The sequence below is a fragment of the Hyaena hyaena genome, unplaced genomic scaffold (genome assembly GCF_003009895.1).
Source record: "Hyaena hyaena isolate Hyena2069 unplaced genomic scaffold, ASM300989v1 scaffold_654, whole genome shotgun sequence".
Taxonomy (NCBI): Eukaryota; Metazoa; Chordata; class Mammalia; order Carnivora; family Hyaenidae; genus Hyaena; species Hyaena hyaena.
This window is the reverse complement of record NW_024081285.1, coordinates 1-140,190: the sequence shown is the minus strand read 5'-3', so window position 1 is coordinate 140,190 and position 140,190 is coordinate 1. Positions and strand designations below refer to the sequence as shown.

The 140,190-nt window shown below is 35.1% G+C and overlaps 1 pseudogene; it reads left to right on the top strand.

The window, feature by feature from the left end:
* Positions 1 to 73,612: 73,612 nt before the first annotated feature.
* Positions 73,613 to 136,218, top strand: LOC120219848 (annotated as a pseudogene).
* Positions 136,219 to 140,190: the final 3,972 nt, after the last annotated feature.

The window sequence follows — 140,190 nt, the reverse complement described above, 5'->3', positions numbered from 1 at the left end:
AAAAAAAAAAAAAAAAAAAAAAAAAAAAAACATTGTTAAAGTGATGTAAAATATATTCTTTTGAAGGAAAGACCTATATACCAAAGGGTTTAATATTTTGGTAAGACTGCCATAAAGCAAACAGAGCAAAACAGAAACACATAATCATTGAGTGAGCCATCTGCTGATTAAAATAAGAATTCAGTAAACATTCCATTCTTAAACGTCTCTTTCATCACATTTAACTCTTAAACTATATTCCCCTCTGCCACCATCTAGTACATGTAAGCAGCATAATTCAGTGAGTAAGGAGATTTTTGCTACCCCAGGGCCAGAGAATAAATTGTGAGTTCCAAAACACTCTTTACTTATTTTTAAAAATTTTTTAAGTAGGCTCCATGCCCAACATGGAGTTTGAACTTATGCCTCTGAGATTGAGAGTTGTGTGCTTTACCAACTGAGCCAACTGGGTGCCCCCCAAAAACTTTTAAAACAGTATGTACATAGGGGTGCCCAGATAGCTCAGTGGGTTAAGCGTTTGACTCTGGATTTTGGCTGCAGTTATAACCTCACAATTAACGAGTTGAAACCCACATCTGGCTCTTCACTGACACTGTGGAGCCTGCTTGGGATTCTCTTTCTCCCTCTCTGTCTGCCCTTCCCTACTTGTACTCTCTCTCTCTCAAAATAAATAAGAAATAGACATTTACAAAATATATTTTATAAAACAGCTAAAACATAATGAGGACAAAAACACAAGACTATAAAACATGGGAGGGAGAAAGAGTCTAGAGTTGGGGAAGTTGTTCTGTTATGACCCTTCTGGAAAAAAAAAAAGAATTTATACCTCATTCAGACTAAGAATCTGTACCTTTGTCTATTCTATCATTCTATTGATCCATTTGTCAAAAGAAGGGAAGTATAATACTTTTTATACCATGGACATATTTGGGCAAGATTGAAATTTAGCGTCATTGATTTTACACAGATGGTGGTCACCTCATTCACCTGCAGTCACGTGTAGCTCTTTTTCTGCTCTTAGTTTTTATTTGTCTATATGACTTAGAGTTTGTGTCATTCAAGAAAAGGACAAAAGAACGTTATTTGTAGTCATTTTGAATATAGATATTAATGTATGTAAAAGATAAGAGAGGTAAAAATGGGTGAAATATTTTAGTTTGATTGTTCTGGGTACTTTTTGAGAGCTCATAATTTTGAAGAGTAATTAAAATTTTTTTAAGGTTTTTTTTTTGAAAGTGCAAGAGAGCATGCATGTGCAAGTGGGGAGGGGCAGAGACAGAGGGAGACAAAAGCAGAATCCAAAGCAGGCTTCAGGCTCTGAGCTGTCAGCACAGAGTGCGACAGAGGATGCAAATCCAACAACCACGAGATTATGACCCTAGCTGAAGTTGGATGCTTAACGAACTGAGCCACCCAGGTGCCCTTTGAAGAGTAAATGCTATTGAAGTGCAATGAAATCCATAACAAAATGACATATGATAAGCTGAACTATAGACTTTTTGATTCTTAATATTAAGAAAACTAATTGAATCATAACTTTAAACATACAATTTGCCATTTTGGAATGGAACAGTATTTCCATTATATATTTTGTATGTGAAAGCATAAATTATGAGGATACAGTGGAATATTTAATTTTATAACAAGATTACTGTTTAGGATATATTTTAAAGTGTTTAGTGTGCATATAGACTTCTCTCTTTTTCTTTCCCTCTACAAGAATCTCATTGAAAATCTTGTTGATGATCATTCAGTAAGTTGATACTTAAAAGATAATCATTTTTAGTTTACTCGTTCATACATTTCAACAAACTAAGAAGATTTTTATTGAAGTCCACAAATCTGACATAATGTCTTTCATATAAGTATATTAAAAGTCATATTAAAAGTCAGATTAATTTCTGTCTGACTGGATGTATATTTTGCCTGGTTTCTTCTAGTTACTTTCCCTCATAAATTACTAGTCAATGTATTATTTACCAATTCAGGAAGTGGCATGAACATAAATGCATCTCATTTTATTTTCCTGATAATTTGGTATAAGTAAGGTTATACACAGACACATATGCACAAAAACACACATTATGTAGAAGGTATTTAATTTAATATTATATTAAATAAAATATTTTATTAAAAATGGCATTCACATCATCATTTGAACAAAAATCTAATGTTTTTATAAATGCTCTTTAAACCTAATATGTTTTCCACAGACCAAAACACACACACACACACACACACACACACACACAAATGAAACACACACACACACACACATACGCAAACTTTGTCTAAATAAGCAATGAAAAATCAGACAATATTAAGTTGGTTTTACAATATAATCATAGGATAGGTCAGAGATAATGAGACTGTAGTACATTTTTACAACATTAACTAACTTTTAAAGGTAGATCATTATGTCCTAAATTATAAGAAACTTGATATTAAAATTTTAAGTCACCTTAGTATTTTCTAAATGACATGGTTTAATCTCTAGGAATGAAATTAAGGTAAATGTATTGCTATTATCTTATGTAATTCTTCTGTATGTTTTCTTGAAAAAAATCAAATATTTTTAGCCATTTCCTCTTTATATTAGAGGACATCAACATGAAATATGTAGACACATTTAAAAATAGATGCACTTACTCTCAAGCATGCTTTTCTTTCTTTCTATCATGCTTTCGGGGGTCCTTAAAACCTAGTTTTATGTCCTTCTCCTTTATCTTGCACTCTAAACACTCATTCAAACCACTTTCTATACTTATTTGCAAATCACTCGCAATGTGGAGTCTCCATTGACCTGAATACTTACATTCACCTCTCAAACTCAGCATACCTAAGAGCAAGCCATAGATCCCTCATCCATCTCTAACTGCACAAGGTGTACACCCCACCCCACCACACACACACACACACACACACACCAAACTCTTTTCACGTTTTTTTTTAAGTTTATTTTATTATTTATTTTTGAGAGAGAAAGAGCAAGAGAGCAGAAGTGAAAGAGGGGAAAAGAGAGAGAGAGATACAGAATCTGAAGGTATATATATATCTGAAGGTATATATATATATCTGAGAGATACAGATTCAGGCTCTGAAATGTTGAGTCAGAGCCCAACGCAGGTCTCATTCAACCATGAGATCATTACCTGAGCTGAAGTTAGACACTCAACTGACTGATCCACCCAGGTGCCCTTCTTTTCACATGTTTCTAATTTTATTTAAAGACATCAACCTCCATTCAGTTGATCATTCAGTAAAACAAAGAGTCATCTTAAATCACTCTCTCAGTGCCAAATAACAAAATCATTACTAAGTTTTATGAGTCATAGCTTTAGCTTTCTCTTGTAACTACTCCTTTCTCTCATTTCTTGTTTTCACAAAACAAGTCTCAGGAAATATCATCTTTCATCTAGATTCTAAGAATAGTAAATTCCTTCTTCCCACTCCTCTGGCTTTCTTCTAATTCTTCACACTGCTCCCAGAAATATTTTTTTCTTTCAAAATCAAATGTGGTCATGTTATACCATTAATTAGAATTCATCAGCAGCTTTCCATGGCTAAGAAAATTACGACCAAAATTCATGTGACCCCTAAGTTCTTTGTCTACCTTAACAACCTCATCAACCATTGCTTCTTTCCTATCAGCACACTGACTTTTTTGTCCCTTTTCCTTGCCATGTATGTTTTAATCTTTGCACACATATTCTGCATATTCTGTCTGGGATGGTCTTTTCTTCCAGCCACCCACCAGATATAAGTATAAATGTAATTTTTTTCCAAAGAAATTATTCTAGACCTCTTCACTTAAGTCTATCCCTGGATTATTGACTTTCATAGAATCATGTATATACCAGTTATTAGCATTTCTTATAGTTTTTCTACGTGTTTATGAATATTTTATTAATCTTTATTTTCCATCATATTATACATACTGTGAGGATTAGATTATTTATTTTTATTCACCATCTTAAATTTGATCAAATTAACAATAAGGATGTTGTCTGTCACATGGTACAGTCTTCAAAAAGTATTTTTTGACTGACTAAAAGAATCATTGCATGGGTGTTAGATAAATCACATGACATGTTATATCAATGAACTAGAAACAAAAAGTTTGTGTTGGTTATAATTACTAAGATGGCAAGAGCAAATTTCTAATAAATAGACCATAAGTGTCTACTATGAAACAGATACTATAGTGGGATATGTACCATAGTATATTCAGATTTGGAAAAAATCTTGTCATTGCTGTCATTGTCTTTTTAGAAATAAGTATTGAACAGTAATGAATGAATTCAAAACTCTCACATTTATTTTTTCTTATATATTAATCTGCTGCGTTAAAGTAAAAGCAATCAACCTAGCAACTCTCTCTCTGTCTTTTAGAAATGATTTGCTTGCTCTTCATAAATGTTAATTTTGTTAAATTGCTTTACATTTAAGTTTTGTATTTTTTAAAATGATCTGTAATGCACTATGTCACATTAGATTGTTATGAGAACTACATGAGATACATACAAAAGTGCTTAATGTAGAAAACATTTAAGGTCATAAGTATTAGTTTAATGATGAATGCTTATGTATATTATAGCGATGTAATACATACTGAGAGAGTTACACATACTGGGAGCTCAAATTAGTATCTTTTAGGCTTATGATATTTCACACAAGCTATCATGTATTTGTGTATGGTTTTCACTAATCAAAGAAAAATAGGAATATTATTATATGGTATGTTGAAAAGAGACTCAACCTCTTTGTGTTCCAATAAACACCCTTGTATATACTTCCTTTTTAGTTCCAAGTAACTCTATTATGGCCAGTCTTACAAACAAAGATTTTATTCTCAATATATCTCTAGACAATGAAAATATATTTCTTGGCTATCTTGTTAAATGATAGAACTCTTCAGTCAATGTCTTTGATAAGTTGGTTTAAGTAAGCACTTCTTTAATTTAAATAATGTTATGAAAAAATTATTTCTTTTGACAACTACTGTTATTTAGATATTAGAACCTGTGAATTTTAATGTAGTATGGAAGGAAAATAAATTAGCAAAAAAAGGCAATTTTTTAGGTCCAGAAGATATGAATCTCAAGGAAGTGTCTGTGAAACACTGGACAATTTTTATTAGAGCAAGTTCAAAATTCAACTTCAGTTTTGTTATCTACCTTCATTGTAATAACCACAGATAAATTTATGAATCTATTAAAGTGCTCATGAAAAAAGAAAAAGGAAATAGGATGATTTTAGTTAAATTATCTTAGTTCCTAAGCAATAGGACCAGTTCTTAAGTTTGTTTTTCCATATCTTAAAGATTTTAAGTAATCTTATACAACTTCATCTAATTTTTATTGATTTTGTCATTATGCTAAGTTTTTCAGAAAACTGTGGGTTTTTTTTTTCTGGACTGTTAGGAAGCAATAAATTAGATTGTCAGTATTAATTTGTCAAGTTATAGGGCAGATGAATTTGTTTAGCAACAGACCTTTGATGTACTTCCAAACCAAACTCTGTTTAAGGCTCCAAGATCAAGTATACTATGTCATCTCTCTCCTATATACAGATACTTTCCAACTGTTGCCTGGGGACAATGTACAGATCTTTGTTACTTAATGAAAATGTAAACCCCTGGGGTGCCTGGGTGGCTCAGCCGGTTAAGCGTCCGACTTCAGCTAAGGTCATGATCTCGTGGTTTGTGAGTTCGAGCCCTGCATTGGGCTCTGTGCTAATTGTTCAGAGTCTGGAGCCTGCTTCTGATGTTGTGTCTCCCTGTTTCTCTGCCTTTCCCCTGCTCTCACTCTTTCTATTTCTCTCAAAAAATAAGTAAATGTTTAAAAAAAGATTAAAAAAATAAAATGTAAACCCTTTGTGACTCCAGTCTCAACAATTCCAACAGCCTATATCATAGTGGGCTGTTTCTGTCTCCTCCAAATTTCATATACTGTCTTCAATAGAGCTCCACCTTCCAGAATGTCCTGGGTGTCAGCCTTCAGCAAGTCTTCTGAAAAAATACTGAAACAAAGATATTTCACTGTTTGGCCTCTTAATAGAGAAAGACCCAAGACTCAGAAATGGAGTATATTTAGGTTGGGAAAGGAAGCTGTTATTTTTCATTCTTGGTTAAAAACAGAATGCAAATTAATTTTTCAAGAAGTCATACTAATTACCCCTTTGAAGCTCCAGGTTTTTTTGTTTTGTTTTGGTTTGGTTTGATGTTGGTTTTGGATTTGGCTTCTTTTCCCCTGCAAACTGTAGGGGCCTCACTGCTCGCAGACTGTGAAGCAACACTGCATGTGAGAAGTGCATGATGGGGTCCTACCTACTAGACTCTAGTCTGGTTATTTTTGTCACACGATCAGTCTCAGCTGTCAGAGGTGAAAGATGAATCAGTTGAAAGCTGAATCTACACCTGTTAGTTCTAGTTCAGCATCTCATCTTTTCATTTTACTATTTATTTAGTTATTTTGTTGACATCTATGATGGAATTAATTTTCTTACAGAACTTTGAAGATACCGCTCTGGCATCTTCTTTAATGACGTTCATGATAATCAATCTTACTCTTTTGAAGTTCATCTATCTTTTCTCCAGCTCTTTTAGAGTGTTATGTTTGACTTTCAGTTTTGGCACTAAGGTTGTTGTATGTGTAGCTTTTTCATAGTTAGCATTGTTGGGACTTTTTGAGTTTCTTGAATCTTTCTAGCCACAATGCAAAGTGTTTATCAGGCACTTCCTTTATCTTTGTCCTTCATGTGACTTTTTACTGCCGCACTGATTAATTTTTAGAAAGGTTTATTTTTTATTTTTATTAGCTACAGATTTTGGAAGACCCATCCTGGATCTTGTCCATACCATTCTGCATTAGTACCAATTTTAAAATGTGGTCTCAATTATTCAACTGGTTATAAATGGGATGTAGTGCATGACTTGCTACTCCAAGATTGCTGGGAAGATGTATCTCTTATCATATAGTTACGGCATAACAGGATATTTAGGTTGTTTGGAAGTGATGGTTTAGTAAGAATGTCACAAAACATGTACCAGTTTATGTCAACAGCAACTGAGTAGAGAGAAATATTATTAATGATTTGATGAGGATCAGGAAAGACAACAAGCAGGGGAAAGCACTGTTGTAGAAGTGTACATAAGTGATGCCTTGCCGAACTCTAAGTCTTGATACCCAGCTGTGCAAACAACTTCATCTTGATATTCTTTTTTTAAGTATCATGACTGTACTTTGCCTGTTCCTCTCCCATTTGGCAGCCCTGAAAGCCCTTGCTACAGTTTCATTTGAATTACATTGAATGTAATAATAAACATGAGGATAATCAACATCTTTATATTAGGGCTTCCTCTTCCTAACCAAGAACATGAATTCTATTAATGATTACAGTTCATTGTATATAAGTGAATAAAGTTTTTTATAGAATAAATAATAAGAGAATCCTATTTACATGTATGCTTTATTTCTTTCTCAGTATTTTATGGTTTGGGTTGCTATTTCAAATGGCTTTCACTGAGTCATATATACACGTGCTCAGTGTGTATGGATGAATATCAGTGTGTGAAGATCTATCTATCTATCTAGGATATATTAAATATATTAAAATTCCTTCCTATAGGTATATAAAAATACAGTTGAATTTTCATTTATGTCATATTGCTACATTCACATATATATTCTTATGCTTTATCAGGAAATTATCTGGATTCCGTAAGTACGCACCATATACCATCAGAGACCAAGAATATTTTTTCTTTAATTCTACTTACTTTTTAAAGATTTCTTAAATCATCTGATTTGTTGTTGTTGTTGTTGTTGTTTCTTGCCTCTGTATTTGCAAAGTCTTTTAGTAATTGTGGAATAGAATTAGTGAAAACATACATCCTTATTACCCTTTACCATAAATTCTTTGCTTCATCAATTTTTCCAGTGATGTTATACAGACATACTTTATTTTATTGTGCTTCACAGATATGTCAATGTTACAAGTTGAAAGTTTGTGGGAATCCTGTATCAAGCAAGTTTATCAATATCATTTTTGCAACATTTGCTCACTTCAGATTTCTGTGCCATATTTTGATAATTCTTGCAATATTTCAAACTTTCTATTATTTTTTAAATGGTTGATTATTTATTTTGAGAGCTAGTGAGAGAGAGAGAGAGAGAGAGATAACAGGGGCAGAGAGAGAAAGAGAAAATCCCAAGGATGCTCTGCACTGTCAGTGTGGGGCCCAATGTCGGGCTCAATCCTAAGAACAATGAGATCATCACTTGAGCTGGATGAATCACTCGAAATCGAGTTGGACCCCTAGCTGACCGAGCCACTCAGGCATCCCAAAACTTTTCTATTAATATTATTTTATGATAATCTGTAATCAGTGATTTTTGATGTTACTATGGTAGTTGTGGATTCCACAAACTGCATCCATATAGTAGCAAACTTAATCAATAAATGTTTTATTGATTTATAAATCAATAAATTTATTAACCAATAAATGTCATGTGTGTTTTGACTGTTCCACTGACAAACCATCACCACTTCTCTCTCCATCTCCTCAGGTCTCCCAATTCTGTGAGACACAATAACTGAAATTAGGCCAATAAATAATCTTACAGTGGCTTCCAAGTGTTCAAGTGAAAAGAAGAGTTGCATGTTTCTCACTATAAATCAAGAACTAGTGAGAAAGACAGGTTGAAAGTCAAGATAGTCTGAAACTTGGGCTTCTTATGTCAAGTTAGCCAAACTGTGAATGTGAAGGAAAAGTTCTTGAAGCAAATTAAAAGTGTTATTCCAATGAATTCATGAATTATAAGAAAGCAATACAACCTTGTTGCTGGAGAAAGCTTTAGTGGTCTAGATATAAGTTAAAAACAGCCACAGTGTTCCTTAATCCAAAGGCTAATCCAAAGCAAGGCCCTACCTCTTTTCAATTCTGTGACAGCTGAGAGAGATGAGGAAGGTGTATTAGAAGAATCTGAAGCTAGCCGAGGTTGGTTCATGAGGTTTAAGGAGAATAGATCAAAATACCAATGTTACTAGGAGCCTTGAAGAAGTTGATTCAAACCCTCATATGACTTTAGAGTACTCAAGACTTCAGTATAAACAGTCACTGCAAATGTGATGAAAAGAGTAAAAGAACTAGAATTAGAAGCAGATCCTGATGATGGAATTAAATCACTGCAATCTCATGATAAAACATGAACAAATGAGCTTTCTCCTTCATATGGATGAGCAAAGAAAGTGATTTCTTGGGGTGCCTGGGTGGCTCAGTCGACACTGACTTTGGCTCAAGTCATGATCTCTCAGTTCGTGGGTTCGGGCCCAGTGTTGGGTTCTGTGATGACGTCTCAGAGCCTGGAGCCTGCTTCAGATTCTGTGTCTCCCTCTCTCTCTGCCCCTTCCCCTCTCACACTCTGTCTCTCTCTCTCAAAATAAATAAACAATAATTTTTTAAAAAGTGGTTTCTTGAGATTAAAGCTACTCCCAGTGAAGACACTGTTGAAATAACAACAAAGGATTCAGAATATTATATAAACTTAGTTGATAATGCAGGGAGCAGGGTTTAATGGTATTGACTCTAATTTTGGAAATCATTCTACTGTAAGTAAAATGCTATCAAATGACATCACATGCTGAGGAAAAATCACTTATGATTGAGTCACTTGACGTGACAAACTTCATTATTGTGTTATTTTTAAAAAATTATCATAGCAACACTATCCTTCAGCAACCACCAACCTAATCAATGAACAACCATCAACCGTGAGGCAAGACCCTCCACCAGTAAGATTACTACTCACAGAAAACCCAGTGATAGAAATTTTAGCAATAAAGTATTTTTAGTGAAAGTGTGTACACTGCTTTATTAGACATGATGCTCTTGCACACTTAATAGGCTGTAATATAGCAAACTGTAACCTTAGTATGCACTGGGGAAGCCAGAAAATTCCTTTTAACATGCTTTGTTTTGATATTTACTTTACTATAAGTTGTTACTTTACTATAAGTAAAGTAAAGTACATGCTTTACTGCGGTGATACACATTACATGATACATGCTTTACTGAGGTGATCTAGAACCAAACTCTCAATTCTTCCAAAGAATACCTGTTTTATGGAAGTGTTTTTTTTTTTTTCAATATGTTTCAGGTGTTAAATGACCCTTATTTCATCAGGTCATTGAAATTTTAATTCCAATTATTGTGTTTTAGATGTTTGCTATTCTACTTAATACTTGTTCATATTTGATCATTTTTATTCCTTGTTCATGTGTGCAATCCTCTCCTTTTTATTTTTACATATTAGATATTACTTTATATGCAACATTTTATGGATCTAGTATATTAAGTTCTTGTGGTTATGCTGTCTCATATGGTGTATTAAATTGTTAATTTTGAAATTATGGATTGTGTGTATTTCCTTATCTATCTGTATCTGTATCTTCTGTGTCTATATCATCTATATATTCCTGGCATCTTTCCTTTAATATTTATTTTTTATTTTATGCCAATCTGCTTTCATAACAATTTCAGTTAAAAGTGACCCCCTCTTCATGTAAAAATGTGATTTTACATTTATTTCCTTTATTTTGTTAATTCACTAAGAACTTACTGTAGCATTGACATTCTAACCTGGTGAAAGTTGAGGTAACATTATGTAGCCTCCATTAGCTAAGAGATGTCCTCTTAATATGAACCTTGCTTTTTCAAAATTAACATCCATGTGTATATTTCAAATAGAAATGAATTGCCATTATAAGCAATTCTTTAAAAATCAAACATAGATAAAGACCTAATTCACTCCTATTCTTTAGCTTCTTCATTATGACTGCAATTTAGAGCAGAATTGTATGTTCCCACATGCCTCAGAGCACTAAGTGTGGTTAGCGTGGGTAAAATTTAGCTACCTGAAAAAAATGTTTTATATAAAATCAAGGGCACTGGCTAAAAAGAGATCTTCATGGTCCTGGAAAAAAATCTCTCTAAAATGCCTCTAAGATAACCAACACTAAGCAGAGAGAGGCAAGGAGATGAAGGTGACATTTTGTTAAACTCAACATGGGCATCTATCCGAATCATACAATTAAATACATTATTTTCTAATAAAATCAATTTGGATTTGTCAAATGCTTTACCATTTCTGCCTCTAATTGAAAACATTTAAACATGTTGCATACACTTATGTGTTTGCATTTATTTTTGCATTTTTCTTTAGTAAATTATGAGTGCTTTTGAATATGCATATGTATGATGTATACATATATATGTTTATGTGTATACATAGACATGTGCTTATTATATTACATATGTATTCTAAAATTATATATATTTACTTTGAAGAATTGAAGTTGGTAGAGACTAAAACCAAAATTTGAACACAGACATATAGGTACATGTTGGTCTATATCTACATCTATATCTGACCTTGGTCCTTGCACGCACCGATTCCTATACTTGAAAATTTTGTTTTTTCATTTTGAATCTCACATTTTAGAACTTTAAATGAAAATAATGAAAAAACAGAGTATAATGATAAAAATATTTATTGGGCATGGTTGTTGGTAGGTTTAAGGAACACAATAAAATTAAATGTAGAAACATATGCAAACAGTAAAGAATTACCATAACACTATAAAGATATTACTTTTTATTCAAAGATTGATAGCTTGAGATGCTATACAACAAGAATCTGACATGTATAGCTTTTAAGGACTATTTCACAGTCCCACAATGAGGTACTGACAACATTGAAAAGCTTTGAATTTCCAGTCCCTTTTATATTACTGGCCTAGGATGACATTACTCAGACATGTTTCTTGATGATTGCCATTTAGAAAGATAGGCTGTGCTTATTGGATGAATAATTCCTCTCTGAAGCACTAATATGCACTTGAATGGGCAGTTAGTTAATATCAGTATGTGTTAGAGCACTAAGGTCTAGAAAAACACCCCACTGAAATCAAATAAAATCTACCTGATTTATGGGCCAGACAGTTAAATAGGACTCACAATGATTTTAGCAGCTTTACTGGTGCTCAGATTTACAGACAATTGAATTTCTACAGCAGAATCTTCCTGACAATAAAATTTAGTGATAAAGTAGGAAACATTGTTAGCACTAAGAAGGAAATTGTTAAGAAGAAGAGAAATTGATATTTGTTATGGCAGCAACAAAAAGACTCAGTGTGGGTAAAGTAAGGTTAGTTATCTAGGGAGATAGAAAAATGGACTTAAAATAAGTGTTTAGATTGACATTAATCTTACAGAAACAGAAGGTAGAAAATGACCTGGGGATATCACAGTAATTAATAGTCTGAAATTAAAAGTTCAGGGTCTAGCAGGTATAATAAAGGAAAGTAAAATCCCAAGGCACATATATTTTTTAAAAGGTAATTAAAAATCAAGTAGATAATAGACCTTGTTCACAGCGCATACCAGTACTAATCGCTATTTCAATATTAAACTGAATTGAAGTATTGTTCCTCTTTTCCTCCCCACAACACTAAAATCCTAAAAGTTAGTGTTAAATAATCATCAGAAATGTGTAGAATAAAAATGCAACACACACTGACCAGGAGTCATTAAGGACTATTTCTGAGAATACTATGCCATGCTAAGTGAAGGTTAACTTTTGCGTTCAGATTTAAATAAATAATAATAACGTTTATTTACTTTTAAGAGAGACAGACAGAGAGAGCACGAGTGGTGGAGATACATGGAGACACAGAATCTGAAGCAGGCTCCAGGCTCTGAGTTGTCACCATGGACCCCAAAACGGGGCTTGAACCCATGAAATGCTAGATCATGACCTGAGCCAAAGCTTAACCGACTAACCCACCCAGGCGCCCATCAGATCTATTTTTTTAAATGTGCATTATGAAAGCCTCCAATAAACATGTTATTATTCTAAAAGTATAGTGACCATGTTTGAAGATTCAGAAACATTTGTCAAAATTTACTTTATTTGAATATAAAATGGTTTTTTCTTGAGTTTTTGTCATGAAAATACCTTAACTAAGTAGTATGGTTTCTGCATTTAGACTTTATGGATATTTTTCTGATAAAGTGCTCTCCTATTTTAATTATGTTAAACACAAACAATTTCAAAGATACAAATTAGAGTTACCTTAAAATAATTATATACTTGTGATAGATATTAATTTGGGGCAGAAAATATTTCTTAAAAACACATATTCATCTGGGTGGCTCAGTCAGTTGAGCAACAGACTCTTGACTTTGGCTTGTGTCATGGTCTCATGGGTGTGGGATCAAGAGACACATCAGGCTCTGTGCTGACAATGCAGAACCTGCTTGGAATTGTCTCTTTCCTCGCTTCCTCTCCCCTGCTCACTCACTCTCTCTCTGTCCCTCAAAATAAATATATAAACATTTAAAAAACCCACACATTCACTTCATTAAATACTCACTGTATACGTACTATATCACAAAAACCAGGTAGCTTGACAGTGCAAAAGTTCTAGCTCTTTAAAAGACTTTTCAGGAGTCAATGAAGTGTACATTAGCACTTTCACTGTGAAGGAACCGCTAGTGGTAAAGATGGGAGGGCACTGTCTTTGATGCTGGCATAGTCTAACTTGTGAATTCTAGCTGAGCCCTTTGTGCAGTGGCAGATTTTGTTGATTACTTACAAACTCTGAGCTTCACTCTCTTCTTTTGTAAACTATGGTCCTGCCTCTGTAAGGATGTTAACATCTTTAAACTTGACATGTAGTAGGCATCCAATAAATGTGTTTCTGTTGTTTTTGTGGGGTATTTTTTTGGGGAGGTTAGGGTCTGACAGATGTAATTTCCATGACTTTTTTTCGTCACTTTTTATTATCAGAAGCTATTTTAAAATTAAAGCCACACAGTATAGTCTCCATTTAGTTTTCTTCCCAATTGCAGTATGACACAATCTTCCAGTCACTTATATTTATCTGGTATGAAATAGCTGTTATTAAATTAAAGGATATATATCAAATATTTGCCCAAGTCTATGTGGGCCTCCATACTACTTGTAATGTGTGGAATCAAAAATAATGCACAGAAGAAACACTTAGAGAAAAGTGCATATCCATATTGAAAGTAGCTTCAACATATGTATAAGGAAGAATAAATCTAAGAAAACCACAGGAAGAGATTATCAGAATCCATTTTAAAGCAAATATTTTATGATGTAAACTTTGAACTGAACTTCGAATAGCAAAAGAAATGTGGCTTCAGATGAAACAGTACAAAGATGAATATTATTATAAATGTTTCCCTTGCTTTTGAATTTGTAATGATCATATATTGATTATATGGCTTCTTTTTTGTATGATCGTTTTGAGGCACAAAATTATATTTCTTGCCAGACTGTGTTTGCATCTATGTTTTTACTATCTAGTAATTATATCTGAAGAGAAGTTACATTAAAAATGCCACTGTGATTATGGGTAAGGAGAGATTAAGTAAGATGACAGAATTACAACAAAATTTGGCTCTTTCTTGGGCTATAAATTCTATGTTTCCTTATATACCTTATATATTCCTTATATGCCAGGAGGTTTTATGAAATGCTGTGTCAAATGTATGTTGCCCAGCAAACTGTCAGTTTTCTTTGTTCTTCTATATCTTTTGAACTTTCAGGTCTCCCAATATTTTTACTGACCTGCACTTTGTATATTTGCTTTGTTTTTTCTTCTACTCTCCGAATGAAGTGATAAGTAGATGGGAATGTTCATAAAAATTGTGGTTACCCATAGTAACAAGTATTAGGAGCAATCATGAGCTGTTTTGAAAGGTGAAACTCATAATTCTCTCCTAAACAAGCAGATTTAATTGAAATTAAAAATGCTAAAACTGCAGATTTTCCCATGAAAAGAACACTTGATTTTTCATCTTTCAAAGAGTCAAGAATGTTTAAAGGCAATGGCAAGCAATGAAAACATAAGAAAAATATACACCTTGTAACCTCAGAAATAGTTGTGTAGGGATGCCACCTCAAGGCAGCAAAACAGTAATTTAGAGAATAGATACGAAGAACAAATAAATGTTTTATTTGCTGAAATTAGTATTTGATTTTTATCTTTAGGTTTAGTAATATGTATAAACTTACATGTTGTGTAGCATTAAACTAAATTGCATTTGTTTAATTAGCCATTTTCCATTTAAATTCCTGCTTTCCAAAAGAGCTGCCAACGAGCAACAAAAGAATAAACTCAAAGATTGTTTTGAACACGCAATTTAAAACAAAATTAAACAACTAAAATGGAAAGCACCTATCGATTTAGAAATATTTTTGTCCAAAATTTTGCAAATTAGTTTTATGTCAATTTATAGATAAAAGCAATACATTTGGGCTTGCTCTATTCCACAAAAAAGATTTTTGAGTTAATGCACATTATTAGAGTTCTTCATGATAAATGTTGTAGGTAATACCTGTATTTGACTATTTTGGTCTTTATTTATGTCACCTGTATTATGAACCCCTGAAAGGGAGAGCTAAATTCAAGAAAGAAAAAAACTGAATCCATTATAAAATTGATCAACTTTTTGCCATACTTCTTTAAATCAAAATTTCAATTTATAAAAAAAGTCATTATCCTGATACTTTAATTTTTCCAATTGTCCATCTTATTTTTTAATTTTTAAAATGTTTTTATTTATTTCTGAGAAAGAGAGAGAGAGAGAGAGAGACAGTGTGAGCAGGGGAGGGTCAGAGAGAGAGGGAGACACAAAATCCAAAACAGGTTCCAGGTTCTGAGCTGGTTGTCAGCGCAGAGCCCAATGCGGGGCTCAAACTCACAAACTGTGGGATCATGACCTGAGCCGAAGTCGAAGGCTTAACAGACTGAGCCACCCAGGCCCCCCTCCAATTGTCCATCCTAGTCACAGAAATACCAGCATCTTCCCCAGTGAAATTATTGCTTGATTAAAATTCACCGAGGAGAAATCTGTCTAGTCATATTAAAGTAACTGTGCACAGCTATTTGAAAAAAAAACATTCTATTGGAATGCAGATTATTAAACTGGTAGAGAAATATCTGTACTATTTTGAGTGTTTGTATATTTTTAAACCTTGATAAACATTAGTTAAAGGACAAGCATCCTTCCAACACATAAATTAAAAACAATCAATTGTGTTAGATATCAGAGAAATATTAAAAATATCTCTCCACTGTTTAAATATAGAACTTGACATTTATTCAACCAATTTATTTGACAAGATTGATTAAACATAATCTGACACCATTTAGGCATAAATTTATGACACATAAATCTGACTTTGTGTGTGTGTGTGTCTGTGTGGAGAGAGCACCAACTAGACATATAAATGAAGTGCATTTTTAAAGTCCATGCGTTTAACTATTTATGAAACAAAAAGTCCCTTATATATATTAATGAAATTGTTTTCTCCCTGTAATGAGGTGTAATAAAAAAATGAATGCAAAACAGTTTAGAAAGGAAGAACTATAACCCCTCTTACTTTTCTTTTTAGTTCTTTTGGTAAAGCTAGTTTGAGTCCAGTTAGGATCAGCATATTCTAAGATAACAATATAGCAACCGAGCATGAGATTTGCATCTCCACTTTAGATTTCTCATTCTTGAACCTCTTTTTGCCTTATCAGTACAGCTACCAAAGGGCTTAGCAAATACTGCTGGAGTGGAATCTTTCACTGCATTTCAGACTGAAAATTTAATTGTTCATGTCCATTTCCAGCAGCAAGCCATGTCTGCAGACTTGCGATAAATCCAAGCAAAGAACAGGACAGACTTGAGGATGTATGCAAATAAAATATTAACCTACATCTGCAACAGTTAGTGTAGGAAATTCTATTATAGATATTATGTACATAACTTATTTTCATTTATGCTTTACACTGAATGGCCTCATCAAACTGAAAAATATCGAACCTGCATTTCAAGTAATATAGGTCACTTTAAACATGCCTAATATTACTGAGCTATTGGCAAATTTATTTCTGTCATTTAGATCAAAGGCTACATTTCCATGTCTGCTTTGCAGATATACTGCTGCTCTTTCTTCCTTCTACAAATGTAAACTTAATGCTTGTAATCGTTCAGAATATAGAAAATAACAAACTAAATTGTATAAATGATCTTATTTTCCTATTTTCCCCAAAGTAATCTTTATATCTTTGTGAAATTGCATTTTATTTGCTTATCCACACTGTTCCTTAATTTATTTTAATACTTCATTATAAGAAAGCAACATCTTTATATTTATTATATTATGTTTATTATATTATATTATAAATATTATATTCCATTACATGGTATATATTATATGAAAATAATGGATAATAATTGAACAAAGAAAGAAAAAATTATATTTACCAGATTAAAACATATCATTTTTAAATGTAATGAGAAAAGTTTGATCTCTGAATAAAGGAAATAGAAACTATAATAAAAACTATTAGGATAAATATAGGGGAACTAGATATATCGTGACCAACTCCAGGGAATTATTCAATTTTGTGTATATGTTAAATTAATTAAAAACTTGATTCTTTTGATTATAAAGCAGAAAAAAAGAAGGAGGAGGAGGAGGAGGAGAAAGAGGAGGCAGAAGAAGGGGAGGAGGGGGAGGGGAAGAGGAAAGGAAGAAGAAAAAATGGAGAAAGAAGCAAGAAGACAATTGGATTCTCTCTAGAAAGGAAGTAGAGGTTGCAGTCAGGATAAAATGAAATAGCAAGTTTCATTTTAAATGTCTTAAATAACAATTGGAAGTGTCTTAAACACAAAGTTTCTATAGCTTCTTCTACATTATCAAATACTTGAACACATATAAGATTTTCCTCCCCTTTGGAAAGTTAGTGTTTTTTGATAATAGGAGATTAGCAAAACGTTTTTCTACTTACTTGTAAAAGATTGATGCTTCATGTCTTAGAAAGAAAATGCATTTGAACTAAGAGTATCATTATTAGTTTATTTACAACTGCTCATTTCATTGGCATTTTACTAAGATATTTTTTTCTAAACATCAGTTTCATCCAGATCAGTTGCAATTTTTCTTAGCTTTCTAAGGTTTTGTGTTAAGGCTATGTTCATTGTGCTTTTATCACCAACTACAGCCTATCTGATGTCACTGTTACTCTTTACACCTGTGAAGATTGCATAGTGTATAGAAAGAAACATTTCCTTTTATTTATCCCTTATGGATATTATTTGTGATGCTGTCTATGGATGAGGCTGTTTTACTAGTTAGAAAATTGTAAGATTACATCCCCACAAAGAGTAGCTCCTTTGGAATCATAAATTGGAAATAGCCACTTTTTCATTTGATGTATAATATTGATAAAAAGAGTGATAAAATAGTTTTATTGGAGATGGAGGATTCTCTGTATATTGTTGAGACACAAATATATTAGTTTGGTTTAATAGTGTAATCTTTCCTTTTTGAGAATTCTATATTGAACACATGGGGACAGAATTAGCAAAATGATCTGGAGTTCAAAAGAATTGGGTTTGCAGTCCATCTTCAAAATGTACTTTATGGCATTGGGTAAGTTAATCAGTCTCCCTGAGTATCAATTTCCTGAAACATAAGACTGATAAGATTTATGCTTTGAAAGTTTTAATGAGTTTTGGAGTGATGTAAATGGTACATGGTCCATATTCAACTAACATGACTCAAACAGCATTGAATTCACAAGTTCGATTAAATGGCTGACATGAACCCTACAAGACAATTCAATATTAATTAGATTTTTTTCTTCATTGAGACTTTCCCATTCTTTTAAGTAGTTGTACTGTTTCATATTTCCTGAAGTTAAAATAAATACTTCCAGTGTAGCAGACAGATAAAAATATGTAGGTTATGGTACTCTGTGCAAAGGACTGTTAATAAAAATCAAGATCAATGATTAATAAAGATTCCTGATAATAATTCTCAACAAACACATTTTTGTTGGGAACTCTTAGAGTTATCCCTTTCCTCCCTCCAAAGAGGAGAAACATAATTAAATACATAGAATATATTTTTTATATTTCCCATAATTTTTGTGTTGCAGAACTTGAGTAAAACACATGACAGGGGTATGAAAGCCACATTATGATTCAGCCCAAATATCCATCTCATATGTCTAACCTTATAGATGAGAGCAAAAATAATCAGGTAAAGATGCAGAGATCAATAATCCAGGTTGAGAGAACAGCATCTTCAGAGGATTGGAGACTAGCGAGGGCACTATAGTTCAGCATCTTCTGGATATAGACTATAAGGATATAGGATCCCTGGTAAAAGAGAGGATTATAGAAATAAGAAGCTATTGGAAGATTTGTATGTCATCCATTAAGGGAAGCAAACTGTAGGAGTTTTACTCCAGAAATATCAATCTGAACTTCAGTGTAGAAAATGGAATAAATTCAGATATGAGGATACCACTTTAGAAGCATCCTTAGTAATCTGCTTAAGAGATGATGAAGAAACCAAAACGTTGGATATTTAAGGGTGGAACTGACTAGACTTGATTGCTCTGATGAAAGAAAGGGACAGCCATTAGTCAGGACTAGTGTCATTCAGTAATTATGGTAGCCCAAGACAAGGGAGAGAAATCTTAGGTGGAGATGTCATATTCGAAATTAATAGCAATTTTAATGTTCAAATAAGAATTTAGTTTTGATTACATCAAACAATTTTTATGAAACACTTTGTAATATATAGGCCACTACCTTGTTCAGTTGCAATGATTATTCAGATTTGTTAATTAAATAATTTTAAATAGTTTGAAAACTATCAATAAAACATTACTCACTTCTATAATATTTATTTTTACAATGCCATCGCATCTTTAGTTCAATGCCGAATTAGCTTAGATTTCTTTAATCCTATCTTTTCTCTCCCCTTACACTTACCATGCAGGTCTAAAGTTGATACATTCTTATGTAAAAGGAAAGGTTTCCTAGGATCAGGATAACCATGGTTATTTTGACCACGGGAATACGGCAAATATGTGGATAGTGATACATTTTATGAAGTAACTAATTAATATTTCTAAGTTTTTAGGCCAACAGACAGTCATGACATTTTATTAAGCATTTTAGACTAGAGGCTGGGAGATTGTTTACCTACGCAGCTGCATGCATGTTGTTTTGGTTTATTATAGTCTATGATTAGATAATAGATTTACTACTGGACCAAATTTTCTGAAAAGGGTTACTTTATTAACAGTTGTGAGATGTGTTTTTTATTTTTAAGCCACATTTGGCAAATACCCCCTTTCTGAACTAGATTCCTGCAGCTCTGAATTCCATCAAAGAATACATTTGAAGCTTTCATAACTTTCTCTCCAGGGGATTATTAAATTGTGTTTATTTTCATTACCATAATACATATCAATTAGAAATCTATGCTTCTATAAAAAGCCATTGAGAAATCATAAACCTTTTATATAAAAAAGGAGCATATATTATGACATATTAGACTTTTGATGCATGGATAAGATTACACAGTAATTATAAAGGGATAATTTAAAACTGACCAGTGCACACATATACAGGACTACTAAGCAGTGTCTGAAAAACAAATTACACAGGATCTTTGTCCACTTATTTCTTTATTCAGTGTCTTTGTTTTATTCTTTTTAAAGAATTTTTTTTTACTAAAACCTATACATATCAGACAGAGAAGCCCTCGCTCTCATAATCTACATTTCTTGCAATAAGGCAGAAAATCCAATATTATTGGATCTAATTGGCCAAAATATTAAGCTCCCAAAGGGAATTTCTTTCCTTCATTATCTAATCCTGCAAGCCTTTTCTCTGCATTCAGTTCGTCATGTCTAATCCTTAGTGAGCACAACATCTGTGAACTTGATAAGTCTTCTTAATGATGCCAAATCTGTGGCAAATGACCCACACATTTCAAATAATACTCACATAAGCTAAGAATAAAAGTAATTTATCCTTTTGTCTGGAACAGGTGCTTCTGGAATGACTTTCAGTAAGTCATGCTTTGGTTTGATTCCCACAGCTGTGAGACTAGGTCTCAAGCAGGTGACAGATTGCTTATCCACTAAATTAACATTTGTAACTTTAAATAATGCAAACATGCTTCCAGTACCTCCATATCATTACCTTTATGTCATTTTGAGTGTTCATTATATAAATATGCCATCCTAGCTTTACCTTGAAAACTACCAAGCCACCCTTTGTAACTCGGAAACTACAAACAAACCTAAAGAACATTCCGTGTAATTCTCAAAGTGTGTTTCTGTTCCAGTAATGTAAAATGGCAGATGAGTAGTGATTTGTGCAATTTCTTGTTTGCTAACTTTGTACACTCACAAGGTCATATGTACTTGATTTGGGCTCTTTTTGGGACTCTAGAAACATCAGTGAGGTTTTCCATTTCCATTTCATTCCACTTTGAGCATCACATTCATTCCCTGCCTCCCTTCTCTGATTTCCTAGCAGAAACAAAACAAGACAGAAAAACTGACACTTAACGAGAGATTTATTACACATTTACAATAGATCAAGAATGTGTACTTCAATATACATTTACCAAACAATCCCAGTTTTTCTAGTATTGATGTACCTTAAAAGTCTCCGCATTCTATAGTTGTCCTCTGCAGGAGCCCTTGTCAATGTATTCTTGTATGTACTTAGCCCTCACTGTTCTCAGTGAGGTGGACAGACAGCCACTTACTTCAAGCAACTGTGATTCTCTGTCTGCTAAGTTTCACTAAACAGGCTGAAAAGTGCTAGAAGGCTGGAAGTGCTGAGGAATAAAATTCCCACTCCCTTGCCCTAACTCTTGCTCCCCAAATGTAGTCATCAAACTATGACTGATGGACATTGATAAGTAAATTATTCCAGCTCACAATAACAGGATGAATAAGAGGAATAACTAAAGTGTGTTCTTGCACACATCCCTGATGGGCCAAGTGTCCCTTTTACCCATGGGAATGAATAGCTCACTGATACCCCTAGATAACCCCCTTATCTTTGTTCTTTTTTTTTTTTTTTAACATTTTTATTTATTATTGAGAGACAAAGAGAAACAGAACATGAGCATGGGAGGGGCAGAGAGAGGGGGAGACACAGAATCTGAAGGAGGCTCCAGGCTCTGAGCTGTCAGCACAGAGCCCACTGTGGGGATAGAACTCACAGACCGTGAGATCGTGACCAGAGCCTAAGTCAGACGCTTAACCGACTGAACCACACAGGAGCCCCTTCTCTTTGTTCTTGACACCTCTTCACATGGATTTGTTATCCTTGCGACCACTAAGTAATTGCCAGTCACATTCTTGTTTCAGGGTTGGCTTCTGGGAAAACCCAAATTAAGACATCCTTTTTGTTTTAAGGGAAATTAGTTAATTTCATCTGAAATACCCAATTTCTGAGTTTCCTTTTATTCACCATTTATTAAGTGAACAAAAAAATTTGGTTAGTATACACACACATTAATATCTACTTACAATCTCAGATTGCTGGCAAAATAATCTGTTCATATATAACTAGATTTTTCTGACAACCAGAGCTATATCAAAATGCCCTTTGATATTCCTCAATTTGATTCATTCTTTTATTTCACTCATTTTAGTAATACCTTTTGTTGTTGTTTTTCTGGCTTCCAAGCCCACTGCAAATTAGAAAGTTTCAAAATAAATTGAATAGTTTATTAATGATGAAAAACACAAAATTCAAATTAAAAAACACAAAAGTTTCGGAGAGCAGTAATTTAACAGCTCCATTATCTAGAACAAAACTGGATGTACCTACATTACCTTATCATTACATAAACATTCATATTTTGACTATCATATTTTTTTAAATGTTTTATTTATTTCTAAGAGAGAGAGAGAGAGAGACAGCGTGAGCAGGGGAGGGTCAGAGAGAGAGGGAGTCACAGACTGAAACAGGCTCCAGGCTCTGAGCTGGCAGTCAGCACAGAGCCCGACGCGGGGCTTGAACCCACGAACCGTGAGATCATGACCCAAGTGAAAGTGGGACACTTAACCGACTAAGCCACCCGGGCGCCCCTTGACTATCATATTTTATAGTCAACATTAAATTACAAATTTCAGAACTATTTTGATATTTGAAACCATTTTGTAAGACGTTACAAATGCTTAGTATATTTTTAGATGGCTAATAAAAGCGTTTTGCTCAAATAACATATCCTGAAAAGTTATATAGCAGAACTCATTTTTAAAATTTAGGATAGCCAATGGTTGGCTCTAGAGAAGAATAACAGAAACTGAAATTTTGACATGAAATGAATTTTTCTTGTATTCATCCATGAAAAAGATAAATAAAGCAAGCTACATAGTAGTTATACTTCTTGAGGAAGTAAGTGTTTCCAAATACTTAAAACACTAGAATGAGAGGGCACCTGGGTCCCTCAGTTGGTCAAGCAACCAAATTCTCCTCAGGTCATGATCTAATAGTTCACGGGCTCAAGCCCCACGTCGTGCTCTGTACTGTTAACTCAGAGCCTGGCGCCTGCTTTGGATTCTGTGTGTCTCTCGCTCTCTGCCTCTCCCCCACCCTTCCTGTCTCAAAAATAAATTAGCATTAAAAAAATTAAAAATAAACATTGTGATGAGAAAACATATTTTTTCTAAAACAAAAGTTCTCCTAATTTATATAACAGAATGTTATTTTTACTAACAGCCTAAAAGTTTATAGTAAAATAAGAGCTTTTAACACTTTCCCTAAAAAATAACAATAGATAAATATACAAGTGTAAAACAAGTGTTTCACTGTAAGCAGAAATATAAACCGAAACAAACAAACAAAAAAACACAAAAAAAACAAACAAAAAAAAACCCACCAGACAATATGCATATGAAGCGTATTTTTATTTCTCTTTTATTAATTTATATGCATAGTGGATCAATCTGGCAGTGGCATTTAAAATCAAATTATGAAAGCATGATGCTAATATGAGTATTGCATACATTAAGATGCAGATCTACAACTATACCCAGCAAGAATTAAATTAACTTAGTGTAGACAGTTGTCCTTTTTTGTGCTAATATTAATATCTTCAATAACAAATATATATTAGTTTTTTACATTTGATGTCTCTTAATATTATCCAGTGATTAAATTCTTTTGCAAGTCCTATAGGTTTTTTGATACATTGGGGAAATCATGTAGCATAGTTTCTATATATTTCTTATAGTGACTTTGGAACTATACTGTTCTACTTATACTCTGAATATTGTATTATTTTTCCTAAAATGAAAACACCACAAGAGGATAAAATCATTAACTGTTTCTTTTGTATTTTGTATTTTGTAATTTAAAAAATCACTATTTGCACACATAGGTGTTGAAGTTTACGTAGTTCAGCATTATTTGAAATTAAGTGCATTTTTGAACCGACTTTAAGTTAGCTTATACATTTTGTCTTCTGATGTATGTACATGAAAGTATGATCAATTTCAATGCCATGTATTTTTAACATCATACGCTTACTCAAGTTATTTGATTGCTTCATTTTCTTTTGAGAACCAGTATAATTTAGCTCACTGTGTCAGTGGACAAGTTACTGGAATGATACTTCTGTAGAATGAAGTTTATTCTATGGTCTCCTTAGTTTCTAAGGTTCCTTAGTTTCTTAGGCTCTGAGAGTTTGCTCAGATTATAGTAAGTCTCCTTAAATCTGAACACCTTCATTGCTTGTGCATTCAATTGTTATTTGGAGTTTTTCTTCTTCATGCCTACCCTTGAGAATTAGTGGACACTTCCACATACTGAGTCTCCCTTAATTCATAAAAAAAAAAGACCCCAAAGATTTATGTTGATTTATACATGTTTCATGTCCATATCCAACTATAAACTCCAAGGAGCAGAAACTACATCTCAGAGTATTAGTATTCTCTATTGTTCTTAGAATAATACTTTGCAGAGAGAGGCAAGTAATATATATAATGAATATGTATGTATTAATGGGCTTAATTAATTGCTTGGTTGGTAATTATGCTACAGATAATAAGTTGCTTCCTTTTACACTCTTCAAAAATAATGTGAATATGCCAACTGTTCAAATTCAAAAATTATTTGTTTTAAAAGCATCCCAAAGACTGGTAGGCATAGTTTTTATCTCTTTCATTGAACATTGTTACAAATAGACCTAGAATTAGCACTATAATATACCTGTTAACTGCTTCTGATTTTTCTTATGGAAATTATGCATAGATAAATAGCAATAGTGCTTTTCATCAGACTCAAAGGTTTTAAAGATATGTTTCGTTGAGTTTCTTTTCCAGTTTTTTTACAAGAACGGTAGAAACAAAATAAGGTAATACTCATAATAAGAAAGAAGTTTCATAAAGTTCTGACTCTTCAAATGCAAAAGGTGAGAAAGACAATTGTCTCTGTATACTGCAGAAAAATTATCTCTTTTAGTAGCTTGCAAGTAATTTAGAAAATATATGCTTCACCAGTAGTATGGTAGAGCTGGTTGTCAAGGATAAGGTTTACTACTTAAAATTTGCTAATGCCTCATTCATGTTTTTAAAAATATTCTGCCTTCAGGGGCGCCTGGGTGGCTTAGTCGGTTAAGCGTCCGACTTTCGCTTAGGTCATGATCTCGCGGTTTGTGGGTTCGAGCCCTGCGTCGGGCTCTGTGCTGACTGCCAGCTCAGAGCCTGGAGCCTGTTTCAGTCTGTGACTCCCTCTCTCTGACCCTCCCCTGTTCACGCTGTCTCTCTCTCTCTCCTAGAAATAAATAAAAACATTTAAAAAAAATATATATTCTGCCTTCAGAGACTAGAAAGCAGAGAAGGGACTATTTATCACAATTATGCAATATTTTAATTAAGCAAGAAGTAATAAGTAAAAGTAAAATCTGGTTTTTTCCCCCAGTCCAGGGATACTCAAATTTTAGTATATGCAAGTACTAGGAGTCTGTGTTAAAAATTCCTAGGAACTATTCTACACATTGAAAATCTCTGTATGTAAGTAATTGGGAATATGCCTTTTGAGAACGATTTTATATCATTCTGAGCCACTGAGGATTCAGACTTACCTTCAAACATTTTCTTCAAGTTCACTCAGGATGGGATAGTCATAGGTCAGGGCAAAGAATACATATACAATAAGCACTTGATGCATGGTGATCTAAATATTATAGACCTACAAATTATTCTAAGACTACAGCTTTGTCCACATCAGTTAAACAAATATAATCTCATTTTAATTAGCCATTAAAAAGTGTTGACTCTTCTTCTTATACAAATGCTATTTAATGAATGTTAATTTTACAACATAAGTGGTGTGTATATTGATTTCATGTGAAAATTGTGTTAACTAAAAGAATGACACTCTTTTTCCATCCATTATCCATATCTTTCATTCTCAGAGTAGAGTTATAAGATAGTTTGTGCAAAATTCAGTCTGTCCAGTTATCATTATCATTAGCTTTTGATTTAAAATTTCTTCTTCTAGTCATAAAATATAGAGCTCAACAATCCTGAAACATTGTGAGAAACATTTTCTCAAAGTTGTATTGGTGTCCAAGATAATAAAAATTTAGATGAAATTTAAATAAATTGATTATTACCAATTCATTACTATTTTTTTTCTGATTATGGGCAACTACAAACAGTTACATACATGTAGAGAAAGTTATTTTTAATGTTCATTTTTATGCTTTCTTGAAGTATATATACAATCTCAAGTTTATCATATTTCTTATTTAAAATTTTTGTTTTATATTATTTAAAACTTTCTTTATACAAAACATTTGTTAAATAAATGAATAAAAATGTCCACTTGTATGCCCTTTTTTTGTCTTCAAAATAAATAATTTGGACCTTGGACATCCCATTATTTGAACTTAAAAATTCTTATATCTAAACAAGGACATAATTGCTTTGAGCCAGTTACCTTCAAACCCATTTCAAATACAATTTTATAAATTAATACCAAAATGTTGGGATTATGAAATATCCATACACTTAGTTATTTGTTCATTCACCTTCCCAGCCAGCAGCTCCTAGTGGCCAGATCTTAAATTTAATAAATGGGAGACGTGACAGCTAAATTAAATATCAAAGAAAGTGTAGAGATCTTAATTGTTTTGTATGCATCACCAGTAATCAGATAAAAACAAACAAACAAAAATACATTACTCTGCTTCAAGACTAACCAAGTCACCGGAATCAAGATTTCTTCAGAATTTCTCATTCATTCATTCATTCATTCATTCAATGCAGGCTTATAAAGTGCTTATTTCATACCATGTTCTGCAAGAGGTTCTAGAGATACACAAATAAGGAGTTCCAGCCTAATGAAGACAACACACATGTAAATAAGTAATCAACCTATACTTTAGCATCCAAAAATGATAATACTGCTGTGACACACTACTAAAGTAATATTTTGAATATGACAGTAATTAAACCATTCATGAATATTTATGTTATAGGTTATAAATACAAAGGCCCAAATGTTTAAGTATCTAGTTAGGGACACACACACACACATTCACTCACATATAATCCTTTAAAAAACAATGAAGGAAATGAAAGGCTAGGAAGGTAAATGGTTTGATTGACTAACTTGTGCAAGGCATGAATTAGGTAGTTTATGTAAATCATATTGAATCATAATCAATTTAATGAATATAGCAATATTAGTAAATGTTTTAAAATATTCAATATAGTGAACATTTCAATATTTTAAATATCTTAAGATGAGAAAAGTGACCAGAAAGATGAAGTAACTTCTGCAGTAATCAGCACAATCATTTCAAACCATATGTCTGGTTGATCATCATAGCCTTGCTCTCCATTATTCCTCACTTTGTTAACTTAGTGCAAGTTTGAATAAAAACAGAAAGCAAAATAACATGGGATACAGGATTTAAAAATGATTTTCACATAACATTTGAGAAAGTTATACAAGACATGAAAGTGTTAGGATATGAGTCAAAATTTGAAAGATGAATGTGGTTTGAAATATGAACTAATGTTGCATATATGAAATATAGTAAAATTATGGCATTTTTTTGAGGATTGAGCATAATTACTGAATTGAATATTTTCCATTCAGAGGGCATTTATCAACTAAGGAGAAATCAACGTTTGAATAATAATGAATAGATCAGTCTTCTAAAATACTGAATTTTAAACTTTTGGGTGCATAAGATACATAGAGTAAATGTTAAAAATGAAAATTCCGGAGCACCTGGGTAGCTCAGTCAGTTAAGCGTCCTACTTCAGCTCAGGTCATGATCTCACGGTTTGTGGGTTCAAGGCCCACGTCGGGCTCTGTGCTTACAGCTAGCTCAGAGCCTGGAGCCTGCTTCAGATTCAGTCTCCCTCTTCTCTGACCCTCCCCGCTCACTCATGCTCTCTCTCTCTCAGAAATAAATAAAAAAAACATTTAAGGAATGCAAATTCTCAGACTTTCCAGACTCCAACTTATTAGCATCTCTGGGAGTGATACCTTGAAATGATTATTTGAACGAGCAACTAGATGCTTTTAATGCATGTAGTTTGAGGACTATACTTAGAGAAACATTGTCTTGTTGTGAGCGATAATATATTCACATAGAGAAGACTGAGAAATGTAGATAAAATCATTGAATTGGGGCACACATTTTAGGGGATTGGAAGCCTTTAATTTTTTTTTTTATTACAGCGATTCACAAGGCAACATGTTTTAAATGTTAATTGAAGTTAACCATATACATCTCTAAAAATCATATACATCACTATATGATGTTGATAAATACTAAAAAATGCACAAGACTTTCTACTTTTTTCAAAAGATATGAAATCTATAATAATATTAATAACAGCTAGCATTAATTAGCCCTTAGTATGTGTCAAACACTCTTCAGAGTGCTTCATAGGTAAGTTGTTTAAGACCATAGTAATCCAGCGAGTTACATGTTATCACCATCTCTGTTAACGTGTTATCACTGTCTCTGTTATACAGAATAATTAAGAACAAGAGGTTGGATGACTTGCCCCAAAAGTAATCAAAGTAACATAGCTAAATACAGAGCTCACAATCTTAATCAATATGATGTACCAATGTGGTGATTTCAACTATTTTATTGCAAATATTCAAATTAGTGTGGAGTGAACATTTTTCTGTTAATTTATTTATTTTTCATTCAGTAAATACTTTCCAAATATTTATAGCATTTCCCGTAAAACTCTAGAAAAGTTTTAAAGATTATTTTTGAGTATGAAATGTCACTATAGAAATCATTTTAGATATATTTGACATAAATCATTTACTTTACTTCCATCCATCTTTGTCTTCGATGTATAGAAATATGTCCACAAATAATGGAAAAATAAATGTAAATTCACTTAAATGAGTGGAAAAACCCAAAACTAGTGTCAACTGTCAAGTGAATTAGAAGAACTGAATGAATAATGACTGAGTATATATAATTCTGCTGATGGTGTGGATTTACAGATACATATGTGACATTTGTCCCACAAAGAAAGACAGAGACAAGTGAACTTTTTTAAAGACATTAAGTGTATCTTTGGGGAATTTATGAAGAACTTCTCTTAAAATAGTTTCCGTGGATTGGTGTATTTACACGTTTATATAGCACACACCTTCGAAAAACCAATTTAATATGGAAATGGCAATTCCTTGACTACCCAGACTAAAGGCTCTCTTCTACAAAGCAAGGTCAAAAGCAAAACCCAAACTGTATACATGCACCTCTGCAAATAAAAATATCAACAAAACAAATATATACATAATTAAAAAATTTAAGGTAGAAATAACTTCTCATATGATTTTTTAAACTTGAAAACATATAATGGAAGTGTCTGAGGCCAACTGCCAAAAGTTGTAGATGTGTTTTTCTATTAGTGAGAAAATTCTGAAGTATTGGTCAAAAATAACTATACAGTTGAGAGATGATATGTTCAACGGAATGGAGTTTGGTAATGAAATTGTGCTGTTGGGGAAGATTCTAAGTGTGCAGCTGACTAGATGAGCCTAACCATAACCGCTTTCTACTTCAGTTTGTTTTACATAAAGGGCACTGTTAGAATGTGCCTTATTCATAACTGTTCTTAATGCTTAATGTGATTATTCAGGTTAAAGAGTTCCAGATCATGGTAAGGTCTCCATAAGAATTTAGCTCTTTATATCATCATTATTATCTCTGAAAAAAGGATAAAATATAATTGGCAAAAGTTTTTAAAAGAATGACATACAAATGTGTAAAAAGTAATATAAACCTCAGTGTTTATATAAATTAAAGAAGGAAATCATTTAAAATGTGAAAGCATTTTAAAAATATGAAACCCCAATGCAACATACACACACACACACACACACACACACACACACACACACACATATACACACAAATAAAACCTTCCAGAACATAAACAAAACACTTTGTGATCTTAGAGTGGCCAAAAAAAATTGATTAATAGACTATAAAGCACAAAATACAAAAGCAAATTTTGATAAATTGAACCTCAACGAAATGAAACACTTGCATTGAGAATTCTTACATATGAATGCTAACAAAACAAATCAGCTCAATATGGGGAAAAAAAACAATTCATAAGAACATTAAGAAGAATCAAAAGATGTTTAACACCATTATTCATTAGATAAATGTAAAATAAAATCATAAGGAAACACCCCTACACAACATTATATTGGCTAAAATTGATAAGACTGAGCATCACAAAGTGTTATTGAAGATGTGGAGGGAATGGAACTCTCCTATACTGCTAGTGGGAATGTAAAATGATACAATCAATTTGGAAAAACATTTGGCAACCTTTTCTGAAAGTGAAACTTCAACTTCTTATATGGTCCATCTTGGAACAACTACATTAAAAAAACCTGGTAAACAATGAAATTATAAAATATAAATAAACAAATAAATTGATGTGGTGAGGGTCTATCAAGTAATAAAATAATCTCTCCACTTTCAGTTTTGTTCTAAAAACATACAATTTTAGCAAGTTAGGAAAGAATGTTCTTTACTGGGAATCTGAAAATGAACTATTTCTGTAATGCAATCATGAATTCCCATGCTTTGTTCAGAGTGTGATTTGGAGGTCTGTTACCAAGAGCATTGAAATTTTTAATCCATGTTTCCTATGTTACTTTTATCTTTATGGCAGAATGTAAAGTAACTCTTTAGGTCAATAGAGAATAAAATAATTGAGAATGACTAAATCTGAAACTCAGAATGTGATAAATACCCAAATCTCAGAGACATGTAACTCACACATGGATATTTGAGATACACAGTTAATCTCTCAACAAGAAGGAATTTGCAAATTTTATTAACAAAGGAATCTACCAATGTTTGGATCAGGTTCTCTGCATTCTTTATTATTCTATTTCTTTATTACCCTATGATTATTTTCTTTGCTCACTTCTACATGTATTAAGGACCACATGCAAACAAACAAAGAAATAAACAAGCAAACTCAGCCAAAACCTTCTCTTCCATCAGGATTGGTACCCTAATTGCTGAGCACAGTCAGCCTCTCTGCTTCAGGTCAATAGTGAGTTTCAATGATTAATAATCCCTGACTATACTTCTAGAGGGTCAATTTCTGTTTCTACATGATAGTGCATAATTTCCAGGATTTCTAAACATGAAAAAGTGTCACTTTTACAATGGCTCTGCAGATGATCAACTGTTGCTGCCCTAGTGTCTGTATTTACTCTCACTTAGAAATGTTTCACTTGCCTGTCTGAGACCTAGGACATGTTGCTGCCATAAGGTTATGGCCCATTTGAACTTTCATCAGGAAATAAAAGAGGAATTCCAATTTGAGAAATAGATCAGCAAAACTTTCCTCTGCTGAGCAGAGTTTACTAACTTTATGCTACTATGTGCTATGAGCAGAAAGAAAATAAACCAGAAAAAACGTTATCGGGAAGCCATGGTTTCTAATGTCTTGATTTCTATTTTGTAGGTTTTAAAATTTTAAATGACTATGAGACAAGAAAGTGAAGATATCAAAAGACAGTTAAGCATATTTATTATAAGCTCAGTAGAGAGGTTTAGTCTGAAATAAATCACACGTTAATCAGAAATAGATGAAATCACTTAGGGAGAGAGTGTGATAAAGAGAAGTAAGGGGGATATTTCAGTAAGAAAACTTAATGTTAAGATCAGTTAAAGAGAAAAGGAAATGACAAACAATAGCCAAATCTAAAGATAAAAAACTGGAAATGTATGGTTCACATTAACCAAGGGAGGAAGTATTCCAAAAGAGGGTAGTCACAATTTAGGATGCTATTGACTGGACAAATAACAGCAAAGGGACCATTGGGATTTTCAACATGAAGAAAATTGATGTCCTGTCAAGCCAGGGAAGTGATAGAACAGAAAACAGTTTGGACTGGACTGGGTTGAAGGGTGAAAAAGTGTGAAGAAATACATATATGTAAAATAATAAATAAAATATAAAATATATATAAAACATAAATAAATTCTGTTATAGGTCAACCTGGAATGGTACATGGAATCTAAGATTGGTTTTGCTTGTTTTTTCTTTCTATTTTAATATGAGAGATACCAGAGCATAGTAGATTTAATCCATAGACAGAAAGACATTTGTGATGGAGGAAAAAACGCAACCAAAAGAAAAATATCCTAAAAAATGGATAAAGAGGTTCACAAGATCACAACTGGTGGGTTTAATCAAGCTTTGATTCCAAGTGCAGACTCACTGCAAAAGAAAAGGCTCTAAAGAAGGTAGGGGCAAACAATGATTGCATTATATTACTTGTATTGTTTGAAGAGTAGAAAGTTTCCCCTGATGACTTCTTTCTCCCTGTCAGAATATGGTACATTCATCTTTGACACAATTATGGATGTGTGGGGACATTTGCAGACTTCACTAAATCTGAACATTTTTGAGCATGAGTAGCATAGTATCCAACAGTTTTAAGCAATTTATTATCTTATATTACTATTTTACTTTATAAGATCTGGATGTAGATGGTTCAAATTGGTTGATTTCGTGGTAACTGGTAACCTCAAACATCTCCTGATCTTTGGTATGTTTTTATTGACATTGCTAGTACATTTTTTTTCTATACACGTGGTCACAAGGTAGGTGCATCCACTGCAAGCATAACTTTCTTTTCAAATTCTTTTTGTCAAAGATGAAAAGACTACTTTTTACTTATATGTTTCTCTTTTAGTAGAAAGGAAAAATTTATCCTAAGCCCTTTCATCAGTTATTACCATGTTTTTAACTGATCAGAATTTAATGACACCCTACGTTTAAACCAATCATGAACAAGGGAAGAGGGATTCCTCTGGTGGAATTAGAAGTGCTATTATTTATTCTGAGGACTGACTGGGGTGGGGATGGATGCAACTTCCTAGAGCACCTGGAAATGTCTTTCTCAAAATAAATATACCGTTGGGGTGCCAAGGTGGCTCAGGAGGTTAAGCATTTGACTTTGGCTCACCTCATGACTTCTTGGCTTCTGAATGAGTTTGAGCCCCAAATTGGTCTCACTGCTGTCAGCCTGCTTAGCTTCCACAGCCCCCCTCTTTCTGCCCCTCCCCTGCTTCCTCGCATGCAATTCCGTGCACTCTCTCTCTCTCTCTCTCAAAAATAAACATTAAAAATAAGAAAGAAAAATGAAGATACTGTTAGTAAATCAGAAGAGGAAATGGACTTTTAAGTAGACAGCTAATAAATAGTTTTACTATAAGTAAAATGGAAAAAATATAAAATGTGTAAGAGCACTTTCGACAGCAATGTCTAGTTGGACTGCCGACCCATTTTTCACACATATTTGAGTTAATCATGTAAATTCAAAGTAAATTCAGTTTGAAATTTCCCAAATATGTAATTACTGGGAGTTGTACAAAATATTTGTGCTTATGGACTTATCTAACATCATATTTTTGGACTACTTCAAATATTCTGGAAGACACAGGATTTCTCTTCTCATCCCCGTTCTCAGAAGTGCAGACAAGAAGTGACTTGTCAATCAACCAGTAATGGGTATGATCTCACAGACGCTGCTTTTTTTATACCTCCATCTTTTATGCTCACTATTATCTTTTGTGACATGAAAAGACATCTGTCTTTTATTATTAAGAGCTTTGAAAAGATTTATAAATTGAACAATGTAGAAATGTTTACGACATATCGCCATAAAGAAATTTAAAGGACCTCTATGGCCTCTTATCGTTTATGTTCTTGCCGCATATTTACAATGCAAAACTTTCAGTTTTATGTGAATGGAATAGTTTCAACTTTGCTGTTTTTTTTGTTTGTTTGTTTTGTGTTTTTTTATTTTCCTAGCAATAGTTTAAAAGATTCATATCAACTCATACAAAGAAATTAATATTGCATGTGGAATGATTAAAAGGTCCTCTGGTTTCCTGAAGCAGAAATATTAAGGGTTACTGGCTCCAGTGGGAAAGACTTTTTAGAGAGAATATCTGAGTTAAACCAGAAACTTATTTTGGAGGAAGGTAATATTTAATAGAATCGTAATTAAATGATTACCAAAATTAAAATAAAGGTATAAGTTTTGAGATAGTGGTGATCTAAAGACGTCACTACTTTGAAGATACAATAGTTAGAATCTGGATATTTATATTTATTTATGATGAAATTAACCAGAAACTGCTTCCCTCTCTGACCAGAAACTAAAAGCACTGAGAAGAAACTCAAGGGAAACTAAATTTAGGCTGTGAAAAACTTCACAAATCTTGACTACCTTGAGGTGCAAGGGATATAAATTTAAGGACTGACAACATAAGGTGGTCACAATAGCCACTTTTAAAATGGAGATCACTGAATATTTCCTGGCACTCTAAGAGACAATGTACTTTAATGTAGATTATATTGATTTACCCTAAGATAACTGTTTCCTCTTACCTTGCAATAACTTGGAGCAAATCAATGCAATCTGCATTTCAATACTTTGTTTTACTGACTTCTTAATAGAGATGGTTTGAGAAATTTGATTAGAGGAAAATATGCCCACCTCTACTAATAACTGAACTGCGTACAGGTAGGAAATTAGAGCGCAAGATAAATCACTTTATTTTTAAATCTACCAAAGCAATTAATGCTACTCTCTTCTAGAAACTTTACTGATGAAGATGTGACCTTGCTAACTTTGTCACAGTGTCTAAAAGGTCCTGCCTAAAAGCATTAATATCACACTATTAAGACTATATATTTCATGATTCCATTAAAATATAAGCAGTAAAAAAATACTACTAATAGATGTAGAATAATTTCATCACATCTCTTGCTCATTTTTTTTTCTTTTTTTGTTTTTCATTTATTTATTTTTAACAACATTTCCATGACTACAAACACATTACTCAAGGTGGTGAAAGTGTCTCCTAATCCAGTGACAATTTGTGATAAGTTTGCACCACTCTACCTCCATATTTGTTTTATATTCTTCTCAGTAGAAATATACATATTGAAGGCAATGACCAGGTGTGCTAATGTTTCTACTGTTATTGCCAATATTAGATAATGTTTAATGTATTATAAATCTGAAAATAAAATCAAAGAGGCCTAGGAGGCCAACACAAGTCCACTAGGAAAGACATCTGGTATAATCAGGATAAAGAGCTTATGTTAATACAGCTGAATACAGAGAGAGTTGATAACAGTTGTTAATGATGTTAACATCTTTTTTTGTTATGCTGCTATTACATTTGAATATCAAGAAGGATCACATGAGGAAGGTTATGAAACCAAGATGTTATTAAATATTTGATATGATTCATTTAGGAATGTGATAAATGGATAATTTATATATCATCCACTTGAGAAGAAAAAGAAGAGAAAGATGGCCTCTGTCCTCCAAGGCAGTAACAGTTAAAATACCTTGTTACTATAATAAAAATTAAAGAGACTTAATAAGCCTTTAAGATATTCTTACAGTAATGCAGTATGAACGCATAAAAAATATCTACAGTTACTTCAGCATTTTATCTGCTTCTCTAATTTTTCACGTCTTTGAATATTCAGCACAATCCCTATCTCTTTTTCTTAAATCTGTATTGTTATTTTTCTTCTTCAGTTTCATCTTACATTTATTGTACATGATTATATTATTTTGAATTTTACTTATTATACCATCATTTCTTCCCAAAGATATGTTAATACTAAGCATACACACACACACACACACACACACACACGCACACACACACAGAGGTAAATTCTCTGTATCATAAATTACTAGGCTTTTTTCACAGTAGGACTCATAACTATGCAGAATAAAATCTAATAAGGTGAAATTCTAACATTTTCATTTCCTGGTCACTAAATCCAAATCGTAAAGATATTTATAAGAGCATTCAAAATCTATTTTTGTGTATTTCACAAATCAACATTTACAAGAGCATGTTCAATTGACATCATAAGAAACCTTGTCAGGCCATTTAAAAGTACATTTAAAAGAACATTTACAATTGAAAGGAATTTTTAAGACAAAATACTGTTCTTTATCATGTGACTTTATTGAATTGTATACATGCAATTGGTCACAATCACAAGAGTTGATTAACAAAAACCAAAAAGTAATTTTCAACAGTTTTAACTTTGATTTTAACTTTACACAAAAATAGCACTATTATCGGGACACCTACATGGTTTGGATGGTTAAGCATCTGACTTCTGCTCAGGTCATGATATCATGGTTTGTGAGTTCCACCTCCACATTGAGCTCTGTGTTGACAGCTTAGAACCTGGGGCCTGCTTCAGATAGCTATCCTCTCTTTCTGCCCCTCTTGTCTTGCTCTCTCTCTCTCTCTCTCAAAAATAAACATTCAAAAAAAGAGTGCACTCTTATCTTTACTTTTAGAACAATATCTTAAGGGTTTAGCCAAAATGAAATGTGCAAATACATGTTCCAATACAGTTTGAAATTATTTGTTATACTTAAGGTGGTTAAAAATATATCTACTGACTATCATATTGAAACTAACTCACTGTTTATCTCTTAGTTTGATTACTATGATTAAAATTATTATTAGACTTTAATATTTAGATACTTAATTTATGGTTGATCAAATTTTAGGGATATGGAACATAAAAACTTGTCTCACAAGAGAGGAATTTATAGTCAAAATGTTAAGGTATTGTTGTGCCCGAATCGCGAGTCCCAGAGATCTCTAAGGAGCCGGCACCGATGCAAGTACAAAAGGGTCTTTATTACAAGCTCGAGCAAGGGCTCATCCATCTCCCGGTGCAGCGGCAGCAAGGTGAAGTGAAGAACAATAGCGAACAGGGTTTTTAAGGAGTAAGGGATGGGGGCGTTACAGTACATGTAGCATCATCACATAAGCACCAATTACAATTACAGCTTTGACCGTTGAGTATCTGTGAGGTGTTCATTCCTTTCGGTGGGACCCAATCATGACTTTTGAGAATGCTTTGAAAATGACCAATTTTGATGTGAGTTCAAAGGTCCCACGTGGGGTTCAGTCAAGCTGTGAGAAATTGGCTAGTTTGTTTCTGCAGTTCCCAGCCTTGACTCAGACCATAGGAATGTTTCTTTTTACTTTTTGATTAGCTGAACTGAGGGCGGTCCGAGGATGGCTTTAGCCTTGAACAGTATGAGGCCTTTCCTGGGACTGGGACTGGGGCTACATGCAGCCTGAGGTTTCTCTTAATGGAGGACTTAATTTTTGGCTCTTCAGTACAAATATAGAGAGGGATTTCATAATATTCAAAACTATCTATTTAAAAAAAGAGAAAGGGATATTTATAATTTGATGGTGGCTACGTCCCCCAAATATTCAGGAAAATCCCATGTAATGAATAAACTTTAGACATATTCACTTTAATATCGGGAAAATACATGGATATTTGAATTTGCTACTATTATTTAAAATACTTGCCAATGCTCTAAAGTAATAGAAAGAAAGCATTGGATGGGAATAGATGAAGCTTCCATTACTTGAAGATGATATGGTCATCACAGTGAAAAATCAACATGTTTTTAAATAGTTGAGAGATTATGGGAATATTTGGTCAAATGTAAGTGGGAGTTTTTCTGCACCAGTAAAAAGCAATTAGAAAATGCAGAAAGACATGCCAGAGTATGGTAAATAGGGTACCAAATATAAATCACATGTAATTCGGTACTGCTTTATTACCAGTTAATAAAATGCTCTGACCACTCTAAGCAGGCAGGATTCTGTAGCCTGATCTAAATGGCTTGGCATCACCAATGGGCAGTCGTTCACTTTGGTTTCAACCTGATAAAGATGACTTTTAGTGCTGTGGTATTCAGTGTCTTCTAGAAAAGAACAGCACCTGAAGGAATATCCACCTGGTTGTAAACTATATTTTGGTTTAACTCCAGGAAAGTTGAGCAGGAGGAAAGTAATGATTCTGGGACACACTGTACATCCCTGGAGTTGCCTATACTAACATCTCTCTAAGGATAGTTCCATCTCTTCCATGTCCCCTTGCTCCTATAAAAAAATAATAACTATTATTATTTTTATCTCACTCCTTTTTGAATGGGGATTGATAGGGGTACAAACAAAGCCATAACCTAATGTCTTAGATCTGAATGAGGTACATAAGCATGGAGTTTTACTGTGCTATAGAATATAATATTCTTATATAACCAAAAATAGTAATAAGCCTTCTAATATCTTAGGAAATAACTGAACAAGAAATGCTCAACACCATTGGAAAAATTTTGTAACCATTAACAGCATAAACATACCATAGTGCTCATTTAAAATTACCCAAATAAGCAAAATATACCTAACATATTAATGGATTAAGTGGCTGATAATTGCTTCACAAACTAAACTAGTAACTAAATGCAACTCATATCAAATTTTTATTTTGGAAAATTAAGATTGTTAGTTAATTTATGTTTGAAAAAAGGAAAAACATAATGGGGGCTCACTCTCCTACATGTTAGCACACAATAAGAAGCCCCAGAATACAAAGCAATGGTTCAGAATGGAAAAATAAGAGATAATCTGTTTATGTAGTAACTTTTACAAGATAGAAAGAAAGGATCTATGTTTCACATATGATCTTGGGAAAACTGGATCACTATTTGGAGAAAAAATAAAACCAGATTTTTATTTTACACTAAATAAAAATATGGACTCTAAATGAAGGACATGATGTTGAGAATATTATTCCTATTTAAGTAGTCCTGAGAAGTACCTCTTAAACAGGAGCCCCGTAGCACAAATGGTGAGGAAGTTGTGGATTATTTTTTTTACATTACATGAAAACTGCCTTTGTGCAAAAGATAAGCAGACAGTTTAACAGAAAGATAATCATCTGGGAGAAGATGCTTGTGAAATGCTCAGTTAGGACATAATATTTAACATATACAAATAATTCCTCAAATGAAGGAACAAACAGAAAAATACACAAAGGATATGCAATTGCAATACCAGACCTGGATATATATCCCAGAGAGTGATTACTTAGGTTCATGAAAGGAAATATAAAGGCATTTAGCTCAATTCCCTGTTTAGTGGTGAAGAGTTGGTGGCAACCCAGTGTCAGCCAACAGGGATGCAGTTCAGTAACATAAACGCTTTACAGCAAGAAGTCAAATCTCAGTGTGGTTATACCTATGTGTGTCCTTGTGTCTTTCAAGAAATATAAATTGAATCCAACCTAAGTAACTAAATCCATAACAGCAACAAGCAAGAAACAGAAAGAGATGTGTTTTGGCCACTCTGCACGAATAAGATGGGTCCCGTCCAACATTTGGTTGCAGTGTCAAAACTGATCATGACATACTCATTAGGCTTTCTGAGGAGGGCATGGTGACTCCCAAGCTGGTCAAAAAGATGGCATAAAAGAGCAGGGCAAGGAGATCGGTTGAAATTTTTAGTTTTTGTAATGGTTAGGATGCAGGCTAGGTTGAGTGTTGCCACGCATGGCAAAGGGCTTTTTTTCCCTCATCTGGTTCAAAGGAGAAGGCATCCATGCTTTCTTCTCAGCTTATTTAACAGTGGGGCAAAGGAAAGCAAGATGGTTGAAGCTTCAAAGTTCTTAGTAAACATCAAAAAATTGACTCAGACTTTTTATTATGAGATCTCTACCAGAATAGCTTTTATATATCTGTAAACAGACAGACACAGACATAGTCACACAGACAGGCAGACAGACAGAAAGACTGACACACACACACACACACACACACACACACACACACACAACAAACACACACCAATATGCATTTCCCAAAATCTGGTACACATTCAACACCTTACAGCATACTAGAGTTGAAGCCTTTATTAGAATAGGGGAAACAACCTACTAATCTCAAAAGTGCCTGTTGATTATGAAATCGAAAAAATAGATATTGGGTGGCTGGGTGATTCAGTTGGTTAAGTGTCCTACTCTTGATTTCTATTTAGGTCTTGATCTCACATTCGTGAGAATGAGCCCTCCATTGGTATTTGCACTGGGCAGGGAGGCTGCATAAGATTAACTCTCTCCCTTTCCCTCTGCCCCTCCTCTGCTCCTCTGCACACATTCTCTCTCTCTCTCTCAAAATAAAAATGAAAGAAAGAAAGATAGAAAGAAAAGAAGAAAGAAAAATAGAGATCACAATAAAAATAGCAACCATATATTAAGTATGTGCCACATTTTAAAAGCGTTATATGCATTAATTTTCTGAATCAACCTTCTGAATAATTCAAAGGAAACTGAGTCTATGAGAAGTATACTAAAGATATTATACTAGAACTTGGATAATTATCTCTGCCAATTGCAGAATCTCTGTTTCTAGTGACTTAATTATGACAGACATACTATGTCTTTTCCTTACAGACAGGCCTTTTACAAGCCCTTACAGGCCTTTTACAAGCCCTGACACATATGTATCCATATCTCTTTATTTGAATATTCATAACCTGTCACTGAAAAATGGTACCTTTTGAGAAAGCCTGAAGATGTGCCTAAGAAGTGCTAGAAGTGGTGAATATAATGTGGAAAGAAACCTTGTTTAAAAAAAATACGTATCCAGATGCAGCCATTATTTTTCCTTTGGCTATAATATCCTTTGTGAAACAGAGTAAGAACATAGCTAAAAGTTTCAATATGTAGTGAAATTTTTATATGTTATGTCTTGCTTCTACAACTAGGTCTTGACTATAAAAATTTTAAGAAAAGGTAAAAATAACATCTGCAAAATCAAAAATTGTGACATTTATTTTTTTACATTACCTAGAAAATGTCACTTGATTTTTTTTTCTAATTTTTTGCAATTGTCCCTACTTGAAATTTAAAATGCCCTGATAACCGCATGACTTCCTTTCTCAGTTCCTACAATAGGTCTTTGATCACACATCATCTTCTCAAGAAGTACTTAACCAAACACCACATTGAAAATAATAACATAATCTGATATACCCTAAATCCTTTTCCTCAATTTTCCCCTTCTTTGTAGAATTTTTCACCATTCAGTTCATTATATATTTACTTGAATGTTTACTTACAGTCTCTGTTTTTAAAATGTGAGCTCTGATATCTTTTCTTCTTTCAAATATTTATCCAGTGATGAAGGGAACAGGATTAGCCTCAACAAATAAGTCATTTTGTTACCAGTGGCCAGACATTGATTTCTACAGTGTTCTGCTAATTTTCCTGTCATATTGAAATAATATTTTTTGAAGTAATGCATTTGTGAAGTAGATACATTTTAATATTCTTCTCTATTCATATTTTAAAACATTAAAATTAATAATCTATAGGAATCTATGTATATTCATCAGATAGATTAGCAATCATATAACTTTGGATTTTAAAAACACTCTACAATTTTATGAATTGAGTTTCTGTCAGGAAATTCCATGGATTCCATCCTCATGTGTGTTTAGTTCTCTTTATATATTTATTACAATGTGATAACATTTTTCCTATTTGAATACATTTTATTCGCCATTTGGGATATCTTGAGAAGAGGTTAATTTCTCCTTTCTTCTTACAAAAACATAGCAGAATCTGTTGTCTGCCTAAATAGCCTTCACTCCAGTATCACTGGAATTTTGCCCTAACAATATTTTTCATTACCCAACTTCAACTCTCTTCCTGATGCTCAGTCACCTCAAGAAAGGCTAACTACTTCCTTAGCCAAAGGGGCTTGTACTTCTTGGTTAGAAACCAACCTTATAATCTATACAGTGTAATTCCTGCCGCTGACTGGTTCAGGCACTACTACACTATTATGGCCAATGTTTATTGGGGGCAGGGAATTACTTCTAGGATTTTTTTTCTTCTTTTACTCTTAACAAGTACATGAGGGAGAAATGCCTTCTTTTATGCCTCTGGACACTGTTGCATCTGGATGCAAGAACTGAAATTCTTGTTGCCATTAAATGACCAGAATGAGATCTTGCCCGAGGACAAAGCAAACACAGAAAGCAAAGCAGCAGTAGAGGAAATGCAGAGAAATGGACTTGGAGCCTTGGTCACACTGTGTTTGGAGCTACCTTATTTTTGAAACTCTTCCATATGTGATACATTTACTATTGTTTAATTGAGTAGAGTAAATGCTTGCTACTTGTATCAAAAACATTCTAAATAATATAAAGCAAAAAGTATATCACTGACATAAACATGATAATATTTTTTTTAAATTTGCTAGTGTCAAGTATGGGTAAAGGTATGAGGAAAATGACATTGTCCGACTTTGCAGTTGGGCTATAGATTCGTATAGCCATTTTGGAAGGCAATTTATTTGTAGAAATAAAAATTTAAAATGCACCCAGTTCCTGCAAATCCATTACTCATTATCTACCTTAAAGAAACGATCATGTGTGTGTGTATATATATATATATATATATATGTTTAATAAATAATATATAATATTAATACTTTGTAAAATATAATAAACAACATATTTCTTGAATAACTGTATATTTATTTTATAATAAATGTATATTTTATTTTATTCAATAAATATATATTTATTCCAAATTTGTTTTAATAACAAGTGGAAAACGTCAATAGTTTTATTATGAAGAGAATGGTAGTATTTTAAAAAGCTGTGTTGTTCTTTTTTTTTTTTTTAACGTTTTATTTATTTCTGAGAGAGAGAGAGAGTGTGTGTGTGTGTGAGCAGGGGAGAGTCAGAGAGAGAGGAAGGAAGACACAGAATGTGAAACAGGCTCCAGGCTCTGAGCTGTCAGCACACAGCCCGACGGCGGGCTCAGACCCGGGAACTGTGAGATCATGACGTGAGCTGAAGTCAGACGCTTCACCGACTGAGCCACCCAGCTGCCCCTCTTTTTTTGTTTTCTGACCTACTTTACTCTAGTTCATCCAAAGCTTATATCTCATTAAAAAGTGTTAAAAATAGGGACACATGGGCGGCTTCGTCGGTTTAGTGTCCAACTTCCACTCAGGTCATGATCTCACGGTTTGTGAGTTCAAGCCCCGCATCAGGCTTTGTGCTCAGAGCCTGGAGCCTGCTTCGGATTCTATGTCACCCTCTCTCTGTGCTCCTTTCCAGCTCATTCTCTCTCAAAAATAATCAAACATTTTTTAAAAAGTGTTAAAAATAAAGTAAGCAGCAACCATAAAGGTAGTAACTGTTTCTGAAATGCAAAAAGATTATCTATGAGAAAAAGAATTTGGGAGAGAATAAAATCCAAACTCTTCTCTCTCTCTCTCTCTCTCTCTCTCTCTCTCTCTTTCTCTCTCTCCTCAGTGAGTTAGGGGTTTTAAGAACCCAGGTTAGAGTTCTCCTATAGTGTGGAGAATAAACTCACTCCATATACGTCACCTAACTCACTGTAAGGCACTATTGGTATTATGATTTGGGGCAAGTAAAGAATTAGCTATTCCTTTCTGGATAATAAAAATGTGAGACAAAGGCAAAAAGAGAGAGGCAGAAAAGTAAAATGGTGAGAAAACTAACAACAAAACTTTTTCTCCCAGGGCTTTAGTCTAAAGAGGAAGAGAATGAGAAGAATGAGGGGTTTTTAAGAATTCTCCACCAATATACCATCCACCCCTCATTTATCTAAAGTGTCATCATGTTTGAATCATGTATCTAAGAGACTACATTCACTTGTTTGTGCAGAAGGGTCCGTGAGAGAAAAGGCCTTAGGGTTTGCTCTTTTATGTCACCCTCAATCTGTTTACATTTTGGACATTAAATTGAGAGAAAATGGACCTGTCAAGGTACCTCTAGAGCTGCAAGAGATAAACCTACAAAAGAGAGAGAAAACTTAGGACCTGCATTGAAGAGGGGACACAGACGTCTCTAGTGTGTTGATAGGCTCTAAGGTAAGAAAAAGCAAATGAAAAGTGATCTCTTTTTTGGATTTCATTTGTAGGTGTCTCTGAAGCTAAAAAATACCTGGGGAGACAAGCAGCGCTGTTCTAGTGACCAAAGGAGGCAGAGAAAGTTATTCTCAGAAACCATAATTCTTCCTTATCTCTTGAGTTCACGAGAGCCATCCTATTCCTCAAGCTCCTCACTTCCTTGTTAAAGTTAATATCTATGGCAGGACCTGCAAAATGGAGGCTGTCCAAGTGGCCCGGCCCACATACAAATCTAAATCTAAGTCAGCCTGCACTTACGGGAAAAGCCTCCCTGTTAAGAAAACCCAACACGAAACACAATCCTCCATCTCATCTTTAGCTAGCATACATTATAAAATAGGCTCTCCTAATTTCATCAAGACATCTTTAGGGGCGCCTGTGTGGCTTAGTGGGTTAAGCGTCCGACTTTCGCTTAGGTCATGATCTCGCGGTTCGTGGGTTCGAGCCCCGCGTCGGGCTCTGTGCTGACTGCCAGCTCAGAGCCTGGAGCCTGTTTCGGTCTGTGACTCCCTCTCTCTCTCTGAGCCTCCCCTGCTCACGCTGTCTCTCTCTCTCTCTCTCTCTCTCCTAGAAATAAATAAAAATATTTAATTAAAAAAAAAGACATCTTTGACCTCCTAGCCAATCACGTTCTGTTTCTGCCTTGTCTCACATTCTGTAAAACTCACCCTTGCCCCAAATCTCTCAGGCAGAATGCTCCACTGCTTGTGAGGCACCGTGTTCTTATAATCCATGGATTGATTTCTCTTGAGTAAAGAACAACAAATTGTTGGATAGAAATTGTTTAATTTTTGTCACTTGATACCCCAAATGTGTTTTTCAAGAGCTACTCACGAAGTGGGAAGGACATATGAACAACCAAATTTATAAAACCAAAATTAACTCTGTTTAAAAGGAATTTTTCAATTTTTGTCTATGTCCAACATTTAACTGAATTGGGCAATTTGAGAATCAGAAAGGCATGTCGTGTTTAGTCTGCACTTCAAAGAAGTGTTGTGAGTTAAGAATTTTGGAGGAATTTTAAAAGAGGCAAATCTCTATGTACAAAGAAATATTCCTAAAATGTATTATTAAGTATGTAAATGTTTAACAGAAATGTTGAAAGGAAGTAGTCCATCTGGGTAATAATGGACATTTTTTGAGAGGAGAGAAAAACAATGTTAAATTAGATTTAGCGTTGGTTATTAAGTTTTAACTTATGAGAATGAATATATAGCTAATTATATAATATTTAAAAGAATACTTTTTAAAGAAATATAAATGAAATCTCAATAATACAAAAAATAATTCTGAGGGGCAACTGGGTGGCTCACTCAGTTGAGCGTCAACTTAGGCTCAGGCCACCATCTCAAGGTTCAGGGTCTTGGGTTTGAGATCCTCATCAGGCTCTCTGCTGTCAGTGCAGAGCCCACTTCAGATCCTTGTCCGCCCCCACTCTCTCTGTCCTTCCCCTGCTCTTATTTCTCTCTCTCTCTCTCAGAAATAAATATTTTAAAATATTTTTAAAGTTATTTCGGAGAATTGGAAGTATATGATGACTTTACTTCTCTTGGAATCAACTAGCTACACATTTACTCCAAATTTTGTTAAGACCAAAGCAATCAAATATTTCTTGCTATATGCACTTGATTTTCAAAAATAAACACGTGACTTTTGTTTTAATCTAGTCTATTGTGAGCATAGAGAAGAAAACTTTAGGTGCCCATATCAGTACCTGATACACTTAGCATAATGTTAAGCTTGTAGATTCCCTCAATATTATTTTAGTAATGACAATAGTGACTGATATTCATTGTCCCAATAAGTGTTGAACATTGGATATGCAGCATCTCACTTAATCTTCATATAGATCAAAACCTTATTACATGGCCATATTCATCTCATTGACAGATAAGGAAACTTAGACATAAAAAGTTTAAAAGTGGCTCAACCAAGAGAGTATACATAGTAATGAAGAGTGGATTGAACGTGAATATTCTATTTTATAGTCTATGTCATTTATTTCTAAAATAAAGACCGACCTTGAGTTCCAATGACTAGATTACTGAAAAGTCTCTTTGACTTAGTTCATATTCTTATGCTTCATTTTCTTATTATCTGTGCTTTATTTTACATTACAAGCTTCCAGAAAGGGGAGGGGGTTCTTCCTAATGGTCCAACCAACAATCTTTGCTATCTTATTTCTTATATATCTCCCTTGTATCTGTCCAGCAATGAAGAGATTTTAGAAAATCCCTGAAGCTTTACTATTCTGGATATAGAATTGTGTTTACAGTATAATTAGCTAGCTAGACATATAACCTAAATCTCTAAGTTTGTCCTCTTTGACTGTTAAACTACAACAGACCCTATGCAGGGTTCCTCTGCAGTAGTTTTATATGAAGTACTTACCCTTCTCGTATGCCCCTGTTATGATCTATTTGCAATTTCCATAAGAAGTTTTTCTGTTACAGACAAACCCTCTTTCAAAGGAGCTTTTTAACCTAATTTAAATATATTAATAGCATTTAAACCCAAGTTTTAGAGAATGTAATTTCCCTGTCATCAAAGAGTATGCTGTTCCTTTCACTAACTTGCAAATTTTCTTTTTAAACAATAAACTGCACAAATACAATGTACTAAATAATTGAAAAGGTCAACATATCATAGAAAGTAGAGAAACCATTAACATATAGATTAACCCCATCAAAGGGTGATATTTGACTGGATATTCAATGTGATTTATATATCATAAACTAAAAGAGCAGAAGCTTTACTTTTGGAAAACCTCTAATTCAGCAGTCAGCCTTACTTTCTGACATGAAAAATTTAATATGAATGCAATGTGCATGAATGCCAATTACTAGGATAAAAGAGAAGCTCATGGCAATTAAGAGATTATATTCCTTTGAAAGATGTAATTAAATGGCAGGAAGTTTCGTTTCAGTAATTTCTAAACCAAAAATGTATGGATTTATTTTTATTTTTATCACTCCAATAAAATAAAGCTATAAGATAATGAGCCCACTAAATTTCATAGCTCAATAATTGAATAAAAATATAAAAATAAAAAAATATATTTTTACATCATTTATTTTAGCAATGCAAGTGATTATTCATTGTATACTTTGCCTTTTATTAACAGATATAATCATAAATAACTTACTTTATTCCTAACACCTTTTTATAGTTCTTTTTATTTTTATTTTTATTATTTTTTTTTAAATGTTTTATTTATTTCTAGGAGAGAGAGAGAGAGAGACAGCGTGAGCAGGGGAGGGTCAGAGAGAGAGGGAGTCACAGACTGAAACAGGCTCCAGGCTCTGAGCTAGCAGTCAGCACAGAGCCCGACGCGGGGCTCGAACCCACGAACCGCGAGATCATGACCTAAGCGAAAGCCGGACGCCCAACCTACTAAGCCACCCAGGCGCCCCTTTATAGTTCTTTTTAAAGACGACTTGTAAATGTAGCATATGAAATATATTATAAAATATATGTAAAAATAAACAAAAAATTTTAACAAATCTTGTATATTTAACACTTAGCCTGTTAAGAGATTACTTAAATAATTAAGTTTCAATGAAAATTAGTGTTACATAATGTGGTTGTAAGAAATACTGTAAAAAAAAAATTAAAAGTTTACTCATGATCATTAGCTGGATTTGTCAGTAAGATAAATCATCTGTGCTTAGCATGACTCATTGAGGTAACGTGGAGCTGCCCCAAATTTTCAGACATTGACACACTTAGACAATATTTCAGCAAAAGTACTTCCTAGTGAACTTGATTCTATGAATTTTTCACTGACATGTAAGAAGTTTATTTCCTAGAAATTTTCTCCAGAACTCTGATTAAAAAAAAAAAAGTAGGTCAATACCTTGGCTATTTTAAAGATGATTCGGATTGAATTAAATCAGATTTTTAAGAATGTTTTATGATCTTTCTCCTCCATGTCTTTAACATTCCCAACTTATAGAAATGTTGAGAGGCAGTTAAATATAATCACTCCCATACTCATCACTTAAGAGTCAGCAGCTGTTACTTTTCTTTTCATCTTTCTGTAGATATGCATGATGTACCTATGTATACTAATATTAATAATGTTAAATTCAGATCTTTTCTGCTTCTTTGGAGATAATATGATTTTTCTTCATAGATCTATTATACTAAATTACATTTAGTATATTTATAATATGTATTTAGTATACAAAAATGTTTAGTATATTTATAATTATGTATATTTATATGTGAGGCCTGTAGTTTCCGTTTATGTTGTCTCTGTCATGTGTAGATATAATTGTTTACCTGCGTAAATAAAACAAATCAAACTTTCCCTTTGCTTTTTTCTCTTCTATAGAAATTTGCCTGTTTGAACCATTTCTATTTCTAAATATCAAAAAATTATCTCTCAAAATGCTGCCAATCTTTGTTACTGTTATATTTCCAAGACATTCATCTAGACTTTAAGTTAATTTGCAATTACGCAAAATACTATTAAGATATTGATATGCTGTGTTTAAATGCTTTATCTTATTTTCATTTTTGATTCTGTAAAAGTTGTAATTTATTCTTTTTTTTTGCTGTTATATATTAAGTAGTGGTTTGCATTATGCTGATTTTTTCAGTCTATCATCTAAACACGTATATATATGTGTAGTATATATGCACATATATGTTACGTATATATATGTGTCTGTATGTATATATTTGTCTACTACTTTTTTTCTTCCTGTATTAATTTCTGCTTTTATCTATATCACTTCCCTCATTTTGTTTTAAGTTTATGGTGTTTTTTTCTACTTATTCCTTTGAGAAATTTTTTTGTTTTTTCCTCATTTTGTTTTTATTGATATGTGTTTATACAGATAACACAATTGTGCTCATTACTTCAGTTTTAACTTACGGATTTTGATACCAATAATTAATTTTAATGTAATACTATTTGTTGGGTTTGTATTTCTCTTTCACTAATGAGCTATTTAAGAATTTTTAAATCTCTATGAAGGATGACAGTTTGTTCTTTTGATGTAACATTAATTTCTAGTTTTTTGTATTGTGACCAGAAAATAACATTTGTGATACATCTATATTTTAGAACCTTTTGAAGTCTTTTCTTTATTTTTACTTAATACAATGTTCTAGAATTCTCTATGTGAGCTTCAGAAGTATATTCTCTATTATCACCTTGAAAAGTCTGTTATACAGTAAAACCTTACATTGCAAGTACTTGTTCTGCTACTGTTTCACCAGATGAACAAACACTGATAATAATTTCTAACTTGATAAACGAGCAATGTCTTACAATATGAGTAGACTGGGGCGCCAAATATCACCTGATAACTGAGCCAAAGAGTTGAAGCCTTTCCTACTTTAAGTGTCCTTATTTGTTTTACACAACTCTATGAGGAATTCTACCTTATACAAATATGCATTTGCCCATGCTTTTTTTTTTAAAGATGTTCTTAATCATCTCATTTTTATTCTTTTTAAACTACCCAATGGCCTTTGTGTATGTACCTGTGTGTGTACGTGTGTGTGTGTGTGTGTGTGTGTGTGTGTGTAGGTTTCTACTACTTTTTGGTAGCTTTATGTTTTCTCAACTATGAGCTAGTCAATGGGCTTATTTTATTTTCCCTCCTTTGTTTTCCTTTCTTCTCTAATCTTTTTTCAGTGTATACTTTGTCGGAACATATAACATTTAATATAACATGTTGTCGGCTGTCCCCTTACTTTTAGTCTTGGAACTATGTTTAAATATATCCACAGCTACCAATCATCCTTTTACCACATTTTTCTAATAATTCTTCTGTTGTAGGCTATTCTCTTCTACATTCATCAGGAAGACCTCATGAGTACAGATGTCCCTACATTTCTTTTCATGCTTAAACATTGTTGTTGTTGTTTTTTTTTTTTTCTATTGCCCTGATAGCTTGTTTGGACATAAATGCCTGACTTGCATTTTCTTTCCTGGAGCTTCTTCAAAATGTTGCTGGACTTACCCTTCCTTCTATATTGCTACCAAGGATTCTGGTTACAGCCAAAAAAGGTAGGTGACTTTTTTAATGGAAATTCAGAGGATTTTTTCCTTTAATATTAAAGTCTATTAATTTACTTGGGTATGGCTAGACATTGAGGGCCATTAACCAATTCACCTGCATGCATATGGTTACTGTCAATATATAGATTCAGGTTCTCTTTTATTTGGGGACTAGTTACTTTATTCTTCAGAAAATTTAATTATATGAACGTTGGTCTCTCTATTACCCCCATAACATTTCTTCTTACCATCATTTTGTCTATTCTTAACTTTATTTTATTTTCATTTTTTAAATCTTGATTTCTATTTGTCAGTGCATACTTGTCAATGTTCACTTTATTGCACTTTATTCTGTTTTAATAATGCAATTTAAAGTTTTCATCAAAATTATTCTCCTTTGAGCTCTCTCAAATTTAATCATTTCTTCAAATGATTTTTATTTGTTTGAATTTTTTATTTTTATATTTTTATAGGATTCTATCAGCTTTCACTTGACACCTTCTTAATTTTGTCATTTCTGATCTCCTATGTTTACTTTCAGATGCAATTTATTTGTACTTATTTCTACAGACAATACTTCTTGCTTGCTTCATGTTTTCTTCAAGTGTGTGTGTAGAGGACAGATTTGTACCATGGAAATTTATTATTGTTTTCTTTATTCTTCTTATAAAACTTTGTTGAGATACTGTTAGCTGTTTACTGTTCATTTTTGAAACTCTGACTAGTATTAAGAAATTTTCTATATAGGCAAGACTAATATTTTTGGTGGTTGACTGATGTCTTATGAGAGTAACTTTGTTTCTTGGCATAGCATGGTATAATTTTATTGTTTTCATCTGTTAGTCAAAAGGAGCTGCTTTTCTGATTTTGTGATATCTGTTGATTCTATAGGACCATTAGTTTCTCTTGCATTTACTAATTTTTGTCACCCTGCCACCTAACCACAAATGTTGTTTCACCTCTCCAGGTCACTCCCACTCCCTTGGTAGTGGTCTTCCCCAAGACTGCACCCTCAGAACTAGCAAGCTCTCAGTTCTTTCCATTCAACTCTCCAGTATCCAGTGTTCAAATGTACCTTATCTCAGACCTGGTTCCAGTAATCTCACAGGCAAATTGGACTCTCATTTTGAATGTGATTTTATCTGCGTTGATAATATATATATATATATATATATATATATATTTTTTTTTTTTTTTTTTCCTGTGCAGTCTCCACCTGATTAGTCATGGGCCCCAGAGATGGATCTGATGATGTGGAATGTTTCCCTACCTATATAGAAACTTTGTAACACACTCTGTCTCTGAATTTTGCTGGAATGTTAGTTTTATTTTCTCTTTTTGAAACCCATACATGTAAAGTTTTTAAAAAGGAGCTTGGAAAATCATATTACCAAGATCAATTCCACCACCTTTCTCAAATGATTAGGTAAATATTATTGAATCAAGTGGTGCCTGGGTGACTCAGTCAGTTAAACAACTGACTCTTGATTTTGGCTCAGGTCATAATCTCATGGTTCATAAGTTTGAGCCCCACATCATGCTCTTGCTGATAGCATAGAGCCTACTTGGGATTCTCTCTTAACCTCTCTCTCTATCCCTCCTCTCTTTAAAATAAATCAATAATCATTTAAATACTATTAAATCAATATAATAAAGTGATGTACCAATTTACAACATTCACCTTTTCTCCCCAGGTATTTCACCTAAAATTTACAGGTCTCTAGCTAAATAATACAGATGACTATTAGATTTGTATTTCACTTTTCTTTGTGCTTATGGTCAAACTTTCTATAACTTCTTATATTAATGTAGTTCTGCATTAAAAGAAAATGGTAAACACAATATTTAGTGTGTACAAGTCCAATTTAATACAGGAGCTTTATAAGTGAGAACACTACATAACCAAATGTAATGTTCACAGACAATAAAATATTCTGAAATCAACAGCATGTAAAGAGTAAAAATGAATAAATGCATTAACAAATAAAAATGTTCAAGGACAGTCCAAAAATGATTCAGGCAATAAAGCTCTACACTAAGTCAATAAATTTGTTTTATTTAAAGTCTGCCTGGAAGATTCAGCCAACCTCAGAGGAGCTCATAAAGACTTGAGGCTAATGGGCTATATCACACATTAATGCCAAGTGCACGGGCACCTGGCATTCCTACAGACAATGTAGCCAAAGGCCAGTACTCCAGTGGTTTGTAAGGCTAATGTTAGATTTCTAACAATAGATTAATATCAGCAGGAAGTACAACAACTGGGCCGTTCAGAGTAAAAAGCTACAGCTAGCTACAATGAAGTGCGTCAGCATGGGACAAGCAAACAGAAAAAGCTAGAAATTCAAAACCCAGGAAAAGTAGAAACAAAAGCCCTCTCAAATTACAACCTGTGGTTACTGCTGCGCTATTGTACAAAACATCAAAATAACAATCTGCATTCAAACACACACATCCATAATTAAAATTGAATGAGGACTTTGGTATGTTCAACTTTTTTTGAAGAAGATCAAGACCGGTTCTACATTTCAAAATTATACCATTATTCAAAATACTTAATGCTGACTATGAAGTATTGGATGTTCAGGATGAGAAATTTCAGAAAAGCAAAATTAGCATTAGAAAAAAATAACCCAAAAGTGAGAAAATGTAGTTCAAGAGAAGTATAAAACAAACAAAGAGTGGCCAGCTCCTGGGGTAACTCCTGGCTTTCAAGAACTAATCTTTGCATGTGTATGGAATAAGTCCCAGCAGCTAGAAATGAGTTGAAGAAGTGATTTCAACTCTATCTTTGTCTCCCATTCTCATTGGTCTACTTGGGTCACTATCTGCTCCCATGGTCACTTTGAGATATAAAACAGCATCAGCTTTTGTAGATGCCAGGTGCCCTTGGGTCAATAACCACAGCAGCTGTAAGTTCTGCTGCCTAAGAAAATCGTGAAAGGAGAAGCACTTTGAAGAGCTAATTTGGGCATGCACTCCATCAACCTGTCAGAGCTGGTGGATTACATTCTAACAGTCATTTTCCTTCCATTATCGTTTTAAGAGCTTAAGAATCAACCCTGGTGACGCTTGGGTGGCTCAGTCGGTTAAGTGACCGACTTTAGCTCTGGCAATGATCTCACAGTTTGTAAGTTCGGGCTGGCATGCGGCTCTGTACTGACAGCTCGAAGCCTGGCACCTACTTTAGATTTTGTGTCTCCCTCTCTATGAATAAATATTAAAAAAAAAAAAATTAAAAAAAATCAACCTTGAAGAAAGAGGTTGTTGATGGAGAAACAGTTCACCAGGATATGTCGTCATAGTTCTGGAAAGCCTTTGTCTCTTCTTGCGAAGGCTCATCCCTCTCTTCTTATTATAATTCACTAAGAGGGACAAAAGTGAGATCTAGACTTTGGCTCTCTTTAGATACACTTTACCAGATATGATAACTCCTAACTCCATGGGGGAAATAAGCTCAGAGTCAGTGAACTGAATCTATAGGGAACAAGATCACTGTCAAAGGAAGACCACACATAACAGAGGAAACAAAACTATGAGACAGACCAAGTAAATATAATTTAAATAAATAAATTTTAAAAATACTGAATAATATATAATCTCAAAGAGTTAGAGATGATGTTATTATACAAAGCAAAAATGTCCATACTCTCGTTAAATTATATTGCAAACACATATAAGTTTGTGTGTTTTATGTTCATGTATAAATGTGATTATTTATAAGCCATTTATTTTAATGGAAGAGGGAGCACAATTTGTGTTACTTTTCTTTTTCTTTGCTTCTTCTTTCTCCAAAAATATATTTATATAAAATCTCACACCCACATCCACCTCCTCCTCAAACCTCCTCCCACACACTCACTTGAACATATATACAATAATACTGGGAGAGAGTTCTAGTCACTATTTAAAAAAATAATATCATGTTATTCAGTAACTTTGGACATTTCTTTCCTCAATATACACTATGTAGTTGGTAGAACACCAAGACAACTAATTCTGCCAGAATTTAAACATTAAACTATCTAGAATTTACATCTAGATATGCTATAAAATGTACATCTAACTCATTTTTTCATGGTGAATTTTAAACTGTGTAGTATCTTATATCAAATATTTCACACTGAATTTCAATTATAAATCTCATGTATTATTTTGAAAATAGTAATGATCTATTTTGTTTCTCTGTTTTATTCCACTATCTGGTATCTGTAAGGGAAGTTACACCTCACTGTTCCTAATTTTTATGTGATTCTATTAGAATTTTGTGTGCACTTAAAAATTTTCAGGTTACAGGGTGCCTGGGTAGCTTAGTTAGTTTTGCACATGACTTTTGATTTCAGCTCTGGTCGTGATTTCACTGTCATCAGATGGAGTCCCATGCCAGGTGGAGCCTGCTTAGGATTCTCTCTCTCTCCCTCTCTCTCTACCCCTCCCCGGCTCCTGCACTTTTGCTCTCTTTCTCTCTCAAAATAAATAAATAAACTTTAAAAATAAATAAGTGACATAAGATAAAATAAAATAAATGAAATAAATTTTCAGGTTGCTTTTCCAAATCCAACAAATAGAATTGTATTAAATTTATAAATTTATTTTAGTAAAATTGTTTTTCCATGTTTAATAAAGAGGAAGGAGAAATATTAGATCTCTCCCATTGGAAAACATCATTTTTAAGGTATTCAAATATATTATAGCTTCCTTCATGTAAGAATTATGCTTTCATATCAGGTCTTAACTATGTAATAAACACACATAGTTTTTGCCTTGGTTTTCAGTGGACCTTTTTCTCTCATTTATGTATTTAGGTGTTTATTGCTGTGATGGAGAATAAGTGTTAGATCCATATCCTGATGGATAATCATATTACTAAATATAGTATTTTAAAAGCATAATTTTGGGACTTTTAATATACAAAATCATATTGTCTGCATAAGAAGATCTGTTAATCTTTTCTGTTATTTTCTCTGGTTTTGTTTTCTTTACTTGTATCATTTCCATAAAGTACAAATGACTATGATGATAAAGGCTTTAATTAAATTACTTAGTGCTTCTCTATTTAAAATAATGTTTGCTGTTCAATTTTGTTAAATAGTCTATTACATTTAAATAGTTTAGCATCTGTTCTAATTTTTTAAGCTCTTATTAGAATTGACATTTGAATTTTATTTAATGCCTTTTTATCCTCAACTGATAAAATCACATGTTATGCTGGCTTCATATATTGAATTGGGAAAACTTCCATCTTCTCAAATATCTTCAATAATTTAGAGAACTGAAATATGTTCTGAAAAGTGCAGATCAGATTCAACTGTAAACATACTTGTGATGGTTTTTAACCTTAATCACCTTATACCTGTTTTCTAGAATAATTGAAATATGCTTTCCTATTTCTTTTACAGGAAATTTTGGTAATTTATGCTTAGATAAACAATTTTTCTTATTTTCAGATTTGCCATTAGTTTTGGTTAGATCTGTATAGTATTTTCTCTTATTATTCTTGGATTTTTTTTTTATTTTGGCTGACCTCTCCTTTCTCATTTCTAATTTTACCTGTTTTCCTTCATTTGTTTCTATTATTAGGCTTAGGAGGTCCTTACCTATTTAATAAATCATAGTAATAATTAATTTAAAAATATATTTTACCTTTATTATTTCTTTCTGCTAATTTTTAATTATGTATTTCCAGCTGTAAGAGATTCCGCAAAATATTCAACAGCTGAGCCCTTGTCTATACTTAAATGGAAATGATAATGTTTAAAACTTTTTTTTTAATGTTTATACATTTTCGAGAGAGAGAGAGGAATGTGAGTAGGGGAAGAGCAAAAAGAGAGGAAAACAAGATCCAAAGCATATTCCTTGCTGAAAGCAGCAAGATTGATGCTGGGCTCCAGCCCATGAACCCTGAGATCATGACCAGAGTTGAAGTCTGCTGCTAGAGAGTACTTCTGTGATGTATGAAACAAACTTAGAGTTCAATATTAGTTATTCTTCTCTGTCAATTTTTCCATAAATATAAGAAGAATAATCCAAATCAGGAATATGTTGTGCCACCAAAATTATCTCTGTGTGTGAATTGAGGAAGAAGGAAGAATTATAGCAGATTCACAAACCAGTTTGTGATAACTATAGCTCTTCCCTGTTGTTCATCTGTCACTTACCCAGCACCCTTGTTTTATCAAATTCTGAAATTGATCGTAGAGAATCTCAATTCCTTTAAAGCCCTCTACCTGATTATACACATTGTTGTTGTTTTTTGTTTTTGTTTTTTTTTTTGTACTATGTTTTGTAGCAACTCTTTCATACACTGGTATCTTCTGTATTTGCACACTATGAAAGTCTGCTTTGTTTATCGATTTTGTTAGGGAATGTATTTTATTGACCTTATTCACTTCTCATATTTTTCCATTGCCATCTTAAATCATTAGCACCCTAACGGAAGGATCCACACTTATAGCACTACATTAAGGCAACTCCTGTAAAAAACACAAATGCTCATTGTGAAAAGATACAATGTCCTTTGAAGAAGCAGGTACATGCTGCAGTTTGAGCTTTCCCTGTAGTGAGAAGTATAACCATGATTGCTTTCATAACTGGTAACCAGTCATTCACAGTAATTCATAGAAGATATTTTGAGGGGAAAGATTTTCAAAACTCTTTATTCCTTTTTCATGGAATGAATGCTCTTCATTCTTTTTTTTTTTTTTTAATGTTTTATTTATGTCTGGGAGAGAGAGAGACAGCGTGAGCAGGGGAGGGTCAGAGAGAGAGGGAGTCACAGACTGAAACAGGCTCCAGGCTCTGAGCTGACAGTCAGCACAGAGCCCGACGCGGGGCTCGAACCCACGAACCGCGAGATCATGACCTAAGCGAAAGTCGGACACTTAACCGACTAAGCCACCCAGGCGCCCCTGCTCTTCATTCTTTATCTAGATCCAAGTTTCTGAATGACATCATTTTCTTTCTAAGAACTTTTTTCAACATTCCTTTTAGGTCAAGACTGGTGGCAATAGCTTCCCTCAGTTTATGCTTGAGAAAATCTTTATTTCTCACTTTCAAAGGGTAATTTTTCTGGATATAGGATATCATATTGAAATTTTAAAATTCAAATACTTAAGGGGCACCTGGGTAGCTCAGTCAGCTAAGTGCCCGACTTTGGCTCAGGTCATAATCTTGTGGTCTGTGAGTTCAAGCCCTGTGTTGGGCCCTGTGCTGATAGCTAGGAGCCTGGAGCCTGCTTCAGATTCTGTGTCTCCCTCTCTCTCTCTCTGCCCCTCCTGCTCTCATGCTCTGTCTCCCTCTGTGTCTCAGAAATAAATATTTTTTTTAAAAATTCAGGTACTTAAAATATATTCCATTCTCTACTTGTCTACACAGTTTCTAATGAGAAGTTTGTTGTAACTATCCCCCTATAGGTAAAGTTCAACTCATACTTAACCCAGCTTCCTTTTTCTTTCAAGAATGTCTCTGGTCTGTTTTTCTGCAATTTGAATATTATATGTTTAGGTGTATTTTTGTTGGTACTGTTCTGCCGGATGTTCCCGAAGTTTCCTCGATCTGTGGTTTGGTGTCCTTCACTCATTTTGGAAAGTTCTCAGCTATATTATTTCAATACTTCTTTTCCATTTTTTATTTCATTCTTTTACTATAGTATTCCAATTACACATGTGAATACGTTTGACATTTTCACACACTTTGTGGATGTTGTGTTCTGGCTTTCTCTTCATTATTTTCCCTTTGCATTTCACTTAAGAAGTTTCAATTAACCTATCTTTAAACTCACAGATTCCAACTTTACCCCTTTAATTAATAAGTGTGTACATGAGTATGTATATCTGTATATGTATGTGCTTATACCTGTGTGTGTGTGTGTGTGAGTGTGTGTGTAATTAATATAATATGAATATAATGATACTTAGGTCATGAGTGGTAATCAACATTAGCATGAGAGTGTCTTTTTTTTCTCTGTTTGATATAAAGTAAGAATTGCTCCTGACTTCCCAGGATAGAGGCAGGAACATGTTTGATACTCAGATAGAGGACATTACTGGACCTCCCTGGCCTAAGGCAGAAGTAAGAGCAGTTAGGAGCCAAAGCCTACAGAGAAGGAAGCAAAGAAGAAGTGAAGGAAAAATAAAGAAGAGGAAACTCATCAGCACCCAAACAAAGAAACTAAAGCAAAGTAGAAATTTCTATTATGCCCAGCATTTAATGCTCAGTGTACGTATGAGCAAGCAAAAATAATAACAAGACTTCTGAAGAATGTGTTAGAATATCCTACTAGTCTTCGTAGAACATCATAGCAAAGTAAAGTTTCTAGACTGTTTAACGTGTTTCAGAACTGAGGCTATAAATATTGATCTTCTTTGCCTTAAGATTCTCCTCAGCTTGACTGAAATTTAGAAAGGCTTTTTCCTGTCTGTAGGCCTCTAACCTGCCTTCTCTTAGAGCGTTTATTTAGGAAAACTTGCAGTTGTAAATTCTTTCTCTGTTCCTTTGAGATGTGAATCTTCTCCCACCTTTTTGCCAGTTTTATGACCCAGAACCAGTATTTCCAAGGACCCCGCAGCTGTCCATTTGAAATATAAACCTCAAGGAAGACAGCACCCCTGTCTTGTAGTCTATGAGAGAGTAAGAGCCTAACTCTTATAAGCACCAATGCCAAGTAGAAAAAAAAATAATAAAGCATAATCACATGACCCACCTCTTTCTTAATATTCTCCAGTGCTTAAAACACCTCCCACCTTTCCTTAGGATGAATTTGAGTTCACTCTCTCTTCTCTGTTGCAATAGTCTTGATCCTTATTATTGCAATAATCTTGAATTAAGTTTTCCTTGTCTACTTAACTCCATCTAGTGTGACTTTTTTCTTTGACATTTGAACTTGTTATATATAGCACCATCTCTAAGGAACAAACTTTGGTAAAAAAAAAAAAAAAAGAAAGAAAAGAAAACCTATAATTATAAACAAAGGAATAAATATAGTTGTAGTGATATATACAATTTAGTGTGGGAACATAGAAGGGGAGCACCAGTAATGGGTATGCACAAAGCATAACAGCTTGATGGAGGTGAAATTCACATCACATCCGAGAGGGTGAATATTAGAAAGAGAAAGTTGTGGCCATTCCAGCAGAGGAGATGGTATAAGCGAAGTTGTATGCATGATATGTGTGGTCAGCAAATTAGAAGTGCAGACTTATTTGAGATTAATAGACTACATTAATACTGATGGTAAAAAGATCACAGAGACATTCTGTACAGATGACGTGGAGAATAAATTTGAGGAGGAAACAAGGAGACCAGCAAAAAATTTTCTAAGGAATAATTTAAGTCTGAATTAGAGAAATGTCAGTTTGGATGAAGACTTGTAGATAGATTCAGATTATATATAAGAAGTAAAATCAGTGTATTGTGTTAACTCAATATATTTGGTCAGAAAAAAAGATAGAAGGCAGAAACAAGGATATTTCATTTTCATTCCAGGCTCTTCTACTAAATGACTGTAAATGTTCATGTTTAAAGAGCTCTGCATAGCCTTCTTTTTTTGTGTGTGCTCTCTCACATTTCCAATGGTCTTAAATATCCTCTAGAGGCTTTAAAAAATGGGAAGCTTGAAATAAATTTGGGAAAACAGTGGAGACACTGAGAACAACTTTTAATCAATGCTTAGATGAGGAATAATAAATACTAGAATTATGAGATTAGGGTCTAGATTAAATGAGCACATAAATCTATATGCTGTTTTTTTTTTCCAATTTTTTAAATGTTTATTTATTTTTGAGAGAAACACAATGTGAGGAGGGGAGGTGCAGGAGAAAGGGAGGCACAGAATCCTAAGCAGGCTCCAGAGTCGCAGGCTCCAGGTTCTGAGCTGTCAGCACAGAGCCAGATGCGGGGCTTGAACCCATGAACCGCGAGATCATGACCTGAGTCCAAGTCAGACACTCAACCAACCGAGCCACCCATGCGCCCCTATACTGCTTTTAAAGTAAATATCAAAAGCATTTGGTATTGGAGAAAAGACTGAAAAGAATTACATTTATTAGACGTCTCTAGTTTGCCAGGCAAATCCTGAGCTTGTACTATCATAGTCAAAATCAGGGTAACTATTTTACAACTGATCTTAAAAGGTTGGTGCTTGAGAGCCAATGAGTTACATACTTGAATTTGAATCTCCTGCAGTCCACATACTAACTGTGAAACTTCTGGTAAGCCACTTAATCTCTTTCATGCCAAAGGCTTTTTCCTCCACTCTATATTATATCATTTCCTTTTTCTATATCTCCAGAGCTTCCTTTTCTGTTAATATGAGCTCTGGGCATAAAAAAAGAAGACGTGCACTTAGAAAATTTGACCTGGCAGCTTAAGTAATTTGCCCAAGGTTATTTAGTGAATCAGTGGTAGATATAAGGGTAAGAAGCTATAATTCCTACTCCAATTTCCTGCCTGAACCATTAGATAGCTCCATCTGTTTTGATTCCATCATTAATATGAAGTCATATTTCTGTCTCTTAATAGAAATGAACTGATCTACTGGCTAAAAGTAGAGTATGAAAAAGAATTCCCATAGCTTTAAATGTATTATCATTCCTCACAAGTATAACTTTAAAGGTGGTCCTGTTATATATTTAAATAACCTTAAAAAGCCTTTATAATACCTGTCTTTAACTATACCTGTAATAGAAGAAAAAAGTCTCATTAACATGAGTATCAAATGAACCTTTTTATACTAAACATTAAGCTAAATATTTGATATTTTGATAATATGTCATGGCAACATTTTGAAATGATGAAGCGTTCATTAATGCCTGCTTAAGATAAAAGTAACACTACATTAATTTGATCCGATTAATGTTAGCACAATGCACAATGGTACATTGATAATGACTGGCCACTTTTCTTGAGTGTTAACTGGTATATTATTACATAGTAAATGAATTGGATAGCCCCGTAATGCCATTATTCATTATTAATTTATGTAATTAAATGTGTGTCCTACAAACCGTTAATAACTTGATAATTCACCTTTCTTGGATGTTATCAATTACTTATAATAAAACAATCCAAGAGAAATTAAATTTATACATTAAAATGTTTCACATCTGTGACACCTATTTTCCATGACTAGGCAAAAAGAACTTTTTTATTTTGTCTAGAGTGTTGTAGTAAGAAATTTCATAGATATCTATAATTTTTAAAGTATTATTTGAGTATTATTAACATGATGCTTTGATCTTATTTATGTAAGATTAATATCAAACTTTTTGGTAATTCTGACCAATCTTATCTTTCAATTTTGTGTAATGTATTAGGTCATTAAAATTATTTGAGCTCTATTTCTCCGAATTGCTTATACACACTGATAACATTCCTCACAAACTCCAAATTACTATTTTATCTTCAGTTGCCTGTAACTGCCATGTAAGTATTAGTGATAATGAATAAAAGCTTTCAAAAGAAATCCTCCAAATATAAGGATTTTCATTGTTTCCAACAATAGGCCAATGAAATCTACTCCAATTTGTAATTCAAGTTATTTCAGTTCAACAAATATTTATTAAGATACTTTTCATATTCAAGACACTATACTGTATTTTTCATGTTAATCAATTAATGCAACTGATAAGTCACATTTTCATCAAACTTAAAAACTCGGGGGTATAATAGACTATTAACAAAAAAGATTATGAACTCAAATGTCCTTTCACTGACAGAATGAACAAATAAATTGTCATGTCATACAATGCAATGTATTCAGCAATGTAAATTAAAACATGATGGCTGAATGAGACAATATGGATGAGTTTTACAAAATACCAAGGAGTAAAAGAAGGCATGGGCATGCTCACAGCCACACACACACACACACATACACACACACACACACACACACTACTGTATATAATGTTAAAACTCTGAAAATTTTAATTAAAGTATGGAAAGCCAAGGTAATAATAACAATTGCAGAGAAAGAGAGAAAGGAGAGAACAATTGGAAGGGGCAATCGAGTGCTTCTGGGCTGCTAGCAATTCTGTGTTTCTTTCACCTCAGTGGCAACTACACAGTTTTTGGTTTATGATAATCCTTTGTGTTATATGTATATATTTGTGTACTTTTTCTTTTTTACAACAGTGTGTTTCCATATAATTAATAACTGGTTAAGGTGATTGCATAATTTGTTTGATGACCATGAATGCTATGTAAAATGAAAGATATAGAGGCAGGAATGGAACTCCACAATGCCTACTTGGGTGAAGTGATGAGGGGGGAAACAAGTAGTGATATTGAATGAGTTGAATAGCGTAAGCCTAATTAAACAGATGAGCTTTGAACAAAAACTAGAAGGAAGTTAAAGGGTTCACCACACAGATATTAGAAGACAAAGCAGAGACAAAGAAGAAAGAAGAGCAAAGATCCTAAGATGAGATTGGACCTAGCAATTTCAAGGGAGGGCAAACAACTTGCGGCTGGAAGGAAATGAAGTCTGGGGTTGGGGAGTTTTATGAGAAAATATTGGAGACCTCACTAGTGCCAGATAGTGTAGGGTCTTTTAGGTCAATTTCAGGACTTTTTTACTTCAAGTGAAATAAGGAGCCATTAAAGACTTTAAACAGAAGAGTGATGTATTCCAATTTATGCTTTTAATGGCTTCCTCTGTGTTTAGAATAGAATGCAGTGGATCAATGGTAGAAGATAAGAGATGTTGGGAGCCATTCTGAGCCCACTAGTTGAGAAAACTCCTTGTGAGGTTAATACAAGTTTGCACGGTTTCTTGCCATCAGATGACGACCAATATCCACCCCCACTCAATTATTTCTGCTTGAGCACCAACCCCCAAGTACCTTGTTGATTGGTATCGGGAGTGACTTGTCCTCTTATTCTGGCCCTAGTATGATGATTGCACTTTGTGAAGGAACTTATTGTGGGAACTTCTTATTTTATGATTATGGGAGCACACATTGTGTCTCTGGTAGGTTCTGTTTTTCTCGATACTTTCCCTTGAGCTATAAACAGGCTAATGACTCTTACTCATAAAAGATTGACCTTTACATGTATAATTCTGTTTCTACCTTTGCATTAGTCCAAGAGGTTCATACAGCAAAACATATTAATTAACTATCCAAAAATGTTTCTCATGCCTTAGCTATTCAAGAAATCATAGACAAAAAACTAGACACAAAGGTAAATGCACTTGATGAGGCTATTCTATGTATTGGAAATGAGCTAAACTCTTTAAAGGTGTGGTTGGCTCTCTGGTTCCATAAGGACTATAACTGGACAATTAAGTCTTGCCCGGAGACAAAGAGCCTAATTTAGAGAGAAGGAACAGATAAGGGCAGAACATAAGTTACTACATATACCTTGACTAACTGGTGATGTATAGCAGTCCCTTCCCTAAGGCCTATATTTCACAAACACCTTCCCTTACAATGGCAGCTGTGATAAGAATGGATAAGAGTATCTACAACTTAACCTATGACTTAATCTTAGTGTTATTAAAACGTGTATGCTATCCTCTTTTTCACTAAGAACACCCTGTTATTGGGGCACCTGGGTGGCTTAGTAGGTTGAGCATCCGACTTCGGCTCAGGTCATGATCTCGCAGTTCGTGGGTTTGGCCCTGTGCTGACAGCCAGCTCAGAGCCTGGAGCCTGCTTCCGATTCGGTATCTCCCCTTCTCTCTGACCCTCCCCTGTTCAAGCTGTATCTCTCTCTCTCTCTCTCTCTCTCTCTCTCAGAAATAAAAAACAAAACATTAAAAAAAAGAACACCCTGTTATTTTCTGAGTTACTCAACCTCACTATAATTGGGGCAGTCCTGCAAGAAGACTTCTGTAACACCTGTTTCTGTACACTATCCAAAGCATCTTATCACAGAGAACTGTCCATTGTAAAAATTCCATTTTCTGATGCCATGTTAACGTTTGACCTATAAATAAAGACACCAAAACTGACAGGACAGAGATGTCTGCCTGGTGGTCAGAAAGAATCTCGGGGCTCTCTCACCCTCCCACCGAAACTGTCCATCCTTCAGAGACCCCTGTACCAGCTGGAGCTGGACTCCAGCAAGGAGGCATATCTCAGCAAACAAGACAAGAGACGGGGAAAGCTTGGATATGTTTGGTACCAGTGAGGCAGTAGAAAGTAGTTGGACATAGTATATATTTTGAAGATGCAACCAGTAGGATTTTCTAGAGGATTATATGTAAATATAAGAGAAAGAAAGTACTCAAGAATAAAAATGTAATCAGGAGACTGAGCTCATGAAGGGATGGAATCGCTGTCCCCTGAGATGGGGATGGCTGTTGATGGAGAATGGTTGGTTGTAGGAAGAGCAGAAATTCAGTCTGGGATGTGTTGAATTAAATTTGAGCTGTGTAATTATACTTTCAAATGGAAATATCTAGTTGGCTACTTGAGTTTGGTGGAGAGGTAGGTCTGAGCTGGAGATGTGGCACTATCAGGATGCATCTGGTATCAAAAGGCAACTATGTAAAAAGCTGCTAATATATCTAAAAAGATGAAGACAGACAACAGAACATTCATGTTAGAATCCACTACACAGTAAGTTTTTATGGATATATTCATGTGATAGTCATATCTTTTACATGTTCTTGGAAGAACTTGAATCTAGAACATAATCTAATATTTATTAGATTAAATCCAAGAGCATGCACTGTTATGTAGCATTAAAATGTGAAAGGCATGCTATACCTAGAGTTCAGAGTTCATTACTCTATGACCTCCTGAAAATAGATTACATACTTATCGCACACTTTTAGTCTAGTGTATTTCTATCATCCGTAATGTAGAAACAGTAGAAAGGGCATATTAAATTCCCCATGACCCTAAGGTAAATGTTTCTATAAGCAAGAAAAAAATCACAAATTTTCTTTGCTAAACATTCTATCAGAGTCATCAATATATCCACTCAAAAGATTATTCCCATTGTGAATGAGCAAAGTGTTCACGTTTTTGAACATTTTTTTTAATTATTTTTATTTATTTGAGAGAGAGAGAGAGACAGCGTGAGCAGGGGAGGGTCAGAGAGAGAGGGAGTCACAGACTCTGAAACAGGCTCCAGGCTCTGAGCTGGCAGTCAGCACAGAGCCCGACGCGGGGCTCGAACCCACGAACCGCGGGATCATGACCTAAGCGAAAGTCGGACGCTCAACCGACTAAGCCACCCAGGAGCCCCAGTGTTCACGTTTTTGAAATGTCCTTTCCAATATCCAGAATGAGCATTACTGACCCCTTGCTTATTTTTTTTTTTTACTCTAATAAGTAGATTTCAGGCAGCTGCGAACAATTATTTCTCACAGGAGGGGCTACCTAAAAGGATGTGACTTCTTGCTATGTATGTATATTTTCTTCCACAGTGTAATCACAGTTTGTCTGCAAATGTGCCTCTTTGGTTTAAGTAGGTCTAGAAATTGTGTGTGCAGATTACTATATCTATATGAGCTTAAAACCTATCATGTTTAAAATGAAGGCCCAAATCAACATGCAATGTCAACTGTGAACATGCAATTTTTTCTCAAAATATTATGTTCCATATTTTGTAACATTTACCATTTTTCAAAATGGTATATATTTTATAGGTCTATAATTTATAAAAACAAATGCTTAATAGCAGGGAGAAAATGCTGGTAAGTATGCACAATTTGTTTTCCATCATGAAATATGAGTAAAAGCTCTGGAGCCTAAATTGAAATGGTATCTTGACCATATTCTTAATAGTACTTATTAAATGACTATTAAGTGATTGGGCTGGGGGGGGGGGGGGACACTCCAGATCCGCTGAAGTAGAATTTTTAATGATGGATGTGAGGATCTGTATTTTTTGTTGGTTTACCAAGTGATCATTAAGCATGCTAGAATTTGAGAATGACCCTTCTAGAGATATCTATGATAATGTGTTCTCATACAGCATAATTAATTTAATGATACTCACAATAATTAAACTCAAAATTAATCAGTCAACTTTTTGTTTGTTCTAGTGTCATACTTGATGAAGCTTAGTGCTTCTTCATTAGTGAATAGGTTAGGCAAATTCTTATTCCATGCATGTTATGGTTTTAGCCACAATGTTATAAAAGTGAACAAAAAAGATGAATTTCTTCCTCCACGGAAGTTGCATTTTAATGGTGGAGTAAAGTGTGCACTATAAATACATACAAAATATGAGTAGATTTTCATAGACAGTGATAAGAGTTACAAAGAAACATCAAAACATAGGAAGCCGAACCCTTTACCAGCAATATTTATGATCAAGAAAAATAAAAGACAAAAAAAAAAGAATAAGGAAAATGTGCACAGGCTGGATCATACAAATTTGGAATAGTACCCTCATACTCAAAACTTACTTTTAATTTCAAGGAAAAGAAAATATAATCATGAGGCTATGGATGAATGGATAACTCTAAAGAAAAACAGACAAAGAACAGTAACAAAAGAAATACTACTGTAAGTATTGCACAAAGAACCAGATCATACAGGTTCTTGTCTCAGCACCCTACCTTAGATGCTCTGAGATTTTGGATTGCTCAGCAAATGTTTTTCAGCCTCAGTTTATTCATGAGAAATGGAATCAATACTTCCTGTTCTGTGTAGTTTATGGATATAAACTATATAATGTAATTTACTCTGAAGCCAAAAAAGTAGTCAAATGGAAGATTTTGTTTTTATATAATTTAAATTCAGATTCACCATACAACTGTTAGCTGTTAAGTAGAAATGTAATATTAAACATTGACTAGTTTTGTAACTGAACGAATATGAGTTTGATCCTTGGAGCATTACAGATAGAGGCTACTTCAGGCGAAGTTGTCAAACAAAGGCAACTTTATTTGTAGCAAATCAGGTTATCTCAGGGAATAAATTCCAAAATGGTGACTCCCTGAGTGGGAATGAGGGAGTTTCTTTTATTTAGGGTTTGAATGAATATTCTTTCTGAATATTTGTCATCACATGTATAGGTGGGCGCAAGGTTGAGCAGGTATACTTCGAAAATATGCTCATATATGTTAAGGAAGCTTGCGGTCCTCCTTGGGTGGAGGGTTTAACATTATAGTGAAGCAGAGGTAACTGTCAGACAAGGGGAAGGGAGTATGGGCTCCTTTCCAAGAGCTGGAATAAACTGTATTGGTCTTGGACTCCTTAGTCTGGGGTAAGGAATATAGGGCCTTGCTTACTTTAGAACACAGCACTGGGAGTTTCTACCACTGATTTATTGCCTTGATATGGTTAGGCTATTTTCAGACCAAGTAGAGGCTGTTAATTTTTCATTCCCTTTGTTCCCTTAGAATCCTTAACTACGGAGGTTTTTGCATTACCTCGTAATTCAGCACTTCCTGGGAAGTTCTGTAAGAAGTGTGTTTGGGCAAGTAAGACATAGATCACAAAAAATAACTGGGAACCTAAAAGGACTTCTCCTGTGTCACAAAAACTATATCTCTTCTTTCTTTCATCGGGTTCCCTACACTTTTCGGCTTAACCTTTTTAGTCTTTCTTTCTTTCTTAGTCTTTTTATAATTTTCTCACTCTCTATTTTCTTGTCCATATCCTCTGTTTCTTGGCCATATCTGCGATATAGAAATCTATGGGGGTAGTCCTTCCTGCCCAATGGTAATATAGGTGAAGATGTCTATGTTTCCTCTATGCTCCTTCATGACAACGTCTGTTCTTTCTGGCATCTGATGAGGTACCCACAACCCTGGCACCACGGAGACTTTATTTTCTGCCATCTGTGATTTTGTACTGGATCTCCTGGTGCTCTCGGAACTTCCAGGTTCCTCTCTAAGGTGATTGTGTGCCCTGGTTTGCCCTAAGCTTGCTGCTTTGTGCTAGATTAACAATTAATCATGCATCCTTTTACTCTAAAAAGCTTTCCAGTTTTGATGATAAACTCACTTCATTTGAATACTTTTCCTATTTTGGGCCACAGGGACGAAGTAGGAGCTTTCTCAAGCCCTCTCTGCCGGGACCTTCTCTGACACTGTGTCGACAATCCCTCCTCTACGGAGAACTGCCACAGGAGATTTTCCTACCAGGCTCACCGTTTCTCAGGGCCCCGAATGACAAGGAAGATACAGTCCTTTCCCAACTCTACTCACACCAAACTTTACCTTACCTTTCCGACTGCTTGAAGAGCTGGGATTTGAGAAGTCCAGACCATTTTCTGAACTCCTAACAGCAAGTAACTCATTGTTTTCTTCTAACTTCCTTCTTATTTTGCTTGGAGAGGGGGAGATCGCCTTTTCAAAAAAAAAAAAAAAAAAAAAGTTTTAAGTGGCGTAAGCCCTAGGCCTTGATTCCTTTGGGTTTTGCTTTTGATATGCAAAAGCAAGCTTTCTGAATTCTGAAACCTTTTCTCTCTCAAAAAAAGATGTGTCCTTGCAAATCAAACCCCTGCTTTTCAAGGCTACTTAGATACTTAGAAATGTATAATTTGACTCTATTCTCTGTATCTTTATACATAATCCCCCTTCTGAGGCAAATGTCCCAGACACCTCAGCCTGAAGGTCTCCTTTTACAGGGACCAAAGCAGCAGATCTAAAAGAAACACATTTGTGTGCACGTGTGTGTACGGTTTCTCTTTCTTTTCTTTCTTTCTTTCTCTCTTTTTCTTTCTTTCTTAATATTTCAGACAGAAAACAAGTAAAATAACGTAGGTGAAAAGGTAGTTTACAGAAACTGGTCATGAACCGATTAAACAATAGAGCCAGAGCCATCATTAGTGATGAAAGAGTATTTAATTTATTAGAAAAGACATGCTATGGAATGAGATAAAATTGGAGTAATTATTTTCAGCTTTTACACTAAATAAAAACTTTCTTTCAGCCTAAAGGATTAAAAATATTGCTCTCACTCTAATAAAAAGCAGACGGCAGGTCATAGATGTAAGAATGCAGCCGGCAGGTAAAATTCCGTCAATCACAGTGATTCTGAATGTTCAGTTAGAGACAGAGGCTAAGAGATACAGCCTCACCATTAAATACTAAAACAGGAAGCCAGCATTTTGCAGAATATATTGGAAGGAAGCAAAGCTGTCTGCAGCAGATAATTGATAAAGATGTGTTGTTTTAATGACTGTGCTTTGACCCAGTGCATAAGCACAGACTAAAACCCTGAGGCAGACATCCAGCCTGGATAGCAAAGCACAGGAACTTGACTTCAGTCCTCACTAAAGGATCCCCACAATCTTGACAAAGAAGCACCAAGAACAAATCAGGAAATAAATTATTTGGGTAGTTACACCAGAAAGTTAGGGAGGAAAACTGGAGCATGGTAGCAGAACCTATAGCATGTCTTTTTCATTTTTAAAATCATGTTTAAAAATATGTGTTTTTCATTTCAAAGAGTTAGTTCAGTCATTTAAATAAGTTATTTTGCAGTTCTGATAAAAACTTACAACTTGCAGCTAATATTATACATAGATATTTGGGTGAAGGGATTCTGTCTGGCTCTAATAAAGACGTTTCTCACCTACATGGGCTAAATCTGTTAATTAACAATTGCTGTCTACAGCAGATTTTATACTTTCGGTGCTATCCTCCTGAAAGTATAAAGTCCAAAATAAAGAAATAGTAATACAACACCAGAAAACGTTAATCACGTTAAAAAAGATCTCAGTATGTCTCGTTTAATGGAATGTAACAAATTTTACTTCAAATTCCCACAGCAGAGTCCCTTCCAGAACCGTAATATGGCACAAACCTTGTTACAGCAAAATCCATGGGAGACGTGACAGCGGGCAGTCTTCTTTCTCCCTTCCAGAACCCTTGCATTTTGCATGTACTCCTAAGATGAAACTGAATAGACTATCCGTTTTCTTGAACCCTCGACCTCACATCCTTTAAGTGGATAAGGTATTAGTACATCAATATTGTATTGAAATCCTATAATAAGCAACATATGCATTACATTTCTAGGATAAGAAAGAGATCATTTTAGTAACAGGAATTAGCACTTTATTGAGTAGGAGATGACATTTGACTCTTTGGGTCATTCTTTATAAGTCAAAATTCATTTAGCAATAGTAAAGTAGAAGAGTGTGGGTAGGAAATCAATAAATAATGTACTCTATTCTGGCTATAGGAGACACAAATAGGATTGAATCAATCATAATGAAGTTTATGTTTCTAATATATTCTAATTTATTTTTAAAAAGCAATACCTGAAATGTTAATGGTAAATATGATAGCAAGAGATCTCAGGAGGTAATGTGCCTTCACTGGGGTTACCACTGCATAGATTGCAGAAATGATGTGGCTGTTTTTTCAAACAAGGGGCTTTGCAATGGTGTGATAATTATGTAGGTGTCATCCAGGAATAATATCCTTTTTTTCTTCTCTATCAGATACTATTCAGTTTTCAGGACCGAGCTCAAATCCCAATTCCTCCAAGACATTTGATTTGTTTTGTCTCTTCTGACCTCTAGTGATCACTTTGTTCTTTAAACTCCTACATTTTAGTACCACACCATTTGCTCTTTGTTTTTACAATGTACATTCTTGTCCTTAATAGCATAATATAAGATTACATTGTCTCATCAACATAATCATAGCATTTTGAAATCAGCAACTATGTCTTACATTTCCTTTTATCCTACAAAATACCTTAAACAATAGGTGTTACATAGAAGTTGCCAAATAAATGTGTAATGGAAATACATATTTGGGCTGTACTAAACAAATAATGTATGGGTGGAAGTTAGGAAAACAAAGAGATGTAATGCATGAATTCGCTGTTATTCCTGGGTAATGCTTTTGAGCTTTCTGGGCAAAGGATTTATGTCTTTATTTACCATTAAAATAAGAAATAGCATTAGATCAACTGTGTCAATAATGCCATTTCTTTGATGACACAGTTCAAATGCAGCTCACTGTAAGAATCCCCTTGTACCATATTAATCCAGGGACCCTGCAACTTCATACGTAACATTATGAGGAACGACCATCCATGGGGTACCGAATTTTGTGCTAGATGTGGGACATTCAAAATGATGTGCAAAAAGGCATAATTCATGCCTTATGATACTTAGAGTTTACTGAGGAACAGAGATATGAAACCATTTCTGTAAATGAAATATGCATGTGTTAAGTGAAAGGAATATCAGTGGACCCATATCATTTTTTTTTGATCTGAGAGTATCTCTATGAGAAAATAATATTCAAACGCTGGCTTGAGAAAACAGCTGGGCTAATTTTTAAAAAATAGAAAGAAAAATAATATGCAAAGAAAAGATCATGCATGCTCTAGACTAAATAAAAGATGAGTGTGGACTTAAGCTTAGTGCACAGGAGGAGGGTAGGAGAAGGGTTGACAGATCTTCATTCCTTACCCATGTTGTTTGTTGAGAGCCAACCATGTTTCAGGCACTTGGCTAGTGCTGGGAAAACCATAGTGAAACCTGATCATATATTGCCTGATAAGGTTTTCTGTTTTGAATTTAGGATCTAGCAGTAAAGACAATACCAACCAAATAATTGATTGTAGAGTAATCGACTTATTTTCTTTTTAACATTCTTGGATTCTTTTTTACAATTCAACCTGTGATGATGGTAAAGATAAACATTATGGCTAGTTGTAAGTATAAGATGAAGAGTATGTCTACATTAGTAATGTGTATGCGTGTAACAAAGGAGTTGTCTTAAATTGGAAGGTCAGCACAAGTTTCCCCGAAAGGAATTCTTAAAATGAGAATAAAATTTAAAGTAACAGGCAACCACGAAAAGGGGATATAAGGAAAGAGTATGTGAAAACATGTGGTGGGGGTGGGGTGGAGTATATTTCCAACAAATCAAAATTTAGTGACTGGAGTTTAACAAACAAGATGGAGAATGCTTCAGGAGTCAAATCGTGCAACATCTTCTAGGCCATGCAGAATATTCATATATTTATAACATATCTATACTTCACATATATTTTGCTCTTTCAGAGCATAAGAAAACCATTGCAGTATTTTAAGCAGAAATGATGACATGATCAAATTTGCATTTTGAAAAAAATCATTAGAATTTCCTATGGCAAACAGGGAAGAAAAAAAAACTCTGAGGGAATTGGCACTCGAGCACAATAAGTCAAGAGGAAAAGGAATGTGTCCGAAGTAATATATTTTATATGAAGTCTGCCTGTGCTGAGGAAGGATCTAAGAGAGACTAGGTTTAGAAGTGAAGTGGGGCTCCTAGAGGAAAATCTGTCACTGGCTCCACCTACCTCAGGAGGAAAAAGGGACCAAGGCCTACTGTTAAAATTCAGGACCCGAATGGGAATTCATTCATCTTTAAAAATGAGGACAATTTTAAGGTAATTGTGCAAGGGTACTTCTTTACCATTGTTCAGAGAAAAACAGAATATTTCCCCATTATCAATAAAGTTCAAGCATCATAGACAATTCAGGAAAATGGAACGTCATTCCCAAGTGACAAGTCCCCAAGACTTGAATTGAAACAGCAATTCAGACAGGCTTGGGTGAGAACCAAATAACAGATATGCATGCTTGGCTTCTTGAAAAAGATGAGAGAGAGAGAAGAGCTGGTCTGAGAGAGCCTGGGATAATAAGTCAGTGCCCCGATGTCCCCATAAATTAGGAGGAAATGTGGCAAGTGCCTGTATGCTGTCATGAAAGGACTAACAGAGTTAACAGAAAACTGCTGCCTTGAAATAATGTATAACATTAGGATGCAGAAGGTTTGCATCGATGGCTGGATGTCATTCTTGAATCCCAGGTTAGCTAGTGCTAAGTGCAAGAAATGCCAGACCATTCTTGTGCCATGCATATCTTTGCTGAGAAGGACTTTGTCTAAGAAATAATCATAGCCCAGATGCTTTACTCTGATGTGGATACTCCTAGAAGGCAGCAACCGTTTTCTGAGAAAGAATTCCCTTAACCAGAAAACCCTGAATTGAGTAAAGGCAAATTAGAGAAGGTTTCCATTTGTTTTCACAACTGAGAACAGTGTGACATATCATAGCTATTCATTGTATCTGTGTCAGCCTACCTGGAATAGATTACATTTTCATGTTAACAAACATTTTTTTCCCAATGAAATCCTATCATTAGTAACCTTTCACCTTCCTGGCTGCAGTGGGGACTTTCTTCAAAACAGAAAAATGATGATACTCTTGAAGGAAAATAATCAAAATAGACTTATTTTAAGAACTAATTATCTATAGAAAGGCAGTGCAGTAACCTATGGTTTAATTACAACTAAGCAGTTAGTACAGTGAAGCAAAAACACTGAAGATGGGTGCCCTTCCTGGATACTGGAGAGAGAGAGAGAGAGAGAGTGGGGGGAGTTGGTGGCCTTGAAGGAAGCAATGATTCAGGTGACCGCCAGCTCCAGGGAGCCCTGTGGGAAGAGAGCTGCATCTGCCCCTTTTCCACCTCTCCTTGTGCTGCAGATGCCCTCTCGAGAGTCCAACAGGAAACCAGAGAGCAAGCAGAGCAGTAAATGTGATGCACAGAGGTGGTCCTTCTGGAACAGGTTGAAAGACGTGGGGAGATGGGCAAACTCATGGGTATGCTCTGCCTCACTGATCTCTTGAGGGACAAAGGAAGAGATCTAGCACAAAGTGCCTCCAGAGGAAGGTTATTAGAGCATGTGTGCCAAGAACAGTAACTTTTAGGTCTCAATAAACCAGTTTGTGAAGTTCTGTGCAGAGAAGAAACAAAATCTTGTTTTGAATGTCAAAATGATGTTTATGCCTTTTGGAAGGCTTGACAATATGAGATGATTTTCACATTCCGGACTTAATAAAGTTTCTACGTGTGAGAGATAATAAACAATATTTGACAAGTTTGAGGAATCATGAGTACCCACCACTAATCCTCCTCTTTGGAATTAAAACTCTCGGAAGGTAGCTTTCTCCATAGGCATCCCCAATACTTTAACTGCGTGGGACAGAAGAATAGAGAGAGATGCTTCTGAAATCAGGGCCAAAAGGGGTGCGAGGACAACCTGAGATCCTCAAGGCCTATCAAAGACAAAGGAGGGCAGTAAAGCTTTCATGTCACTGAAAAGGATAAGCTAAATAGCTGGAGGAGAAAACTACCAGCCTAAAGGGGATCTTATGATTATGGTAGAGCCATTTGTGGCCTCAGGTGTTAGAGTGGGCCATAGGAATGAGAGGCCAGATGAAGATGCAATGGACTCAGTAACACACTCTCACCCCCATCCCCAAAGTCACTGCCACCCCAGTAGAGAAATCTCAACAGCTAAGAAGCAGCAATGACTAAGTCCAAAAATCAAAATGGATGATTGTACATATGAGGATACATTTGTACAAGAGAGTTTAAGAACCATCCTGCTCTCTTCTTAACCTCAGAAGTTAGAATCAATTTGACATATAAAACTGAAAGAAACAAAATAAAAATCTAGATTTTAAAATGAGGAAGAAATAAACCAGGAATGAGATTACCTGGGTGTGATTAAATTAATTTTTCTGATTTGGCATTTGCCTTCTTCAAAATACAGTCTGGGCAGAATACAGTTATAAAAAAAAAAAAGAGGAAGATTTGTTTTTCATACCTTTGCTTGTAGCTGGTGAAACACTGCATTGGCAGTTGGATTCGAAGTCACCCACCACAGGATCAGGGATTTTGTGACATGTGGGATTCCCTGAAGAGCAAACTTTGAGATAGATATGTGTGTTAGGATTTTATTAGTAATTCCTCTTGGGATCAACATTTGTGGAAAGAGAGAAAAGGAAGTAAGATTGGCAGAGGAAGAAATCAGGCTCTTTCTCTCATGGCCTCTGACCATCCAAGGAGCCATTCATCACTGTCTATGAATCCATAACCTTGGGGACACTTCTCTTTCTATAGAATGTGGATGATGAAATGTACCACCCAAAAGTCTGCCCAATAAGAGAAATTTTCCTCACCACCGTCTTTCAAGGGCACTCCCAAGTGTGGGTGTAATGTATCACCATCTATTTTTAGCTACCTCATCGGTAAAGCAGTCTCTCAGGCATCTCCTTCTCCTGCCATCAGGTTACATGGATTACATGACAACCCCCACACAGACATTGGTATCAGCTGAAGAAGAGACTGGGAAAACAGTGGTGGATGACATGAGGCTCTGAGACAACTATTTATATAGCTTACACTTGTGCCACCTTGGCTTGTGCTTTATCCTACAGCACAAAATTGGTCTGGTATGTACAAATTCCAGGTTACTAGATGGATTGTTGCTGGTCCTGGCCCACATTATAAAATAATCTAGCTCATAGTAAGCCATTATGACACCATGACCACTCTGAATCTCAGTAGTCATTTCTCAAGGACCTAGAAACACATTAGGTTCTCACCCTCCCCCCCTTTTTTTTTGTAAGGTATACGATCTGGCACCATGGTTGGCATAGCTTGTTACACTATCAGGAATCTGTTTTAGACTCTCTCACGGGGCTTACAAAAAACTCCACACAGGGCCTTTTCCCATCACTCATGCTTTTAATACCATAGATTCTGCTCAGCAATAGGGCACAAGAGACAATGCTGTTGTAGTACAGTAGACACATATTTCAGAGTTATTCTTTGTGTGATCCCTACTACCTAACAGCCTTTGTATACAGCTCACAGCTCTACCAGGTGTGGTATTTGCTGGCCAGAATCCAAAGAGGCTTACCAGGCATTATGCTTTCTTCTTCGTGGTGGGAAGTACCAGACTCAATAACAATCCCTTTATTTTGAAAAGGACAAGTTTGTATGCCTCAGAACTATTTTACCATGTTGCAGGCCTCTGAATTTATTAGGGTTTATTATCTTCTCTCCATACTGCTACTATCCATACCCAAAACTCCAACATACATGTCATTTCTTGTTCATCCACTCCAACAGCATGGCATCATCAGTATCGTGGCACAATGAGATGTTTTTTGAAATGTTCCACAGGTCCAAGCCTCTTCAGAATATATTATGACAGAGAGCAGGAGAATTAACAGTTTAGGGAAAAGACTAACTGTATAATATTGACTAGCCAAAGTAAATTCGAATTGTTTCTGAAAATGATTCTTTCACCTAATTAATGGTCATATAATATGTACCCACCCACCGACATTTTGATCTGCTTTTGCAAAGGTTCTCTACCTGGCACAAAAGCTCCCCTGGGACTATGGTTTCATGGATTTTTACAACAGTTCACTATGATAGGATCCACCTGGTTTTTGCATAGACAATCACCTGGTTTTTACAGGGACCAAAATGGTACATTAAATGGATACACGATGACTATCATCACATCTGGATTTTTTGGATGTCTAAGGGTGACACCGATTTTGTCATTACACCAAGGATATGATCTTGTTTTGATTTGCCATCTTGGTTGGCAGAAGTTTAGGGAGACAATTCCAGCAACATCCACATAGTCCTCCCTTTTTCTTCTGATCTCATAGAACAGGAAACCAACATTTGCATTTTGTTCCAATAACCACCAAGTATGTGTTTCCCACTATACAGTCAGGCGCCGTGCAAATAATCAGCATAGGTCTAATACCCTAATTACTACCTGGCATCCATATACCATCCCTCTAACAGGAAGCTATGATGACACTTCAAGTCTTGAAGTATCAATGTTAACTAAGTTCTGTGGCCAAGAATCCCTAAAATATTTGAGTTATCTTGCTTCCTAGTATACTAGTACTCAATTATATAGTCACAGGTCCTCTGAAGAATGCCTAGGGTAGTAATTACCATGGTTACTTCCCATGATGTTATATACAGAGTTTTCCTTCCAGCGAACTTGGTCTCTACTTCAATCAATGCATTCTTAGTCTGAACACTTTCTCAAGATGAACAACTGAGCAAGGAACAATGACTTCTTATTTGGGGGCTATCTTCATCCTCCTAATGATTCATTCTTTATTTATTTTGAACTATAGATTACCTAGTACTTGTATAGGCTGGTAATCTATTTTTCCCCTTGAAGTTTCATGTTCTATTCATTGTTTTCATAACTCTCTAGAACTCAGCCCTCCCTTGTCTCTCTTTGATCTTGCCACTATTTTATGACAAGCCTGTGTCCATATCTTTTAACAGGTAAGTGCTCCTACTTAGCCAATGTGGTTTTGTAATGCTATCATTCCTATTTTTATCAATGAGCCCAGTCTTGTGAAGACATGTACTGCTAGGCCTGGCATAGAGGGAAATGACTGAAGCTTCTTAGTGAATCTCACCAGCAGATTTCTCATCAGTTTGGTCAATGATGGATCCTCGATGTCTTCCTATGGAGCATAGCCCTCTTATTGGTTCTTCTAGCTGTAATAAATCTCCTGCTTCGCATGACTACATCTTGAAGTGTTTCCGCCTTTTTATTTCTGTCTGCTGTGCAAATTCTGCCATTTACATCTCAATGCAGAGCATCATTTTCTGTGCTTCTAGGAGACATCCTGAAAGTATGTCCACACCATCCCTTGATGTCATGACAGGCTCTTAAATCCCATATCCCAAATCAATCAAATTATTTTACTTAACTATATATTCTGTCCCTTGGTCAGGAACTCCCAAAATTTAATCCCAGGCATACTTTTACAAATACTTCCTTTACATGCTAAGTGGCTCCTGAAGCTCCTTTGAAAAATAGCCTATTTCAGGGCAGCTGGATGGCTCAGTTAGTCAAGCATCTGACTTCAGCTCAGGTCATGATCTCATGGTTTGTGGGTTCGAGCCCCACATTGGGCTTTGTGCTGATGGCCGGCTCAGAGCCTGGAGTCTGCTTTGGATTCTGTGTCTCCCTCTCTCTCTGACCCTCCCCTGCTCAAGCTGCCTTTTTCTCTCTCTCAAAAATAAATAAAACATTAAAATATAGCCTATTTCTTTCTTTATCAGTCCTAATCTGACCTTAGGTAAGTTATGTTGTGATCTATCGGCTAGAAGGGGACATAGCCAAAGGAGTTATACATTGTCTAGGGAGGAAGAAACATTTGCACTATCTTCATCAGTGAAGAAATACTAGTCCAAGATAGTAAAGAATGGATTCCTTCCACAGTCACAGAAGATTCAGGAGAATCTTTGATTGAAAGTTTTCATGTGTCCATCTGAAACATGGTCCTTAACAATGGTATAACTGATTTTTCTAGTTTTAGAAAGTAAACTGTTTTGGAACTCAGCTATTATGTTATATTGAATGAAGTATAATACATAATAAGATTTAAAATAAGTGGCATAATACCAGGTTGGTGAAAATTAAATCACCTATTTTTGAAGACCAAATTTTTATTTGTGAATATATAATATCAGAGAAATAAACACTTAAACTCATACAACAAGAAATTCAGATCAGAGAGATAAACTCTTAAACTCATATAACAAGAATTAATAATATTATAACAGTAGTTGTATATACACACACAAAATGATGATGTTATATTCTTTACTGACTTAGCTACTGATTTCTTCTAGTACATTGTCAAAAATCATAGTATCTGAAAATATACTATGACTTACAAACATTTGGAAAACAATGAGGTAATTTAGCTAATATTCAATTTTCCAAATCTAGAGAGTTTTACGGAAATTGTAGGGAAAGACAATAAAGGCCCAGGAAAAAGAAATGTACAAAAGCAGACATAGGGGTCCCTGGGTGGCTCAGTCGGTTAAGCATCCAACTTCGGCTCAGGTCATGATCTCACAGTTCGTGGGTTCGAGCCCCGCATCGGGCTCTGTGCTGACAGCTTGCTCAGAGCCTGGAGGCTGTTTCAGATTCTGTGTCTCCCTCTCTCTCTGACCCTCCCCTGCTCACGCTGTCTCTCTCTCTCTCAGAAATAAATAAAACATTTTAAAAAAGCACACATAAATAAGAACAATATTCATATCAATAAACATAAATTCCATAGAATGATTTTTAGGTGAAAATATCTTGAAAGCTACTCATGAATAATACTGAGTTTTCTATGCATTAACTTAAAACATAATGGCTAAACATGTGAATTTGAAAGCAGTATCAAAATGAAGAAATAAATATAATTCAGAAGGAGTAACAGTTTTGGATAGACAAATTTTGTGATTAGAACATGGAAAGGTAATCATATGAGGGGCACTCGGGTGCCTCAGTCAATTAAGAGTTCTACTCTTAATTCCAGCTCAGGTCATGATTTCACAGTTTGTGAGTTTGAGCCCCCGTCAGGTTCTGTGCTGTCAGCATGGAGCCTGCTTGGGATTCTCTCTCCTTGCTCCCTCTCTGCTCTCTCTCTCGGACTAAACAAATAAATATTTTAATTTTTTTTTAAAAAATGAAGAATTATCATGTGTTTTAAGAAACACATACAAACATAGAAATCACAGATGTGAAATGACTGAAGTTAAATGTGTGGTAAAGATAGTTATCTACAGACATAACCCAAAAGTATGGAGTCAATTATTTAGGTGAAAATGAAAAGGAAGAGAGAAATGGAATTAGAAGAGACACTTCTGGATTCAGGTGTCACTCAGCTTTCCTGACTCAATAGCTAAGCATTTTTGTGGCTGTGACACATTGTTTACTCTAAAAATCATGATTACTTCTTAAAATTAAGAAGTAGCTCTGAAATTTCCCTATTTCTGTTGGTGCTTTTATTATTTTTTAAAAAGGCTTAATTCTAACACTATTGGTGATGTGGAAGCTTTGAGAAAAAAAGAAAATATTTCTACACAAGTAAAAATATGTGATGAATTAGGAAGTTAGGCAGCCAAGAATTATCTTAAATATCTATTTATCTTAAACATTTGGCTGGCCAGCAAGACAAAATAGTAACTGAACTTTCCCCATTATTAAGAAATTAGACTCTTCATATGGACGCAATTCACAGGTAACTGGAATTTATTCTTTTCAGAAACAAAACATTGACTTTTACCTTATTCACTTACTCTACTCATTTAAATATATTTATACACTTCACTGACTTTTTTATTAAATCATGGCTTTATTTCACTTTTTTTTGCAAACTCAGTATTATATTGAATATTAACACACTATGTTGATAAGTAGTGTTGAGGTCCTCAGGTTGCTCTCTGATTAAGGAGTTATTACCATAGAAATATGTCAATGACTCATTTTTGAAGAATTCCTTGAAGAGTTACTTTTGAAAGACAATTATTTTACATTGATGAATTTTAGTTTTTTCTAATAATTATCATTTCCTTTTTTAAAATGTGAATTTAGCAAAATATGTAATTAAATGATCTCAGGTGTTTAATTTAGCTTCAGTATGCACAAAATAAGATTCATTTGACATTCAAGAAATCCACTAGCTTTGTTCCACATAGAAGTATAAATTGGGATATATTTAAAAAATTTTTTTTTTATTCTTTATTTTTGAGACAGAGAGAGACAGAGCGTGAGCAGGAGAGGGTCAGAGAGAGAGGGAGACACAGAATGTGAAGCAGGCTCCAGGCTCTGAGCTAGCTGTCAGCACAGAGCCTGACGCGGGGCTCGAACCCACGAACTGCGAGATCATGACCTGACCCGAAGCCGGACACTCAACTGACAGAGCCACCCAGGTGCCCCTAAATTGGGATATATATTTAAAATTTTTTAATTTTATATATTTGTACACTATATGTGTGTGTGTGTTTGCATGTGTGTGTATACATATATGTAATATATGCATATATATAACATTTTCTTTCATGGAGCTAACATTTCATGAAAGAAGACAATGAACAAGCAAATGAAGACATACATGGGTGATAAAACTATGAAAACATAATGAAGGAAGGCAGTTGGGAAAGAGGTTATGAGTCACTGATGACCTTTCCAGTGAGGGAGTTTTTGGCAGAAACTTTCAGGAAGAGGGAGAACAATCATACACATATATACTTGCTGAAAAATTCTAGGTAGAGGGAAGAGTAAGAGAAAATGCTTAGGTGTGGTTATGTCCTGGGACTTATATCAGAAAAGTGTGGAGTCCAGTATGATGGGAGTGAGGTTTGAAATTAATAGTATATGAGTCAAAAAAAAAACCCCAAATATATATAATATATATGCCCATTAATATTATTATTATTAAACCCATTATTAAACATATGTTCAATAACATACATGTTATGCTTATTTTGGTAAATAGTCAAATGGCAAATATGACTAATTGGTGGATTTGAAGGATGTTGTGGAATTGTGATACATAAAATCCAGAGAAATATTTTTTTTCCTTTTTAGGAAAAGAATAAAAATATGAAGAACCATTTCTATGATTCCAAGAGTTCATAAAAATGTCAAAAAAGGAGCTGAGCCACAATGGACAGTATTAAAATGTCCTTCACTTTCATTGCCTTGGTGTGTCTCACATGGACCGTTCTTCTCAGAGTGAGGATCAGAAATATTTTCTTTTCCTTTGAGATAGAGCAACTCACGATATATGGATTTCAGAAACTATTTCACAGAGTCATTCAATTCCATTTATTTCAAATACCACTGCCGCGGGAGTAATAAATATGCAACTGCCTGTAGACACAATGAAGTATTTAATCTTGAGCAAAGGTTGTGGAGTTGTTAAACATGAAAGCCGCAGAACATGTTCCTCTACTCTGAGGAAAATAAAATTTTATTCTGGATATTTGTGCCCAAAAATGACCAAGGAGATTAAGGCCAAATGTGGACATAGGAAGATTAAAAGGATTTATTGTATCCTGTGATTTTTTCTTTAGGCTGACCCTGTAAAAGGTAATTTAGTATTTTTCATGAAAGAAAATTGGTTGGGAGAAATACATAGGCAGCATTGTAACTTTACAAATGCTAATATTCACATGAATCTTAAGATTAGAGGTTAAAAGTAAGATAAAGTATGAATAATACTAATATTAAGCCAACAGATGGTCTTTCTCTTTTACGTCTTGCCCAAATGAAGATAGACACATTCAATAAAAGTCTAAAGGATAAATTATTTATGTTGAGTTTGTGTCATACATCACAATCAGCATGTTTCTTTAGAAGCCTGAATTCAAGGTTTAGCTTCAAGTGAATCTTTAAGATATTTTATGGGAAACATAAACATTTTTTTAATTTATAATTTTTTTAGTTTTCTTGATTGACCTAAATATTTCACTGTAATTGTGAACAACTGAGGTAAAATTTCCTCCTTTCTTTTATTTTGCTTTGTGCTCTTTAAATCCCCAATTCATGTCAATGACAAAGGCCACCAGCAAAAGCCAGTAAGAGGAAACATATTAAAAAGTGTCTGCATGTTCAAAGATTAATGCAAATCATAAGAGAAACGTGCTCTGAGAAATATATGACTATAAACTGATTTAAGCGTTATCAGAAATAAGTCATTACTAGATTCCTTATATCCCTCGGTAGTATGCTTTTAAATATACACTACTGAAATGCCAGCAAATAGCAGACATGATGAAACCGAAGACATATAGGACTAATGAAAAAACAGTGCTTCCCATGCTTTCTAGGTAGATTCCATACTATAATGAAAATAAATGATGCCTTTTTTAAAAGTACATTTGAACATGTTAACATCCAGCTCTTTTACTATACCCGCCAAAAAAAAAAAAAAAGAACATGTTAACATCCAGATGGTGTTATGACAGCTGAGCATATTACTTTTCTTATTTGATAAAAAAAAAAAATGGAAATTATTACATTTAAATAAAATAATAATTACGATAAAATAGTCTTGTGATTATTCACAGTTCAGTGTCTGGAGAAGGGACTGTTAAAGCTAAAGTCTTACGGGATTGATTTCTAACAAGAAAGAAGCATTCTCTGTGGTCAGTAGACAAGCTGCAGCAATTTGTACGTGGTCTGGACCCTTCAAGGTAGCAAAAACCACTTAAAGAAGTTTCTAGTATATTCTAGATTGTGTTAGCATATCTATATAGTGGAAATATTTTTGGCTTTCTATAGAGAGTAAATATTTTAGGTTTTGCAGGCTCTGTGATCTCTGTCTCAAGTACTCAACTGTAATAACGTGGGGAGAAGTCACTCTGAGATACTATGTAGGTGAGTAAACTTCATTTACAAAAAAGGTGAAGTTTTTGAGATTTTTGTTCATTATTATATAGAAATACAAGTGCTTTTGGTATACTAATCTTATATCTTGATATCTGACTGAATTCACTGATTAGTCCTAGTAATTACATCATAGGCTCCTGATGATTTTATGTGTAAACACCATGCCATCTACAAATAAATTTACTTCTTCTCTTTTATCTTTGTGTCATTATTTCTTCTTTTATTTCTATTATTTGCTTTCTGCAATGGCTAAAACCTCCATAGAAGTGGTGAGAATGGGCATTTTTTTTCTTGTTCCCAATTTGACAGAAAGTGTTCAAATCTTCAATAATAAGTTGGATATTGGCCCCAGGTTTTTCATAAATGTCATTTATAAGGTGAGGACATTTGCTTCTACTACTAAATTGTTGCAAGTTTTAATTCTGAAGGAGTGTCAAATTTCATATTTCAGTATTTCTCATTGATTGAAGTTTAATTTGTACTTTTTCTTCTTTATTCTGTTAATATGACAAACTACATCAGTTGATTTTAGGAAGTTAAATTGATCTCGTACTCCTGTGATAAAACCTATTAGCTTTGAGCATTCTTTCTACCTATTACTGACTTCGATTTTCTAAAATATTATAAGTTAATTTTACATATAAGTTCATGTGGACATATTAGCTTCTAGTATTGCTATATTTTAATATATTTCTGTGGGTTTAGAAGTATTTCCTCCTCCTCTATATTGTGAAAAAGTTTATGTAAGATTGGTAATATCCTCCCTTAAATGTTTGAAAGAAGTTATAGTGATACCATCTGGTCCTGGAGTTTTCTTGTTTGAAAAGTTTATGGAAATGGATTACATTTATTTACTACACATGAGATTACTCAGATTTTTGTCTTTGTCTTATGTCAGTTTGGGCAAGTTGCATTTTTCAAGAAAGTTGCTCATCTCATCCAAGTTGTGGAAATTGTTGGCAGAAAAGTATTCATAATCATCCCTTATCCTATATGGGATATTATGATCACTAGACATAATAACCATCCTTACATTTCTGATACTGGTAGAAAACAATGCAAATTAAAACCACAATAAACTACTACTCCACATCCACCCAAATGACTAAAATTAAAATAGACTTAGAACATGAAGTATTGGCAAATACATAAACAGCGAAAACTTCCATATATTCCTAGTGAGATTCCAAAACACTAAATCAATTTGGGAAAAAAATGGTAATTTTAAAAATTTTTAACAAAATTACACATATATCTACCCTATGACTCAGCAGTTTTAATACCAGGTAGTTGACTAAGAAATGAAAGTAAATGTTTGAGAATGTTCATAGCAGTCCTTTCAGAATGGTAAAGAACCGCAAACAGGCTCAATGTCCATTATAGGAAATTCTTATTAAGAAACTATATCATATTCATACAATTATATGTTTTTACTTGAGAGATTTTTTTGCTTTCCTGCAAGAACTGTTAGATTGAATGGGTTGGAGGTAGAGGGTGTTGAATTACTAACATCAGACTAATAGAACCTGCTGTGCAGTTTGCTCAAGCAAGGCATCTTGTAACTGGAGCTTATTTTTGTTTTTATGGCAAGATACACAGCATGAAGTCTCATTTCCACAAGTGTGAAGTCAGTAGCTATTTATTGTCCTGTGTAACAGAATCACTCCTGATTTGATGAAAATTGTATTACTCCTCTTGCCTATTGATATGTATTGGTATAGGAAACACAGGCTGTATTTGAATATGCATTAGGGAGCTTCTATTGAAACAAATTGAATAGAATCATGATCTCTTTCCCTTTGACAATTCACTTTATCAGAACCTTTTTGAAAGTTTAGAGACTATTCTAAGTTTCACCTTCTGGCATGAAAATGTATCAAAGGTCCTAGAGGAAAATTTCCCCTAAAGGAAGCCACCATCTGGGCTGATGATCTGCACTAACACCAAGGGCTTAAGGTTTTGTGGCTATTCCGATCTCAGACACAATAGAGGGACAAACCTGGAGTCTCCAGGCTTAATTACCTGACAAAATGCTCTGCTTTGAGGATAAGGTTAAGTACGTGAAGGTGAACTAAAAGTGCTCTAACTTTGGAACATGGTGCAAAGTTGCAAATTATGAAACGAAACAGAGCTATGAGGGTTGTGTCAAGATTCTTGGGAAAGGGTGTTCCCACAGCGATGCAGTGAAGCAGCAGCCCAATGATACGTTCCGGCAGACAGACCACTTTTGATATTCATTTACCTGCCTCTTCTCTGTTGTCAGAAAGATGGGCCAATACCTTTCACTTGACATTCATGCTCTTGGTTCCTCAGTCATTTAAGACGGGGTGGGAGGGACGTGTTATGCTTCTTGCTAACCAAAACACCTAGGACTCTAGAAATTATTTGAAAAATAGAAGGAATAGGATTATATTTGCAACTGAAAATGATAAAGCAGTTTGTCTCAGTTTTATAACAAATATTTCCTTGTTTTGTTTCTCTGGTCATATGTTCTGCAGTTATTTATCTATTTAGTAATAAATCATTACTTTTAGAAATTAGGGAGTGAGGAATTTAAAATAAAATATATTAATTTTGTGCATGCTTACACAACAAGCAATTACAATTTTGTAGTGTAAGGTTTGCTTCTTTGAATAGCATCTTAAGAATTCATGTTTCAGTAGAGTGAAGGATTAACCGTAACAAGTAAAATGAGAGAACACTGAAGCACCTTCAGTGGAATGAAGATTATTCCGGGAAAAGAAATGGAGTTTTATTGTGGAGCACCTGTTACCACCTACTAGGAAAGTAATGTTCATTAAATTAGGTACCCGGCTGGAACCTCAGTTTTCTCATCTGTCATGTGGGAATAATAATGATTATAATAAACTGTTAAAGTTAGAAGTAAACTTGATTTGAAACACCTTTTACAATGTAGCACATATATGAGATAATTATGTGAAATGTGAAATTAAAAGAGGGTTGTTAAAAATTATTACATGATCATGAGCTCAGAATCAAATGTGTTTTTCCACATGTTTACATTGTAGAATGGATGGGATTCAGCGATGTGGTTCATTTTCTATATCTAGAATCATACTATAGGAAGTTTTGGTAATAAAAATGTATTCGTTACAATGTATTTTGTTAAGATTTTATAAATAATATCAAGAATTAGTTTACTTTTAATGTATTTTGTTTTCCTGAAAATCTCTCATGAGATTCCAAAATTACTAAAGCCCTTTTGAGTGTCGGAGCAAAAAACAAAAAACAAAAAAAGGGGAGAGGGGAATCATTGTAGGCTACAGTAATATTTGAATGAAACCATAAGGGGGAGAAATATTATAACAAATTAAAGAAAAACCACTCCCCAAAATTAAATGCCTAAATTAAATCTGCCTTGTTTTTAAAAATAACATGTTTTACATGATAAACCAAATATGAGTTCTTTTCAATATGCTGACAAACTTGTTTTTTTTTTAACTTCACAAGTTAAGATTGTACCCCATGATGTATAAAAGAGCTAGTTATGAAACTAGAATTAAAAGATGAGGAGATAGGAGGCATTATGAAGTCATCTCAGGAACATTTCAGTACTTTGCAATTGTTCCTTTATTATCACAGGACTTCCAGGTATTTTCCAACCCAGAGCTTAAATGTTCTGCCTGGCAAAGTGCATAAAACTCTTTAACGTCCTTCTACAGAGCACTCATTTCAAAAAGGTTGTAGGGCTACAGACCTGATGCAGCAATAGAACTGTTATTGGTGGCTGTAGTTACTTACGTGCTGTGGCTCACCAAATCCCCCTGCTTGTCAACTGACAGAGCTATCTCGTGCCAGTTTCGGAGTTACATGCCACCTCTCTTCTAGAACCAAATGATTTTTCATTTGTTTCAAGAAATGATAGCCTTTTACTAAAATAAATACGAGTAATATAACTTCCAAATTCATCTAATAATTATAGATCAATATTATGTGATCTATTTTGACCGTTCCTGATTCTATAAGTTTCTTATGTTATCAAGTAAATATTTGCCTTCAAATTTCGTTTCTATCACAGAGAATTTGAATGAGCTAAAATGACTTAAATGTCACAGTTTGAGTGTAGAAATTGAAAAGATAAGAGACTTTTACTTTTCTTTTAATATATTTCTCTTCTCTAAGAGGAATTCCTCCTGAGGTTTCAGAAGCTCCATATTGTCTGGTATTTGTAAACAAATGGGAATTAAATGCCAGCTCCATGCCACATTATATTAGCTGAAACTAAAGTCAGTTTAATTTTTTTCCAATTGAGTTCAATCTCTGCGACCCTTTGTTCTTCAGTTTTAACAAGGAGAATGTAGTTTGTTTAGATCAGAAAAAAAAAAACACTTCAGAAAGACTTAAGAACATCAGAAAAGTAGCAGACCCCTTTATTCATTGAGCTGATGCACTAACTCAGAATGATCTAAATTGAGAGCTTTCTAACAGCTTGCTTGCCCTATTACAACTAATATATCTGCATGCACCATTATATATAATATAATATAACATATATATATATGCATCATATATCTTTACAGTTAAAAGAGCCAATTTTTGTGAAATAGAGCTGTAATGTAGCTTTCTTGGAGATTGTGGAAATAATCATCACAACCAAAACTTCAAATTTCAAATCCAAAAACCTTAACTTGTGCTTCTGTAATCACAATTAAAAAGGAAAGATATAAAACATATTATATGAAACTGAAAAGCCACACACTGTTTGCAACCGTATGATACCAGTTTTATGACCTCATAACAGTATGCTTACTTGAAAGGACACTGATTTTTAAAATAAAAGGTCTTTAATAGATTAATATCTCATCTCATCAAGTTGTAAAATATATATAAGATATATTACAATTGTTAATGTCGTTATATAATAATTGAGTGAGTTTAACACATGTTATAATGTGAGCATGAGAGGTCGAGTGGTGATAAAAGGAACTATGGTAATAAAACTCACTAGAGATTCAAAAGTGATGTTGTAAACAAATCAATTTTAAACACAATATCAAAACTAAAAAAATCCATTAATTAGATTATATACTTACAAATTTTAGCAACAACCCAATGTGTATAATAATTATGTTAGCCAAACCTCAATATGAACAGTGGTAAGGATTTTGACTTCCTCTTGCTCCAATAACATAACTGCTGGAAATTTTGAGTAAGAATATCAAAGACAGGAACACTTTCTAATAACTGAAATTCTCTGCAATATACAGTTTATCATGCATAAACCCATACAATGTCTAATCTAAACATCTGGAATCTACTCCAATCATGTCCCAAATATTATCAATCTTGTTTCTTTGCATTAAAATGTCACTTACAGTTTTAAAAACATCCTTTACATAAGTAGTATCAATATTTTACCTTTGAGAATAGAGAGGATCAGAAAAATAAACAATTTTCAAAAGTTCCATTGTTACTAAGTGTCCAAATTGTAACTGAATACATGTTCAAATTCCCTAGGCCTGTTAAACAAATGTCCTTACTCTGAACATAACTCTGAACATCTACATTAGTTTTTTTTTCTTAGTTTATTGTCGAGTTGGTTTCCATATAACACCCAGTGCTCATCCCCACAAGTGCCCTCCCCCATGCACATCACCCCACTTCCCTTCTCCCCCACACCCATCAGCCCTGAGTTTGTTCTCAGCATTCAAGAGTCTTTCATGGTTTGTCTCCCTCCCTCTTCCCAACTATTTTTCCCCTTCTTCTCCAACTTCGTCCTCCATTAACTTCCTCCTAATCCACCTATATGTGCAAACATATGGTATTTGTCCTTCTCTGCCTGACTTATTTCGCTCAGCATAACTCCCTCTAGTTCCATCCATGTTGCTACACATGGCCAGATTTCATTCTTTCTCATTGCCATGTATAAATTCCATTGTATAGATAAACCACATCTTCTTGATTCATTCATCAGCTGATGGACACTTAGATTCTTTTCATGTTTTGGCTATTGTTGAGAGTGCTGCTGTGAACATTGGGGTCCATATGCCCCTATGCATCAGCACTCCTGTATCCTTTGGGTAAATTCCTAGCAGTGTTACTTCTGGGTCATAGGGGAGTTCTATTGCTAATTTTTTGAGGAACCTCCATACTGTTTTCCAGAGGGGTTGCACCAGTTTACATTCCTACCAACAGTGTAGGAGGGTGCCCATTTCTCCACATCCTCGCCAGAATCTATAGTTTCTTGATTTGTTCATTTTAGCTACACTGACCGGCGTGAGGTGGTATCTCTGTGTGGTTTTGATTTTTATTTCCCTGATGATGAGGGACGCTGAGCATCGTTTCATGTGTCTGTTGGCCATCTGGATGTCCTCTTTGGAGAAGTGTCTATTCATGTCTTCACTGGGTTATTTGTTTTTTGGGTGTGAAGTTTGGAGAGTTTCTTATAGATTTTGGGTACTAGCCCTTTATCTGATATGTCATTTGCAACTATCTTTTCCCATTCTGTCAGTTGCCTATTAGTTTTATTGATTGGTTCCCTTGCTGTGCAGAAGGTTTTTATCTTGATGAGGTCCCAATAGTTAATTTTTGCTCTTGATTCCCTTGCCTTTGGGGATATGTCATGTAAGAAATTGCTGCTCATTGAAGACAAGGAGGTTGTTTCCTGCTTTCTCCTCTAGGGTTTTGATGGTTTCCTGTCTCACATTCAGGTTCTTTATCCATTTTGAGTTTACTTTTGTGTATGGTATGAGAAAATGATCTAGTTTCATTTTTCTGCATGTTGCTGTCCAGTTCTCCCAGCACCACCTATTAAAAAGCCTGTCTTTTTTCCATTGGATACTCTATCCCGCTTTATCAAAGATTCATTGGCCATACATTTGTGAGTCTGGTTCTGAGTTCTCAAATCTATTCCATTGGTCTATGTGTCTGTTTTTGTGCCAATACCATACTTTCTTCATGATGACAGCTTTGTAGTAGAGGCTAAAGTCTGGGATGCTGATGCCTCCCATTTTGGTTTTCTTCTTCAGTATTACTTTGGTTATTCGGGGTCTTTTGTGATTCCATACACATTTTAGAACAGTTTGTTCTAGTTTTGAGAAGTATGCTGGTGCAATTTTGATTGGGATTGCAGTGAATATGTAGATTGCTTTAGGTAGTAATGACATTTTAACAAAATTTATTCTTCCAATTCATGAGCATGGAATATTTTTCCATTTCGTTGTGTCTTCTTCAATTTCCTTCATAAGTTTTCTATAGTTTTCATCATACATATCTCCTATATATTTGGTTAGGTTTATTCCTAGGTATTTTATGGGTTTTTTTTTGTGCAATTGTGAATGGGATCAGTTTGATTTCTCTTCTCTTGCTTCATTATTGGTGTATATAAATGCAACCGATTTCTGTACGTTGATTTTGTATCCTACAATTTTGCTGAATTCATGGATCAGTTCTAGTAGGCTTCTGGTGGAGTCTGTTGGGTTTTCTATGTAGAGTATCATGTCATCTGTGAAAAGTGAAAGTTTGACTTTGCCAATTCTGATGCCGTTTATTACCTTTGTAGTCTGATTGCTGATACTATGACTTCAGGCACTATTGTAAACAGCAGTGGTGAGAGTGAATATCCCTGTCGTGTTCCTGATCTCAGGGGGAAAGCTCTCAGTTTTTCCCCACTGAGGATGATGTTAGCTGAGCGCTACTCATAGATGGCTTTTATGATGTTTAAGTAAGTTCCTTCTATCCCAACATTCTCGAGGATCTTTATTAAGAAGGATGCTGTATTTTGTCAAATGCTTTTTCTGCATCTGTCGACAGGATCATACGGTTTTTATCTTTTCTTTTGTTAATGTGATATATCACATTGATTGTTTTGCAAATATTGAACCAGCCCTGTAACCCAGGAATGAATCCCACTTGATCATGGTGGATAATTATTTTTAGGTGCTGTTGCATTCGATTTGCAAGTATCTTGTTGAGGATTTTTGCATCCGTATTCATCAAGGATATTGGCCTGTAGTTCTCTTTTTTTTGCTGGGTCTCTGTCTGGCTTGGTAATCAAAGTGATGCTGGCTTCATAAAATGAGTCTGGTAGTTTTCCTTTGATTTTTATTTTTTGGAATAGCTTGAGATGAATGGGTATTAATTGTGTTTTAAATGTCTGGTAGAATTCCCCAGGGAAGCCATCAGGTCCAGGGCTCTTATTTGTTGGGAGACTTCAGATACATGATTTGATTTCCTCACTAGTTGTGGGTCTGTTCAGATTTCCTATCTCTTCCCGTGTGAATTTTGGTAGTGAGTGTGTGTTTAGGAATTTGTCCATTTCTCCTAAATTGTCCAATTTGTTGGCATATAATTTTTCATAGCATTCCCTGATAATTGCTTGTATTTCTGAGGGGTTGGTTGTAATCAGTCCATTTTCATTCATGATTTTGTTTATTTTAGTGCTTTCTGTTTTCTTTTTGAAAAGCCTGGCTAGAGGTTTCTCAATTTTGTTTATTTTTCCAAAAACTAACTCTTGGTTTTGTTGATCGGTTCAACTAGTTTTTTGGTGTCGATATTGTTTATTTTTGCCCTGATTTTTATTATTTCTCTTCTCCTATTTTGTTTGGGGTGCTCTTGTTGCGCTCTCTCTAGTTCCTTTAGGTGCACTGTTAGATTTTGCACTTGTGCTTTTTCTAATTTCTTGAAATAGGTCTGGAGTGTAATGTACTTTCCTCTTACGACTGCCTTTGCTATATTCTATAGAGTTTAGATTGTTGTATTTTCGTTTGCATTTGTTTCCATATATTTTTTAATTTCTTCTCTAATTGCCTGATTGGCCCATTCATTCTTTAGTAGGGTGTTCTTTAATCTCCATATTTTTGAAGGTTTTCCAGACTTCTTCCTGTGACTGATTTCAAGTTTCATAGCATAGTGATCTGAAAGTGTGCATGGTATGATCTCAATTTTTTTACATTTATTGAGGGGTGCTTTATGTCCCAGTATGTAATCTATCTTGGAGGATGTGCCATGCACACTTGAGAAGAAAGTAAATTCCATGGCCTCAGCATGTAGAGTTCTGAATATATCTGTCAAATCCATCTGGTCCAGTGTGTCATTCAAGTCCATTGTTTCTTTAGTGATATTCTGTCTAGTTGATCTATCCATTGCTGTAAGTGGAATATTAAAGTCCCCTGCTCTTAACATTCTTATCCATAAGATTGTTTCTGTATGTGATCAATTGTTTTATGTATTTGGGTGTTCCCATATTCGATGCCTAGACATTTATAATTGTTAGCTCTTCCTGATGGATAGACCCTTTAATTATTTTATAATGCCCTTCTTCATCCCTTGTTACTGTCTTTACTTTAAAGTCCAGTTTGTCTGGTATAAGTATAGCTACTCTAGTTTATTTTGACTTCCAGTAGCATGATATATATTTCTTCATCCCTTACTTCCAATTGGAAAGTGTCGTCAGATCTAAGATGAGTGTCTTATAGATAGCAAATAGATGGATTTTGTTTTTTATACCTTCTGCTACCCTATGTCTTTTGACTGGAGCATTCAGCCATTTATGTTCAGTGTCATTATTGAAAAATATGGGGTTAGAGTCATTGTGTCCTTTGTGGGATTCATGCTTGTGGTGGTGTCTCTGGTACCTTGTGTTCCTTGCAGCATTTCCCTCAGAGTCCCGCTTCATGATTTCTTGTAGGGCTGGTTTAGTGGTGATGAATTCTTTCAATTTTTGTTTATTTGGGAAGACTTTTATTTCTCCTTCTTTTCTGAATGACAAGCTTGCTGTATTGAGGATTCTTGGCTGCATATTTTTCCTGTTCATCACATTGAAGATTTCCTGCCATTCCTTTCTGGCCTGCCAAGTTTCAGTAGATAGGTCTGTCACTACTCTGATAGGTTCCCCTTTGTATGTTAAGGCCCTTTTATCCTACCTGCTTTCAGAATTCTCTCTTTGTCCTTATATTTTGCCAGTTTCACTATATGTTGTGCAGAAGGTTGATTCAAGTTATGTCTGAGGGGAATTCTCTGTGCCTCTTGGATTTCAATGTCTCTTTCCTTCCCCAGACTAGGAAAGTTCTCTGCTCTAATTTGCCCAAGGACTCCTTCAATGCCAGACTTAATATGAATCTCTTCTAGTGCAACCAGGTCTCTGTTCTGGTAAAATTCTGGCTGGGCACAGCCATCCCACTGCCTCCTCCCCATTAGCACTTGTAATGAATCCAAAATTTGTGGTACAGACTCTCAGTGTTTCCCTAATATCCATTCTTACATTCTTTCTTGGACAGAGAACCCTCAATAACTCACCAGAGCAAGGAGCCTTGAAGCTAAAGATGGTCAGAAGACCATGCTCTAGTGAGTGAAAAATAAGCAGAATTGTTTTCAGTGAAATTTAGGAAGTGTCCTTGATGTGAGGCACTGCCTTTTCTTCTCATTATCCGTCTCCTTTTAAAAAATCCTTTCTGTGTGTTACTTTTTTATATAAGAGTATTAGAACAAGTGTTCAAAGAGTCTTACATCATGGAGTAAAGTAATCTACTGTGAGATGAAACTGAGATTTCGGAGGGCAGGAATTTGAGCATGGTTTAGGCTAGTTCTCTGTTCAGAGTCACACAGGGATGTAAATAAAGGTGCCAGCTGGAGTTGTGGTCTGCTCTGATGCCAGAGGTCAGCTTCAAAGCCCGTGTTGTGTTGGCAAAAGTCAGTTCCTAGTAGTTGCAGGACTGAGGCACTCGGACCCTGGCAGTGGCCCAGCTTTTCCCGCTTTGTGCCCTTTGTTACAACATGGCAGTTTGCTCCTTTGAGGCCAAAAGGACAATGTATCTGCTGCTTCAAGTCTCTAATTTAAGGAAAGTCTGAACTCTCTTTTAAAAGGCTCAACTACTTGTTAGGCCCACCATGGATAACTTTCCTTTTATTCCTAACACAAGGTCAACGGATTAGGAACCTAAATTGCACTTGCAAAATCCCTTTAGATTTTCTATATTCTATGGGTTAGAATAATGTCACAATTTTTTGTCTAAAGGTGTGTAGAGTAGGCGGTAAAATTCTTGGGGGTCATGTTAGAATTCTGCCTACCATACTGACAATTTTGTGAAAGCACAAAATTAACTATGAAAATAACCCTGAACTGCTAAAACTTGGCTTTATTCTACAGAAAAAAGAAATTTTTGTCTTACTTATACTGCTGCTATTTGTGTTTTGAACTTTTGTGGTCACAACTAATTCTGATGAATACAGCAACTATCCTCCCACACGTTGTTATAGAGAAAAGATAACAACACCATCCTTTGGCCCTACCTACTCTGTTCCTCTTGAGTTCTCCTTTCCATGACTTTGTTAGTTGTTTGTTGGACAACCATCTGAGTTAGGTAATTCATATGTAGGATTTTCTTTCTCTTGACTATGGAACTAATTACTGATTTGAAATGAGTTTCATAAAAATATTTTACGATTTGTTCTGTCTTGGCTCTAAGTCATGAAAAATTGGCATGTTGCCCAAAATTCTTGGGAAAAAATATTTACATTACATTTTCCCTGTCCTCCTCCAGTTTGTTTTTTCATACTTTAGTTCCCATCAGTAAAGAACAAGATTATTGGCCACAATATATGTAAAGCATGAGTCTAGAATATTATTTGGGGGAAAGGGGGTTCTAGTTGATCTCTCTTTTAATATTTCTCTCAATACTTGAATAATACACTATTTAAATCCCAAAAGTAAAATAAAAAAAACATTCTAGGAAATAAGATAGACCTGAAATCTCTTAGTGTCCTAGAAGTTTTTTGAGTATCTTTCTTCTGTTTATGGTGGCATAGGATAGGCAGTCTCCCTATTAATCTACCCCATGGTCACTGCTAGGACCTACTGCTGATACTTTTTTTACTTCCTCAGTTTATCTAGAACCTTAACTGTGAACTGAATTTTCAGATATTTCAGGACCTATCTTTATGCACCCTATCTCTGAGAAATCCTCATTCATGAGCTTGGGTTTCTCTGAAAGTCACAGTTTATAAGCAGACATTTGGTTTAAATTTAAAAATATAAATAAAACTTTTGACTAAGACAGACACACAAACTGACAGGTATACACACATTTTTCTGTTGCTTCTATAGCCTTCACAAGTCCCCAAATTTTGATAGCAGTATTCTCAGGAAATGGCCTAATGTATTCCATCACATCATGAAAAGAGTAAGGAAGTATGATTGGGGAAATCTGAGTAATCGCTCCTACCCCTGCCCACCCCCACACAGGCTCCATGATAGACATGAATCAATGCTTTTGGAAAATGATGTTGTGATAATAAAAAATATTCACTTGGGGTTTACAAACCAAGAAAAACTTTATCTCTTCAATGAATTGTGTCAGATTAGCTCTGATACTGTCTGATTATAGTAGTTTCCATATTAGTAAACTGTCCACAAATGTGTTTGTATTCAACATTCTTTTTATCTTCATTTAGCTTATTTGAATAGCAATTCAAGATTATTTCAAAATTTCCTTTAGGATATTGACTATCTAGGGGCATTTGGGTGGCTCAGTTGGTTGAGCATCTGACTCTTGATCTCTGCTCAGGTTGTAATTCCAGTGTCATGGGATTGAGCCTTGCATCAGGCTCTGCATTGAGCATGGGGCCTGTGTGAGATTCTTTCTCTCTCCTTCTGTTTCTCTCCCCACCCACATTCCCTCACTCTCTCTCTAAAACACACCCACACAAAGTTATTGACTAACAAAATTAAACAGAGTTTAAAAGACAAAGTCCAGGAAAGTGAAATGATATAAAACCTAGAGTACCTGGATTTAATACTACTTTCAACCTTAAATATACTTAAGAATTCTATAATTTTCTAATAACTGCCCTGGATCTATAAAATTAAAGGTATGTAGGCATTTACTTTGCATTCAATTATTACATATATGTTATCTATGAACCTTGTAAAGTGTGCTCACCTGACACTACATTCATCAACTACATCAGCTAGGGCTTTATCAAGAAAGCAGGGTCACAATGGGTATTAGAAAATCAGGAACTTATTATATAAATAAGATCGTACACAATCGTTGGAGAACGGAAGAATTAAAGGTCAGGAAGGGATGCAAAAAAAGTCACTAAATGGTCCTGATCTAAATGAAAATGTCAGAGTTTGCAGAAAGCTACTAGAGTGGAGCCACAAGGGGGCAAGTTAGATGTCTGTGTTTTTGGCTCTCTGCTGCTCCCGTCTGTGAGCTGACCCCTAAGCAGCTAGTAGATGAGCACGGCTAGAAATTGACAAGGAGAGCTGGTCATGGAACAGAAGGAGAACATGCGCAACTCTGCACATGTCCCTCCCTGGGTAAAAGGATGACAACTTTCAAAGTGCAACAAACATTGCTTGTGTCCAGTTCTTACTTGGAACTTTAAATGAAAGGAAATTCTTGGAAGTATCGTGTATTTAAATTGACATGATAAAAAATTACCCACTCTCCCTGTAGCTACCACATTTCTGGGTCAAAGCTGCCTTGATTTCAATGTATAAATTGTGAACTTTTGGAAAACAGCTAGTCTGATTCTGATTGGACACATGAGGAAAGAGAGAGTCCGGGAGGATAATTTAATTTCCCAAGGACACACAGACTTTATGTTTAAACAAGTTCATTATTTTAAGTTCCAGTCCAAGATCCTTTCTTTTCTAACATGACAATGATAACTTTCTTCACTTAGGAATAGGACACTAGATTACATTCAGCATCATTTTGAAACTGATGGAGAAAAGAGACAGTAGTAAATAAGGTATTTTGCAGATTGTGGGCAGCTAACTAATGTCTGTGTAAATTTTCTTATTAGCTTCTCTATCTTTTAGAAGACAATGGAAAATGCCCTCTTTTCTTCTGTCAAGTTTCCATTTATAACAGACCATTCCTAGATTTTTAAAAAAATCATTTTAAGGTATCTCATCTTTTTATATTATCCTCATCCATATTGTACTCTATGAATTATTAAAGATTAATGCATCTTTATTTTGAGTGACCAGCAATGCCTGATGGTTTTAAATGTGAAGTCATTCTTTTCCCCTGGTATAATGATGAATTTACATTATAATTAACAGCAAAAAATTCCTTTTTATGCCATATAATGATGCCTTCCTTTAGCTTTCCTTTTCAGACCGTACATAATAAATCACACAGGGAAAATCTTTATTTTTAATATTCACATTTATGTATTTAATGAAAATTATTGAATTTTTCAAGTACTTATCTGAATAAGAGAGAAATATTCGTGCACTATTATTTTATTTTGGTCTAATAGAATGCAGTGTTTGGCTGATATTGGAGTGTTAATAATTAGCACCTCTATTGGAAGTCAGCTCCTGGTTTTCAGCAGCATTATGCTGGGAAGCTATGTTTCCCAAGTGAATGGAGAATTATACAGTTTTATTAAAAAAGAGCCTTTCCTTTGAATACAATTTTAAGAAAATCTTCAAAGGAACAAATGTAAAGCCTCAAATCAGAGCACAGCACTAATTAGCGTGTAACAATGATTTAGGCAGAGAGCACCAGGCCTTAATTTTCCAGACCCATTCTGTAGTCTCTTTGCTGTATATTTCTTTTGATGAGTCAATTTCATCTAGGTGCAGCTTTTTATATTTTAACGACTGTCATAACACTTCTAAAGTTTTAGGAAATGGTACATACTGATGCTGAAATCTGGCAATTATCTTCTCAGTCTGCATTCTAGCAACTAATTTTATGGCTCAGGTTAAAATACTTAATTCAGTTTCAAGTATTTTGCATTTATAATAATGCTTTAAGTGGCATGTCTCTTAATAAAATAATGTAACTACCTATTTGTTTATGTAATCTTCACATTTAGAAATAAAAATGTGCATCAATCATCAATTATAAACCAAGTTACTTAAGATTCAAAGGTGTCAAGAACATAGGTTCTCTTAATCACGTTTCATCTTGCAGTGTCTTTTAGGAGTTAGAAAAGTTAAAAGATCAGCTTCGTAATTGTAAAATGTTCTGTACTACAAATGAGTTATAAGAATAAACTGTTTTCTTAATTTAGTAAATAGTGAGGTATTGATCTGAGAATGTCATGGGAAATTAGAAAACAGTAACACCAAAATGCCATATAACTATGATTTATGACTTCAGCAACGTAAAGTAGTAATTGATTACTATTCACATCAATACCAAGATTCATTGACTCAGATATTCCTAGTGACTAAGTCTAAATTGGGAATCAATGTTTATATCAATAAAACATATATCTTTCTATGGATAAAAATATGTCAATGCCTCCTGTCATCCTGTTATCACCTATTATGAGAAACCAATCTCTGTACCATGATAGATATTTTACAATTTAAAAACTATCCACTGCCACCTCTCTCAGCTTTTGCATCATTAATGATGAAGTACTAGATTATCTCAATCAGAAATTGGTATTTGTAGCAAATAAAAACGGATCATAACTACGGTCCACTTTAGAAGTATTTAAGGATCCACACTGCCTTCCATAAAGTACCCTGAAGAAAACACCATCACAAAATACAACACCAAGATAGACAATATTATGCTAAGCAAAATAAGTCAGTCAGAGAAAGACAAATACCATATGATTTCATTCATATGTCATATAGAAGAAACAAAACAGATGAACATAGGGGAGAAAAAAGAAAGGCAAACCAGGAAACAGACTCAACTATAGAGAACTGGTGGGGTTAAATAGGTGATGGGGATTAAGGAGGGCACTTGTGCTGAGCACTGGGTGTTGTACCGACTTGTGGAATCACTAAAGTATAGACCTGAAACTAATATTACACTGTATGCCAACTAACTGAAATTTAAATAAAACTTGGAAAAAACCTCACAGCACCATTTCATGTTTTTATTTATTTTTGAAGGAGGAAGAGACAGAGCGTGAACCTAGGAGGGCAGAGGGAGAGGGAGACGCAGAATCCGAAGCAGGCTCTTGAGTCGTCAGCACAGAGGGGCTCACACCCACAGACTCTGAGATCCTGACCTGAACCGGGGCTGCACGCTTAACTGGCTGAGCCACCCAGCCTCCCCCGATTGTTTCCATTTTAAATTGGTTCAATATGCTTGTGTTTTATGGAATGGCCACATGACTTTCAAATAGAGCCTATTGTTAAACTATAGCGAGACTCAAATACTTTATAAAATGTTTATGGAGGACTTGTTATTGCAAGGCTTATAAATAAGACACTCAAAACAGAACACATGATGACATTACAGCTGGCATACTGGAAACAAGAGCAGCAGCAACTACCACACACAGAGAACAGTGTTTCGTGAGGATGCTCTGGGAACTATCAGGCATAGGAGACAGGCAGCAAGGACACAGCTGAGTAATAAGCATTAATCCTGTCTTTTGCCAACGGTGTACCACTTTAAAGAGAAATGTAAAGGGGCGCCTGGGTGGTTCAGTCAGTTGGGCAACCGACTTCACTCAGGTCATGATCCCACAGTTCGTGGGTACAAACCCCCATTGGGCTCTGTGCTGACGGCTCAGAGCCTGGAGCCTGCTTCAGATTCTGTGTCTCCTTCTCTCTGCCCCTTCCCCACTCACGTTCTGCCTCTCTCTTTCAAAAATAAATATTAAAAAAAGAGAGAGAAATGTAAAAACAAGTGCTTATGATATAATAATGGTAATGTACAATGTTATTCCAAAATGCTTATCAGTATATTCTTTGTATATAATCGATTCTTAAATTTATATATTTAGTGTCCTCACAAAACCAATTGAGCTACTGATCGAAAACAAATTCAGTAAGATTGTGGTTTATCTTTTTCCAAAATACAGGACAGGAATAGAATTGAAGGGGGAAGAAAAAAATTAGAATAATAGACTCGTGTTTAACGTAGTATTCAACTGCTAGATATATCTGTTTCAACAGTAATATAAGTAAAGTCTATTGTATTAAAGTTGTTTAGAGACACAGAAAACAGAACCAACAGAATGTTTGTGTGTGTGTGATCTAGACAGAGACAGAGAGATGGAGAGACAGAGACAGAGAGATTTTATTTTATTTTATTTATGGTAGTTACAATTTCCATTCTGCCACCATATTTTTTTTCTTTCATAGTTTATTGTCAAGTTGGATTCCGTCTAAAACACAGTGCTCATCCCAAAAAGTGCCCTCCTCCTTGCCCATCAAACTTCTTTCCCTCTCCCCCACCATCAGCCCTCAATTTGTTCTTAGTATTCAAAAATCTCTCATGGTTTGCCTCCCTCCCTCTCCCCAACTATTTTTCCCTTTTTCCTCCCCCATGGTCATCCGTTAAGTTTCTCCTAATCCTCCTGTAAGTGGAAGTATATGGTATCTGTCTTTCTCTGCCTGACTTATTTCGCTCAGCATTAACACCCTCAAGTTCCATCCGCGCTACTACAAATGGCCTTTCATTCTTTCTCATTGCCATGTAGTAGTCCATTGTATAGATAAAGCACATTTTCTTGATCCATTCGACAGTTGACGGACACTTACGCTCTTTCCATGATTTGACTATTGTTGAGAGTGCTGCTATGAACATTGGCATACATAAGCTCCTATCCATCAGCACTTCTGTATCCCTTGGGTAAATTCCTAGCAGTGCTATTGCTGGGTCATAGGGGAGCTCTATTGTTAGTTTCCTGAGGAACCTCCACACTGTTTCCCAGAGGGGCTGCACCGGTTTACATTCCCACCAACAGTGTAGGAGGGTGCCCGTTTCTCCACATCCTCGCCAGCATCTAGAGTTCTCTGATTTGCTCATTTTAGCCACTCTGACTGGCGTGAGGTGGTATCTCAGTGTGGTTTTGATTTGTATTTCCCTGATGATGAGGGACCCTGAGCATCATTTAATGTGTCTGTTAGCCATGAAAGATATGAATTTAGTGCCACTGTNCCCACCAACAGTGGAGGAGGGTGCCCGTTTCTCCACATCCTCGCCAGCATCTAGAGTTCTCTGATTTGCTCATTTTAGCCACTCTGACTGGCGTGAGGTGGTATCTCAGTGTGGTTTTGATTTGTATTTCCCTGATGAGGAGGGACACTGAGCATCGTTTCATGTGTCTGTGGGCCATCTGGATGTCCTCTTTGGAGAAGTGTCTGTTCATGTCTTCTACCCATTTCTTCACTGGATTATTTGTTTTTTGGGTGTGAAGTTTGGTGAGTTCCTTATAGATTTTGGGTACTAGTCCTTTATCTGATATGTGATTTGCAACTATCTTTTCCCATTCCGTCAGTTGCCTATTAGTTTTATTGTTTCCTTTGCCGTGCAGAAGCTTTTTATCTTGATGAGGTCCCAATAGTTCATTTTTGCTCTTGATCCCCTTGCCTTTGGGGATGTGTCAAGAAATTGCTGCTTTTGAGGACAAAGAGGTTGTTTCCTGCTTTCTCCTCTAGGGTTTGGATGGTATCCTGTCCCACATTCAGGTCCTTTATCCACTTGGAGTTTATTTTTGTGTATGGTGTGAGAGAATGATCTAGTTTCATTCTTCTGCATGAGTTATGGGTCTGTTCAGATTTTTCTATCTCATCCCGTGTGAAATTTGGTAGTGTGTGTGTTTAGGAATTTGTCCATTTATTCTAGGTTTTCCAGTTTGTCGGCATATAATTTTTCATAGTATTTCCTTATAATTGCTTGTATTTCTGAGGGATTAGTTGTAATAACTCCATTTTTATTTGTGATTTTGTCCTTTTGTGTCCTCTCTCTTTCCTTAATGAGAAGCCTGGCTAGAGGCTTATCAATTCTATTTATTTTTTCAAAAAACCAACTCTTGGTTTTGTTGATCTGTTCAACTGGTTGTTTTGTTTGTTTGTTTGTTTGTTTTGATTCTATATTGTTTATTTCTGCCCTGATCTTTATTATTTCTCTTCTGCTGAGTTTGGGGGTGCTCTTGCTGCTCTGGTTCTAGTTCTTTAGGTGCGCTGTTATTTTGTATTTGCACTTTTTCTAGTTTCTTGAAATAGGCCTGGAGTGCAATGCATTTTCCTCTTAGGACTGCCTTTGCTGCATTCCAAAGAGTTTGGGTTGTTGTATTTTCATTTTCATGTGTTTCCTTATATTTTTAAATTTCTCCTCCAATTGCCTGATTGGCCCATTCATTCTTAAGGAGGGTGCTCTTTAACCTCCATGTTTTTGGCAGTTTTTTGACACTTTTTCCTGTGATTGATTTCAAATTTCATAGCATTGTGATCTGCAAGTGTGCATGGTATGATCTCAATTCTTTTATATTTTTTGAGGGCTGCTTATGACCCAGTATGTGATCTATCTTGGAGGATGTGACATGCACACTTGAGAAGAAAGTGAATTCCATGGCCTCAGCATATAGAGTTCTAAATATATCTGTCAAATCCATCTGGTCCAATGCGTCATTCAAGTCCATTGTTTCTTTAGTGATATTCTGTCTAGTTGATCTATTCATTGCTGTAAGTGGAGTATTAAAGTCCCCTGCTGTTAGCACATTCTTATCCATAGGATTGTTTCTGTATGTGATTATTTGTTTTATGTGTTGGGTGCTCCCATATTCGATGCCCAGACATTTATAATTGTTAGCTCTTCCTGATGGATAGACCCTGCAATTATTATATAATGCCCTTCTTCATCCCTTGTTACTGTCTTTACTTTAAAGTCCAGTTTGTCTGATATAGGTATAGCTACTCCAGCTTTCTTGTGACTTCCAGTAGCATGATAGATATTTCTCTATCCCTATACTTTCAATCTGAAGGTGTTGTCAGGTCTAAAATGAGTTTCTTGTAGACAGCACATAGATGGATTTTTGGTTTTTATCCATTCTGCTTCCCTATGTCTTTTGATTGGAGCATTTAGTCCATTTACATTCAGTGTTATTGTTTTAAAATATGGGGTTAGAATTACTGTGTCCTCTGTAGGATTCATGCTTGTGGTGTGTCTCTAGCATCTTGCATTCCTTGCAACATTTCCCTCAGAGAGTCCCCCTCAGTATTTCTTGTAGGGCTGGTTTATTGGTGATGAATTCTTTCAACTTTTGTTTATTTAGAAAGACTTATTTCTCCCTCTATTCTGAATGACAGACTTGCTGGATAGAGGATTCTTGGCTGCATATTTTTTTCTGTTCATCACATTGAAGATTTCCTGCCATTCCTTTCTGGCCTGCCAAGTTTCAGTAGATAGGTGTGTCACCACTCTGATAGGTTTCCCTTTGTATCTTAAGGCCCTTTTATTCTAGCTGCTTTCAGAATTCTCTCTTTGTTCTTATATTTTGCCAGCTTCACTATGATATGTCATTCAGAAGGTTGATTCAAGTTACATCTGAGGGGAGTTCTCTGTGCCTCTTGGATTTAAATGTCAAGACAGAGAGATTTTAAAGAATTGGCTCACATGATTATGGAGGCTTGGCAAGTTTAAAATCTAATGAGGTAGAACTGCAGGCTGGAGACTCAGGGAAAGGTTGCAGTTCAAGTCCAAAGGCAGTTCGCTGTCAGAATTCCTTCTTGTTCATGGACAGAGGTCAGTATTTTTCTGTTAAAGTCTTCAGCTGATTGGGAGAGATCCACCTACATTATGGAAGGCAATGTATTTTATTCAAAGCCCACTGATTTAAATATTGACATCATTCAAAAATGATTCTCAAAAAAATATCTAAAATAATGTTTGATCAAATATCTGGGAACTGCAATCTAGCCAAGTTAACACAGAAAATTAACAATAGCTTACATGCCACTGAATTTATGTATTGTAGGACACAATAAAACTCTTCTTAATGGTTTTATAGAGGCACTTATTTTGAAAAAGTAGCCATAATTATTTAATATGTCAAAGGGAAACATGAAAGATAAAAGAAAACACACTAAAAATTTGTGAATCAACTGTCATTAAGTATAAAATTTATACATTTTTAAAATTAAAATGTTTACCATTAAATTTATATAATATCATTAGACTATTATCTAAAACATCATATAGACAGATATAATTTTTTTAATATCTATTGAATTCATTAGACTGCATGTTATAATGAGTTCTTGTTTTAAATATGGTAGTAGAAATCTAAGAAATAATAATTTTAAAAGTAAAATATATCTTCTTTTCTTATTAAATTTATTTAAATTCCACTTTTTTCCATATGGTTAAATTATAAATTAAATTAATAAGAATTAGCCCAATAGTAAGAAACAGAGAATAAAAGCAGAGCAGTGCCAAAGTAGGTATACCTTCTACAGAGTCAATAAGGATACCATAAGATGTTTAATATCTAGTTCTTATTAAAATATAAAAAGTATTAATTTGTGTTTTCATGATTTTATTCTATTTTATAAATACAGTTTTAAATATAAAATATTAAGGTATTTTAATTAATGTAGTTTTAATTCACAATGAAAAATCCAACACTGTAAACAATTTATTCTGAAAGGTGACACATGGGCTCATTATTAAGGCCATATGTCCCAGACACAACCATTAATCCAAATATTCTTAAAGAGCTTCTACCAAATGTCAGGTACTCTTCTAGGTAGGAAGAAGTGCCAGGAAATTCAGAGCCAGTAGCTGCTCTTAGAAACACAGGCAACTCACAAATAACACACCACTACTCTATAATCACAACAGTGCTAAGTAAGAGCAAAGAAAGGACATGCTTAATGAATTAAAGTAATTTAGTTAGTTTAGGGACCTCGAAACTTTGTGTGTCCATTCCGTATTCCACAAGCGGATGAAGCTTTGTGCCTTTGAAGTGCCCCATTCTAATTTCTTCCTTTGCTGAAATGAAAGAATTTGTTTTAGGCCTTTCCAAGGCCCAGAAAATTATGGTTGTTGTGTTTGTCAGGATAAGCTATAGACTGGTAAAAATACAAGTCCATACAAGACTGGTAAAAATAGCATTAAAACAATTATTTTTATATTTAGATAAAATTAGAGGCAAAAGATAAGCATAAGAAAACCCACATTTAGGGACTGCTAGAGTAAGAATATAGGAAGAAAGCGTATGAGACAGAGCAAAGCAATGTTAGTGAGTTATTTTCTCCCTAACGTACAATGTTAAGAATATTTTTCTGGGGTGGCACATAAGGCACATTTTGTGCAAAACACTCTGATAAACATTAGAATGGTTACATTTGCAAACACTGCATCCCAAGCAAAGACAACACAATGAAATTATGCAACTCTGAAACTCAAGCCTTTTTCTGGTCAATTCATTTGCCTTTAGCTATTAAAACTTTTTTTTTTTTCCTATACAGGAAACTAAGCAAGTTTCCTGAGTTATATTGCAGTTTATCAATAGTTAGCTCAAGCCTCATGGAAAGCCACATAAAATCTGGAAAATTTCTGAAAATCCAATATCATTAATCAATGTACTGAAGAATAATTTTTCCAAGCAAAGAGTAGAAAAAATCAAAGCAACACAAAAGAAAAACAACTTCTGCTTGATAAATAACAAATGGATACATAAAAGATAAATGGTGGATGGATAGGTAGGAATGTAAGTGGGTCGGTGGAAATGCTGATGATTTTCATTCATTAACAATGAGGTACTGACATACATACTCTTGCTCCCACATCTTACTTGGTTGTCCCTTCAAATATTTCTACTGTGTTCTCATCTCATATACTCTCATCACTTTCAGTTATTAATTCCTAAAGTTCTACTGCCTTACTCCTCTTTTACCCTGAGAATGAATGATATCCCGTTCATGTTATTTTCTATCTTTAAGGAAGGATAAGAAGACAAAGCAACAAACTAAGGGTATGAATGTGGTTAAGTCAAGTTAGAATGATCATAGCACTGGGGCACCTGGGTGGCTCAGTTGGCTAAGCGTCCAACTTCGGCTCAGGTCATGATCCCACTGTTGTTCATTCTAGCCTAGCACTGCGCTCTGCACCACACTGATGAAGAGCCTGCCTGCAACTCTTGCTCTCTCCCTTTCACTCTGCTCAGTCTGATTCTCTCTGTCTCCCTCTCAGTCTGTCCCTTCTGTGTACCCTCTCCCACAAAAAACAAAAAAGCACAGAAAAAAAGAAGAAAAAAGAAACAAATACTTAAAAAAAAAAAGAATAGTCATAGTACAGCAGGTGGGAGTTGTTAGTGTGAGTTTCCATTTGGAATGTTGTAAAGCACTTAGTTATTTTTAATTCTTTCTCACTCAAACTTTGTTATAAACAGGTCCGTCAGTTACTGTGAGCGCTGCATTTTACTTCTAATGTGGGCACACAGCATCTTAGTTTTTTGCCCAAGGATAGTGACTCTCAGTACAGGAATTCAAAAAAACACTTCAAGGGAGTGCTTATTGGTAAAAATCACAGAATAGAATAGCACTCTTTTCTCGTCCATTGACACTAGATTCTGTGAGGAGAAACTTTCATAATTTCTATTTCAATACCACGATTCCAAAAGGACAACATGAGGCGGGGGGGGGGGTAATAATGCTACTTAATTTGGGGTGATTATTACTAAATGAAACTACTGGTAAACTAAATGCTATTAGCCAGGGCAAAGAAAAAGAACATTGTGAGCCTGAAATGATAGAACAAATCAGAATTGAAACAAGCACACCTACAATTACATTTGGAAAATTTACCTGTACGGAAGTCTGTAGTTTTCTAGTAAATCTGTTCCTTCTTGAGTTCAATTTAGGGATGCCTGATGGTGCCTTTACACTAAAATGTATCACAAGATGTATAGGACAGTGACATGTTGATAGGACATACAAATGCAGAAACATTTCCTGGTAACCCCAGTTTATTTCTTAGGGAACATTTGCCATGGCAGAGAACACTCTCAATGTGCTCTGAACATAGAGGGACAGGAATTGAATATAGTGAGTGTCCCTCCCACCCAAATATCAGAGCTGTGAGAATCCTTGGAGAAGAATTCTCTAAAATCCAATATAAATTTAGACTCTAAACTGTAGCCCAATATGTCTCTGTAAATTATTTAAAACTTGTAGTGAATTCAGTGCACTGTGCATTCTCATCTGTCTTTATAAATAACATGTTTTTTCTTCATGCACTGGATTACAAAAGCCATAACCAGTTCATCATGAACAACCCCGTCCTTCTTTCTGACGTATTATTCAGCTATATTATTTTGGAAAGATTGGCTTACATATCACCCAGAAATATTCAGGCCCTGGGGATAATATTAGTGAGAAAACATTCCATTAGCAAATCTTGCCTATTTGCATGCAGACATTCTACTTTCAACATGTTAAAACTTGTTTACATCAGAATATATTCTCATCTTTCCTAAACAATCATTCTTGCACAGTTTTCCAAAGCATTTAGCTTGCTGACCTGGAACTACTCCTCAACATGAGATTCATACATGGTGTAGGTAAAGTAATTCTAAAGATTTGTGTCCTGACCATGCTTCAAGGAATACAATTAATTAGGTTATATGATTAGTTTAGCGATAGCCTCTGGAAAAAACAAAAGTCTAGAAAGTTGTCTTGATTTTAAACTTTTCTCATTGGGCCCTGGTTCTGAAAATCTATTGTCTTTGTAGAGAAAATAGATACTTCAACCTGTTGTTTGATGCGTGAACTTTGAATGTTAGCCAGACACTAAAGCACATAACGAAGCTGGTGACCTTTTCATTCTTCAATGATAGCGGTATATGATCCCAGATCTCCAGGATAAATGTTTGGTACGGAGGGTTATATCTAATCGTCTTGCATACCACGTGTCAGTGTGTGACTGGTTTGGGAAAAGCAGTAACCTTGTTTAATCTAATCAACTAATCAGTGAAATATAGATCTATGTTGAAAAGTGATTCATATTGCTGGTAACACTGAAATGAATTCAATAAAATGTAAATTCATACTGATCTCAATTATATGGTGCCTCACTTAACATGACTGCATGTATATGAATCACCTCTGTGATTTAAACAATGCATATGGTCTGTGCATTTTCAGACTTCTAATTTTTCTGGAAGATGCTTTCTATTAATAGTAGTATGGTCAGATAAGCATTATAGTTGGATACTTTAAGTATTTTGCTTCCTGTTTTCTCAAAGCAGAGTTACTGATGAGTGAATTTCGATCATTGTTTTAAGTCTTGGTTAAACGTTTCAACATTTAAAACATGACATATAACAAACTTTCAGTTTATTAAGAAATATTTTCCCTGAAACTTCTAAATTTATGTTCCTGCAATTTATAAACAATATATATTTAACATAAGAGTAAAATGTTATGGAGAATATATCTCATATCATTGGTTATGATTATGTTTGTTTGAGTGATTCAATCTAACCATTTTTCTAAATTTAAAACTGAAACATGTAATCAAAGATCAATAAATGTAATTCAAATTTAATTCTGCTGTCACTGAATTACATTCAAGCTTTGTCTATAGTGTTAAATTATAAAGTTATCTGAAGGATTCTTCTTGGCAGGCATTAACTCTATTAAAAATATCTTTTATGTGGGTATCACTTATTACTTATTATTATCACTTATTGCTAAGAAATCAAAATTGGTATCACAACATGGCAAACAATTACTCAAGTGGTTTATTCCTTGGGCTATTTACTAATGACACATATTCTGTATTTTCATATGGAAAGTGTTTATTTGTATGGCATATTGGAATAATTTGATAACAGTTAGGAATTTGTCAAAAGTAAATCTGTCCTGAAATATTATTATAAAGTTATAATAATAGCAGAAGAATCTAGTGGGAAATTCTCTTGTAGAATACTATAATCAAAGAAAAATTTCCTGCATATTATATGAAATTTAAAGTAGATATAATGATGTGCATATGTGATGGTCTCCCGCATTCTGAAGGTGATTCTTTATGTTTCTCTAGTACTGAGTAGTCTGCATATGCTTTTGAGTATATTATCTATTGGTACTCATAATAGCAGCATGTGGCAATTGGGGATGCATTATTTGTCCTTTCCAGATAGGGAGAAAAAATGGGCTAAAATAATAAAGGCCCATGTTCTAGTCACCGAATGAATAATTTGTGAAGCTGGAGTAGGCCATAGACCACCAGACTTCTGAAAAAAAAACTTTTCTACCAAAGACTTTTTTTTAAATTCACTTTTGAGAAAGAGAGACAGAGATAGGGGAAGGGTAGAGAGAAAAGGAGACACAGAATCCAAAGCAGGTTGCAGGCTCTGAGCTAACAGCGCAGAGCCTGACATAGGGCTCGAACCCATGAACTTTGAGATCATGACCTGAGCCAAAGTTGGACGCTTAACCTATTGAACCACCAAAGCGCCCACTACCAAAGACTTCTGCTGTCCTGATATACATCCGCAGAAAACTGCCAAACCTGAAATTCAATCTTCATTTCACTCTGGTATTAGCCATTGACAACCACCTTTTGATTTGTCCATTTGAGGAAGTCATTTCCGGTTTAAGCTAATAGCCACTGTGGGGTAACATATAGCAATCTCTAAGATATAACATCTCTACACAAGACTTTATAACACTCCAAATGCCAGTTTGAAAAGTGCTAGTAACTACATGACAGTTGCATAAACACATACACACACATACATATCATTCATTTGTTAAACAAAGGTCGTAAACACAAGAAATGCATTTTCCTCTTTGATGAAATATTTTGATGAAATATATAAAGAATGTGTATAATTGCATAAATAAATTGCCAGGAATAGATCCAAAGTGGAAGGAAAAAAATCAAGAGTAGAAATGATCAGATAGACAAAGACCTTAACTGTATGCAGGAAAAGATTCAACTCTTATTCTTCCCATTCCATCTCTCTTCCCTTTGTTTCCCTTTTTCCTACCTTTAAGAAGAATTATACCAGCATAACTTCCTTACTCTGCTTTTCCTCAGTCACTTTGACAGGTTTGGTTTGTTTTTTCTTGTTGTGAAAGCTACCTCAGTTTTCCTTTGCATTATTCCCCTAGTTTCTCAGAATTGGACTCTTCATGCCCCTGAATCTTGTACTGATCTACTTTCTTTTACAACTAGCCTCCTTCCTTAAACTGTAAGGAGGAGAATGAGAGAGCCTGAGAGAATCGATGAAAGCTATCCTTTATACAACTAGGAATTTCTAATACCGCCATATGCAGACTCGTGCTGCAACAAAAGCTTTAATCGTGAGTAATAAATGATGAGACAAGGTGGTTCTATCCCCAACAGGAAAATTCTCAAGTTAGAAAAATAGTAATAAAACCAAGTAGCCTCATAGACAGTAGATTTATGCTTTATAGCTGTTAAAGCCCCACACTTAACCAGCCGGTGGGGCAGAATCGTTCCCATGAATCATAAATCACTGGTTTTTCTACAGTACTCAGTGTTCACCTTCATGTTACTACTAAGACAAATGCTACCTTGCAGTTCAAGGAAATTTGCATCATGTGGTAGAATTATATGAATTGCCAATCCAGTTCTCCTGAGTGCCTGCAGATTGCCATAAAATAACAAAAGCAATACTATATTATGGAATTGCTGCTCACAGCACTACTCTTGATAGTGAGCCAAAGTACTAGAGAGCTTTAGAACTAGGTCCTAAAAACACATTTGAGCAAGAAACGGCTATTTGAAAAGCTTGTGTTCATTTTTCTACAGAACAAATGAAGCATAAAATCTGTGGAAACAATATCAAGCACTATGTTTTCCACCTAGTTCTCAGCAATTTCTAATAGCCAGACCCACAGAAAAATCACCAGAACTATAAGAGACCACTGACTTTGGGAAATAAATTATTACCAAATCTCTTCTCCATAGAAAAGAAATAGAAGTAAAATCTGCTCATTATAGATATCAGCAACCTGAAATAAGTGTGGTAAAAAGCAAAAAGTGAGAAACAAAATTCACCCTCCTTTACATTTTGCTACAACAGCCGTTCAAGGATAGTCTTATAAGAATCAATATCTACCCCCATGTGGCCCCAAGAGCCCATTGTATAATTAGTATGGTTCCACAGTCTGCGAATGAAGATGCTAATATTTCTGTTCTGACACACGTAAGCAGCCCAGTTAACATAAAATGTAATAGGATGAAGTAAATCAAAAGTATCAATAGGTATTTAAAAACATTGCTACTGAATAGATACCATACTTTCCTTAGAGTTAGCAATATTTGGATGATGCAAAAAATATTGAGAAACAGAAAAAACTATTAAAGTGGACATGTATAAAATTCTAATAGATTTTAACATTCAGAAAGAATTATATAGAAAACAGTTTGTCGAGTATCTCTAAGTCTGAGGGAGAAAGCCTCATTTGTCATACAGTCTTTAGTAGCATTTACAATTTCAATCATTTGAAAACATAGGTTTGAAGTATTATTTGCCTGGTCAAGTACTTCCAGAAAAACACATTAAGGCAAAATGTAAAAAAGATCCCATGTGTTCCATGTAAGACGAAGTCTACACATACATATGTTCACCTCTTTTTCTCAAAATTACATTGGAGGTGCGGCAGCGTATTCAAAATGGAGTAGAGATAACCCTGATATAATCACAATAACCTTGAGGTGAGAGCATCTACAGGTGCTGAGAATGGTGTAAGAAAGAATGATGAGACCCGGCAGGTGAGGAGACGACTGTGGTTCTCGTCACTGAAAGGTCTCCCCTGGGAAACATCAGAAAGGCACCGTACTCAGATGGCGTGCATTCAGAGTGGGGATAATATGAAGACAATAATCCCAGTACCCACATTTGGAACAACAGGGTCACCATCATCACCACACATCCAGAGAGAACAGCAGAAGTGCTGCTGCCTCCCAAAGTAAAAACAAATTTTGTGTTCTAAAAAGTTGCCAGAGTTTAACTAAAACTCCTAGTGAGAATGTTAGAGTAAGAGATTAAACTTTTCCGAGAATAGGATGTGTGTTGGGTGAGGGAACTTGTGCGCGGAAGTGAATCCTGTTTGCTAACTCCTCTCCCTTCTGTACTACCACAGTCCAAGCAGAGGAGTCTGGAGCTGAAGCAAACCTACCCAGAGGGGACCAAACGCTTCCCAACCGTCTGTAGTAACCAATCTTCTCATCCATTCACAAATACAATTCAAACAACTGAACATCACCAAACAACTGAAGAAAGAAAAGGAATAAAAGTACAAAGAAAATCAAAATTAACCACTTTGGAAACAATGATGACTCAGGGAATAATAATGATTGAAGAAATGTCTGCTTCCAAAACAGAAGAAAGGACAGCTACAAAAAAGAAGATTCAAAAGATGAGGTAAAACTGTTAGTAAATGAAACATGACAGCAAAAGAAATAAAAATTCAACACTAAAGAGACCTCCCAGGTCAGAAAGCCGAAGACAAAGGTATAGAAAGGAAAGGTAAGAGAAGGCAGTTTAAAGGCAAAATATGGTCTCCTAGAAAGTGAATAAATAGAAATAACAGGAGATATAGAATGGGAAGAAGTGATCATAAATTAACGAAAATGCCCCAAGTCTGAAAATGAAAGATTTTGACCTGCAACAGTCCTTCCTCAATTTGCCAAGCAGAGAAAAAAGAAAAAAAGTAAGAGTAAAAATTATCTATAAATAAAATCTGCTCCTTTGAGAGCAGGAAGCCACAGGGCTCTGAGGAAAGCATTTAAAAATAACAAGGGGCACCTGGGTGGCTCAGTCCTTTAAGCTTTTAACTCTATCTTGGCTCAGGTCATGATCTTCTGGGTTCGTGAGACTGAGCCTTGTGATGGGCTCTGTGCTGACAGCACGAAGCCTGCCTGAGATTCTCTGCCTGCCTCCCTCTCTGTCCCTCCCTGCTGGTGCCCTCTCTCTCTCTTTCTCTCTCTCTCTCTCTTTCAAAAATAAACATTAAAAAAATAAATAATAATAATGGGAACATGATACAGTATATGATAACATTTATGACAAATGAAAGGAAAATTCTCCTTGTATTAGTAAAAAGGGAAGAAAAGGGTTTCTTCAAAAAAATAAACTTAAGCAACTGCTATGTTAGGCATCATTCTAAACACTAGAGCTATTGCTGTGAGTAAAAGACAAACAGTTTCTTCATGACATCTTGACACTTGTATTCTAAGTGACAGAAAAGAAGCATGAACCTTTTGAATAAATAAACCAAAAAGTAAATAATTCAAGGTAATAATTGCAATCAAGAAAATAAATCTGCAGAGAAGGATAAGGATAGAGGGTACCATAATTGGTGAGGAGAGTTTATAATTTCAGAATTGGGAAATTTAGAAAAAAAAATCTGCAGAGCAAAATCACTGTTCCAAGTATGAAGCAAATTAAACATGGCATGATGTTGGATTGTCAGAGGCCCTGAGTTCACCATCTGATCAACAAATGTGCATTTATAAAGCAGTAAAACATAGAAGCAATTCCAAGAGAAAAAAAAGGGGGGGCTTTTTGTGGTGGCAGTGGTATTACTATGTGATATTGGAAAACCAGAGCTCCCTTATCTGTAAAGGATTTGGATTTCACCATCTGAAGTACAGTCTATGTAAACATTCTGTGATATTGCTAAAAACTCAAGTTTACAAAGCCTTAAGTGGAACCACATAAATGCATTTAAAATATGGCTATCTGTATATAGACATGTTTATTAAAACATCATTTGTAATTACAGAAAAATTGAAAAAATACACCCTTCCATTACACTGATTGTTTAAAAAACAATGCTATTTCCAGTTAATGACATATTTAAGCAGTCTTAGAAAGACTGAGAAGCATTCCATGCTTTATGTTTAAATAAAACAGAAATCAATTAAACTGTAATATAACACTATCTTATATTGGAAATACACAAGACTATTAATAGTATTTCAAGAAAGGGTTATATGTTGTTTAAGTTTTACATGGCTTCTTTATTTTTCTTCACCAAGTGTAATTGTTAGTTTTAAAACTTTTCTAAATAATAAAAAATGAAATTATGTGTACTAAAATAAAAGGTGCCCAAAGCATCTTAAATTTTTTTAAAAGTTTGATAAAAATACGAGAATATTATTTCAATAGTAGGAAATAACAAGGAAAACCATGTAGTTTATGCTGGGAATATACATACAAAACTCGTGGTTGCAAAGATCTTTGAGGAGGAATTTCTAAGCAGACTTTGAGAAAAAAGAAAGACATGAAAAAGAATATTAGCTTTTTATCTTATTTCTGTACTTTAACTGTTATTTAATGAGAACATATTATTTCAATAAAATAATAGTAAGTGAAGAATATATATATATGCTTATACATGTATGAATAACAGGAATATATATGCATACACATATAAGTATATACACACATATATATAAGTATACATAGATATATCTGACATTTTAAGAGCATTTAACTCTGTATTAAGAAGTTAAGCATATTGGGTGCACATGGGTGGCTCAGTTGGTTAAGCGTCCAACTTTGGTTCAGATCATGATCTCATGCTTTGTGGGTTCAAGCCCCGTGTTGGGCTCTGTGTTGACAGTTTGGAGCCTGGAACCTGCTTCAGATTCTGTCCCCTTCTCTCTCTGTCCCTCCCTCACTCGTGCTCTGTCTCTCTCAGGCTCTCAAAAATAAATAAAAACACTTAAGTGTCTTTTTAAAAGAAGGCAAGCATATTGGTATTTACCCCTTAATTTATAGTAAATCTGTGTTTGATCCATTTGTAAGGAGGATATATTGCATAACAAATAGTTTAATAGAAATATCTATAGGTAATATAAATCTAGTTAGCCATCTCCAAATAAGTTATGTAAAAATATTCAGACACTTAAGTTTCTTAGAAAACTCCAGTATCTATCAGTAACGATTTGGGACCTTTTCACATATTTGCATGAGTGAGTGGTCCTCACTGCAGTTTATTATACTATAGATTATTATAGCTGAAGAATGCTATATTTTTAATTTATCTTAGTACTGGTCTTCTCAGCCTACAATGTCATCTCTAAAATACATGGAAAGATACCGTGAATCAATTGAAACTTTTAAAAAATGAAGTAGGTATGCAAAAATATGCGAGGGAATGAAAGGTACTCAGTCCATTGGTCTACAAAACTGAAGGTGCATATTGAGAAAGGCAGACACTGTCAAGTAATGATCTTCTTCCCCTCCAAATGCAAAATGATGATGAAACACATTTTTGGTTATTTAGGTCACTGTATTTTGGACCCCTTGCATGAGAGAAGATTTGCTGACACTTTTGCTAATAAATCAAACAAAGGCATACTTGTCAGTGTTATCGGAAAGGAAGAGAGAGACAGCATATTCTCTGAACTAAGGCCTAAACTTGTATAAGTCAGAAATAAAGAGATATTTTTTTACTAAGATTTTAACCTTCTTCTTGAAAATCAATGTACACATCAACTAAGAAGTTGAATTTCTCCTTGTTCTTGGTCTTCAATAAATTCTTTAAAAACTTTTACCCAAATTTAATGCGATTCAGCAAACACTTAATTCAAACTAATTGCTTATGGAATCCAGAAAGCATGACTCTGACACAATAAACTTGAAAAATTAGCTACTGGTCATGCATGGGCTCCAAAGAATTGCATATTTTTCTCTGGTTCTTTAGTAATGATATTTAAAAGTAATACAATGTATTAATCTTTTAAATACAATTCAGCGCACTTCCTTGTTCACTTTAATGACAAATATGACATTAGCCAAAATTATAAAATTTTATTAGTTTAAAGTTGTTCATGATGCATACAGACTCAAAGAAACCTCCTTAAGCAGAAATAGAAATAGCTTTAAATTGGTTGGGTAATAGTAGTAAAATTTTCCATTTAAAAATATTTAGCTGATAATTACTGTACCATTCCATACTCTAAGGTTCATTTTGTATTTTCTAACTTCTGTTTTTGAGCAAAAATGGAATGAGAAATGGAATGAGAATGAAAAATTATCTTTTAAATTTTCACTAAGATATGTTTTGCTGTGTAAAATTCAGGTTAAATGTCTACAGCTATGTACTAGAAAAATTGGTCATTTGTAAGTGCAAACTAAAATAAAGTCTATATAATCAAGAGAATTAGTTCCAACTGATACTCAATTATATAAGACAACCAAAGGGTCCCTGGGTGGCTCAGTCGGTAATGCATCTGACTTCAACTCAGATCATGGTCTTGTGGTTTGTGAGTTAAATCTCCCCTCCATTCCACCCCCAGAGCCTGGATTCTGTATCTCCCTCTCTCTCTGCCCCTCTGTCTCTCATGTTCTGTCTCTTTGTCTCAAAAATAAAATAAACATTACATTTAAAAAAAAAAATTAAGACAACCACAAAGCGTGTATCTTCAGAGACCTGACCCCCCAGTTATAGGTGGTGGGGATAAGCTAAGAAGACCCCAGGCTTCAGGAAACCATGTCTGTAGGGCCCACAGGTGTCCTGCGCTTGCCAGCCACCATCATCTCTTACCTGAACTGGTTTAACAGTAGTCTAACTGATCTCCTCTTCAGTTTTGCCCACCTAGAGCATTTCTACCTACAAAGGAAAATCATTCTTGTGAAGCAGAATTGAATCTTTTTAAAGTATAAAACCAAAGTTGTCCTAAGACTTTTCATTGCAACCCAAACAAGATCCTACCTCTGTAAGCCAGTCCAAAAGTTCCCACTTGATAAGGCCCTGCTGTCATATATGACACCATTTAATTCTATAATGTCCCGTCCCCCCACAACCACTGTTTCTCATTCTCCCAAACATGTGAACCTCATTCCTTTTACAGAGCTTCTTATGGTTGGTACTGTAACCTGTTCTAGAGACCATGTAACCATCCCATTTCTATATATATAAATATATAAAAAATATATAAAATATATATATTCTACATATAAATATATATACACATAAATACATATATATGTATATATATATACACACACATATATTTAATTCCAAAGTCATTCACAATGTTGTGATTCCAGCCACACCATTCCAAACAGTATCTTTCCATCACATTATGGGTTTTATCTTTCAATTTAATATTTATGTGGGCCTGAATTATCTAATTTACTTTTCAATGATTATTGTACATCTGCTGTCTCTAAGGAAGGGCCTCCCTTATTATCACTAACATAATTCATTGATGGGAAGAAAGTAGATGCACATATATGTGAACTGGCTGACTGACGAATGCCATCTCTGCTTTGTCTGTATGTCCTACCTGAAACTCCTATTAGACCAATAAGTATTGGAACTGATGGATATTTCCATTATTCCTCTTAAGTTGTCATTTCTACTTCTTATCTATCTGTCTTTACCTCTATGTGCTAGGGATATTTTCTTAGCTATCTTCCAGCTCACCAATTTGACCTTAATTAGGGCCCTTTTTCCCATTTAACTTATTAATATACTTTGTTAAGGGGAGGAAGCTTATTTTTATTTTTATTTTTTTCTTAAATAGTTTACTGTCAAGTTAGTTTCCATATAACACCCAGTGCTCATCCCAACAAGTGCCCTCCTCCATGCCCATCTTCCCCTTCCCTTCCCCCAACCCCTATAAGCCCTCAGTTTGTTTTCAGCATTCAAGAGTCTCTCATGGTTTGCCTCCCTCCCTCTCCCCAACTATTTTTCAAGGGGGGGAGTTTATATGTTAGTTTTAAAGGAACAGGTATGGTAGACTATGAATATTCTTTTTCCAGCTTATCCATCTAATAAGCACTCACTATGAGTCAGGAACTCACCATCACTGTCTGTGGTTTCTTGTGGTACCTTTCAGCAGATCAGGTGGCCTAGCAGCATATAAAGATTGACAAGGAATGGGATTCAGCTCGCTGACCCTCTGGTTCTCACCTTGACTTTTCCTTCATTCTCCTGATCCTCTTTCTCTACTTTCATGCCATCTCCACCACCCACTTAACACTGATGTTGATGTTTGAGCTTGACACATGACCTAGTATTTCTTGGCTCCTAACCTCAGCTCTGCTGTGGGTATCTTTATTTATCCCCTTGACTTGGTATATTTTTGAGAACTCTTAGGTAAACTGGCTCTAGAAACATCCCTCTTCCTGTTTGTCCATATTGTCAACTCTTTAACATCCAGGTATGGTAGAAGATGCAAAGACAACACTATTGATAAGCCCTCAAAAAGCTTGCAGTGAAGGAGGGACATGAGCCACATGCCTGACCGTCATTGCAAAGTCAAGAGAGTTCTGTGTGACAGGAGAGGTATAGGAAAAGGGCTATAAAAAACACAAAACCAAACCATGTTAATTCCCCTTCAGAACAAATTTGGTTATGAATAAATTAAAAAATATATAAAACAATAGGCATGACTTCTTTTTTACAGCATCCATTTCTGTTTGATAGATACCATCTCAACTATTTATAATATTTATAAACTTTATAATAAAATTATGTTATTATTAAAGTCTTTTCTGTTTGCTTTTTTAGTCCTATTTCTTTGGATATCAGATTCTGCTGTTGCATTTAGTGTCTCCCAAATGTTTTCTTATTCTTTATTTTAATGACTTGATTAGTGTATTCAATTTTTATCATAAGTATTATTAATTTACTTAAATAATGAAAGTTGCATTAAATATATCCATGACAAACTGCTTAGAGGTTAAAGAATCAGATAGGCATGTTTTCAGGAAGAGTTCCTTATTTCTGGTAAGACAGTGAATAAATAACCTCTCTCTTACATGAGAAGGAACATAAAACAGAGCTTCAAAAAATACTGTTTAAAATAGATAGCTTGTGGTCATCCTAATCCTTTCATATAATATGAATGAAATGCTTGCTACATGAAGCCTGTGGAATCTGATGTTTGATAAGGAAAAAACTTCATAAAGTAGATCATCTGATCTATTCATTATGTGTCTGCCCATGAAATAAGCAGATATAAAAGTAAATTTTTGTTTATGATGCTCTCTATTCCAAGAACATTTACAGCAAAAAAAAAATTAACTTGTCATGTTCCTCTATTATTTTACTTTGCACTTCATTCATTTCTGTTACGTAGCCTTGTACTTTATTATTACTCGTTGTTACTAACAGGCACATTCCATTTGGTTCCAATAGAAGTTTCTGTCATCTATTAAACTATGAAACTAATGACTGTAGCACGTAACAGGTTTAATTACCTGTATTGATTCTAAAGTGTTTATCTCCTTGTTTGTTCCTTAAAAATAATCCAGTTAACTCTATTTATAATTTATTGATGAGTTAATCAAGTTAATCTCGCAATAGGAAATCTTTCTATGTCTACAAGTGACCTGTTTAATATCATTCATGTTACTTTTACTTGCAATGCACATAACATTATTTCACATTTAAAACAACATTCAACCTTATTTCCTTCTGCTGACCTTCAGTATTCTTACAACAGTGAATAACAAAATATTAGCTGGATATCTTATTAAACCTCCTTAATATTTGTGTGACTATTTCTACAATAATCATTTAAGGCATATTATCAATTACTCCTTCCGTTTCTCTTTCTCTCTGTCACACACACACACACACACACACACACACATCTCTATGGCTTTTGTTACTTTCACATTCCTCATTGTACCTTTTTTAATCGTCTGAATATGCCAGGAGAAATTCTTATTAGGTTTTACTAGATCTTACTGTCTTTAGCCATACACCTGAAAAAGCAATTTGGTTTTACTTTTTAGGTAGGGTGAATTTTATAACTAATAAGTCTTTACTTAATGAACTGACTGCTTGAAAGCTTTATCATCAATCTGTGCCCACCTATGGCAGGAAAGGTTCTTAATGCCACTTCCAATTCACTTTAAAACCACTCGTGTTCTTTCTTCCATATTTTGCTTGATTCAACTCTATATAGTTGTGCTTTAGATAAGTGGAATATAGGTAAACTGATTAAATTAACTCTCTGAACACACACATACATCTTTACAACTTCCCCTTCTCTCCATGTTCACTACCAATATCCTATTCCGGGTCCCCATCTTGTTCCTTGGGTTTTTGCCATGACCTCAAATATCTGAGTAGTCTCTCCATCAGACCTTGCTTACTACTAACATCAGTAACATTGTATCTCTTTTTACTGGATCCTGCCACAAGAGAGAATTCTTCACTGGAAGACTTTATATCATTTGACCTTTTTAACTTCTTCAATTTTATCTGGTGCCATTCTTCCCCTCTTTCTCAATGTTTACACTGCAGGCCCACTGCTTTTCTTTCTCTTTTCCTTCCAAGTTCCTTCTCTCTGCTTTCTTTCCTCAACCACACTCAGAGTTTTCAGGTATGCTTTTTCTTAGTATTCCTTCTGGCTCCTCATTCCACCAACCCCTTCTCAAATTAATGTTACTCCCTTGAAAATGCCTTTCTTGACTCCATATCAAATTAGACCTACTATTGTAATGTCTTATAACACTTTTAGTTTTGTTTCAGAGCAGATAATTTATAATTTTTGCAACCGTGCATTTGTTAAAAATAATTTGTCTTTTTTTTCCCCATTAATTTGCAGGCTTCCTGAGGTCAGAGAGCATGTATGTTTTTTTTTTTTTCTTTTTTCTTTTTTTTTTTTTTTTTACAAATAGTTTATTGTCAAATTAGTTTCTACATAACACTCAGTGCTCATCCCCAAAGTGCCCTCCTCCATGCCCATCCCCCCCTCCCCCCCACATCCATCAGTCCTCAGTTTTTGTCAGCATTCAAGAGTCTCTCATGGTTTGCCTCTCTCCCTTTCCCCCACCATTTCCGCCCTTCTTCTCCCCCTTGTTCCTCCGTCAAGTTCCTCCTAATCCTCCTATACGTGCAAACATATGGTATTTGTCCTTCTCTGCCTGACTTATTTCGCTCAGCATAACACCCTCAAGGTCCATCCATGTTGCTACACATGGCCAGATTTCATTGTTTCTCATTGCCATGGAGTATTCCATGGTATAGATAAACCACATCTTCTTGATCCATTCGTCTGTTGATGGACACTTAGGCTCTTTCCATGTTTTAGCTATTGTGGAGAGTGCTGCTATGAACATTGGGGTACATGTGCTCCTATGCCTCAGCATTTCTGTATCCCTTGGGTAAATTCCTAGCAGTGCTATTGCTGGGTCATATGGGAGTTCTATTGTTAGTTTCCTGAGGAACCTCCACACTGTTTTCCAGAGGGGCTGTACCAGTTTACATTCCCACCAACAGTGCAGGAGGGTGCCCGTTTCTCCACATCCTCGCCAGCATCTCGAGTTCTCTGATTTGCTCATTTTAGCCACTCTGACTGGCGTGAGGTGGTATCTCAGTGTGGTTTTGATTTGTATTTCCCTGATGAGGAGGGATGCTGAGCATCGTTTCATGTGTCTGTTGGCCATCTGGATGTCCTCTTTGGAGAAGTGTCTGTTCATGTCTTCTGCCCATTTCTTCACTGGGTTGTTTGTTTTTCGGGCGTGGAGTTTGGTGAGTTCCTTATAGATTCTGGATATTAACCCTTTATCTGATATGTCATTTGCAACTATCTTTTCCCATTCCGTTGGTTGCCTATTAATTTTCTGGGTTGTTTCCTTGGCTGTGCAGAAGCTTTTAATCTTGATGAGGTCCCAACAGTTTATTTTGAGAGCATGTATGTTTGATTAAATCATTGATACAGTGCCTGACATAGATCTTCTGTCATATAAGCACAGTGAATATTTTATTCTAAATGAACAATTTTTTTGCTTCTAAATGAAATAAAGATATAATATAATATAAATATATAATATAAATAGATATAATGTATACATATGCAATATATCATATTTTAAACACATATCATATTTTAAATGCTTTTCCATTTACTTTGAGTCAATATTTCAGAAATTTTGATACTGAACTTCTCCATAGATGCTTTTATATATTTATCCCCAAACTGAAACTATGTATTCCTTTTATGGACAAAGTAACATTGCATTTTTTATATTTTGAACCTAAATACAGTTAGGCAATTAACCCTGATTTGAATAGAATACAAACTGAAAAAAATGCATTTCCTTATATGAAGATATATTTTTAAACATCATTTTCAATGATCTTCAATGAGAAACAGAGTAAAAAAAAGAAAACTCTTGTCTAATATAAAATAAAGGGATATTTGCTGTTCCTATAAATTTGAAATAAAAATAAAATTCTCTGGAAAATAATGCATATGTTATTTATCCACTTGAATGGTCCCATATTTACTAAATACAATTGAAGTGTAATATGTCCTGTTAATCTTTATTACTCATGTAAACACATTGAAGTTAAGTGTGATGATGAGACTAATTTCAAGTTTTCTTTCCCTCCCCTGCTCATGCTGTCTCTCTATCTCATTCAGAAATAAATAAAAATCATTTAAAAAAAAGAGAATAATATCGCTTAAAAAAGTTTACAGTTCACAATTTTGTGAAAATACCTTTCATTTCAGAGTTAACCACATTGGCAATAAAATATTAAGTGCTCAAATTTTGCATGAATAACAAGGAATCACCAAAATTGAATTCTCTGTAATTTTCTTGATTAATACTGACTTACACTCTTAGAAATGTCATTCCTAAATTATTCAAAACGTTATTCAATATATTTCCATTTTCAGAAGTCTTTGGATCATTTTTCATCATGGTCATTCATATTCTCTCAGTTCACCAACATTTTATGAGAACTCACTATGTTTCAGATACTGTCTGAGTGCCAGAGAATCTGGGGAAAAAGAGAAGAGAATAAAAATACCCAACTCTTCAAAGAGGAGGCAGAAAATTAGCAGATAAATAGATACACATAAAAGGAAATATCAGCTACAGATTTAAAAATATAAGTTAAATGAATCCGATATGACTGAGCTTTGCATTTTAGATCATATGTTCAGGAAAGATTTTAAGAACAGATGATAATTGAGCTGAAACAAGTATGAAAAAGGCAGCAACAAAAGGGACAGTAAATGTGGAGATATAGGAGTGTACTTGATGCGTTCAAGAAACATACAGGACGTCACGGGGCGCCTGGGTGGCTTAGTCGGTTGGGCGTCCGACTTTCGCTTGGGTCATGATCTCGCGGTTCGCGGGTTCGAGCCCCGCGTCGGGCCCTGTGCTGACTGCCAGCTCGGAGCCTGGAGCCTGTTTCAGTCTGTGACTCCCTCTCTCTCTGGCCCTCCCCTGCTCACGCTGTCTCTCTCTCTCTCTCCTAGAAATAAATAAAACATTAAAAAAAATTAAAAAAAAAAAAAAAAAAAAAAAAAAAAAAAAAAAAAAAAAAAAAAAAAAAAAAGAAACATAGAGGAGGTCAGTGTGCCCAAAGCACAAGGAAATGGAGAGGGAGATTGATTAAAAAAAAAAGAAGGTCTAAAGTGAGCCAGGATTCAGATTATGGGATTTATAGAACAGAATAAGGATTTTGATTCCTATTCTAGATGGAGATGGAGAAGGATGGGGAGCATTGACAGATAACATAATTCTGCTTCTGTTTAAAAAGTGAAGTTGGGTAAACAGAAAGCCAGAAGTCCAGTTGATTGGTGTTGAGGTCCCTTGGCAAAAGTCAGTGGTGGCTTTGACTTTGGCGTTAGTAGTGAAGGTGGTGCTAAAAATTATGTTGACATATATTTTAAAAGTAGAACAATAGAACTAACTGATGAGTAGGCATATGGTTACAGAGAAAAAAGAGGCATCAAGGATTTTTTTTCAATCTGTTCATTCAAACATTTCATATTAAAACATACTCTATTGTTCACTTCAAGTATAAAAAATGTGGAGTTTGATAAGGTATGTGGAAGAAACCAATTTATGTATATACAGTATTTGCATTTCTCCATTATTTAATTTGAACATTTATAAAATACTTTCTATTTTAGCCCAAAATTACTTTACCTGACAGAAAGTAACAGGATAAAGTCTGCCAACAGACCACCAGTGCCATAGCATAGTTTGAAATCACTAGTTCCTCTTCTCATGAGACTTCAACAGGCATTTTGCGTTTGTGAAGCTTTTTCAGTCTCTCATGCAAAAATAAATATAAGAGATGAAACGAGGCTTGAATAATTTCATTGGGAATTTCCAGCATATTAAAATGTAAATATTTTTCTTGTGTCAACATTTTTCTTTGAATGCTCACACAGGTTTATTCATTATTATAAACTGACAAAAATTTATGAAAATTCTCAGTCACTCTGGTCAAATCCAATTGCCTTCTGTCGCTAATTCAGCTGGCCCTCTGCACAATTGGTCTTAATACTGCCAACTTCAATCATGGCAAGGAGAGAAAGAATATATTAAAGTTGCAGACAGGGTGAGCTATTTTAATAAGAAGATGCTATCTCAGCTTTTTCACTTATTAATGCTGCTGCATAATAGAATTTCCATCATGATTATTCAAAGTGATATTTATTTTTTCTAGATAATCTCTTTCAAAATTTAAAATTATAAAAATAAGAGTGCATGATTATGAAAGGTGCTTTTTCAACCAAAAGAGCTCTCTCCAAAGCTAACAAAGATTCAGATAAACTCGTACCAGAGATTGACCAAACAGGCACTCCCACATACCATTTATTTGATTTATTTTGTCATGAAAATGGAAAGGTAGTCCTTGCTAAGCTTAATTGAATAACATAGATCAGAATATTATATCCTTGATACATTTATGATTTTTGTAGAGCCAACCGATTTTACATATAACTCCTCTACATGAAATATGACATAAGTAGCATCACAGTGACTGTTTTAGGTCACAAATTTGAAATGTCTTTCCATTATATCATTTCTAAGTCATTTCTCTCTGTGTCTGTGTTTGATTGGTTGAAAGTCACATCAGAATGTTTGGCTATAAAACTAAACCTAACTCCACTAGTGTCTTTCAGAGTAGTGTCATCAATCTTTTAAAAGGTGAATATGACCTTATGATAATGTATCATGCTAAAGACAAGATTTTAAGCCTTACATGGTCTACTTCAGCAAGAAATGACTTATTAACTGGCACTGCAGTTGAGATTATGCATCAGCATCCTTAATTCAGTGACTAGTTTTTCTCAAAGTTAAGAGCTGGAAAAATTAACTATAGACTAAAGTTGAAAAAATAAAAACAGGGGCGCCTGGGTGGCTTAGTCGGTTGGGCGTCCGACTTTCGCTTAGGTCATGATCTCACGGTTCGTGGGTTCGAGCCCCGCGTCGGGCTCTGTGCTGACTGCCAGCTCAGAGCCTGGAGCCTATTTCAGAGTCTGTGTCTCCCTCTCTCTCTGACCCTCCCCTGCTCACTCTGTCTCTCTCTCTCCTAGAAATAAATAAAAATATAAAAACAAAACAAAAAAAAAAGAAAAAATAAAAACAACTTAGGATAAAAAACACATTGTTTGGGTTTTGGATTTTTTGGGTTTTTTTTTTTTTTTTGGAGGGGTTGATTGATTTTGTTTGTTTGTTTTTTTACAGAAAACAACATTTTCCAAAGTTTTGAATACTGGAGATTAAATTTATTTCTAAAAATAATTCAATTTTAGTGCCTTTCAGCTATTCAACAATAGCAACAACAAAAACCAGGATGATTGTATTTATTTCAGTGTAAACTATTTGTTATTCAATTTAGTTAAGAAGGAAATTAAAGATGAGTAGATTATATGTACTGCATATTAGAAGAGAAATATCTATTACTCATGCATGGACTACTTAAAAATTTATCAAATGTCAAATGAGGACCACTTTTTATGCAGAACTCTTTACACACCAGATTATCTCCCAAGAGTTTAAGGTTATTTTTTAGCTCAGAAAGAACTCTCTGCCACCTAATTCATAAAATAAATTCATAGAAAAAAATCATAGAATTTTTGTCATGATACTTTGTTTTTATTCCAAGTGAAACATGAAGGGTACTTTAGTTCTCCTCTAACAAGAAAAACAGATGTTCATATATTAAGATATAATAATTCCCATATTCCTATCAATGAAAAATCAAGCTGGCTACTATTTATTATATTCAGTAAGAGCCATAACACCTTTAAAAAACAAACAAACTAGAATTTAAGCTTTTCAGAGAGAAGTGGTGTCAACAATATATGAGGAATGTAATTTCTCTTGATTTAAATATGCTTCCAATATAATCCATACCAGTATCAGTTTTCTTCTTCTCCTGTTTGTATTTTCCCCATAATAAAACATCCAAATATCTATGGATTTTCTACAGAAGAAAACTCAAACAAGCATTAAGAGGAAATAAATAAGACTTCACAATGAGTGCCATTGATTTCAAAAGTTTGAAATATTTTTATTGGTATCCTTACATAATTGTTTATAGTAATAATTCCAAAGTGTACTTAAGAGTGCAAAAAGTAGCTATGATTTTATTTTTCTCATTGATATTTATTTCTTAAATTATTTCAATATTTGCCTTTTTTTGGTGAAACTGATGATGAAAGTATATATAGTTTTTTTGAACATTGTTTCCTGTTGTACCAGGTTGCAATGTAGAATGTTGCTATGAAAAAAAAGTTTTAAGTTTTGATATTTGCTTGATGTACTGGATTACTACAAGCAAGTAATATTCCAAAATATTATCTTATTGCTTTATTTCTTTAGACATGAAACAAAAGTTAATGTTGCTACTGAAGAACATACTTTCTTCCCTTAAAAATTGAGCGTAGGGGTACCTGGGTGGCTCAACTGGTTAAGCGTCCAACTCTTGATTTCAGCTCAGGGCATGATCTCATGATTCTCAAGATAGAGCCCCATGTTGGGATTCTCATTCTCTGTCTCTCTATACCTCTCCCCCATGCACTTTCTCTCTCTCTCTCCCTTTTTCTCTCTCTGTCTCCCTCTTTCTGTCTCAAAATAAATATATAAACTTTTAAAAAGAAACTGAGCACAAACTTAATAAAATCAAGTATTCTGAAGTTTTAACATTTGCAGATATTAATTTTTTATATTTATTCATGTGATAATAACTTTTAGGTTAACCCTGAAAAAATACCAAAACTAAGGTAAATATGTCCAACTTTATAAGCTTGATCAATTTTTATCATTATTTTCTTTGATTTTGTCTTTTTCTACCCTCAAAACATCATTTTAACATTTAACTTGCCAACTAATGTGCATATTTGCATAAACCTATAGTTAACATTTATTCTATAGGCCCCTAGACAAAAATCTAGGTTAGCTTAAAAGGTCAAAAATGTAAGATTTGTAAATGTTACAATAGTAATCCTGATAGTTCACAGGAATGACATATTAGATTACAGACATTGCGCTATAGACAGGAAATGTCCCCTACCTGAATGTAATAAAATAAGTCAGTGTCTAGCTGCTTTGATAATTGGAATTTAAGTCACTAAAATATGGTTTGCGATATCAAGAAAGCCTTATCTTTCTTTTAAAATCATTCTTAGTTTCACATCAATGTTGTCTGTTAGAAGAAGCTCTTTCCATTTCCTCTCTATGAGAATATTTGGATATGCTTTACATAATTTTAAATAAGGCACCCTCTTAAAGAGTGATAATTTATAGTACATTCATAAGAAAAGTGATTGTTTTTCCACATAGAAGCATGGAGACAAACCAATGTCAAACTTCCTATATCCATGATTTTTAATATTTGGGTTTAGAGCTTTGTTTTAGATATTTATTTCTGATATTTTACTTTTGATTCATATACTGTATTATGTATGTTGCCTTCTATATTATTAACTTATGTACCATATTAAATTTTAATATTGATTACCAAATGCTTTGGTGCATTTGTTTCTCTTATTTCTGCTTCTGACAATGATGGATTTGAATTCTAAACTGAAGATAGTATAGAAAACAGCTAAATGAAAGTGCTAAAGGTGAATGTATTCACATGGTCTCAGGTAGGGAGTATTCATTCATTCATGAAGAATGAAGAGGAAACATGAAGAGGAAAAGGATGTTACACAAAGGAAGCTCCTTGTGTCTATATGTGTTTGTGTGTGTCTATTGATCTGGTGCCGAGTGCAGTTGGAGCTATGAGAAAGCAGTCAGAGGCAAAGTTGGAAAGAACAATCTTTCTGTTTGAGGAAACCTGAAAAACTTAAGGTAGAAGAAAAACTATGACTGCTGGAAAACCTGTTAGCATCCTGAAGAAAAAAGATCCAGGGAAGAGATAGTTACATTTGCCTAATAAAATTTCTGACTGACTCCTGAGCCCAGTATAAGCAGACACAAATTAATTCTGCTAAAGACTAAAGAATGAAACCATGTCCAGAACTATAGCTCAAAAAACAGAGTTTATAAGAGAAGGCCCACCAAGATAATTGTTACTGAAACAAAAGAAGTACACGCACTGAAAAAATAACAAAATAAAAATCTTCACACTTCATAATATTCAGGATAAAATTCCAAACTTATCACACATTACAAGAATTGTTAAGATGAAGTTTATTTTGAAAAGAAATCAACTGAGATCAAACTGAACATGGCCCAGATGCTGTACTGGCCATCAAGAATTTTAAAGAGGCTATTATAACTTTCCTCACTGGGGCCAAACAAGATATATTTTCAATGATGGTAAAGATAGGAGGTATCATTAGAGAAAAAAGAAATAATGAAAAAAACACAATTCAAAATCTAGAACTTAAAATCAGAAATTCCAAAAGTAAAAACAAAATTTAATTTATAACTACATAGAATTGATAGAGAAATTAGTAAATGAAATGGAAGATAGACTAATAGAAATCATCCAATGAAAAATGAAATGAATCGACATTCAGGAACCTGTTGAATATTATGAAGGAGTTGACATATATGTAAATATAATTGTAATATGTAATCTAGAAAGGGAGGAGAAAGAGAATGCTAAAGAAAAATATTTGAAGCAAGAGAGCACCAAAAGATCCCAAATTTGGTGGATGAAATACAATAGATGTTTAGTGAACGTCAAGCTTTATAAACATTAGGAAAAAATGCTGTACTGCAACACAGCATTGTCGGATGTTAGAAGCCAGACATACAAAGTAAGCCTTGGAAACAATAGGAGAATAATCCATTAAATACTGGTAACATTGATCTATTTAATGGCTGACTTCTCACCAGATACAAGAGAGGCCAAAACCAAAACCAAAACAAAGAATTGAAGAACTCTCCTAACTTGCTAAAAGAAATCCTGTCAATCTAGAATTTTAAAATTAATGAAAATATCCTTTCAGAATAAAGGCTAAATAAGGGCATTTGAAGACCAAAGTGGACAGAATTTTTGCCAGCCAGCCCGTACTTTAAGAAAAGAGAAAGGAAATTCTTCAGAAAGAAGGGAAATTATGCCAAATGAAAACCTAAATCTTTGTGAAAACATGAAATCAATCAAAATTGGTAAGTATTAAGATAAATACAAAAAAAACTTTTTTCTTTTGTTGTTTTATAATTTATGTAACTTATCAAAGCAAAATAATATATTGTCTTGTGTGGTGAACATTGCATGAAGCAGTAATACATATACCTAGAGTTTAAAAGTTGAGGTTGTTATATGAGCATTCATGGTGACAGTATTTCTGTATTTTACATGAAATAGTACAATACTAACTGGGCACTGATTGCAAAAGTAGTACAAATAAGAAGAGCTAAAAGCCCAAAGAAAACCAAAATTGAATTCCTCTCTCAAGTTCAAATAATGAAAAATCCGGAAAGAAGAAATAAAAGAACAAAATCAGAGGAAGACACATAGTAAGCAAAGAATAAAAATATTCAAATTCAACTATATGGGTAATTATATTAAATATTATAAAATAAAGATATTGTTAGAATAGATCAATACTAAAGAAAAACACAAACAAAGCAGCAACAACTATGTGTGGCTACAAGAGATAAACTTCAAATATAAAGACACAGATAGGGCAAACGTTTATGAATAGAACAAGATAGGATATCCAAAAAAGTAATTATGGCGATGGCAATATTAATGTAAGATAAAAAAGATTGAAAACGAGTTGTGTTACCAGACATGAACATAGAAGGATAGCCATGATGATGGGAGGTCACTTAATTAGATGCCAACCATAAATGTGTATGTTCGTATAACAGAACTTCAGAATACATGAAGCAAAAATAGGCAAAATTAAAGAGGAATGAATAAGTTTTATATGTATGATTTTAACATTTTTCTCTAAACATTTTGTAGAAAAAAAAACAAGAATGAAGCCAGTAAGATAGAAAATTCAAACAACACTCCCAAGGACTTGACTTGATTGATATTTATAGAATATGTGTCTAACAAGAGCATAATGACTATCCTTTCAGGAGCAAATGTTATATCACCAATATAGATCATCCAGCGGCCATATATCTGGTTTTAACACATTTTAAAAGTTAAATAACTTCTCCTACTCCCTTTCCCTTTGTCTTTCATGACCATCCTCCTCAATAAATCTTTTGCATAGCTAACCCCATTCAGGAGAGGCAATACATTCAGTCCTGAAAGAAAGCAAGAGGTAAGATAGAAGTCTGGCTCTCTCTCTGGCTGGCTGGCTGGCAAAGAGTACCCATACACAATTTTTTGTGTGTGTGTAGTATTGCAGTTTCTGGCACTGATGGCCAGATTGTTGAAGATTTCACAGCTTTTGGCTAGGAGAAATGTGCTGGTGGAAGGGAATGCCCTCGCTGATGTAGTGATTCAGACATTTAAAAGATATGGGAAAAGCAGTGCTTATATAAGTGGTAGCGTTGTAACTGACACCCTCTGTATTGAGAAATGGAGTGCCCTGAACAGATAAGTAAAAGGCAGCTTCTAAGGTGGACCTTATCTCCTGCAGAGGGAAAGCAGATAGAGTTCAATAGACCACCAAAAATCTGATAGAAATGTAGAGATCCAGACGTTATAATCCTCAGATTGGTCTATTATGCTAAGGTCAGGGCCCTGAGTAGGAAAAGCAGAGAGCTTGATAATATAAGGTTGGGGACACGTAGGTAGATATCTCCAAAGATTTTCTTTCTCTGAGATTCTCTTGAGCCCTCTGATGTTCATAGGTGTCCCTTTCCTCCATAGTTAGAACTATCATTGTTTCACTTCTAGAAAGCAAGAGCTGTCCATTCAGAAACTTCCATCTCCTCTCCTGGCTTATTTGCCAGTAGCAATGGTTAGATCCTCGTATAACCCACTGGAATATGCTAAAGTCTGTTAAGGGAGAAAATAAATTTTACACTTTGGAGGCACTACAGGGATTAGCTAACATGTACCAGTAGGAGTTCAAGATGTATTCTTGGGGTTGAATAAGAGTGTGATTGATCCAAGGGACTACATATAAGGTTGGATGATAATTAAGAGACTTTGTTACTTGGGAGTCCTTTCCCAGGTTATATAACTTAACCTCCTGAAGAGGATCCTGAGGTATAGGATACACTCTTTGCTAGGGTCGCCCTTAGAATGCAGTGCTTCATGCTGAGTGATGTGACTGGCAATTGCTTTGGCAGGCAATAAAGGAAGGGTGGGAAAGCTGAGGAAAACGGACATACTGGAATTTCCAATTACAAGGAAAGAATGGAAGAGCAGGAGATTAAGAGTGCTTGCTTTGATAAGAAGTTGATTTCTGTACCCAAGCCTGTTTGCTGATTTGGAACCCACTGACTGAAATGGTTGCAGGGTCCCTTCAAGAATTATTTACTACATTATACACTGTAATATTTCTCCAGTATTATATCTTGTATTGTTTCCCCAGTTCTTCTCCCAAAGTACTAATGGTCATTTACCTAGGTGAAAATATGCTAGAAAAAGGAAATATCCAAACATTTTGATGACTAAAGGGTGCAAATTCTAGTTGACATTAAAACTAGGAGACCTGAAGTGTCATAATGGCCCTGCTTTTAGGGGGAGGGCTTGTTGAGGCCATGTAATAAAAGAGTCTTGGCTAGAGTTCAGCTTATAGTGGCTCCACCGTATTTGCAAACCCACCCAGGGGTCCCAGGACGGAACAGGGTGGTAAGAATGAAGACAAGGTTATTTGGGCTAAAGGCATATAGACAGACACATTTATACCTACCAGAAAGCATCCACCATGAAAGAGGCACTAAATAGTCAAAATGACTTACACAGCTGAGCCTGTTCTTTCTTTGTTATTAGCCACCACGGGACAAGACAATGGGCACATAAATTATCTTGCCACAGTGCAAAGTTGGAAGCTATATATGTAACTAACAGCATAGGTTTGCTTATGTAGCTTACCAATATACTTACCTATCAAGCTATTGGTGCCTCAGAATCTTCAGTTTGCAAGTAACAGAGACCTGCATTGGTATCAAGTACTAATCAGTGGAAACAAGAGTGGCCCAGATGCCATCCCTCCCGCTGAACCACGGAGGACATTTTGCTTCTTGACCCAAAACTCAGGAGGTTAGCTATTTTAGTCCAAAAGAGGTCACACTCTTTAAGAGAATACCACAAAGATTTCTTTGAACTCAAACCTATCACCACTGCAAGAAAGTTTGGACTTCTAGTTTTCCGAAACAGCAGGTGAGAAAATAATCACGGTCTTAGAAAGAGTAATTGACCCTGATCAAAAGAAGAAGGTTGTACTGTTTTTGCATAAGGGAACTAAGAGAAATATAAAACACAAGTTATCTACTTGGATGTCTCTTGGTTTTCCCTTGCCTGTTTATAATGGTAAATGGACACACACAGGAACCTGGCCCAAGAAAGCAGTATGATAAGCCAGGGGAACAGGGATCTGAGTCATGGCTTCTGATCTGATCTGAGTCATATCCATACAGAATGATGGGTAAAGATAAAAAGATATCAGAATGCATTAGGAATTAGAGAATTAGGTATTTGCTGTAACCCCAAGACCAAATAGTATAGGGGCTTTAATTCTACAAACTTCACTGTGCCCAGCTTCTCCTCAGGGAGAGAGACTCACAGGATCCATGGAAGAGATGCTCATAGAACCTGTATGAATTATTTGTATCTTTTTGGTGCAAACTATAGACTATGACACCCATGGGAATGTTCTGCTCAGGTTTCTTGCAAGAGAAGCTTAATGTGAAGAGCATCATTGACCGATGGTCTTAGCTGCATCGGTGTTCACTGAGGGACCACTCAGTCAAAGACAAGACACAGCCAGGGTACCAGTCCTGGCCCATTCATAACACAGGATTTCTCTCATGGGGAGACTCAGTATATGATTGAAACATTCTCAGAACCATGCTGTGTCAGAGGGTCTTTCTACCCAATTCTTTGTCTTTCTTCTCTTTTCATAGCTGTCAAAGTTGCACTGTGGTCTGGAGGTTTTCCCAGCTGATATCTGTCTCTTTCTCATCTTTTATCCTTTGCAGACACTTCCATAGCAAATCCTTTGTGCAACAAATCCTATCTTGGTGTTTGGTTTTAGGAGAACCCAAACCAACATAATCCATATAATTGAAATGCTTCTGGCCATACTGTTCAAGAAAATACAAAACACAAATGACCAGTATCAGAGATGAAAGTGGATGTCTTACAGATCATAAAGACTTCAAAAGGATAATAATGGAATATTTTGTGTGTTTTTTCCAAGAAAAAGGAAAGTTTACTAATTAAAAAAAAGATTTGACTTTTGACACAGGCAGTCCTGCAGGTAGTGTGGATAAAGTAACAATTCCTAGCACAAAGAGATTAATGAGTTGGATCTTAATTAAATATAATATAATTTTGCTATTTCCATATGAGCAGATTTGTTTTTTTAAAAATAGGAAGTATGAAAATATAATATTTCAAAATAATTTTGAGAAGAGCTATCCATCTTAATAACTTTATTCCTTTTTCAAAGTTATCTCTAATGAAAAAAGTAATCACTCAAAAGTGTTGTCAAAATCTCTGTTAACCCCATGTGATTTGTCATTTTTCAATTTGTACTTATCTCAAAACTCTCCACTCTGGCATCATGGATGTAGAGGAATAAAAATAAAATAATACTGGAAATTAAATAATATCAAAGAACTTAGTAACTGAAATTACCACTTCACTTATGATTAGGAATAAAAATTCTGGCATTAAATTTCTTAGTGATCTTTTTAAAAGCAGGATATATGGGTTTGGCCAAATTTATATGAACTAGAGGACTTTTTTTTTCTTAATATGAAAGTAGTGCCTAGACAGGCGATTTAATGAAATAATGTATCTTTTATAAGCACCAGAAAAGAGATTTAAGCAGGCATATGTCCATATTTGTAAGAATATCCATATATTTCCTTGATTCAATAAAGCAAAACTGAGGAATTTTTTCAGAGGAATAGAGAAAGTGATTCTTATTATGGTCAAATAGATACTTGAATATAGACAAACACTTATTGAAATATTTATAGAAGTTTAATTTTTGCTATTTCAGGTCCTCCAAAATTTCTCCCTAGAGTCATCTTTGTTTAAGAAAAAAAATAGCTCTTTAAAGGTTAGATTTAGAAATGCATATTAGATTCTTGTTCTTTTAAAACATTACTATTTCTCCTCTACTAGGTTCTTGCCCAAGGCAAAAACCAACGCCTAACACAAATATTGAAAAAGAAGAAGAAAAAAAGAAACCTCAAGAGACACAATAAGATATCTTAGGATTTGAACAATCAAAAAGGCAAAGGTCATATGGGTTATTTGAAAACTCCTTTGAGGGAAAAATTGATCCATTCCTTTAATGTTCTCCACAACAAGGATTAATTCTCTTTGAGTACTTTAAATAATATAAGGGAAAACCCATTAAGGAAAGGAGACTCAATTCACTTCTCTGACCCCCTGATCCATACGAGAACTTTCAAAACCAATCCCAGACTAATATATTCTCTATTGATTTTGATTTCTATATTATCTTAAACCCAGAGAGAATTTATTTCCTTCTAAAAATATGGTTTAAAATGATCAAATAATACTCTATCCCCAAAGTTACTACCACGAAACTCTCCAAACACTAGCAAAAGTTCAAAGTAGAGGCAGGATGCATACAGTAGGGGAGAAGAGGAATATAAATTGAAATTTTATCCATTCACTAGTCATAATTTGTTATTTCAAGATGATGAATATAAAACAATTTAGACTTCACTCCAATAAAGTCAATAATAGTAATAAAATATTTGGTTTTATAACATATTATGTATATAACATATGCAACATAATATATATCATATATTGATACAGCGCTTTGTAGATTGCAAATGTCTTTACCAAATTTAATCTACACGCAATCATGTGATTAGGCTTTGCTGTTAAATTGCCTTTAATAGCTTATGCAAGCAGTTTGTGGGCGAGCCAGGACCCCCACTGCATGGCTGGGCTGGGGCAGCGTGCCAGCCTCCTTATGGCTCCGTGGAGCCATGTCTCTGGACTGAGGTATTGGACTGCGACTGTCAGCCACCAGCTTTGCAAAGGTGTGTTCTAGGTCAATGGCTTCTAAGTGTGCAGTTGGATTCATTGGACCGGGCAATAAAGGGGGGAAATGGCAAGAATCCCGTGAAATGTGACTATCCTACTCATTATTTGTGATGTGTTCCCTGATGCATGCAAGGAGCTTTAAGATGCAGGTGAGCAGGTCTTGTCTTCCCCAGCAGATGTAGCTGAAAGAACTGAGAGAATTATTACAATGTTGCCTACCAGTATCAAGGCAATAGAAGATTATTCTGGAGCAAATGAAATTCTAAAAAAAGTGAAGAAAGGCTCACATTCAACAGATTCCAGTGTATCAATACTGCAATTTCAAAAGAATTGGCCAAAGAGGTTGAGAAAATGGGAGCAGTCTTCATGGATGCCCCTGTTTCTGTAGTGTGGGAGTTGCTCTGTCTGGAAACCTCATATTTTTGGTGGGAGGAGTCAAAGATGAATTCGCTGATGCAGATGAGTTACTGTCGTGCATGGACTCCAGTATGGAGTCCTGTGGAGGTGTTGGGACTGGGCAGGCTGCAAAGATCTGTAACAACATACTGTTAACTATTGCAACTGCTGAAGCTATGAATCTTGGGATCAGGTGAGGGCTTGATCCAAAACTCGTGGTTAAAACCTAAATATAGTTTATGGTGGTTGGTCAGGCAACACAATCCTGTACCTGGGGTGGTGGATGGAGTTCCATTTGCCAGTAACTATCAGGGTGGATTCAGATCCGCTCTCCTAGCTAAAGATCTGGGGTTAGCACAAGTTGGCCACCAGCATAAACAGCCCCATCCTTCTAGACCCTTCCTATCTAGAGGATGATGTGTGCCAAGGGTTAGTCAAGGGAAGACTATTTGTTCCTCTTCTAGTTTCTATGGGGGGAGACTTCTGACTTTACCCTTTGGCTGTGGCACTGTTGGAAACCAAACTCTATCTTGGACTCTCCTTATAGCTCACTACACAAGTGAATGGGTTTAATCAAAAGTCACTTGTCTGCCTTTGATTATCTAGGTCCTGGTAAATCCTATGATTTTCACCCATGTTTAACTGCTTATTCTTTTTTAAATCTATTTTAGGAAATGTGTATTATCTGTTTTGTTTTGTTTTGTATTTCTGCAAACCACTGCTGCTCTCTGTTAACTAGCTGATTGAACTTTTTCAAAAGGTTGATCCCTGAGCATCTTCAGTTGGGATGTTATTTACTTCACTTTACAAATAAGAACTAATATTTTTTTTTTCAACAGGATAAAACCTGTCTTTTTAAAAAATTTATTTAAGTTTATTTATTTATTTTGAGAGACAGAAAGAATCAGTAGGAGAGGGGCAGAAGAGAAAAGGGACAGAGAATCTGAGGTGGGCTATGTGTTAACAGCAGAGTGCCCGATGTCATGAACTTGAACCATGAACCATGAGATCATGATCTAAGCCAATGTCTAACCTTAGGCGACTGAGGCATCCACGAGCCCCCAGGATGAAATATATCTTAAAAAAAAGAGGAGGAGGCAAGATGGTGGAGAAGTAGGGAGCTCCATACATTTCACTCATCCCCATCTCTCAAACAGAGAAGGCCTGAAGCCATAGGAACCCTTATAGAATCCAGGAGTTTGGGAGGAAAAGGAGACAGAGTCTGCTGAGAAAAACTTACAGCGTGAGTGCGAACTGGAGAGGATAAAATCAGGCCGGGACTGGAGACACAGAGGGAGGGGGGCATCCCCCTTTGCGGGGAGCCACGGTGAGTCTAGAGGAAAAATGAAAGAGTGGCCGAAACTGCTCAAGACACTGTCCCTGTCACTGTAAAAGAGACAAACCTCCGCTCGGGACACAGAGGGATCCAGTTTCCTGCTGTCCAGCTGACCCTAGGAGGGACACACTCGTCCCAGGAGACCCGGGAGAAACTGTTCCTCGCTCGCCAACTGACCTGTAGAGAACGCAAGTGGTGGCTTCCATCTCCATCCCCAGGGGGAAGGAGAGAGGCTTGAAACTGCTCTGAGGGGCTTGCCTGCAAGTTTGTATTTCAGGCATTATCAATGGAACACGTGGGCTGAGATCTGGAAACGAGGCCTGGTTTGGGATATAGAGCACAGCACACCTTGGCTATGCTCCCGGCACAGGGAGATAACATCCAAAAAAGTGAGTTGCAATGCTTGGTTTGAGAATGGACTGGGGTGCCACCACGTTTCTCCCCACAACCACCAATGCAGGACCCCCTTGGGATGTACTAGACCAAACCACGCCTGTCCCTGCTAGAAAGCTGCCATTTTTTTTTTCTTTTTACCAGAGCCAGGGCAAGGCCAACGTGGATGCACTGCCCTGATTAATTCTGGTCACTGGCTTGCTTAAACAGTCACATTTAATCCATTTTCTATATGTGAATTCTACACTTTCACTGCTACATTTTTATCTCTTTCTCTCTGGAGTAATCAGACTATATAGTTTCTCTGAGTAGCATTATCATCATTTCTTTCGCCTCCTCTCCAACCATATTCCCCTCTTTCTCTCTCTGAATTAAGCCTCTTAGTCTTAATGCCTACTCATTCCATTTCCAATTTTGCTTCTTCCCCACCCTGTCATTTCTCTCTTTGTATATGCTCTTCCATGAGCACTGCATACACCTGGCTCTTTATTTGTAGCTGGGAATTCTGATTCTATGCTTTAGACTGTCCTTTGTCTATTGGATTTTTTCTTTTCCCCTTTCTTTTCTTCTTTTTTCTCTTTTACGTATTTTTATTTTTATTATTTGTCTTCCCTCTGTCCTCTTTTTTTTTTCTTATTTTGTATGTGCTCTTCCTTTTTTCTTTTTCTTTTTTTCTTTTGTTTTGCGTGTTTGTTGGATTTGTCTGTGTGTTTGTGCACCTTTGTTCCCTGTGTGGTTGTCTGTCTGTTCCCCCCCCCCCCCCCCCGGGCTACCTCAAGAAACAAACCAAAGTACACATGGTAGAGAGTCCCAAATACCACTACAAGTAGGGAAATAAAATAACCAAGGTTTCAACAAGAGAGAACAAAAGACACCATTCAAATAAAACTTTCTGAATGGGCAGGTCCTGGACAGACAGAGCTTTTTTTGGTACAGCAGCAATCGCAGATGCAGAGTGCATAATAAGCTTTTAAAACTAACAAGAGATAGAAAGCTAACAAAAATGACGAAACGGAAGAACTTTCCATCAAAGAAATTCCAGAAAGAATTGACAGCTAAAGAACTGCTCAAAATAAACTGAACAAGAATTTAGAACAGTAGTCATAAAATTAATCGCTGGGCTTGAAAAAGGCATGGAAGGTTCCGAGGGCAATATGGCTGAGAAGTAAGGAGCTCCGTACATGCACTCGCGCCCATACATCACATGGAAAAGATCTGAAGCCATTGGAAACCTTACAAAACCTGAGAGATTGGGAGAAAAAGGACGCAGAATCCACTGAGAGAGTTTTCTAACTTGAGTGTGAACTGGGGAAGATAAAATTGGGCCAGATCAGAGACTCCAGGGTGGGAGGCGATCCCCCTCTGCCCTCTACGGGGAGTGAGAGGGGAAAAAGAGAGAGTCCTAAACAGAAAAAACCTCCACTCAGGGGGGAAACCTCCGCTCGGGACAGAGAAAGACCATACTTGCCAAATACCTGCATGCCAGGTCCCCTCGCGCCAACTGGTCCCGGGGGGCTGAGCACACAGACTACTTCTTTGTTCAGGCCTCTGGCGGCTGGACTTCAGAGTGGTGGCGCGCCTGCCGCCATTGTAGCTCCCAGACGGCTGGGGACCCTGAAAGAGCCCTGCAGACACCGGGCGTCCGCGCTCCTGGCTGGCTGGAACTCGAGAGGGAAGGCAAAGAACTACAAACTGGGAAATTTGCCTGTGAGTTCGTCTTTCGGATGACGAGCCATACAGGGACCTGGTTTTCCTCACTCCAACAGGCTCCACGCACCCGGCAGGCAAGCCCCCGCCCATGCGCGCCGCCAGCCCGACCCAGAGAAGGAAGCAGCGATTCTGACTCCACCCCCAGAGCTCGGCAGGGGGCCTGGAATTGCCCGAGGGGGTTGCCTGGGAAGCTGTGTCTAAGGCAATTTCAGCGGGGTGCGCAGACTGGGACTTGGAGATTGGAACTGCCCTGGGTTGAAGAGTGCAACCAACTTTGGCTGCGCCCCCGGTACGGGGAGTTTACACGCCCAAAAAAGCGAGGTGTAGCCCTTGGTTCAAGAAGGGACTGGAGCACCGTCACTCTCCTCCCCACAACCGCCAAGGCAGAGCTCCCGCCTGAGGCATTGGATCACGCCACGCCCATCCCTGTTTAAGAGCTGCCCTCCCTCCCTTTTCTTTTTCCTCTCTTCTTTTTTCTTCTCCTTTCTCTCTTTTTTCCCCAGAACACAGACCTGATTAACTCTGGTCGCCAGCTTGCTTAAACAGTCACAACGAGTCCATTCTGTAGATGTAAAGTCTATACCTACCGACATTTTCATCTCTTTCTCTCAGGAGTAATTAGACTATATAGTTTCTCTGGATAATACCAGCATCCTTCTCTCACTTATCCAACCATATTCTACCCTTTACCTCTTTGAAAAAAGCTTCTTATCCCTTCTGCCTGTTCATTCTATTTCCAATTTTGCCTCATCCCTGCCCTGGCTTCTCTCTCTTTCTCTATGCTCTTCAACCAGCACTGCATACACATGGCTATTTAACTGTAGCTGGTAAATCTTGTTATATGCTTTAAACCGTTCTTTGTCCATCGGTTTTCTTCTTTTTTCCTTTTCTTTTCTCCTTTTTGACCCTTTTTTGTATTTTATACTCCCTATTATTCGCCCTCCCTCCTCCGTCTTTTCTCTTAACTTTTCCATTTTCCCACTCGCTTTGCATGTTAGTTGAATTAGCCTGTGCGTTTGTCTGCTCCTGCCAACTTTGTGTTTGTCTGTCTGTTCTCTTTTCCAGGGCTACCTCAAGAAACAAGCCAGAGTACACA